General features: G+C 43.1%; 3 protein-coding genes and 1 non-coding gene across 11 annotated transcripts; 1 reads left to right on the top strand and 3 right to left on the bottom strand.

The window, feature by feature from the left end:
• Positions 1-12448: 12448 nt before the first annotated feature.
• On the bottom strand, positions 12449-37810 carry LOC139576925 (cytospin-A-like). Of its 5 annotated transcripts, none has more exons than XM_071403530.1 (16): positions 37446-37810; positions 31612-31777; positions 31086-31224; positions 29330-30969; positions 26843-27050; positions 25820-25893; positions 25400-25575; positions 25008-25192; positions 24733-24854; positions 23664-23754; positions 23024-23119; positions 22637-22787; positions 22195-22297; positions 18633-18749; positions 17694-17753; positions 12449-17192 (listed from the first exon to the last, which is right to left on the bottom strand). In XM_071403530.1, the coding sequence occupies exons 2-16, from the start codon at positions 31759-31761 to the stop codon at positions 17103-17105; spliced, it is 3402 nt and encodes a 1133-aa protein (XP_071259631.1). In that variant the 5' UTR covers positions 31762-31777; positions 37446-37810; the 3' UTR covers positions 12449-17102. The 5 variants fall into 5 exon arrangements, with proteins under 5 accessions (XP_071259631.1, XP_071259632.1, XP_071259633.1 ...); XM_071403531.1 differs by having other exon boundaries at positions 23024-23116; positions 37530-37810; XM_071403532.1 differs by having other exon boundaries at positions 25026-25192; positions 37530-37810.
• On the bottom strand, positions 34597-34782 carry LOC139577406 (U2 spliceosomal RNA). The gene has a single exon (XR_011675296.1). It is a non-coding gene; the product is annotated as a U2 spliceosomal RNA (small nuclear RNA).
• Positions 37811-40009: 2199 nt separating the features above from the next.
• On the bottom strand, positions 40010-81022 carry LOC139576923 (breakpoint cluster region protein-like). 3 transcript variants are annotated; one of them, XM_071403526.1, is made up of 24 exons: positions 80752-81016; positions 78921-80565; positions 62533-62711; positions 61593-61697; positions 61121-61306; positions 60207-60314; positions 59960-60017; positions 59657-59709; positions 58088-58228; positions 51433-51554; positions 51142-51307; positions 50838-50957; positions 50552-50627; positions 50349-50453; positions 50126-50200; positions 49484-49581; positions 49260-49391; positions 46970-47029; positions 46528-46637; positions 44387-44526; positions 43862-43996; positions 43606-43711; positions 43298-43460; positions 40010-41972 (listed from the first exon to the last, which is right to left on the bottom strand). In XM_071403526.1, the coding sequence occupies exons 2-24, from the start codon at positions 80275-80277 to the stop codon at positions 41883-41885; spliced, it is 3885 nt and encodes a 1294-aa protein (XP_071259627.1). In that variant the 5' UTR covers positions 80278-80565; positions 80752-81016; the 3' UTR covers positions 40010-41882. The 3 variants fall into 3 exon arrangements, with proteins under 3 accessions (XP_071259627.1, XP_071259629.1, XP_071259628.1); XM_071403527.1 differs by lacking the exons at positions 40010-41972; positions 43298-43460; positions 43606-43711 and adding an exon at positions 44093-44164 and having other exon boundaries at positions 43873-43996; positions 80752-81022; XM_071403528.1 differs by lacking the exons at positions 49260-49391; positions 49484-49581; positions 50126-50200; ... (12 more) ...; positions 78921-80565; positions 80752-81016 and adding an exon at positions 47927-49186.
• A 289-nt stretch (positions 81023-81311) lies between these two features.
• ift81 (intraflagellar transport 81 homolog) lies at positions 81312-105597 on the top strand. Of its 2 annotated transcripts, XM_071403594.1 has the most exons (18): positions 81349-81911; positions 82135-82238; positions 83344-83524; positions 84169-84258; positions 84391-84456; positions 84778-84888; positions 85167-85251; positions 87868-88031; positions 88191-88286; positions 92978-93124; positions 96317-96466; positions 98214-98342; positions 100081-100170; positions 101809-101895; positions 102115-102186; positions 102287-102372; positions 102768-102813; positions 103803-105597. In XM_071403594.1, exons 1-18 carry the CDS (start codon positions 81768-81770, stop codon positions 103983-103985), a joined length of 2031 nt encoding a protein of 676 aa, XP_071259695.1. In that variant the 5' UTR covers positions 81349-81767; the 3' UTR covers positions 103986-105597. The 2 variants fall into 2 exon arrangements, with proteins under 2 accessions (XP_071259696.1, XP_071259695.1); XM_071403595.1 differs by lacking the exons at positions 100081-100170; positions 101809-101895; positions 102115-102186; ... (1 more) ...; positions 102768-102813; positions 103803-105597 and adding an exon at positions 99450-100068 and having other exon boundaries at positions 81312-81911.
• The last annotated feature ends 3436 nt before the right edge of the window (positions 105598-109033 follow it).

Raw genomic sequence — 109033 nt, 5'->3', positions numbered from 1 at the left:
GGTTATTGTCCTGCTGAAAGGTGAATTTGTCTCCTAGTGTCTGTTGGAAAGCAGACTGAACCAGGCATACCCATAACATGATGCAGCCACCACCATTCTTGAAAATATGAAGAGTGGTACTCAGTGATGTATTGTGTTGGATTTGTCCTAAACATAACGGTTCATTTTCAAACCATTAAGTTAATTTCTTTGCCACATATTTAGCAGGCTTACTTTAGTGCCATATTGCAAACAGGATGCACGTTTTGGAATATTTTTATTCTGTACAGTCTTCCTTCTTTTCACTCTGCCATTTCAGTTAGTATTGGGGAGTAAATCTGTGTTTGAAATTCACTGCTCGCCTGAGGGACCTTACAGAGAATTGTATGTTTGGGGTACAGCAATTAGGTAGTCATTCAAAAATCATGTTAAAACACTATTATTGCACACAGAGTGAATCCATGCAACTTATTATGTGACTTGTTAAGCAAATCTTTACTCCTGAATTTATTTAGGCTTGCCATAATAAAGGGGTTGAATACTTAATGACTCAAGACATTTCAGCTTATCATTTTTAATTAATTTGTAAAAAAGTCAAATAACATAATTCCGTTTTGACATTATGAGATATTGTGTGAAGGCCAGTTACACATAATGTCAATTTAATCAATTTAAAATTCAGGCTGTAACATCAAAATGTGGAAGAAATCAACGGGTGTGAATACTTTCTGAAGGCACTGTAAGCCTTGCATAGGCTGTCCCGTGTCTGTATACCTGGCAGAAAATCATTTTGATTGCACCAGCACTAACTGTTGTATAAACTTGCATGGTTAACAAAATGTTTAATTAGGCTATTCATTAAATAGTTAAAATACTCTAAATGCAAACCCCTTGACTGCTATCCAATTCTATGTTCAATAAAAAAACGTACCTTTTTAAATGTATGCCTCGTCGTATTCAAAATGAATTACAATCTTTTTAGAAATGAGTTTGCACCATATTTATAATCATCGCTTAATAAAATAACAAATAGTTCCTCGAAAACCCATTGTGAAGAATAAGATATGGGAAACTCAATTTGTTAGGCTACTTGTGCGCTCCGCTCCCACTGTTTTCACTACCGATTCTGGTTCAATACCTCAGGCTGACCAGATTTACACCACGTGATCCCATGGTCCGTGTTCGTGCGGATAATTACTTTTCTACACTAAACCGAGCAACACGGAATGTGAAAATGGACGGTTGTTTTGTTTTTAGATACACATTTTATAACTGATTTCTTATTTTTTAAATCTAATTGTTGCTTAAAAACCCAAACACAATTTGATATTTTGATTTTCACATGTGGGTTAAATGTGTAATGCCTGTCATTGACTGGGCGTTCCCAGACCTCAAACATCGCTTAACCACAGCTCTTATCTTGGTTCATCCTCACCCTTCCCGTCAGTTTGTGGTGGAGGCCAATGCTACTTATGTCGGAGTGGGGGCGGTCCTATCCCAGTGTTCTGCCCTGGACCTCAAGCTACATCCCTGCACCTTCTCCCATCGCCTCAACTCGGAAAAGAACTACGATGTGGGGAATCGTGAGCTTCTTGCGGTGACGATGGCATAGAAGGAATGGAGGCACTGGTTGGAGGAGGCGGAACCCCCATTCATCGTGTGGACCAACCACAAGAACCTGGAGTATCTCCGCACCACCAAGCGCCTCAACTCCAGGCAAGCCAGATGGGCCCTGCTGTTCACACGGTTCAACCGTACCGGCTGGGATCCAAGAATGTCAAGCCGGTAATCGGATGTTGGAGTCTAACGCTGTCCGCGCTGTGGTCCTGGAGTGGGCCCATTCCTCCTGGCTTGCCTGCCACCTGGGCTCCCGTCAGAACCTGGCCTTCGTGCATCAACGCTTTTGGTGGCCTACGATGGTTCCGGATGTCGCCGCATTTGCCTCCGCCTGCACGATCTGTGCTCAGAATAAGACTCCTCGGAAAGCTTCGGCTGGTCTTCTGCAACCACTGCCTGTCCCTCACCGCCCCTAGTCCCACATATAACCTGGATTTTGTCACGTGTCTCTCCCAGTCTGACGGCAACACTGCCATCCTGACTGTGGTCGACCGGTTTTCCAAGGCCGCTCACTTCATTCCTCTCCCCCAACTACCCTCGGCCAAGGAGATGGCCCAGCTCATGGTGTAGCACGTCTTCCGGATCCATGGACTGCCCGTGGACATGGTTTCCGACTGGGGGCCTCAGGTCTCGTTCTGGAAGACGTTCTGCGCCCTCATTGGGTCGTCTGCGAGCTTGTCTTCTGGGTTCCACCCCCAGTCCAATGGCCAGTCGTAGCAAGCCAACCAGGATCTTGAGACCACTCTGTGCTGCCTGGTCTCCGCTAATCTTACCTCCTGGAGCCAGCAGCTGGTTTGGGTCAAGTACGCCCGCAACACCCTTCCCTGCTCTGCCACGGGCCTATCTCCGTTTGAGTGTTCCCTGGGGTATCAGACCCCGCTCTTCCCCGAGGAAGAGGTCGGCGTACCTTCTGCCCAGATGTTTGTCCGCTGCTGTCATCATACCTGCAAGAGAGCCTGGTCGGCCCTCCTCAAGACCACCTCCAGGTATCGATGACAAGAGGATCGCCATCGGACCCCGGCTCCCCAGTATTGTCTCGGGCAGAAGGTATGGCTATCCCCCCAGGATTTTGTTGTTTGTTTGTCTTCTGTTGCCCCGTACCCTTCGTATACATCCCACCTTTCATGTGTCCAGAGTCAAACCTATGTCTCACAGCCCTTTGTCTTCTGTTTCTATAACGGGGGGGGAGGTCGCGCATTATCCCCTGTGTATTTATACCTGTGTTCTCTGTATGTCCATTGCCAGTTAGTCTTGTTTGACAAGTCAACCAGCATTTTTGTACTCAGCTCCTGCTTTTTCCAGTCTCTCTTTTTCTCACCCTACTGCTTGACCCTGAGCCTGCCTGCCATCCGGTACAGTTGCCCCACCTCTGGTTTACTGACCCCTGCCTGCCTTGACCTGTCTATTGCCTGCCCCTGTTGGAATATTAAACCATTGTCAATTTGACGTGTCTGCATCTGGGTCTTACCTTGAGTCCTAATAGCTAACCATTTACAATAACAGCAGTTCTAACTGATATATCCTAGCTAGTCACCTCCAAAATGATTGGCAAAAAATACTTTATAAATACAAATACTGAGCTATATTGTAGGCCTATGCAAAAAAAAAGTATATTTTATACAATTGCTCAAATATGTTTAAGTAATTTAAAAAAAGGTGTCAATTATTGCCACCCGTTTTCAATACTTTGTGTACCCTACCCTTGTGAGGATAACAGCATTTAGCCTTTTTCTAGAACTCAGACCATTCCTCCATACAGAATCTTTCCAGAGCCTTGATATCCTTCGGTCTGCACTTATGGACTGCCCTCTTCAATTCAAACCACAGGTTCTCAATAGGGTTCAAGTCCAGAGACAGAGATGGTCATAACAAAATGTAGATTTTGTGGTAAATTAACAATTTCTTTATGGATTTTAATGTGTGGGTCATTGTCTAGCTTGACGATCCACTTGTTTCAGCCTCATGGCTTAGGCAACCAGGTTTTTGGCTAAAATGTCCTGGTACTTGGTAGAGTTCTTGATGCGGTTGACCCTAACAAGAGCCCCAGGACTAGTGGAAGCAAAACATCCCTATAAAATCAAAGATCCACCACCATATTTTACAGTAGGTATGAGGTTATTTTCTGCCTATGCATTCCTCTTTCAAAGCCAAAACCACCACTGGTGTGTGTAGACAAAGAGCTTTATTTTCATCTTATCTGACCATAGCACCCAGTTCCAATCTAAGTGCCAACGCCGTTTAGCAAACTCCAGGCGTTTACATTTGTTGTTAGCTCTGAATAAAGTTTTTATTTATTGCAACTCTTCCAAATAGCCTACAAATCAAATGTTACTGGTCACATACACATATTTAGCAGATGTTATTGCGGGTGTAGCGAAATGCTTGTGTTCCTAGATCCAACAGTGCAGCAATATCTAAAAACGATTCACAAGAATACACATCTAAAAGTAAAAGAATGGAATGAAGAAATATATAAATATTAGAGCTATGTCGTATTGGCATTAATTAAATTACAGTAGAATAGAATACAGTATATCCACATGAGATCAGTAAAGCAGTTCGTAAAGATTAAAGTGGCCAGTGATTCCAAGTCTGTCTATAGGGCAGCAGCCTCTAAGGTGCAGGGTTGCGTAACCAGGTGGAAGCAGGCTAGTGATTGCTATTTAAAGAGTCTGATGGCCTTGAGATGAAAAACAGCTTGTCTCTCGGTCCCAGCTTTGATGCACCTGTACGGACCTCTCCTTCTGGATGATAGCGGGGTGAACAGGCCGTGGCTCAGGTGGTTGATGTTTTTGATGATCTTTCTGGCCTTCCTGTGACGTCGGGTAATCATTAGAATAAGACGCCTCAATATTTGTAGCCGTAGGGGGTAATATCTCTCTAGGAGCTTATCCGTCATCAGTATTGTGAGATACTGAAAGATTTGAATGGAAAAAGCTGATTCAAGAGCAGCACTCCTTTTCTTTTGATCAGTATCGACATATGCTCCAACGACGCACTTAACGACAGTTTTAGCTGAGTGGCGTTTTGGGAAATGCAAGTTACATCTTCAGCCGTTGTAGGAAAGATGCATCATGAAATCAATCATAAACCTCAACAGTTCCATCGCTATCAGGAAACCGGGCCCAAGTCAAAACATTGTGTTGCAGTGTGTTAAAGCACTGCGGAGAAAACAATGACCGGGGTTGTAATCAATTAACGTCACGAAATTTGGTTAGTTTGTAGACTGTGTTATTTATTTTTATTCAAATAAAATAGTCTGCGAAAATGTATAGGCCTAGCCTACGTTTCACATGAAATGTGGGCTACTAGCGGTGTTTGCATAAGACGCAAACGGCGTCGATTTCAGCACCAGGGAACTGGACAGCTCCCCCAACTGGATCATGTAAAATAAAAAAATAAAAAATAAACATGCCCCCAACGATGCTCTTAGCTGTGGGTCAGCATATGTGGGAACTCCTTCCAGATTGTTGAAAAAGCATTCCAGGTGAAGCTGGTTGAGAGAATGTCAAGAGTATGCAAAACTGTCATTAAGGCAAAGGGTGGCTGGTTTGAAAAATCTCAAATATATTTGGATTTGTTTAACACTGTGTTATTTTTCCATGTGTTATTTCATAGTTTTGATGTCTATTATTCTACAATGTAGAAAATAGTAAAAATAAAAATGCTGGAATGAGTAGATGTGTCCAAACTTTTGACTCGTACTGTAGGTATGTATATATAAATAATTACCAGAACAAGGCTGCTGGCTGTATTCCAAATCCCACTGGCTAGCTGACTGAATTAAAACACTATTTCATCAACAATTAACTTCCCAATCTAATTTGATATAATCCCATGATCTAAAACACACAAGTAGTTTAATATACCCTCTTACAGAGAATCAGAGAGAGTATTACTGTTTCATAAGAGAGGATTCGAGGAATTACATTTTGTTTATCAGTGCATTCATTAAAAACTTCAGACTAGTAATCTGATTATAATACATATAGTGCTACAGTTAAATCATAGCCTTTTACTCTATAAAGGAGATATGACTGAATTAACAATTGTTTGTCTTCACAAAACACATACCTGTTGCAGTGATCCTTTAATATTACTTTCTGCAAAATAAAATACATATATAAAACCTTAAATCAACCATTTATAAAAAAGGAAAAAAAGATCATCATAATACATGAGCATTTGGTTTACTTCCCTACACAACACCATACTCTTTCTACTATCAGTATCAAATCAACAGGACACGTTTTTCTTTCAAGATACTCCTGTGGCAATTAAGTGGCAATCATGACTTCTTAAAAACAGGATAAGACGACATGGATCTCTTGGTCTCCTTATTACCAAGTAAAACTCTGGCAAGAATGACATTCATTTGAATGCAAAAAGCACCATGAATAAGAAAGAAAAGAAAGGCTTAGAAACATTTAAAACCTTTCAAGTAAACAAAATTAACTTATAACATATAGACCCGTAAAACAAAATAAAACATGCTTTAAGTTATTTTCACATTTGTTGTGATGTAGTGAAGAAATAAGCAGAATAACATGCTGAGCAAAATACTAAAGTCTAAAGAAGCCATGGAAAATGTGCAACTTATTGAATGAACTCAAGCACTAGCTACAGTTGAAGTTGGAAGTTTACATACACCTTAGCCAAATACATTTAAACTCAGTTTTTCACAATTCCTGACGTTTAATCCTAGTAAAAATTCCCTGTTTTAGGTCAGTTAGGACCACCACTTTATTTTAAGAATGTGAAATGTCAGAATAATAGTAGAGAATTATTTATTTCAACTTTTATTTCTTTCATCACATTCCCAGTGGGTCAGAAGTTTACATACACTCAATTAATATTTGGTAGCATTGCTTTTAAATTGTTTAACTTGGGTCAAACACTTTTCTGCTCTTTTGCACACAAGTATTTCTACTTGCACATTATCTTCTGCACATCTATCACTCCAGTGTTAATTTGCTAAATTGTAATTACTTCGCTACTATGGCCTATTTATTGCCTTACCTCACGCCATTTGCACACACTGTATATAGACTCTTTTTTTCTATTGTGTTATTGACTGTACGCTTGTTTATTCCATGTGTAACTCGTGTTGTTTGTGTTGCACTGCGTTGCTTTATCTTGGCCAGGTCGCAGTTGTAAATGAGAACTTGTTCTCAACTAGCCTACCTGGTTAAATAAAAAGGTTAAATAAAAAAAATGTATAACAAACTGAGTCAGGTTTGTAGGCCTCCTTACTCGCACGCGCGTTTTCAGTTCTGCCCACAAATTTTCTATAGGATTGAGGTCAGTTCTTTGTGATGGCCACACCAATACCTTGACTTCGTTGTCCTTAAGCCATTTTGCCACAGCTTTGGAAGTATGCTTGGGGTCAATGTCCATTTGGAAGACCCATTTGCGACCAAGCTTTAACTTCCTGACTGTCTTGAGATGCTGCTTAAATATATCCACATCATTTTCCTTCCTCATGAAGCCATCTACTTTGTGAAGTGCACCAGTCCCTCCTGCAGCAAAGCACCCCCACAACATGATGCTGCCACCCCCGTTCTTCACGGTTGGGATGGTGTTCTTCGGCTTGCAAGCCTCCCCCTTTTTCCTCCAAACATAACGATGGTCATTATGGCCAAACAGTTCTATTTTTGTTTCATCAGACCAGAGGACATTTCTCCAAAAAGTACAATCTTTGTCCCCATGTGCAGTTGCAAACCGTAGTCTGGCTTTTTATGGCGGATTTGGAGCAGTGGCTTCTTCCTTGCTGAGCGGCCTTTCAGGTTATGTCGATATAGGACTCGTTTTACTGTGGATATAGATACTTTTGTAGCCGTTTCTTCCAGCATCTTCACAAGGTCCTTTGCTGTTGTTCTGGGATTGATTTGCACTTTTCACACCAAAGTACGTTAATCTCTAGGAGATAGAACGTGTCTCCTTCCTGAGCGGTATGACGCCTGCGTGGTCCCATGGTGTTTATACTTGCGTACCATTGTTTGTACAGATGAGCGTGGTACCTTCAGGCATTTGGAAATTGCTCCCAAGGATGAACCAGACTTGTGGAGGTCTACAATTTTCTTTTCTGAGGTCTTGGCTGATTTTCCCATGATGTCAAGCAAACAGGCACTGAGTTTGAAGGTAGGCCTTGAAATACATCCACAGGTACACCTCCAATTGCCTCAAATTATGTAAATTAGCATATCAGAAGCTTCTAAAGCCATGACATCATTTTCTGGAATTTTCAAAGCTGTTTAAAAGGTACAGTCAACTTAGTGTATGTAAACTTCTGACCCACTGGAATTGTGATACAGTGAATTGTAAGTGAAATAATCTGTCTGTAAACAATTGTTGGAAAAATGACTTATGTCATGCACAAAGTAGATATCCTAACCAACTTGCCAAAACTATAGTTTAACAAGAAATTTGTGGAGTGGTTGAAAAACGAGTTTTAATGACTCCAACCTAAGTGTATGTAAACTTCCGACTTGAACTGTACGTTCTTCAGTGGTGATATGTCAAGATGATAGTCTGATATTTTGACATTGTATGATCTACTATACCACCTCCATTCTGTCCACACAGTACAGTATAATGTTAGGGAAAGGTTTCAGTCCTCATAAATTACAACATATACAGTGGCTTCAGAAAGTATTCACACCCCTTGACTTTCTCCACATTGCTGTTATAGCCTGCATTTAAAATGGATTAAATTGAGATGTGTGTCACTGGCCTACCCACAACACCATAATGTCAAAGTGGAATCATGCATTTAGATTTTTTTACAAAATAATTAAAAATGAAAAGCTAAAACAGAGGCAATAAGTATTTTTATTTTATTTTTATTTAACCTTTATTTAACCAGGTAGGCAAATTGAGAACACGTTCTCATTTACAATTGCGACCTGGCCAAGATAAAGCAAAGCAGTTCGACACATACAACAACACATAGTTACACATGGAGTAAGACAAACATATAGTCAATAATACAGTGAAAAAATAAGTCTATATACAATGAGAGCAAGTGAGGTGAGATAAGGGAGGTGAAGGCAAACAAATATATGTATAAATAAATAAAAATATAAAAAGGCCATGGAGGCGAAGTGAATACAACACAGCAAGTAAAATAAAAACTAAAAAACACTGGAATGTTTGGTTTGCAGTGGAAGAAAGTGCAAAGTAGAGACAGAGATGATGGGGTGCAAAGGAGCAAAATAAATTAATAAATAAATACAGTAGGTAAAGAGGTAGTTGTTTGGGCTAAATTGTAGATGGGTTATGTACAGGTGCAGTAATCTATGAGCTGCTCTGACAGCTGGTGCTTAAAGCTAGTGAGGGAGATAAGTGTTTCCAGTTTCAGAGATTTTTGTAGTTCGTTCCAGTCATTGGCAGCAGAGAACTGGAAGGAGAGGCGTCCAAAGGAAGAATTGGTTTTGGGGGTGACTAGAGAGATATACCTGCTGGAGCGCGTGCTACAGGTAGGTGCTGCTATGGTGACCAGCGAGCTGAGATAAGGGGGGACTTTACCTAGCAGGGTCTTGTAGATGACCTGGAACCAGTGGGTTTGGCGACGAGTATGAAGCGAGGGCCAGCCAACGAGAGTGTACAGGTCGCAGTGGTGGGTAGTATATGGGGCTTTGGTGACAAAACGGATGGCACTGTGATAGACTGCATCCAATTTATTGAGTAGGGTTTTGGAGGCTATTTTGTAAATGACATCACCGAAGTCGAGGATTGGTAGGATGGTCAGTTTTACAAGGGTATGTTTGGCAGCATGAGTAAAGGATGCTTTGTTGCGGAATAGGAAGCCAATTCTAGATTTGACTTTGGATTGGAGATGTTTGATGTGAGTCTGGAAGGAGAGTTTACAGTCTAACCAGACACCTAGGTATTTGTAGTTGTCCACATATTCTAAGTCAGAGCCGTCCAAAGTAGTGATGTTGGACAGGCGGGCAGGAGCAGGCAGCGATCGGTTGAAGAGCATGCATTTAGTTTTACTTGTATTTAAGAGCAGTTGGAGGCCACGGAAGGAGAGTTGTATGGCATTGAAGCTCGCCTGGAGGGTTGTTAACACAGTGTCAAAAGAAGGGCCAGAAGTATACAGAATAGTGTCGTCTGCGTAGAGGTGGATCAGAGAATCACCAGCAGCAAGAGCGACATCATTGATGTATACAGAGAAGAGAGTCGGTCCAAGAATTGAACCCTGTGGCACCCCCATAGAGACTGCCAGAGGCCCGGACAACAGACCCTCCGATTTGACACACTGAACTCGATCAGAGAAGTAGTTGGTGAACCAGGCGAGGCAATCATTAGAGAAACCAAGGCTGTCGAGTCTGCCGATGAGGATGTGGTGATTGACAGAGTCAAAAGCCTTGGCCAGGTCAATGAATACGGCTGCACAGTATTGTTTCCTATCGATGGCGGTTACGATATCGTTTATGACCTTGAGCGTGGCTGAGGTGCACCCATGACCAGCTCTGAAACCAGATTGCATAGCGGAGAAGGTGTGGTGGGATTCGAAATGGTCGGTAATCTGTTTGTTGACTTGGCTTTCGAAGACCTTAGAAAGGCAGGGTAGGATAGATATAGGTCTGTAGCAGTTAGGGTCAAGAGTGTCCCCCCCTTTGAAGAGGGGGATAACCGCAGCTGCTTTCCAATCTTTGGGGATCTCAGACGACACGAAAGAGAGGTTGAAGAGGCTAGTAATAGGGGTGGCAACAATTTCAGCAGATAGTTTTAGAAAGAAAGGGTCCAGATTATCTAGCCCGGCTGATTTGTAAGGGTCCAGATTTTGCAGCTCATTTAGAACATCAGCTGACTGTATTTGGGAGAAAGAGAAATGGGGAAGGCTTGGGCGAGTAGCAGAGGGGAGGGCAGTGCTGTTGTCCGGGGTAGGGGTAGCCAGGTGGAAAGCATGGCCAGCCGTAGAAAAATGCTTATTGAAATTCTCAATTATAGTGGATTTGTCGGTGGTGACAGTGTTTCCTATCTTCAGAGCGGTTGGAAGCTGGGAGGAGGTGTTCTTATTCTCCATGGACTTTACGGTGTCCCAGAACTTTTTTGAATTTGTGTTGCAGGAAGCAAATTTCTGCTTGAAAAAGCTAGCCTTGGCTGTTCTAACTGCCTGTGTATAATGGTTTCTGGCTTCCCTGAAAAGTTGCATATCACGGGGGCTGTTCGATGCTAATGCAGAACGCCATAGGATGTTTTTCTGTTGGTTAAGGGCAGTCAGGTCAGGAGAGAACCAAGGGCTATATCTGTTCCTGGTTCTAAATTTCTTGAATGGGGCATGCTTATTCAAGATGGTGAGGAAGGCATTTTTAAAAAATGACCAGGCATCCTCTACTGACGGGATGAGATCAATATCCTTCCAGGATACCCCGGCCAGGTCGATTAGAAAGGCCTGCTCGCTGAAGTGTTTCAGGGAGCGTTTGACAGTGATGAGTGGAGGTCGTTTGACCGCTGACCCATTACGGATGCAGGCAATGAGGCAGTGATCGCTGAGATCTTGGTTGAAAACAGCAGAGGTGTATTTGGAGGGCAAGTTTGTTAGGATGATATCTATGAGGGTACCCGTGTTTACGGAATTGGGGTGGTACCTGGTAGGTTCATTGATAATTTGTGTGAGATTGAGGGCATCAAGCTTAGATTGTAGGGTGGCTGGGGTGTTGAGCATGTTCAAATTTAGGTCGCCTAGCAGCACGAGCTCTGAAGATAGATGGGGGGCAATCAGTTCACATATAGTGTCCAGAGCACAGCTGGGGGCAGAGGGTGGTCTATAGCAGGCGGCAACGGTGAGAGACTTGTTTTTAGAGAGGTGGATTTTTAAAAGTAGAAGTTCAAATTGTTTGGGAACAGACCTGGATAGTAAAACAGAACTCTGCAGGCAGTCTTTGCAGTAGATTGCAACACCGCCCCCTTTGGCCGTTCTATCTTGTCTGAAAATCTTGTAATTGGGGATGAAAATGTCTGAATTTTTGGTGGTCTTTCTAAGCCAGGATTCAGACACGGCTAAAACATCCGGGTTGGCAGTGTGCTAAAGCAGTGAACAAAACAAACTTAGGGAGGAGGCTTCTAATGTTAACATGCATGAAGCCAAGGCTATTACGGTTACAGAAGTCATCAAAAGAGAGCGCCTGGGGAATAGGAGTGGAGCTAGGTACTGCAGGGCCTGGATTCACCTCTACATCACCAGAGGAACAGAGGAGGAGTAGGATAAGGGTACGGCTAAAAGCTATGAGAATTGGTCGCCTAGAGCTACTAGAGCAGAGAGTAAAAGGAAGTTTCTGGGGGCGATAAAATAGTTTAAAGGAATAATGTACAGACAAAGGTATGGTAGGATGTGAATACAGTGGAGGTAAACCTAGGTATTGAGTGATGATGAGAGAGATATTGTCTCTAGAAACATCATTGAAACCAGGTGATGTCATCGCATATGTGGGTGGTGGAACTGAGAGGTTGGATATGGTATAGTGAGCAGGGCTAGAATCTCTACAGTGAAATAAGCCAATAAACACTAACCAGAACAGCAATGGACAGGGCATATTTACATTAAGGAGAGGCATGCTTAATCGAGTGATCAATAAGGGTCCAGTGAGTAGAGGTTGGTTGGGGTCGTGGCGATCCAGACAGCTGGCCGGGTATATGGCTATCGGTAGCAGCATAGGATGGAGGTCTGTTTGTAGATACCTCGTGCGTTTCCGTCGGTAGGTTAGTGGGGTTCCGTGTGGTAGAGGGGATCAATCCAAATTGGCAAAATAGATATAGTGACCCAAGGAAAAAAAGGAAAAAAAAAAGGAAAAAATTTCAACCCTTTTGTTATGGCAAGCCTAAATAAATTCAGGAGTAAACATGTGCTTAACAACTCACATAATAAGTTGCATCGAGTTTATTGGCTGTAATAAGAGAAAACTGAGATTGTTTCAACATTGTAGTTACAACAAAATACTAACCTAATTGACAGAGTGAAAAGGAAGCCTGTACAGAATACAACATTCAAAAACATGCATCCTGTTTGCAACAAGGCACTAAAGTAATATTGCAAAAAAAATTACTTTTTTCCCCTGAAGAAAGTGTTACATTTGGGGTAAATCGAATACAACAAATTACCGAGTACCGCTTCATATTTTCAAGCATAGTAGTTGCTGCAACATGTTATGGGTATGCTTGTAATCGTTAGGGACTGGGGAGTTTTTCAGGGTAACAAAGAAACAGAATTGAGCTAAGCACAGGAAAAATCCTAGAGGAAAAAGTGATTTCCACCAGACACTGAGATTAATTCACCTTTCAGCAGGACAATAACCTAAAACAAGGCCAAATATACACTGGAGTTGCTTACCAAGAAGACAGTGAATGTTCCTGAGTGGCTGAGTTAATTGACTTAAATCTACAGCAATACCTGAAAAGGGTTCCCTAGCAATGATCAACAACCAATTTGACAGAGCTTGAAGAATTTAGAAAATAATAAAATGGGCAAATGTTGCACAATCCAGGTGTGGAAAGCTATTAGAGACTTACCCAGAAAGACGCACAGCTGTAATCGCTAACAAAGGTGTTTCTACAAAGTAATGACTCAGGGGTGTGAATACTTATGTTAGATATTTCAGTATTTAATTTAATAAATTTGCAAAAATCTCTAAAAACATGCATTCACGTTGTCATTATGGGATATTGTGTGTAGTAGATGTGATCAAAAAAAATGTAGTTAATCTATTTGGAATTCATGGCTGAACCAACAAAAAGTGGTATAAGTCAAGGGGTATGAATACTTTGATGGCACTGTACCACTTATCAATATACATTGGAACATGATCAAGAGACATTCCGAGGGTGTCTTAGGGATATGCAAAAAACATTTCAAATTCACATGCGTATAATACACACGTGTACATGTGTGAAATAGGACAAATGTAAGCACATCCACCCAATTATTATTACATTGTGTACTTGGCAAGAAGTAGCAGAGGAGCTTCACATAATAGAATCATAGCAAACCAACTACTGTTTGGATCCAATGCAAATCAGATTTTAGCCACAGGTTTGCAGTATGGCAATGGGAAATATAAATACATGACATTTAGGAGGTAACATACTATGCAATGTTCAACAGTAAATACTGTACATATCAAATCACAGCTCATGCTCTCACAAATTAGTGTTCATCCATACAATCCCTCCCTACAACTTATAACCACACAGTCTTACTCCAACCACACTGATCGACAAAAATAAAAAAACTACCACTCATGCTTCTAGTTGTGCTTGGTCAGTGAGTGCCTCAATCACCATGCAGTGCCTGGCAAGCAGACAGGAGTCAATGTGCTTTCAAATATATAAAATAATATATATAGTCCCTCAAGTTTCATCGCCACATGCAAGTGTGTTAGATCGTAGATGTATGGGGGCCTAAACTAAGGTGGTACGGCAACGAGGGAGTATCCACAGCTTCCTGTACCATTCTGAAATTATACAGTAGTGTGGTTGGAAACAAACGAAAAGGCAACAAGCCAGCTTATGTTATGAGCTTATGAGAGATATCAGTGCAGCAGTGTGATGAAGTCATAGACTTGTCACATACACTACATAACCAAAAAGTATGTGGACACCTGCTCGTCGAACATCTCATTACAAAATCATGGACAATAATATGGAGTTGGTCCCCCTTTGCTGCTATAACAGCCTCCACTCTTCCGGGAAGGCTTTCCACTAGATGTTGGAACATTGCTGCAGGAACTTGCTTCCATTCAGCCACAAAAGCATTAGTGAGGTTGGGCACTGATGTTGGGCGATTGGGTCTGGCTCGCAGTCGGCATTCCAATTCATCCCAAAGGTGTTTAATGAAGTTGAGGTCAGGGCTCTGTGCAAACCATTTCTATATGGACCTCGCTTTGTGCACGGGGGCATCATCATGCCGAAACAGGCAACGGCCTTCCCCAAACTTTTGCCACAAAGTTGGAAGCACAGAATTGTCTAAAATGTCAGTATGCTGTAGTGTTAAGATTTCCCTTCACTGGAAGTAGCCTGAACCATGAAAAACAGACCCAGATCTTTATTCCTCCTCCACCAAATTTACAGTTGGCACTATGCATTCGGGCAGGTAGCGTTATCCTGGCAGCCGCCAAACCCACATTCGTCTGTCGCACTGCCAGATGGGGAAGCGTGATTCATCACTCCAGAGAACGCGTTTCCACTGCTCCAGAGTCTAATGGCGACAAGCTTTACACCACTCCAGCCAACGCTTGACATTGCGCATGGTGATCTTAGGCTTGTGTGTGGCTGCTCGGCTTTGGAAATCCATTTCATGAAGCTCCCGATGAACAGTTCTTGTGCTGATGTTGCTTCCAGATGCAGTTTGGAAGTCGGTAGTGAGTGTTGCAACCGAGGACAGACGATTGTTACGTGATACGAAGCTTCAGCACTTGGCGGTCCCGTTCTGTGAGCATGTGTGGCCTACCACTTTGCAGCTGAAATGTTGTTGCTCATAGACATTTCCACTTCACAATAACAAAATTTAAAGTTGACCGGTACAGTTATAGCAGGGCAGAAATTTGACAAACTGACTTGTTGGAAAGGTGGCATCCTATGACGGTGCCAGGTTGAAAGTCACTGAGCTCTTTAGCAAGGCCATTCTCCTGCCAATGTTTGTCTATGGAGATTGCATGGCTGTGTGCTCGATTCTACACACCTGCCAGCAACGGGTGTGGCCGAAATAGCCGAATCCACTCATTTGAAGGGGTATCCACATACTTTTGTATATCTATAGTATACTTTAACATTTATAATACTTGCCTCGCTATACTGGATGGTGGATTAAACCACACTAATAAACCCACAGAAACTGTAATAAGTAGAGGCACAATAACATGAGTCATTCTTCATTCCAATATCTTTCTTGCCGACTATGTAAACTACATACAATTGAGTTCCACATTAATGTCAGTGTTAGTAAGGCTTTATATCAATGAAGTAAATTGGGTGAAGATAGCTCAGATATATAATTTACATAGGTGTTACTTAAGCATTTCTTGTAGTTATAATTTTCTGTGCAAATTTCTTTGTAGGCTAGGTAAATGTTACTGGCAAGATGGAATATATCAACTTACAAAAAGTTTGTTTACACACACACACAAGATCAGTTAAAGCCTTTGTGAGTTGAGCTCAGAGTATCTAATAACACATCAATCGTATAGGTCAAGAGCACTGGACTGTGAACAATCCTGGGAGTTCAATGTATGGAATGCAAATCAGTCTGCCGTTGGTGGAAGTAATGTGTCAACACTAACAATATGTTAATACAGTTGGTTGCAGCAGCAAAACCGATGCATTTTGCAGTTGAAAAATGTTCCCAATCTTGATTGATGACCACAACAAAAGTGACTATGAAGAATGTTCAACCTTGAGACTCAACATCCTGGCCAAACAGTCCAATCAAATCACCAAGAAGCAGGGCTTTTGGCAAGTCTAGCCCTGGACTTCACACAGAGAAAAAACACATTCCTTTTTTGGTTCAGGATTAAGACAGTTCTATGTGAGAAAGCTGTCACGGAGAGGCATTGTGTTGGTCCCGTATAGTTCATTGGTCTCTGTTACCAATACAAAATGCTACTGTAGCAATGTTCACGCTCCTAAAAACAGACCAAAAGCACATCAACATTGTAGCTTGAATCTAACAGGTGATCGTGAGAGCACCTGACAGCTTTATCCCTTATGATGTAGCTAGTGTTTTTCATATAACTGCTGAATAACTAGTGTTTCTAAAAAGCTTCACTTCAATTTCTCCAAAGATGCTTTGAAAGCATGGAGCATTGAAACAGTTTCATTGAGACATTTTTGCTACAACCTTCTCTCTTAGGAAGTCAGTGATGTGATTTAAACAGGCACTTAATCCATGATAAAAGATGAACCTGCGCCTGACAAAGTGTTCCATTTGTCTCTCTTATTTCCATAGAAAATAAGTGCCATGAACATACTACACACAATGGGTATGGTTTGGCTAAAACATTTTGGATAACCCCTTGGTTAGAAGAGTAAAGGCTGGGTGCAAGGCACAAAGGCTGGGATAGTCTGTAGCCTGTTCTCCAACTGGTTTAACCAGATCATTTGGATTAAGGGTCATCTCAACCGGGTTATGCAGTAATGGATCAGAGTAAAAATAGAATCCCCAACAGAGCAGGCCCTGAATAGGTGCTTGAAGTGCCCTTAAGCTGTGTGTCCATCACACTTAAGGTGTCAGTGAAAAGGGCAAGACTGTTCACAATAGCAATATTATGAATAGCTTGCAGTGAGCTTATTTGTATGTTTCTTATAGCGATTCAAAACTAGCAGGCCTCTAGACCAGAGACAGAGTGGCCGGCATGTGCCACGGCTGGGATGAAGGGTGGTTCAGTGAAGTGAGCTATAACACCGGAGTTGAATGTCGAGTTGAAGTGTTGGAGGTGCAGTGAGGTCAGAGGAGCTTTCGAGCAGGGCTGCAGGTTGTGCTTGCAGTGTTGGGTGGTGAGATCACATCAGGTCTCAAAGTACTTGTAGATGGCCGTGACGTAGGTCATCACACTCTGCCAGTCTGGTCTCTCAGTACTGGCCATCTCATTGAGGTCCTGCAGCACAGAAAATAAGACCACGGGGGTGACAGAAGCTTTGTCGTTAAGACACATAATGCCTTGGAAAAAGTCCTTGCCATTTGTTCATCTTTGTATTATTTATATATATATGTTTGAAGAAAAAAAAAACTTGAAATAACATGCTGTTGTTGTCTAGGTCAGAGTTCCACAATCTGACAAGAAATAACTGTGGAGGTCAGAAATGTGCTTTTGTGGCATAAATTCTGAAAAAAATATTCTCTCTACAGGAGTCTGCCTATAAGAGCCAGTGAGTACAGTCCACAATCTCAACGCCTCACAGAAAACATACCATCCTCAACATGCAATAGAATAGCAGGCCACAATTCATAACTGTGCCAGTGACATTGTGGTGATTTTAAAGGTGAAATGAGCCTGAAAGATTCTCTTTTCAAAAATAGGATTTTTTAAAAAGCATGTCAGATATAGTTTTGAATATAATCCTGTGAATATATTCAGTTCAATTAATCTTTCACTTACCAGAGTGGACTTGATCCCCACACTCTCTGCAGCCTGGAAGGCTAGTGTGAAATTTCGCCTCTAAAGATAGGGAGACAAAAACGCACTATAATGATCCCTGATGACAGATTAATGAGACAACTGTAAACAATAGCTAGGTTTTCATCCAATTGGTGACAGATTTATGTAAATATTCAAAAATCTACATAAAAACAATATGCACATTTTCCCACCAGAGTTTCCATCAAACTGACTTGTTGCAGATAAAAAAGTATATGCGTGCTGACGTAGTGGTTATGTTCCCATGTACCGAATAAAAAAACAAAGTTAAATGGGCTTCCATCGCAACTTCAACTCTAATGATGATCTTGTCAAAAATTGTTGCGATAAATAGCAAACTTCCACAAGCTGGTTTTAGCACACGCTCTCTAGACTTGGCTGAAAGTGGACAGGGGGTTATATGATTTGAAAAGAGCAATAATTTTATTTAATAATTGGCAGCCAAGCACCGATCATCATGTCATCAGCATTCACATAATAGCCTACCTTTGATATTTAGCATATTGTAAATTCGCATGATTACCGTACACTCAACCACAAATAAACTTTTGATGCTTTTCCGAGTCGTGGTGGTAGGCCCATATTATCTTGTGACTCAGAGTTTACTTCGATATGATGGTTATTATAATCAATATTTGCACATAAAGGCATTTCCACTGCATTTCTTGAATAATTCATTTTAGTCACAAAAAGATCCCACCAGGTCGAACGAAACAAATTGTCTGTCGACATTTATGAATTTGAACCAACATTTCCTGTTTCCATAAGCCCTGTTGTGACATATTTTAGTCAGGTAATTCTTCCACATGTAATGGTTGGATGGAAATCTGGATATAGTTCTGACACATTGTTACTCATCATCATCATCATCATCACCACCATAGTAGGAGGTAGGCTTGCCTTGTCCTGGCTCGTGAGCTCCTGGTAGGGGATGTGAGCAGGCAGGTAGGTGTGGAGCATAGCACAGAACGCAAGGCCGTCGTTCCAGCTGCTGCTGAAGTTTGTTATGTCGATGTTCTGCCAGAAAGAGGGGCAAAGGGTTAATTTCATTGTAGTGCAAATGTACAGTGTAAAGACATGTGGGATGCAGGAGGAGTTTGGTATTGATAATACAATATATAACTGGGTCAGGTCCCAGACATTGGTCCTAAAAGCACCATGTGGTTTCATCCTACTAGTAGCTATAATGTCTAAAATAAACAGGCTTGTGTTCCCCATGAACAAGATGTTTTATGAGAATGACCTTGTTTCTCTGAAGGATAAGGTCATATACACTGAGTGTACAAAATATTAGAACAGTCTCAATACATCAGGTCATGCACTCTACAAGGTGTCGAAAGCGTTCCACAGGGATGCTGGCCCATGTTGACTCCAATGCTTCCCACAGTTGTGTCAAGTTGGCTGGTGGACCATTCTTGATACACAAGGGAAACTTTTGAGTGTGAAAAACCCAGCAGAGTTGCAGTTCTTGACACATCACATTTACATAAGTATTCAGATCCTGTACTCAGAACTTTGTTGAAGCACCTTTGACAGCAATTACAGCCTTGAGTCTTCTTGGGTATGACGTTACAAGCTTGGCACACCGGTATTTGGGGTGTTTCTCCCATTCTTCCCTGCAGATCCTCTCAAGCTCTGTCAGGTTGGATGGTGAGCGTCACTGCACAGCTATTTTCAGGTCCCTGAAGGACATTCAGAGACTTGTCCGGAAGCTACTCCTGCATTGTCATAGCTGTGTGCTTAGGGTCGTTGTCCTGTTGGAAGGTGAACCTTCGCCCCAGTCGGAGGTCCTGAGCGCTCTGGAACAGGTTTTCATCAAGGATCTCTGTACTTTGCTTCGTTCATCTTTCCCTCGATCCTGACTAGTCTCCCAGTCCCTGCAGCTGAAAAACATCCCCACAGCATGATGCTGCAACCTCCTTGCTTCACGGTAGTGGTGCCAGGTTTCCTCCAGACGTGATGCTTGGCATTCAGGCCAAAGAGTTCAGTCTTGGTTTCATCAGACCAGAGAATCGTGTTTCTCATGGTCAGTTTCCTTTAGGCAAACTCCAAGCGGGCTGTCATGAGGCTTTTACTGAGGACTGGTTTCTGTCTGGTGGAGTGCTACAGAGATGGTTGTCCTTCTGGAAGGTTCTCCCAACTCCACAGAGGAACTCTGGAGCTCTGTCAGAGTGACCATCAGGTTCTTGGTCACCTCCCTGACCAAGGCCCTTCTCCACCGATTTCTCAGTTTGGCCAGGTGGCCAGCTCTAGGAAGAGTCTTGGTGGCTCCAAACTCTTTCCATTTAAGAATGATGGAGGCCACTGTGTTCTTGGAGACCTTCAATGCTGCAGAAATGTTTTGGTACCCTTCCCCAGATCTGTGCCTTAACACAATCCTGTCTCTGAGCTCTACAGACAATTCCTTTGACCTCATAGCTTGGTTTTTGCTCTGGAAGCGAAATAAACGCACACCTGTTTAGGCGAGGTGCTGGCTAGTGGAGTAGAACACTTGAAAAATAAAAGGAGAGCTGCACACTCTAGGAGCTCAGATGAAATAATTCAATAACCAACATTGACAGACAATCTGTCTTCTTCATTGGTTTTTGCTGACATGCACTGTCAACTGTGGGACCTTATATAGACAGGTGTGTGCCTTTCCAAATCATGTCCAATCAATTTAATTTACCACAGGTGGACTCCAGTCAAGTTGTAGAAACATCACAAGGATGATCAATGGAAACAGGATGCACCTGAGCTCAATTTCAAGTCTCATAGCAAAGGGTCTGAATACTTATGTTAATTAGGTATTTCTGTTTTTGAAATGTTCAAAAATGTCTAAAAACCTGTTTTTGCTTTGTCATTATTGGATATTGTGTGTAGATTTTTTTTTTTAAATCTATCAACTTTAAAATAAGGCTGTAACATAACAAAATGTGGAAAAAGTCAAGGAATGCACTGTAATGCACTGTAAATCCTTTGTCTTGCCCATTCACCTTCTGAATGGCACATACTGTACACAATCCATGTCTCAAGGCTTAAAAGTCCTTCTTTAACCCATCTCCTACCCTTCATACACTGATTGAAGTGGATTTAACAAGTGACATATATAAGGGATCATAGCTTTCACCTGGTCAGTCTATGTCATGAAAGAGCTGGTGTTTTGAAATGTTTTGTATACTTAGTGTATGTTGATTGAGTATGATGTGTATGCTCAAATTAATCTGACCAGATGCAACTATCAATCAAATATATTTTAAAGCCTTTTTACATCAGCAGTTGTCACAAAGTACTTATACAGATTCCCAGCCTAAAAATACAAAGAGCAAGCGATGCAGATGTAGAAGCACAGGGGCTAGGACAAACTCCCTAGAAAGGCAGGAACCTAGAGAGGAACCAGGCTCAGAGGGGTGGCCAGTCCTCTTCTGGCTTTGCCGGCTGGAGATTAAAAGAGTACATGACCATTAAGGCCAGATAGTTCTTCAAGATGTTCAAACGTTCATAGATGACCAGCAGATAAAAATGACTAGCAGTGTAAAATAATAATCAGTGGTTATAGAGGGTGCAACAGGTCAGCACCTCAGTAGTAAATGTAAGTTGGCTTTTCATAGCCGAGCACTTAGTTGGTCGAGACAGCAAGTGTGGTAGAGAGAAAGAGTGCGATAGAAACTAGATTTCTGTTAGCACATTATAATCCTGACAGGATTGTTTCCTCAGCTACAGCAACAACAAAATAATCCCCCCCAAAAAACAAAGATGGTTATTTTCCATCCCACTAGCGCAATGCATTACATCCCAATGCTCTCCTCCCAGCCAGGCAAACCACAGCTTTTCTGTCAGGCAGTTGAAAGGACGTGTGTAATTTGGCACACTTCCTGAAGAGGACCTCTGTAAAGGGGGAACCATGACGACCATTCACTCTCTGCACCAGAACCAACAAGACCATTGAAAACAAAGCTGTTTCAATATGATAGAGTGAGTCTTAAAAACATGCCCTAGATAGCAAATTCAAGAAATCAATCTAGTTGATTTATAGTAGCTAAATGTTTATTCCCTCTGGATGACGTTTGAAGCCGTGCCCAGGCACTGTTGGTCAAATCCCATGCTTTAGAGTAGGAGAGGAACCATAAGGACAACACAATAAAACTGACACAAGTCCTCATGACATCTAGAATGGTTTAGGACTTGAAAAGGACAGCATAAAGGATGCACTGATATAGGTGTCTGAGAGGGGCTTTTAAAACTCAATCAACTAGACCTCTGGAGGAATAAAGAACATTCTGACAATGCTATTGAATTAGACTGTCATTAATGAACCTCACACCAGATATTTTAACTTCTAAAAAACCATCCATTGGATCAGTCTCACTGTTGAGATATTTAACTAAATAAATTATCATCAACAGGCGAGTCAGTGACATGAGAGGTGAAATGAGATATCATTCTCATCCCAACCCGTCTGTTCTGACTGAACAACATATACCTGGTACCCCTCAGTCTTCTTCTGGCACCACTTGAGCAGTGCGTTCCTCTTGGAACCCCCATACTCCCGGGCCAGCGCTGAGAGTGGGTCCTTCCGCTCCTCTCTGAACACACATCACATAGGAAAGGGCAGAGAATCATTTGAATTAATACACATATCCAGATTCCATGTACCTGGCTAGTCCACACAGTCCATTGAAGCCTAAATGCATTAGTCAAAATCAGCGTTGTAGTACTCTCGACTCGATCTCGAACCCCTCGCCTCCCTCCCGGTCTTGACTTGCTCTCGAACCCCTCCTGGTCTTGGGTTTGACTCGATTGAATCAGTCTTGCTTTAAGTGGTCTCGAAATCAAAACTGGTAAAAATATAATGTTAACCATACAAAGGACTTAGTGGACTCATATGTATCGTATGAAAGGTATGGAGCTGATAAGGCTGTTACCGGAGGCGGCTGCGTGCAGTGGGGGTGACAGAGGCGGTGGGGGAGGAGGAGGACAGGGAGGAAGCAGAGCCCATGGCCATCAGAGAGGACGAGGTGCTACCCTCAGGGGCAGAGATGTCCCTCTTCATCTCCTCACTGCTCCTGCGGGACACTGGCCACCACACAAACAGACAACGATACAGTATGGCTGACACGTCTTCACAGCAAGTGACACCTCAAAAGTCTGATCTGTGCTGTGTGTGCATGGTAGGGGGAAGCATTCCGATAAAATATTTTGTCAAATGTCATTGATTTCTTTCTCAAAATGCACTTAATTTTACTGGCAACCATTTAGAAGAATTGCGGATTTATTTCAAGGTCGATTCCTATTTCCATGACTTGTGATACCTGATATGGCCATGGCCTTAGATGAGTCCATGTTTGAGACCCTCTGGAGAGCAGAGGCAGGGCGGCTGGCAGAGGAGCCCCTAAGATGATGCTCTGCTGTGGAGGGAAGGACAGAGGCAGTATTAACAACCCCACAACCAGTCAAGAAACAAATATGACTTTCAAGCAAGAAGGATGTGTGGTCAAAAGCAACATTCCAGGCCTGGAACTGTCAAGTACCATGGAAGGAAGTTAATTTTCCATGCAAGAAAACAGCCGGGATATTAAACTAAACATTGTAGGCTATGACCACTATAGTACGTTCACATGTATAGGCCTTTGAACATGGAGTTAGCAGGGCTTCATGTTTACCCACCCATGGTGATTTGTTACACCTCCCTCACCAAATGAAAGTCAACATGAAGCTCTGCTGACTGCACGCTCACCTCCTCAGGGGCTAATTACACCAACCCCCCTGCTTGAGGCAAGGCACCACCACAATCGCTGAAATAAAGCCACATAATATGAGGACTCACTGAGGTCTAATGTCCAAGATGAAATTGTATTATTTTCCTGTGACAGATTAAACGCCTCTCTCATTTTGTTCAAGAGAGACCGAATGAGATCCAGACATGGAGCTTTGTTTGTGCTACCGACTCACCTGGCATGCTGATTTCTGTGTAGCTGGGCCTTTTGTCATTCAGAGAGGAGAGGGGTTTGGCTGCTGAGATGGACCCAGTTATGGAGTGTCTCTGAAATAGACCAACAATCATTTGATTAAAACTCACATACAAAATGTCTTCATCCTCCCAACAGAAGTAGCCTACTGTTTGCCATTTCTGGAAAAAGGCCCAGCTCGAGGAGAGGTCATTTTGACAGCAGCACTAGCAATAATCTTGTGACTGCAGAGGAGGAAAAAAAAGAAAAAAAAGATGAAACAAGACTAACTTGTTTCACAGAAAAACCCATCTCCCCCTGAACTCTGATCCTTTTATATGAGAATACCGGATTCTCTACTAGAATAATGCATGTAAAATATCCAAGGCTCAGATTTCCCCCCTCTGTCCACAGTATTACATGGCCTGACTGAATGTGTCCGTCTACTGTATAGCACCGCAAAGTTCATGACAAAGGTGGTAGTCCTTGAGCCATGAAGCTCATTATGTTCTCAAAAATGTGTGAGAGTTTAAAACATGAGAAAAAAAATGGGGCAATTGAATGCATTAAGAAAGAATCTATGGATGATGTGGATGCACTGATAGTAAGTCACTCTGGATAAGAGAATCCACAAAATTACCAAAATGTAAGTGAAAAGAAAGTGAGGTAATGGAATTAGAGCGATGGGACAATACTCTCAATCAAAAACTCAATGTCTGTTCCATCTCACGGTCTGTGTACGAGGCAAGCCCAGTTGTGACAAAGTGCCAGAAGAGGAAATGCCACCTCTAGAGTATTAGAGGTCTATAAACACTGTGAATATAGAACGACTCTTGATCTGGTGGTCAGATTAACTCTAACTACTGCACCGCTCCCCATCCTAAACTGGTCTGGTGGGTTCTAAATACACTCCATTTGATCTAGACCTTGATAAGTAGTTCTGTGTGAATGACTGGTCTAGTGTAAGCCAGGGATTCTGTGTGTGTGTTTGACCAGATGCCTACATTTAGAGCTCGCCATGCAAATAAACACACTGAAATGGGTCAGTGGGGAAAATGTTCCAGGTGATATACCTGTATGGGTGTGATGGCGGCTGCAGGAGGGGTCTTCATGGGGCTGGGACTGAGGGGAGTGCGTGGTAATGTGGCAGCAGGTGCTGTGGGAGCAGCAGGGGCAGCGGTCGGGGGGACTAGGCCTGTTGTGAACAGAAGAAGACACAAATCAGTCACATCAGGTAGAAATCCCACAGTAATAGAACTCCACTGTATAAGGAGCAGTGATGCTGGTAGGCTCATTACTAGGAATGTACAGGTCAAATTAGAAGTCAGAAAAGGGGTCCATATCTTACACTCGCAGGTTGGGGTACCTTGTGAGGAGGCATTGTCGAAGCTCTTGATGAGGGTTTTGACGGTGGGAGAGGCCTCTGAGGAGGTAGAGGAGCGACGGCTCAGGCCCATACCCTGCCTCAGTGCAGCCAGATCCCTCTCCACTGCATTCATGTAGTTATACACCCTGCCCCTCTCCTCATCCTGCCTGAGGAGATAAACAAAAACACACACATACCAAGGCACATCAGGTGTCACATCACCCATTTCATGTGAATGAAAATACAGACCAGCACATCCAACTTGATAAACCCAAATCTGCACACATACATCTCCCTTAATGATCACAATACAGCTGGCGCCGGCTGACGAGACACTTGGAATCAAGCACAGCGTGTTCCTCAGTGTCTCTTACTTGCGGTTCTTGACTTCCTCCAGCTCCTTGCCCAGCTTCTCGTTCTTCTCCTGGGCCTCGCGGAGACGGTGACGCATATCCCCAATCTCCTCCTGTGCTTCCGACTTGATGTCATTAGCGATGACCACGGCCGTCTGCAGATCAGCCTGGAACTGACGCCACTCTGCCGACTCTTCCTGCACACACACACACACACAGACACACAGCGAAACAAAACAAACAAGCGCATCATGAGATGCGGCCCTCTGAATGATGAGGCTGTATGATCAATCCCATCTAATAAGATTTTTGTTTGGAACCAAACGTTATTATATTGCTTTCCAGTGAATTCCAGTTGTAATGAACATGGCCCAAACCATAGTGCTGCTGTGCTTGACCGTGTCAGTGAACCCTTGTCCTCAGATGGCCCTGTCCACTCACCCTCAGCCTCCGGTGGAGAATCTTAATCTCCCGCTCCATGTCATGCTTCTGGTCCTGTAGTTTTTGCACAGAGTCTGAGGGAGGAAGCAGATACATGGCTGAGTTCATGTGAACAGGCCACAGGATATATTCACACGCAGCACAGGAAGAGAATCTGCTTTTAAAAAATTCAAGAGCCAATAGAGGCCTTAGTAGCACCAACTTATGAAACTGGGAGTTAGGGTTAATTATTGTGTAATTCAGTCTATGAAGTAAACTGAACCCCATTGATGGCAATAGCAATATAGCTACACATCAAGGAGTCTCAAAGGCAAAACATTATTGACTTGTTAAGTAACAACAGTTCATACGTGTGCCTTTTGTTAGTCTGAGTGACTTATAACCACACAAATAAACAAAGGTGTGAGTACAGAAATCTCTTATTCTAACAGAGGACCATTCACACTTTCCTCAGGCTGCAAGAAGCCTGACACAGCCACCATGTGGCCAAAAGTGGAAAATGCATTGTGGGGCTCCAGTGTTATGTGATATGATGACGAGGGTTCTATGATGCTGTGCCATGTTTCCCCCCCTGGCCCTAGCCCACTCACTCTCCAGGTCTGTGATGATGAGGGTTCTATGATGCTGTGCCATGTTTCCCCCCCTGGCCCTAGCCCACTCACTCTCCAGGTCTGTGATGACGAGGGTTCTATGATGCTGTGCCATGTTTCCCCCCCTGGCCCTAGCCCACTCACTCTCCAGGTCTGTGATGATGAGGGTTCTATGATGCTGTGCCATGTTTCCCCCCCTGGCCCTAGCCCACTCACTCTCCAGGTCTGTGATGACGAGGGTTCTATGATGCTGTGCCATGTTTCCCCCCCTGGCCCTAGCCCACTCACTCTCCAGGTCTGTGATGACGAGGGTTCTATGATGCTGTGCCATGTTTCCCCCCCTGGCCCTAGCCCACTCACTCTCCAGGTCTGTGATGATGAGGGTTCTATGATGCTGTGCCATGTTTCCCCCCCATGGCCCTAGCCCACTCACTCTCCAGGTCTGTGATGATGAGGTTGTCGTGGAGTTTGACGGCTCGGTGCTGCTCCACCTCATCCTCCAGCTCAAATATGGTCTCCTTCATGTCCCCGATCTCAGTCTCCTTCTCCAGCAGCTCACTGCGCTGTTTCTCCAGCCCACGCTTCTGCTCAGCCATCTGCTTCTGCACCTGCTCCTGGAAGTCCTGGTACTCCCCATCCAGCTGCACACACCACCCAGGACAGAAGAAATCAATCCTCTCATTCATTAACTAATGGCCCAAATGAATACTCATTCTTTTTTCCCCCAGTGGTGAGGGAATGCAGTGGTTCGTCCTTTAAAAGTTGAAGCGTATTGCAGCACAGCTTGTATGGTGCCACAGAATTCTATGGCGCGTTATTTAAGTGTGAACCACTGGTACCATTAATGCTTGTTAGTGCTAGGTTGACCACCAGAGGGCATCTTTGAGAAGCATTTGATAGCCTTCTATAGTGGCTGTAATAGAAAATTGAAACCCTTTTTTTGTAAGAACATAGTATATGGGACTGATTAAGAAATTTTGCTTAATTCATTTAATAAAAATTGTGTTTCTATTCCAAGAAAAACCCTCTGAATTTCCATTAGGATGGAACGGGAAAAAATGGTGCTGTACAACGTGACGGTCGGAAGTAGGCTACAGTACTGGGCTATTTAGCTAAAGAATCCCTGTGTCATGCGGCCACGTGGGAGACCGGGGTTCAATTCCCCGACGGGGAGGAAGGAGTAGGCTGCCCTTGTAAATAAGAATTTGTTCTCAACTGACTTGCCTAATTAAATAAAGGTTACACTAAGAGCATAACATTTCTATACCCTAATTGAATAATTGTAGTCTAACCAATACCCAAATGGAAATTCAGTCAAAATAAAAATCTCATTGATTTATCAAGACCAGTCCCCCATGCTTGTGTCAGAGCAGCGCGAAACAGTGATAAAATAGTTGTAGGCTATTGCTTCTAACTTCAATATGCTCTTTAAATAAATAAGACATACACCACTTAACAGCATATTACTTAACACTAGTGAGACTCATGTTGCCTACGGTATATCGAAAAATATGAAGTGACTCTCCGCCAATAATTACATACAGAGGATATTTCTGTAATTCACTGATATATATTCCCATAGTAATTCATTATGGATCCATAACTAAATAAACATCGGCATTTTGAAAGAGTATTTTTATCATTATTTTATTAACGAAAGCATAAAGATGCCATTATTAGTTACATTGTTTTAGTTTGAACGTGCAGACTGGCACTAAGAACAGCGGGAATGTTTCTCTAGTCGGCGCGGGGTGGTGGTCCACCCCCCCCCTCCCCATGGGCTAGGTCGGTCTTCTGTGCGTGGCTCTGCGGCCCATCCCGTGCCCCCTGCCTTGAACCATGCCCACTTTCAGTGGATACAGCTGGAGAGCTGCAAGGCAATCCCATTGTGCACCACTCAGGAGCCATGACCAATATATATTGTCCTGCTAATCACAGGGTTAATAATATATGTGCGAATATCCAAGGGGCTTTTATATAATTCTAAATGAATAATAAATCACTTTGTTTATTAAAACAATAACAATATTTTGGAGATGATTTCGTTTTCAAATAACGTAAAATGAGCGAGAAAAAGGCCATTCTTGAACATGGGGTGATTTACTAATTTGTTATTTAGAATGATTTATTTCTGTTGAGTCATGCTGATGGCAGAGTCAGGATTTGGCAATAATAGCATGAATCCAAAGACCCATCCTGCCTGGTGTCAATGGTATAGGCTGGTGGCGGTGGTCTACCGCCATCTGATCTGCAGCAACTATGTGATGCCATCACATCAGCATAGACCAACATTCCTGTGGATCGTTTCCGAATTGTAGAAACCACGCCACGAATAATTCAGGATGTTCTGGATGAAAAGGTGGGTCTGTCCCGTTACTAGATGGGTGTACCTAATAAACTGACCAGTGAGTGCATAAAGCAAACAGATGCATTTCTATGAAAGCTTTAAAGTAACTGTCCAGTGAAAATCTCACTTTTAAAAGTTCATATTCTGTTAACTCATACCCAAATAATGTTGTTGACTCGTCCTATAAGCATAAATTAAAGAAAAAAACCACTTAAACCCCACCTAAAAAATGCTTTCTATTTCCTCATTAATGTAATGTCACGTTGGCTCATTTGCTGAGCTGGCCAATCAGCTGTTTACTTGTCATGAATATTCTTAATGACCGGTATACGGCCACACCATTCAAACACAGAAAAGCTGCTTTATAACATACTTAATAAAAAGAATTGGAAGGAAAACGATTTCACTCATAATTAATTAAAAACACTGGACAGTTACTTTAAGATGGTATAGAGGAAAGTGGACTTTTATGAACTTTTCAAAAGTTGGATACAGGAGACAGAAGCAACCATCAAAAGGGTGGAATGAAGGAAAGTGTACTACCTCTGTAGGATAGTGTGTGCGTGGACTCACCTTATTGAGGGTGTCCTGCAGCCTGGTGACATCACTGCAGGCGTGGCCCAGATCCTCCTGCAGTTTGGCAGCCCTGCCCTCTGCCTCCTCCTTGTCCAGCCGAACACCCTCCAGCAGCTGGCAGATGTCACTCTTGTCTCCAGAGTTGTGGATGGAGTAGAGCTCAGCCACCTTCTGCCTCTCCTGGTCCAGCTGGGCCCTGCAGCGGCTCAGCTCTACCTGGTCACTGCTCACCGCTGCCTTGTACTCCTCCAGCGCTGCCACCATGGCCCCCCGGTCCTGCCTCTCTGACTCCATGATGCGCTCCATGTGGTGGTTTCTCTCCTTCAGAGTGCCAATCACCTCCTGGGCCTCGGCGTTGTCCTGCTCAGCCATCTTCAGTGTGTTGCTGAGGTGCTGCTGCACCCCCAGTAGCTGCTCCCTCTCGAAGCGGGCGTTGTCAGCCAGGTCGACGTAGCGCTGCTCCAGCTCCATGTAGCGGCCGCTCTTGATGTCCTCCTCCAGGACGTAGGACACGTGGTGATCGTCCAGCAGAGAGTGGAAGTACTCAATCTGCCGGCCGTAGTGCTCCAGCTTGTCGCTCTGCTGACACAGAGAGTCCATGAGGATTACCTTCTCCTCCCCTAGCCTCTCGTTCTCTCCATTCAGCTCCTGGGTGATCTGCTGCAGGTCAGCCAGCTCCTGTAGTGTGGCCTGCAGCTCCTCGGCCGTGCTGTGCTGGTTCTCCTCCATTTGGTGTATTCGCTCTGTCAGGCAGGCCACAGACACCTCGCTGGCGTTGCCGCTGCTGCCCCGGCGCGATCGCTCTCGGCTGGGCAGGCTCTCAGACTCGGAGGAGGAGGAGGCTCCGGAGGGGGCGTCCAGGGCATCGTCGCTGGATGTGACACCCTGGTAGACCTCGCTGGACTCACTGTCCAAATTGTCCAATGAACCACCGTGCTGTTGGGCCGTCAGCAGGTCCTCCAGGGAGCCCGGGGCAGAGCCCTCCACAGAGGAAGTGAGGGTACCAGTGCACCTGCCATCGCTGTGTCCGCTGCTGGCTGCCAGGTCTGGGCTCAGGGAGTAGTTAAAGAGCTTGTCAGAGCCATCCAGCCTCTGCTCCAGGGAGAAGCCAAGCGCATTGAGTCGGTCCTTCAGCATGCGGTTCTCACTCTTCAACAGGTTCAGTTCCTCACGGATGGCATGGTTCTGCTCCTGCAGGAGGAGCAGCGTGGACTCCACGTCTGCTGCTGTGATGGCCGACACCTCCCTCTCTAGGGGCTTCTCCTCCCCCCTTCCGCCTTCTCCCTCCTCTGGGGGCACCTCTTCCCGTCCCAGGCCCAGCTGAGCCCTCATGTCTCTCAGCTCGCTGCGCAGGTGCAGGATCTCCACGTCTTTGCTCTTGGCCAAACCCAGCAGGTCCTCCACCTTGGCCTCCAGGGCCACCTTGTCACTGATCTGGCTGTCTGATTTAGACTTGTTCATGCGGCCCTCTGACTCTGCTAGCTGCTGGCTGCGAGAGCGCTTTCCCTGGGCCACATCTCCCTGCCCTGCCCCTGATGACTGCTTCTTACTAGGCGATGTTCTGGATGTCCGCAGACGATCCCTTGATGAGTTGGGCTCCTTGGAGGTCGAGGACGTCACACGTTTGGCTGAGGAACCTTGTAAAGAGAGAGAACAGAGCAAGCATGAAATGCAGAGTAATAATAAATATGATGAAAATATACAAGGTCATTAGAGGTTAGTCAGCTAATATAAAGATATAAACAGATAATACCTGTGCTAGTCTTTGGTTTACTGTCTGGGTTACCATTGCTGGTCCCCGTGGAGGCAGTCCTCTTATTCTTGGTCACAGTGCGGTTCGTTGCTGGAGTGCCCCCTGCCATTGCTGCTAGCAGATCATCATTGCTTTTAACCTGGAGAACAATCACATGAGAAAGATCACTTTAATACCACTCCCACTGATCCAGCCAGCCACCAGAAGAATAACTTAGCAATGTTCGGTACCATGGTAAACATGTACAAATGGGTGTTGGCAAAGTAGGCCATTGTATTTTTAAGCAATAAGGCATGAGGGGGTATGGTATATGGCCAAAAAAACACGGCTAAGGGCTGTTCTTATGCACGACGCAACGTAATTAGAGCAGTAACAAGACATTTATTGTCATACCCATGCTATACGGTCTGATATACCACGGCTAAATCAGGATTCAGAGCTCGAACCACCTAGTTTCTAATACATAATATGGTAGAAGTGTACCTGGCTTAGTTACAAAAAGTGTAGTGGGATAATAGAAGTGTACCTTTGACAGTGGTGCTGTCGTGGTGGTCTTGGCTGCAGCCTTGCCGGTGGTTCCTGTAGCAGTGCCTTCAGTCTTCCCCCTCTCTCCACTCTGAGCCTTAGTCCCCACCGGCCTGCCTGTCTTCTTCATACTGGGCTCTCTGATGCCCATACATTTACACCTCAGTCTGGACACACAGAAAGGGTTAAGGATAACACATCAGTGGAAAGATTACAATCAACTACATTTCATTGAAACAATTTCCATAAAAAGGAAAACACCTTATCTCCACAAGTCTGGAAAACAAGGCATTCTCCTTTGGAATTCATCTTGCTCAGTCTCAGATTTCCTGACTGTCAACTCCACTAGATGGCAGTCACTGGCTGGTTTGGGTCTAACTGGGGTTGTTCTGCAGTCAGAAGTTCTTACTGTCACAGATGAAGATTTAATACACAATCCATGTGTATTAGCTCACATCTCACCCAGGTGCATGGACAACTGGCCTTGCTGTTATGATGACCAAGGTAGGGAAAGTATTTGGGGCTTTATCTATGACAGCAGAGCTTATGAAACAGTGTTAAAGGGCAAATGAGGCAGTCTTTTTCATCCTGGGGAAAATAAATAAATAAATCACACCAAGAAGTAAAAAAAAATAGGCTAGGTAATGCGCACAAGAACATTTTACTTTTTGTCTTCAAGGAATGGTTGTGTAACATTGCAAGAGGCCCTGAGAATAGCCTAAAAATAAACGAAATCTTCTAAATGGGTGAACCAATTAGCAGAGTAATGGCTTTCCAAAGGGCTCGGCAAGGCAATACAGGTCTTAGAGATATGGACATAGTTTAAATTATACTGCCGGAGACGGTGGATCTCAGTAATAACCTTTCTTCTGTATGCTCTCCCCTAAGATTCCTACGATTGAACCCAACCTGCTGCTTCTGGCTATACCTCACTGCATAGCCTATGTGACCATTAAACCAAAACAGGCTTTCTGGGTGTCTTTGTGCCTGCTCTCAAGATGGGTGCAGATGGAAGTACCAACTCCCTGCCTGGAAAGTCTCTCATTGTTTAATCAATTAAGAAGACAAAAAGGTAGAGTAAATATTATACTTGCTTAATTTTAAAATATAAATTATATAGGGAGCATTTCTGGTAAAAGACAATTATCTGTGCCTGTAACAAAGTGAACTTTTCCTAAACTCTTTTCTTTGGCGTATTAAGAAATTCCAACTTTAAGCCAAAACTCTTTCAATTCTCTTTCTTCTTTAGACTAACTGACATAATCCATCAAAAAGAGTTGCAAATAAAGGGAACACGCCGTCTGGTCCTTGTGCTGGAGTTATGAGATCTTTCCAGAGCTTTTCTAACAGCTCCCCGTTGTCCTTCCTCACCTCGTTTATGGCAGAGCAGCAGAGGGCTTGTGCTCATGAAGAGTGGGCCTAAACTCTGCCTAATGTCTCTCAGCTGTGCGCAAGTGTGTGTGTGTGTTGCAACCCTGTGGTGGTGAGGTGCTTGTTTATTCAGACCCCCCATTGAAATATATCTAGTGTACACATTCCTGAACAGCCAGAGGGCAAGAGACAGGCCAGACCGTGAATGTTGAAATAACTAAAGGGAAATACAATACAGTAACATAGTACATACACCCTTATTGGCAGTGGAATATTAATGTAAAAATTTGTATTGGAATATTCCTTTACAGTTGCCCCTATAATGCAAAACAAAAACACAGAAATAGGGACATCTTGCAACAATGAGTGTTCTACTGAAGCCTATGTATTCCAGTCAGGTGTGCGTATGCCTGTCCTCACCCCCATCTGACCTCTGTTTGGATTGTGCAATGCGTGTTGCCAGCTGCTGACATGGGCTCTCAACACACATACTGGGTAGGCTACAGTTGTCTGTAGCTCAGATGTGGGTCACACCAGATCACCCAAACTGGACCTAGAGGGCTGCTCTTTTCTGTAGCTATGAATGAATGGGACTGGGTGACAGAGGCTGGGGAATAAACTGACCTTCAGTCTACGCTCACCCTTCATAGAGTAACATGATGGTATGTCTTCTGTAGACCATCAGGTGTGAATTAATACTTCAATGCCTTTCTTATAGTCAACATACACTGAGTATACCAAACATTAGAAACACCTTCCTAATATTGCAACCCCCCCAGCACTGGTCCTGATGAATAGCTAGTGATGCTATTTGACTACAACAATGTCAGACTAATGAATGCATGGGACCCTTGGATTCAATCCAAGGCTGACCAGAAGGACAACTGTGCATAGTCAGTGTTCCCTATTGCTTATTTAACAATACCATTAAAAGTGTGTGGGGGGGGGGGGAAGTGAGCAACAGTCCATAAATAAATTGACATACTCCTAACTGCCCCCTCCCTCTTCCTTATTCAGCATGCTTTGACTGTGGGAGTCACTTCCCCTTTCCGTAACATCAGCTTCCTGTGGTGTCATCTCCTTTGAGTAAATCCTACAAGGATGAATGTGTGTGCGAGGACAAGTAGGCATCAGTGTGTTTGAGACAGAGCAGACAGTGTAACCTACTAACCTCTGATCTCACAGTCTAAAACATCTTTCGAAGCTGAAGAGCCAGTCCTAACAGATCCAACCAAGACATTTTTCCTTTTAAGATTAAGATCACAAGGTCCAATCGAATTGTGACTCCAACTTTATCTCAACCCCTCCAAAAGACACACATACCTATACAGGATAGGAGAGGTTGGAGGAGGGGGCTGCCACACTGGGCACCTGTGGAGCTGTTGTTTTGGGGGGGTTAAGTGCCTTTCTCAAGGGCACAACAGCTGGCAATGGGATTTAGGATTTGATACCGGCAGCAACCCTTCGGTTGCCAGCTCACTTCAGACCAGAGATTTGAACTGGCAACCCTCTGGTGGCCCCCCGAAAAGTGGTGCACCGTTCCCGGGGGTACTCCAATACCGGGAAGATGCTGAACAAGGCAGTTAACCGACTGTTCCTAGGCCGTAAATGTAAATAAGAATTTGTTCTTAACTGACTTGCCCAGTTAAATAAAGGTTAAATAAATAAATGCGTGGAGCAACTCCCATTTCCCACTCCCTATTTGAAAAATCTATTTAATAATTAATCCCCCGATGGGGGATGTATTAGATAATAAACTGATATGAACAGATACTACACTTGATTAGGGTTGCAAAATTCTGGCAACGTTCAATAAATTTGATAAACACTTGATCTTAGCCAAGTTAAGTTAACCCTATCATGTACCTATTATGCTGGATTGGGAAACACTGTGCTATGCAGTGCATACAACAGAAAACATGGCTTGGACAGTCTGTATCGGAGTTTAGGGGATTTTGGTGAACAACTCACAAAAGGACGAACCCACTCACAAAGGAGGATACAATCACACATGCACAAACATATTCTGTTTAAAGGGGGAATTGGCTCTGGAAGCCAAAACTCCATCTAAATCGATTCTCAATTATGGTCCAGTTCTAGAAACATATATCACTCTATTTTCATATCACATCAAAATAATTTCACAAATCCAAAATACACCTCAACTGTAGACTGTTTTAACCCGCTTTAACACATTTGCAGCCGGCAGTATTTTTCAGTGACAACTTTGTGGCATCCTTCTTCCGTTTACAGGTGTTCGGAGACACAGATAGCTAATTAGCACAGATGGTCCACTCCGTCTTCCATCTGTTTTCCGTAAACAAGCGCTGTAACATGGAAATATGACCATGTGGGAACACTAACCCTATAAAAGGCGTGTATCAATGAAACGTATTTATTATTACTCGCCGATATGAAAGATAAGGTTCCAAAACCGTACCGCGAGCGATGGTGTGTATGTTCAGACCGAGCATTGCGGCTCTTAACAAAACTTACCCTACAGAAGCCTTCGTCCAATGACTAATGTGTAATATAATGGAACTGAGAGTCATGACCAAGGGCTAGTGCTTAGGTAACCTCCAGCTTTAGGAATGTGCTTTGTTTGGCAGGGGTTTCCTTTCAAACTGCAAGAGGAACATTTCCAAGAACTGAAGATTTTTCACTTTGGGACATTTTTCCAAAAGGCAGGCTGCAGAGACAAGGAGGAGTAGGCTAGGCCTAATTCCTATTGCATAAGTCACATTCCTTGGACAGGACATTGATGAGCAGACCATAAAAATATAGCTTAATGATGCACTATGCAGAAATTTACCCACCATTTCCTGGTTGGTGTGGCCTAAAATTCTAATAGTTCACTTAATTTCAGTTTGTGACAAAACAAGCTAGTGTAGAGAATCATTGTACCATCTAAACCGCTGTGAAATATATTTTCCATAAACAAAAATTTTCAGCTGGTGTACAAAACCAAAACCATACTGAACAAAAATATAAAATGCAACATGTAAAGTGCTGGTCCCATGCTTCATGAGCTGAAATAAAAGATCCCAGATATTTTCCATACGCACAAAAAGCTTATTTCTCTCAAATGTTGTGCACAAATTTGTTTCCATCGCTATTAGTGTGCATTTCTCTTTTGTCAAGATAATCCATCCACCTGACAGGTGTGGAATATCAAGAAGCTGATTAAACAGCATGATCATTACACAGGTGCACCTTGTGCTGGGGACAATGAAAGGCCACTCTAAAATGAGCAGTTTTGTCACACAACACAATGCCACAAATGTCTCAAGTTGAGCGAGCGTGCAATTGGCATGCTGACTGCAGGAATGTCCACCAGAGCTGTTGGCAGAGAATTTAATGTTAATTTCTCTATCATAAGAAAAAGGTTGTTTTAGAGACTTTGGCAGTACGCCCGACCATCCTCACATCCGCAGACCACGTGTAACCACGGCAGCCCAGGACTTCCACATCCGGCTTCTTCAACTGCGGGATCGTCTGAGACCAGCCACCCGGACAGCTGATGAAACTAAGTATTTCTGTCTGTAATAAAGCCCTTTTGTGGGGAGAAACTCTTTCAGATTGGTTGGACCTGGCTCCCAGATTGGCCTATGCCCTCCCAGGCCCACCCATGGCTACGCCCCTGCCCTCCCAGACCCACCCATTGCCACGCCCCTGCCCAGTCATGTGAAATCCATAGATTAGGGCCTAATTAAATGTATTTCAATTGACTGATTTCCTTATATAAACTGTAACTCAGTAAAATCGTTGCGTTTATATTTTTGTTCAGTATAAAATATGCAAAAACGAAACTTTAACAGCTTTTTAGACTTACTTTCAATGAGAATAACAGATTTATAACATTGATATGCGAGTTTGGTCGGGTTGCCCAAAAAGTATTATTCCATAAAGTCAAATAAAGATGTCAGTTAAAAGATAGACTCACAATTATTCTACTGTATATGAGAACAGTGTGCGTTTTAACAAAAATAAGTATGGCCTTTAAAGAAATCTCTAAATTACATGCGGTAATGAGTGACATGCTTCAAGTTCAAGGAATCAAACATTTAATTACATGACAATTGGTTACTAATGTAATGATGACATTTGAAATAGAGCAGTTGACAGAATGTCACCCAACGTGCCTTGCTTGTCAGCTATCAATCTAATAGCTTGCTGCCAACATTTTGTTACCTAGCCAAATGCTTGTTTTCCCAGTACTTGTATATGACTAACTAGCAGACATTGTTATCATTATAGGACAAGGAATACATTACTTTTAGTTCTATTTTCTAATCACGTTAGCTAGCCATCGTTTTAGCAAGCAAATCAATCAATACAGTCACTCATGAGTTGTCTGCTAACGTAGCTACCTACCGTCGCTAACCATTTAAGTTAGCTAACGTTAGCTGTGTCAAACTATTCAGCTATACTACCAAATAATTAGCTAGACAAAAATACACCCACCTAGCTAGTTGAATGTTCCAGGAGACGTGAACGCTGCAAGGATTTCATTAGCTTATAAGCTATCTAGCTGGCTAAAAGTCATACCTTGTCCTTGGCTTTTTCCATTTGATCCTTGAAGATTAAAGATGACTTCCGGGGTGCGAGTACATCTGAAGACAGCTTTGTAGCCGAGACAGATAGCTACTGGAGATTATCCCAATATTTCCATTGCAGCTGCATTGGTCCATTTGACACGATGCTTTTCAGTTGTCAATGCAGCAGCTAACAGCAGCCTGACTCTTGCTTGGTCAGTGCAATCCGGGATCCTTGGGACGTCCCTACCCATACATTAAAACCCCTTCCCAGAGCCTTGCCCTGGTCTGGAGAGCATCGTTCATAGATGCGCATTCTAGCTCTTCTATCTCCATCTTCTTCTTCTGTGGATTTTATATGGCTGTTGGCAACCAAACTATCTCCATCTAGAGCCCAACTCTAGTTGAGGGCAGGTTATACAGTATATATGAATGAGATTTATTTATTTATTTTATTTAACCTTTATTTAACCAGGTAGGCTAGTTGAGAACACGTTCTCATTTGCAACTGCGACCTGGCCAAGATAAAGCAAAGCAGTTCAACACATTCAAAAACACAGAGTTACACATGGAATAAACAAACATACAATCAATAATACAGTAGGAAAATCTATATACAGCATGTGCAAATGAGGTAGGATAAGAAAGGTAAGGCAATAAATAGGCCATGGTGGCAAAGTAATTACAATATAGCAATTAAACACTGGAATGGTAGGATGTGCAGAGGATGAATGTGCAAGTTGAGATACTGGGGTGCAAAGGAGCAAGATAAATAAATAAATACAGTATGGGGATGAGGTAGATTGAATGGGCTATTTACAGATGAGCTATGTACAGGTGCAGTGATCTGTGAGCTGCTCTGACAGCTGGTGTTTCAAGCTAGTGAGGGAGGTAAGAGTCTCCAGCTTCAGAGATTTTTGCAGTTTGTTCCAGTCATTGGCAGCAGAGAACTGGAAGGAGAGGCGGCCAAAGGAAGAATTGGCTTTGGGGGTGACCAGTGAGATATACCTGCTGGAGCGCGTGCTGCTATGGTGAGCAGTGAGCTGAGATAAGACGGGGCTTTACCTAGCAGAGACTTGTAGATGACCTGGAGCCAGTGGGTTTGGCGACGAGTATGAAGCGAGGGCCAGCCAATGACAAAACGGATGGCACTGTGATAGACTGCATCCAATTTGTTGAGTGGAGTGTTGGAGGCTATTTTGTAAATGACATCGCCGAAGTCGAGGATCGGTAGGATGGTCAGTTTTACGAGGGTATGTTTGGCAGCATGAGTGAAGGAGGCTTTGTTGCGAAATAGGAAGCCGATTCTAGATTTAATTTTGTTTTGGAGATGTTTAATGTGAGTCTGGAAGGAGAGTTTACAGTCTAGCCAGACACCTAGGTATTTGTAGTTGTCCACGTATTCTAAGTCAGAACCGTCCAGAGTAGTGATGCTGGACGGGCGGGCAGGTGCGGGCAGCGATCGGTTGAAGAGCATGCATTTAGTTTTACTTGCATTTAAGAGCAGTTGGAGGCCACAAAAGGAGAGTTGTATGGCATTGAAGCTCATCTGGAGGTTAGTTAACACAGTGTCCAACGAAGGGCCAGAGGTATACAGAATGGTGTCGTCTGCGTAGAGGTGGATCAAAGAATCACCAGCAGCGAGAGCGACATCATTGATGTATACAGAGAAGAGAGTCGGCCCGAGAATTGAACCCTGTGGCACCTCCATAGAGACTGCCAGAGGTCCGGACAACAGGCCCTCCGATTTGACATACTGAACTCTATCGGAGAAGTAGTTCGTGAATCAAGCGAGGCAATCATTTGAGATACCAAGGCTGTTGAGTCTGCCATTAAGAATGTTGTGATTGACAGAGTCGAAAGCCTTAGCCAGGTCAATGAATACGGCTGCACAGTAGTCTCTTATCGATGGCGGTTATATCGTTTAGGACCTTGAGCATCGCTGAGGTGCACCCATGACCAGCTCTGAAGCCAGATTGCATAGTGGAGAAGGTACGGTGAGATTCGAAATGGTCGGTAATCTGTTTGTTAACTTGGCTTTCAAAGACCTCAGAAAGGCAGGGTAGAATAGATTTAGGTCTGTAGCAGTTTGGGTCTAGAGTGTCTCCCCCTTTGAAGAGGGGGATGACCGCAGCAGCTTTCCAATCTATGGGAATCTCAGACGATACGAAAGAGAGGTTGAACAGGCTAGTAATAGGGGCTGCAACAATTTCGGCAGATCATTTTAGAAAGAGAGGGTCCAGATTGCCTAGCCCGACTGATTTGTAGGGGTCCAGCTTTTGCAGCTCTTCCAGAACAGATTGCCGAAGAACATGTATTTATTCTCTGTAGCTCATGCAGCTGTTTTGAAGAATATTTGTAGCCAATACATTGTGAGGAAAAGAGAACAAACATCAACATACGGTGTAGTAGGCCTACATACAACACGTGAACAAAAAAATGTAGTTCAATTGTGTTCTCAGACGACAGAAAATCAAGAAAAAAAATACAAAGCACATGGAAATCAACTCTTTATTGTACATGTACATAAATTATTGGGATAATGACTACAACAGTGTCTGGAAGGAAAAATATGTCAATTAAGTGATTGCTGATAGGCTAAATGACTGTTTGTATGTAGCCTAACAGTTTCATATGTGCTATAATGGCATCTTAACTTGCGTAACATCTCAATTCAGATATCTGTAAACATTTGGAATGATTTTCACTTTGCCAGCACAGATACATTTTCCAAGATCTTTCGAAGTTACAGCTCACCAGGCAGAGAACAGTAAACCCCTTTATACATTTTACTAGAAACAAAATAACACAACAGAAGACAATGGTGCCCTTCACAATGCCCATATTTGTTTTCATACCCAGGAGATTTGGATATTAGTGGATCAATACCAGGGTAGGCTACCACTAAAATGTAATAGAGAGACAAAGCTTAGCTCAGTGCTATTTCTGTCTCAGTTCCATGTGACAACACTGAACAGTCTGTGGTTTTAACCCTTCTGAAATAAAAACTAAATTCCTCCTGTGAAGGGATGGCGTTTTCAGATTAATGATCTCTAATTGAATCTCAGATCAAAATATAAATTATCCTAAAGAGGAAATGCTTAAGGCCAATGTAGGACCTTTATAAGATAACAAAACTCTGATAAACGGTTGTGGTCCACTTTTATAACCTGCCAGAAATCTCTTAACCAAAACTATCACATAGACAGCAGTTGAAGAGAAAAATATTTAAAACATATTTAAGTCAACATGCCTGCATGTTAAATATACCTACTTAAGTGTGATCAATCTCACATTCCTTACAAAATAAAGACAGCATTTGCATAAACATCTGGTGAATACATTTTTCCTACAATGTGATTCAACAGGGGGGGGAAATGGCACATGATTCCACAATGAAACAGGCCTAACGAATTAACGAAGGATTTTAACTACTGTATCTTTCGGTTTTGAGAATTGTGCTCATTAGTGGATAACCAGTACCTCTAAAATGACTTGATTGTCAGATATAAGTAACATAAATACATTTTGACACACTATCTGTAAGTGCTCAGCACACCTAATATGTGGTAATGACAATGAAAGTATAAATATCTAAATTAATCAGAATATCAGTGTGCAATATACTGTAGTAGAGAATGTTTTTCTCTTTTGCAACAGCTGCATCATGGAGTTGACAATTTGCCTCACTTCCATCATCTGGTTAAACTATTATTACCTTTTAAAATCAAATAAAGGAATGGCCTGTGCTTTGATCTGACCACATTCAATGGATTTCTTTGTGTTTGATGTATGACAATTATGATGTCAACAACAAGATAAGGATGACATTAGGATCATTGATCATATTGGAATGGCTTTGGTCACGGTAATGAAGTATTTGTTCTAGTTTGGAATGTATTGTTGACTCCATCTAGTGGCCATATAAAGGAGCTGCGCTGTAATCCAGCCATTGCTGCTCAGCACACCGTAAAAACAATTTTTTGGATTCAACTAATTATTACTAAGTAACTGGTTCCAGAGCCTTTTTTAGTTTAGTCAACTTTTCAATCAGTGTTACCTGAACTTAACATTTTTAGTTGGCCCAAAATAATTATTTAGTTAGCCCAAAATAATTACTTCTACTTGAATAAACATGAGACAAGTTAAGCAAAAACATAATTTTAAATTGACTGAATTTATGCCTAAGCTTTCTCAAGTTGGAGCTAAGTTTGGACCAACTAAAAATGTTACGTTCAGGTAACACTTTGATCAGAAAGTTGATAATTAGCTCCTGCCGCAGCCATTCTTGGTCACAGCCAACAATTTACCATGGAAGGCTAAATTTTGTCAAATTCTTCCTCAGATGGAAATGTCCATGCTCCCGCTATACTTCAGTGGAGAAGAGGATGCTTTGACGTTTGCTGTCCGGTGTTGGGATGCTCTCAAGCTGAAGGAAATACAGTAGGACCTGTACCTACAGAAGGGGAAAAGGGACAGAGCAGAGGAAATGGATAATTAGAATCATAGCACAGATTTATGGGCTCTACAAATACACCACATGACCAGAAGTATGTGAACACCTGCTCGTCGAACATCTCATTACAAAATCATGGCCATTAATATGGAGTTGGTCCCCCTTTGCTGCTATAACAGCCTCCACTCTTCTGGGAAGGCTTTCCACTAGAAGTTGGAACACTGCTGCTGGGACTTGCTTCCATTCAGCCACAAGAGCATTAGTGAGGTAAGGCACTGATGTTGGGCGATTAGGCCTGACTCGCAGTAGGCGTTCCAATTCATCCCAAAGGTGTTTGATGAGGTTGAGGTCAGGGCTCTGTGCAGGCCAGTCAAGTTCTTCCACACCGATCTCGACAAACCATTTCTGTATGGACCTTGCTTTGTGCACGGGGACATTATCATACTAAAACAAAAGTTGGAAGCGCAGAATTATCTATAACGTCATTGTATGCTGTAGCATTAAGATTTCCCTTCACTAGAACTAAGGGGCCTAGCCTGAACCATGAAAAACAGCCCCAGACCTTTATTCCTCCTCCACCAAACTTTACAGTTGGCACTATACATTCGGGCAGGTAGCGTTCTCCTGGCATCCGCCAAACCCACATTCGTCCGTCGGACTGCCAGATAGTGAAGCGTGATTCATCACTACAGAAAACGCGTTTCCACTGCTCCAGAGTCCAATGGCGACGAGCTTTACATTGCGCTTTGGCATTGCACATGGTGATCTTAGGCTTGTGTCCGGCTGCTAGGCCATGGAAACCCATTTCATGAAGCTCCCGACGAACAGTTCTTGTGCAGACATTGCTTCGAGAGGCAGTTTGGAACTCAGTAGTGAGTGTTGCAACCGAGGACAGACGATTTCTACACGCTTCAGCACTTGGCGGTCCCGTTCTGTGAGCTTGTGCGGCCTACCACTTCATGGCTGAACCGTTGTTGGTCCTAGACGTTTCCACTTCAAAATAACAGCACTTACAGTTAACCTGGACAGCTCTAGCAGGGTAGAAATTTTACGAACTGACTTGATGGAAAGGTGGCATCCTATGACGGTGCCAAGTTGAAAGTCACTGTGCTCTTCGGTAAGGCCATTCTACTGCCAATGTTTGTCTGTGGAGATTGCATGGCTGTGTGCCCGACTTTATACACCTGTCAGCAACGGGTGTGGCTGAAATAGCAGAACCTACTAATTTGAAGGGGTGTCCACATGTTTTTGAATATGTGGTGTATCAATCTACCTCAGCAACAAAAATCAACATCGAAGCTTACTTTCAATATAAACTATAGTACCTGTGACATAACCTCCAGTGACCAGCTGTCATTCATAGTGATGGGCTGTGTGGCATTGCTTGGGATCTTGCTGTCTTTCTCAGAGGGGCGGAGCAGGGTGGGGCCAAAGACCGTGGCCAGGTTGTGGAAAGACATCTTGTTAACGCTCTCATTATCAGTAATCCTGTAAGAACACAGATGATATGAAGTCTCAGCTTGTGGGATGCAGAGAAAAAGGAAGGAGAGATTAACAAGAGGATTTGAATGACAGCTATCTGACTGTATTCATGTGACAGAATAGAACATGATGCCACTTTGGGGGACTATACCTCTTCAGGTGGTCCAGCAGGAAGAGGAAGGTGACCAGGTTGGGTTCTGGGAGTGATAGCAGCAGGTTCAGCATACAGCTCTCCTTAGCCACACTGTCTGACAGGGCTGAAAGAGGATACTATTAGTTCGCTTTTTTATGGTAACTGTACTACCTGATCTATGTTTAATGGTTTGTTAAATTTCACGCTTATGCTGTATTCACTATGACAATATGAAAAGCAATGGTAGGCTTTGAGGTTACAAGGAGAGACTGACCGATGCCTCCAGCGAAGTTGGGGTACAGGTCATCTGTGAAAAGAGGTTCCGGCAGCTCACGGAAATACAGCTTCAGCGTACCAGCAATTGCATTCACATCCATCTCACTCATCATCACCGACACATCCTTATTGTCTGTCAATCACAGGAAGGAAATTAATGATAATCATGGGGGAACAGTAAGCTGCAGGACGGTATAAATAATAGTAATCCATTAATGACATTGTATACCTCCTGCTGTATTATTTGCAGGTTAGCGTTGTTCGTCACGTAATGGAGGCAGCTCTGCAGAGTGCTCACTAGCTGTCACAGCCAAAAAGTCATACAATCTGATTAAAGTTATGTTGAGGACAAAAACCAAATGTTTATTGTCATGAATTTTTACAATATAGCTAATATATGATTTTGCAGTTGGCCTATCTAAGGAAAAATCGCTCAGTTCTGCCTCCAGTACAAGACTCATGACAATAAACGTCAACCTGCGTATTATTTGCTATGGAGGAGATCCAAGGTCTGTGTACTCACTGGCATCAAATGCACCCTTCAGGGCCTGGATGTCTGTAGCCACCCCTGAGACCCGGTAGATTCCCACCTCCTCCATGCCCCGGCGCTCTATCTCCTCTACACACTGCTTCACGATAAGGGGCACCTTGGACCGCTCCCGTCTGTCAAGGACACACACACACACACACACACACCAGGATTAAAACAGGATCAATGCAGGAAACGAGAAGTCCAGTGCTTTACACTACTGTTACCTGTGACTGCATAACTGGGTGTCTACACAGCTGGTGTTTATGTATTGTGGTAGTGCATAAACAATTTTGAGATTATTTTTCTGTTTTAATATGTAAAACCGGTTCCCCAGTATGTAATACCGGTTCCCCAGTATGTAAAACAGGTTCCCCAGTATGTAATACCGGTTCCCCAGTGTGTAAAACAGGTTCCCCAGTATGTAATACCGGTTCCCCAGTATGTAATACCGGTTCCCCAGTATGTAAAACCGGTTCCCCAGTATGTAAAACCGGTTCCCCAGTATGTAAAACCGGTTCCCCAGTATGTAAAACCGGTTCCCCAGTATGTAAAACCTGTTCCCCAGTATGTAAAACCTGTTCCCCAGTATGTAAAACCTGTTCCCAGTATGTAAAACCTGTTCCCAGTATGTAATACCGGTTCCCCAGTATGTAAAACCTGTTCCCAGTATGTAAAACCTGTATGTAAAACCTGTTCCCCAGTATGTAAAACCTGTTCCCAGTATGTAATACCGGTTCCCCAGTATGTAATACCGGTTCCCCAGTATGTAATACCGGTTCCCCAGTATGTAATACCGGTTCCCCAGTATGTAATACCGGTTCCCCAGTATGTAAAACCTGTTCCCAGTATGTAAAACCTGTTCCCAGTATGTAAAACCTGTATGTAAAACCTGTTCCCCCATATGTAAAACCTGTTCCCAGTATGTAAAACCTGTTCCCAGTATGTAAAACCTGTTCCCAGTATGTAAAACCTGTATGTAAAACCTGTTCCCCAGTATGTAAAACCTGTTCCCCAGTATGTAAAACCTGTTCCCAGTATGTAATACCGGTTCCCCAGTATGTAATACCGGTTCCCCAGTATGTAAAACCTGTTCCCAGTATGTAAAACCTGTTCCCAGTATGTAAAACCTGTTCCCAGTATGTAAAACCTGTATGTAAAACCTGTTCCCCAGTATGTAAAACCTGTTCCCCAGTATGTAAAACCTGTTCCCAGTATGTAAAACCTGTTCCCAGTATGTAAAACCTGTTCCCAGTATGTAAAACCTGTTCCCAGTATGTAAAACCTGTTCCCAGTATGTAAAACCTGTTCCCAGTATGTAAAACCTGTATGTAAAACCTGTTCCCCAGTATGTAAAACCTGTTCCCAGTATGTAAAACCTGTTCCCAGTATGTAAAACCTGTTCCCAGTATGTAAAACCTGTTCCCAGTATGTAAAACCTGTTCCCAGTATGTAAAACCTGTTCCCAGTATGTAAAACCTGTTCCCCAGTATGTAAAACCTGTTCCCCAGTATGTAAAACCTGTTCCCCAGTATGTAAAACCTGTTCCCAGTATGTAAAACCTGTTCCCAGTATGTAAAACCTGTTCCCAGTATGTAAAACCTGTTCCCAGTATGTAAAACCTGTTCCCAGTATGTAAAACTTGTTCCCCAGTATGTAAAACCTGTTCCCCAGTATGTAAAACCTGTTCCCAGTATGTAAAACCTGTTCTCAGTATGGAGAAATGGCAGCTGCCTTCTTTCTACTAGTAAAGTAAAGCGAACACTGAAAAAGACGTCCACCCTGCAGTATTGAATCTTCAGCACTATAAAATTGTTTTCTCAAATAAAACCTGCCTATAAGGGGCTGGAGTTTAGAGTTACTTTACACATTATCATGAGAGCCTTGGGCTCCCTATGAAAATAGAAAAACCCAAACAAGGCATGTCTTTGAGAGTTATTCCTGGCCTTACATTGAAAATGAAGGATGTTGGAGGAGGTATCCCATTCATTTGGCAATATTAGGTCTGATCTGTGTTGGTCACAGAAATGTGGTATGCATTTCACTGAGGCTCTCATGACAGGCTTAACATGAGCTGATTTGGTTCTGGGTGCTGAGATTATACAGAGGCTAACAAAGACACATTATTCACTCACTTGGTTACAACACTGATTTTCACCCCAAACACGCCTGACTGTTTCCGTGAGGGCATTCTCTTCAGACTGAACTCTCTGCTGGTGAACTTCATTGACAGCTTCACCTCAATCTGTACCAAGAGAAGTTAAGAATTAGCCAGCAGTCAGAGAAATGAAGACTATTGCATGTAACATCATCAACACAGTAAATGTAAATACAGGGGGCACACTTAATATTGAAAAGTCTTTATACCACAGTAATCATCATTGGAAAAACCATTGTAATTACCATGTTATACAGGCCTAGATAACTTATTCAACAATGGTTACACTGGCCACTGGAGTATAAAGTGGTGCCAAAAACGGTCCCTTTGCAAAACAAAAAAAAGTAAGATGGTGTGGTTTCGGAAATATTTGTGAAAAACAGTGAAGATTTAACATTTTCTATGCTGGTAATACATACTCCGTTCATGGTGATGACTGTTCTTTGCCAGTCTTTGCTTTGTAGGGTCTGGGGATCCAGCTAGAAAATATGGAGATATCTGTCAGTCAGAGCAATCATCTGACCCAGTAAAGACAAACTGTTCAGACAGACGCTGTATGGACACCATGATGGTGTGGGATTGATGCAGTCTTTATCTCAGTACAGAGATGTTATAGTACTGTATTAATGACATCCATTTTATTATTAAGAACCAATGAGATATTTAAACCACTCAAAATCCTGCTTTGTAAGAATGTTTCGCACAGTTAGCCTCTTGATCCTTTCCAATTTATCAGAGACTAAAACAGAATATAAAAAATAAAACAACTTTTAATGAAACTGTCCATATTAGAAGGAAATTATAATTTCACAGAAGAACAGCTAAAACTGGACAAAAAGATTGATTCAATGATGAAGATGGTTATTTTGTATTTCTTTCCAATCAGTAAGCCTGGGTCTTACATATCAGTTACCCATCACTTTCCCTCATCCTTACATAAACTCCATATGGTTGAGTACTGTCAACTCAAGTTACTGTGCTATTTTAATCATCTGACTAATACCAAGCTGCCAACAGTTATTTCTAGTGGTCAGGCACAAGTGTTGCGATAACATCTCATGGTATTCAGATGACCTACCATGACAGATGTCCTCTCAGCCAAGGAACCAACAGATACTCAATATAACTCCGATAATCTTAATCTTTTTGTTCTGTGGACATCTCTCTTACATAAGGCAGTGGACTTATCAAAAGAGAATAGAGTATTAAGTATGAGAATATAACACATTCAAGGATACTTAAAAGATGTACCAACTAAGGATGTATGTACATATTAAAATATCAACCCTACCCTCTATTAATGTTCCTAATCAAATACCATCCATAACAACAATAAAGAAAGACCATTCTCTCTCTTATGTGTGACATGTCTTTACCTTCTGTCTGAGCAGAGTGCTGCGGACCTTGCCCCACAGCCGTGCCCCTGTGCCTGGGGGCTTCCTGGGACCTGTGTCCCCCTCATCCTCCAGAGAACAGCTGCTAGTGAACTGACTGCTGGTCTGATCCAGAATCAGCTCTTCAGTACAGGTCTCACCCATTCTTTTAGTTGAGACTCAGTCGCTCACTCTCTACTGTCACCACTAATGTACTGTACCAAACAATGGGACAAACAAAACAAGACAGCAGTCCAGAAAATAATCTTCCAAATCAGCCACTCTCTCCTAAACAATCCCCAACAAACAGCATGGATCCCTCTGATCTGATATGGTTATTGTATTGTCTCAAAGAATCCTGAGGCCCGCATAGTCTTTTAGTGGTCCAGTAGAGTCCCCCACAAGTGTGTGTGTCCTGTCAACTTCTTAACCCTGTCATGCTATCAATCCTTCCACACCAGATAAAAAATAAGTTGAACAAAGGCAGCCTCTTGACCACGCCGCCTCCCTGTTGTTCCAGTTCCCAGATGGATCTGTGGATTAACTCCTGAGAATCCCCTCCTCCTGTGATTATGGACACACGCTGGCGGCTGCTCAGAGGTTGTTATGAGCACTACAACCCCAAGCCTCCTACAGGATCCTCATCAGTCACCAGTTGGTAGATATTTTTTGGGTCTACTGGCTCCTCCTAACTGAGCGCCTTTGTCTGACCCTTTCTCCTTTCAACCAAACCCTCCCACATCTGATATGTCTCTTTTTAATCTCCAAACATTTGGGCACACATGCACACACAATGTTCAGACTGCCTCTCCAATCAGCACTTACCTCCACAAACAGATCAGACCCAGGCCAGAGGGTCACACACACAATTGAATTGAAGTGTGGGACCACATTGGCTGTGGATTGTCCAAAAAGACAATAGAAACAGCACATTGTCTATTCCAACGACAAACATACAATGTTCTCTATTGGATGTTTTCAGGGTTCTTCTGAGAGAGGTCCCGCTCTGTCTCACTTCCACTGGATGGATATGTGCCAGGGGCAACATTTGGTCAGCCTGTTTCCCTTCCCAACTGTAATTCCCCCTCTGTCACAACACCCCATCACCAGTCAGGCTGAGGTGACCCAGGAGCATCCCCCACAGCCCTTTTCCTTACCACACCACAGAACCACACATGGTGGGATTATCCACAGACAGGGCAGCTATTGGGGCTGGCATACTAGATAAGTCATTTTCACCACTGTGGCCTATTAGTTCATTCAGCTATGTCACTGTTAACACTGTAGACCAGCGTGACAGGCAACATAAAATGTGCTTCATACTCTCACTCCGTACCTGTATCTGTCCTTTGGCCATGATCCTGTCTGTGTTCTCTCCATCCTCCTTGTTTTGCTTGGCTTTGTTGTAGCACTTCTCATAACACAGCAACCTCAGAGTCTGAGAGCCTTCCAGCTCAATCTCAAACTCCTGCAGGGAAACAGCAAAAAAACACACATAAGGATCAATCCAGCAGATAAGGCTGAATAGACAGGACACTAACTGACACGTGGCATCCTCACCTCGTTCCACTTGGGTTGTGTGGAGTCTCTGTACACTCGTGTCTTGGCTTTATTCACAAAGTAGCCAAAGGAGTCCACCTCCAGAGTGCAGTAGAGATCTGTGTGGAAGAAGAAACAGTTAATGGGAGATAGCGTGGTTAATAGGGATACACACTGAGTCACAGTAAGACCTGGATGGAGGACTATACATGAACTTTGCCCTACACTATTAAACCATACTTTATGACAATCCTCACAATACAACTTGCCATGCCATCTGAATCTGATAAGTATTGAGGAAAATATTTCCTGTCCAGAGCATGTTTACATCTGGATTAACAGGTCAGATTTGTTATAAAATAAGAGACACTGTATGCATGTGAGCTGTACGCGTGACTGTATTTGGGACAAAGAGTGAGACGACAGGAGTTTTCCATCCAGACCAGCTGTGGCCGGACCACAGTGTTCCTTGTTAATCCTCAGAGTTCTGACTGTTCCCCAGCAGCTGGGAATGGGACATGGGAATGTCTGCTGACTGCCAGGTGACAGCCGGACTGGAGGAGACTGACAGCGGAAGGGAAGGACAGCCTTGGCTATACTCCATTCAAGGTGATCAGGGTAGGACACCAAAAATATGGAGAAATACACAACTGAGCCACTTACTCAAGCTCTGTTGGAGGCCTGTGGCAGAGTGAACAATGACATTCAGAAAACCGTAGAATCCAGACGATTCATCTTCTAAAGAGAGGAGAGGGAAAAGTCATGAGAGTTGTTCAATCAAAAACAATACTAATAAACATCTCCCTCTCTTATTATTAATAAGTGTGACATTACTAACCAGCCTTCCAACCTTACCAATACTGTATCAGTTGTGTCTATGGCCTACCTTCTTTATTCATGGACATTGGTATAGTATGGACCGTCTGAAGCTTCACACATGAGTTGGTGAGCATCTGCAGCTCCAGAGAGGTCAGAGAGAAGCTTTTGAAACCTGCAGGAGGGAATGGAGTTCAGAGAGAGACTGACAGCCACCATCAGCTCAATTATGGGATTGTCACAAGCATAGCTTATGTTGCAGAGAACACTCACACTTCTTCTGTTGCTCGCGGATGATGTCCTTCCACTCTGCACGTTCATAATCTGACGAGATGAGGAATGTGAAGCCCTGAAACACACAAAGGAACATGTAGCCCTCTGCTGTACAATACAACAGACATCTTAGCAATGCTGTACCACATTTCTACACCTGTAGGGGGCAGCAGACCCTGGACCAAAATATTTCAAAGTACAAACAATGAGCTGTGTAGTTGTTAGATATGACCTTGCAGGACCATAGGTGCAGAGAGAGAGAGGAATCAGTCAGTGGCTGGCTCACCTTGCCGTTCCTGTTGGCCACTCTGAAGGCCATGCTGGGGGACATGAGCAGCAGCAGAGACTCCTGCTCCGACAGCTTCTTCCTCAAACGCTCTATCGCCTTCCCTCCTTTAGTGGTTCTCTGCACAGACGCATATAGAAGAAGAGCACTCAGACAGCTGCTGCCGTCTCAATGTATAGCACTGTCTCAGTCATTAATGGCTCTTATGAAGCCATGATCTGGTCAAGTGTTTCAACATTATTATAATAAAGTGATCCGTTATAACACTATAGGGATTTCCCCTCTTTCTGACGTCTGTTGTCACCTTCTCTCTCTGGAGCTCATTCTTGATCTGTGAGATTCTGATCTTCATGGTGTCAATCTCCTCGTCCTGGACCTGGGGTATGGGTGTGGCCTCCGAGTCCTCAATGGTCTGGAAGGTGAGGTCTGACAGTGGGATGTACCACTTACAGTCATACTGCTGGCCTTTCCTGGAGAGAGACAAACACACACACACAGGAACCATCAAACAACACACACACACACACACATGTAAGGAACACCACAGCCAGGATATTAAACCAAACATCTGGTCCATCAGTAAATCTACACTCACCCTGCAGTCTGTTTCTTCAACTTGGCACAGAGAAGTAAGTCTGTGAAGAGGAAGACATGGCGAAGCTTTCTGGATCCCTCCACCAGCTCCACCATGAAGCAGTCCCTCAACAGCTGACGGTTCTACAGGGGCAAAACAGGGAATCACACTTTCATTGGATATTTTATCTATTCATATTTGCTTGAATTTGCTTCCATACCGAAACGTTTTCCAGTAATTTCCATGTCAAGTTGCTTTCTGACCCCATCACATTCAGCTAATGAGAGCTGTACCTCAGGCAGCTGACCCTCAACCCCCTCATTCAATCAATTCACAGTTGACATAACACAGATTATACCCAGAACACAGAATCAGTAGTTGTCGAGTGGGTTTCATAAACAATAAATGTACTTTGATGACTAGGGTTGCAAAATTCCGGTACTTCGGGAAAACCAGGGAATTTATTGAAAGTTGCTGGAATTCTGTATCCCTACAATTTTTTTTTAACCTTTATTTAACTAGGCAAGTCAGTTAAGAACAAATTCTTATTTACAATGACGGCCTGCCCCTGTTCAGGGGCAGAACGACAGATCTGTACCTTGTCAGCTCGGGGATTTGAACTTGCAACCTTTCGGTTACTAGTCCAACTCTCTAACCACTAGGCTACCCTGCCGACCCTATGACACATGGTCAGATGACACATGGTCAGAACATGTTATTATGGCCCTCAAGTGGAAGAAGTATCTGATGTATGTGGCCTGACTGGTTCTAGACAGGAGGAGCATCTCCAAAAGGAATACTTGCACTGAATAGCAGAGGTGAGGACTCGAGTCACATGACATTTGATGACTTGACACTCAACAAAAAATAAAATAACTTTACTTGGACTTGGAGCCTCAAGACTCAACTTTGACTTGAAATTATCTGGCCAGGTTTTGTAACGTTTTGTCACTCATTTTGTGGCACAGAGTCTCTAATGTCCAAGCAGCCAGAGACAGCTGCATGCCAGCATCACACTTGCAAAAAAAACAAAATAACAGATTGGCTAGTTAAAACGCACACTTGGCCGTCTGATTGGACCAGCAAACTTTCAATCAACAGGTCGAGTGAGCTAGCACAGTGAGTTTTTTTTTGCATCAAGCAACAATTTCTAGCATAGAAATTGGTCTGATAATTGATAATTTACTTGCATTTGGAATTTGTTGTTAAAATCAATTACATAATCAAAAAATAATGAAAAAAGCCCTCTGGTAGTCTCAATAAATAGACACAGATTTGTATTTCAGCAAGTCATTGCACGTATAGATCTTTTATTTCTTGACTTGAAAAAAACTTGTGACTCGACTTGCTCTTAGAATTCACGACTTGGACTTGACTCGAAAATCAACCTGTTCTACTTTGGACTCGACTTGAGACTTGTGACTTGCTTGTCACTCGAATAATAATGAAATAGGTCTCACCTCTGCTGAATAGTAACAATATTTTAACTAACTTCTAGAAGCTGCTGGGATAAAGATAGTCTCTTCTCATAAACAAACTTCTGTCCTCAAACAGATTTGAGACCTGGTTGTAAAAAGTGTAAATGAAAGACATCAAGTTAAATCAGTGTCTTGTTATCAAAGAAAATCAAATCAAACTTTTTGTCACATGTGCCAAATACAACCTTACCGTGAAATGCTTACTTACAAGCCCTTAACCAACAGTGCAGTTCAAATAGTCTGGGTGGGCATTTGATTCATTGTTCAGCAGTCTTATGGCTACCCTCTTTAGCGCCTTACGGTCAGATGCCGAGCAGTTGTCATACCAGGCGGTGATTCAACCGGTCAAGATGCTCTCGATGGTGCAGCTGTAGAACTTAACTTCAGGATCTGGGGACCCATGCCAAATGCCAAATCTTTTCAGTCTCCTGAGGGGGGAAAAGGTGTTGTTGTGCCCTCTTCACAACTGTCTTGGTGTGTTTGGACCATGATAGTTCGTTGGTGATGTGGACACCAAGGAACTTGAAACTCTCGACCCGCTCCACTACAGCCCCGTCGATGTTAATGGGGGCCTGTTCAGCCCGCCTTTTCCTGTAGTCCATGATCAGCTCCTTTGTCTAGCTCACATTGAGTGAGAGGTTGTTGTCCTAGCACCAGACTGCCAGGTCTTTGACCTCCTCCCTATAGGCTGTCTCATCGTTGTCAGTGATCAGGCCTACCACTCGTGTTGTCAGCAAACTTAATGATGGTGTTGGAGTCATGTTTGGCCACACAGTTGTGGATGGACAGGGAGTACAGGAGGGGACTAAGCACACAGCCCTGAGGGGCCCCAGTGTTGAGGATCGGCGTGGCAGACGTGTTGTTGCCTACCCTTACCAGCTGAGCTGTAGTCAATGAATATCATTCTCACATCAGTGTTCCTTTTGTTCAGGTGGGAAAGGGCAGTGTGGAGTGCAATGGAGATTGCGTCATCTGTGGATCTGTTGGGGCGGATTGGAGTGAGTCTAGCTTATCTGCGATGATGCTGTTGATGTGAGCCATGACCAGCCTTTCAAAGCACTTCATGGCTACCGACGTGAGTGCTACGGGGCAGTAATAATTTTAGGCAGGTTACCTTCGCTTCCTTGGGCACAGGGACTATGGTGGTCTGCTTGAAACATGTAGGTATTACAGACTCGGTCAGGGAGAGGTTGAAAATGTCAGTGAAGACACTTGCCAGTTGGTCCGCACACGTCGTCGATCCACTTATTGATGAAGCTGATGACTGAGGTGGTACACTCAACGCCATTGTATGAATCGCGGAGCATATTCCAGTCTGTGCTAGCAAAACAGTCCTGTAGCGTAGCATCCGCGTCATCTTACCACTTCCGTATTGAGCGAGTCACTGGTACTTCCTGCTTTAGTTTTTGCTTGTAAGCAGGAATCAGGAGGATAGAATTAGGGTCGGATTTGCCAAATGGAGGGCGAGGGAGAGCTTTGTATGCATCTGTGTGTGGAGTAAATGTGGTCTAGGGTTTTTTCCCCTCTGGTTGCACATGCTGTTAGAAAATAGGTAAAACGGATTTATGTTTGCCTGCATTAAAGTCCACAGCTACTAGGAGCGCCGCTTCTGGATGAGCATTTTCTTGTTTGCTTATGGCCTTATACAGCTGGTTGAGTGAGGTCTTAGTGCCAGCATTGGTTTGTGGTGGTAAATAGACGGCTACGAATAATATAGATGAGAACTCTCTTGGTAGATAGTGTGGTCTACAGTTTATCATAAGGTACTCTACCTCAGGCGCAGGTGAGCAATACCTCGAGACTTCTTTAATATTAGACATCGAGCATCAGCTGTTATTGACCAATAGACACACACCCCGTTGGCCAATAGAATAGATGGCAGCGAGGGTTTAATCACTTGCCTACGAATTCTCAGAAGGCAGCCCAACCTCCGCCGCCTTTTTCTCCGTCTTTTTTCCATGCAAATGACGGGGATTTGGGCAGTTCCCGAGAAAGCAGTATATCCTTCGCGTCGGACTCGTTAAAGAAAAGAGCCAGTGTTTACAGGAATAGATCCTAATAATCCTGCCTGCCCGGCCAGTCCAGTGGGCGGTTGGTAACTGATGCAGTGACATCTGCTCTTCCTGTGGCCAGAGCGGGGCTGTGAATGCTTGGACTGTTAATACTGACCTTTGACCCTACGAGCTGAAAGCTGCTTATACATTTAAAAAAATAGCACCCATGTGGGACTCTACCAAGCCATCCTAACCACATTTATGCAAAAACAAGGAAAACTCCACCAGGGAGATGCCCTCATGGATTTATGGTCACTGTATTGACCTGGTCATCAGTTACTTTGACATATCTCAAAATGGAGGATGACTATCTGATGACAAAATTGGTAAGATGGGCCCAACTAGGAGGTGGAAACTTTCCCTGGGAATATATGGGAATTAATGGAAATATATGCAAATGAATATGAATACCATTTAAATGTAGATGTTTTTTTGCATTGGAAATATTTACCATATAGAGACAGAAACATAAACCTTTTACCTTATCATAAGTAGACATCATTTCAAATGATTAAATCCATCCAATAGAAATGTTATTATGAATTGAGCATTAATTAAATGGGTTGACTCTTCACATTGGATGTTTTCACTGAACAACAAAAGGGAATATTGAATGATCCCCAATGATCCATCGCATCTCCCAAAAATGTTTTCAACGTACATCTGTAAAATGATTCTGATTCCAGGAGGACCATGAGCTGTTGCTATCGATAAGGTGTCCGATTCATCATTTTCACCTCGAATAGAAGTAGACTGACTTTTGTCAGAGGTTGCTTGTTGTGAGCGCTGAGGGAACTTTATGCACTTGGCCAGATGATTCTGCATCTTTGTTTCATTCTTCACATATGATTTGGCACAGTATTTGCAAATGTACCCAGCTTTTCCTTCTACATCAGCTGCAGTGAAATGTCTCCACACATCAGATAGTGCCTGTGGCATTTCCTGTAAAGATTAGAAAAAGAAAAATATATACTATTCCATGTACAGATAAATAGTTAAGCAGTTAGATTAAACAACTCCTTTGTAAGATATTTTTTACTTTATTTAACATGTATGGATTAACATTCCTTAGTTAGCAGGCTCAAGCAAGCTAAAACCCACACAGTAGCAACTAACTAGCAGAAATTGGTAACAAGTTAGAAATAATTTAAACACTTTGCTGTAGACTATTTACTAGTTACATGATTTTTTATTATGTCATAAAATATATTCACCCCACCCAGTATTGTAATCAAAACTTACCAGAAAGCATGTAGTCCTTGGCTCAGACAGTGTAGTTGTGTGGGCTCAATAGCATCTCACTAGTGTGCAAGATCTTGAGAATCAGCTGGACATGTGATGGAAGAGTGCACTGTGCATGCAGAGTTGCAATTTCATTTAATTGGAGATAGTTTAACCAAAATATGCCACAAGACCTAGAATTGCCTTATGTGTATCCCACAAAAAAAAGGTTCATTGTTATAAGCTAACTTATTTGATGAATTTAAGCAAAATTCCCCAAATTCTTAACTTCCCAAGGAAAATTTAGGAAATTTACCGGAAAGTATCCGACCCTTTGCAACCCTAGGCCAAACTAAATCGAACCCTGGATTTCAATCACCACAGTAAGTTTATCCAGTTAGCTACCAAACTCCAGTCACTTACAAGTACTACATTTATTTTGCCTTTAGCAAATAGAGGCCTATGAATTGTGGATTACTACAATAGAGCCAACCCATACAGAAATGTAATTTGTCTGAGTTCCATTCTCACGTTTACTTATTGTAAAAAGTCTGATGGACATACTTGGACAGGTTTCCAGTAATAATAGATGAAATTCAGCAGGGGTGAGAGAGTGAGGGTAAGTAACTAGTACGTGCCACCACGGGAAAGGGTGGACAGATACTTGATAAGACGTGCTACAGGTCATTTCTGGGAAGCAGACTTCAGAGTGGGACAGGAGGATGGGAGTGGGGGAGCCAGGACAAGGATGTAGGCAGTGTGATGGGATTTCCTGGTCAGAACCATATTAATTTGTCATGAGCTTCCTCTAGGCTCCACTTCCTCCACTAATAAACCAGACAGGCAGAGATGACTCAGCAGGAATCTGACTCACAACGCAGGTTTATTGAAGTTTACAGACACACCATTTCCCTGGCTTTTACAGGAACTGAGAAGCACTGATTAGCTAATTTACAGTAACCCTCAGATTCCTAATGTATAGCTCTGAACCTGTGTTGCTTGGGGGAATCTATCTTATTAAGCAATCTACCCAACTAACGACTGTAACTGTCTGAATGGACAAGAGACTGGTGATTTCTCATTTTGACACAGGCTGTGTAATCTGACACTATTTTGCTAATGGAATGGTGCAGTGTGACATCAAAGTGTCTGAAAAGAAGACAAGTATGAAAGCATTATAAGGGAGGTCCAGATAGCCACATGGCCAGGTTGGGGTGTCTGTGTGCCTCTAAAGCCGTGTTCACATTGGCAGTTTTAAGTGACTAAAATCCTATACATTTGCATATCCGATTCGAATCTGATATTTTTCTGCAAAAAAGCACACGGAATCTGATATTTCAAGCCACATGTCAATTACAAATCTGATTCCTGGCCATGTGACTTGTGTCTGAACGGGAAAATCAGATTTATTTGCCCTCAAGTGGTTTTTAGACTTTTATTCAGCATATATTGTTTCTTGCTAGCTACTCTGCTGACAGTTTGACAAGAACATGTGGTAGCTAACTAGCTTGTTATTTGGTTACAAATAAATTAGTGAATGTGCTAGCTAGCTAGTTGACTGCTATGGCTAGCCAAAAAGGTATCGTTTGAAAGTTGGATCATCTTATCCTTTGAGACTTTAATTTTAAAAGTGTTCTTACCCTATGATTTTGAACATTCAAAGCAAACATCCATGGCAGGCATTGTTGTCACCTTAGCTTGCTACATAACTTCTGAGTGACAGGAAGCACAAGCACCAGCACCAATCAGCCTACCCCACTGCACACACACACCCGTCGTTACTGTGACAACTAGTGGAGCCTTGTCAGCAAATGACTGCTGTCTGAACATACACAAATTCGATTTGGTCACTTTAAACTTTCTGTTTGGACAGTCAGTTGTCCAAAATGCATGCCACCTCATGTCAAAGCCTGCCACACTGACCTCTCCCTTCTTCACTGTCATAGACTGCCTGCGCGGGGTGATCTCCTCGTTGATGCTGGACAGGAAGTTCTGGGAGATTCTCAGGGCATCCTGCAGCAGTGGATAGTCTGGGTGGCTGGAGGGGGTGTGTTTCAACAGGTCCTGAGAGAGAAAGAGAAAAAAAGATAGAAAGAGGGTGAAAGAAAGAGCGGGTGAAAGAAAGAAAGAAAAAGAGGGGGAAAGGTGAAAGAAAAAGAAAGGAGAGGAGAGAGAGAGAGAGAGGGTAAAAGAAAGTAAGAGAGAGATAGAAAGAGTGAAAGTGTAAGAAAAAAAGGAGAGAAAGATGGAAAGAAAGAGAGAAAGAGCAGAGAGAAAGAAATAAAAAATAAATAAAAAGAAAGGAGAGAAAGAGGGTGAAATAAAGAAAGAGAGAAAGAAAGAGGAGAGTGAAAGAAAGAGAGAAGAGAGTGAAAGAAAGAGAGAAAGAAAGAAAGAGAAAGGAGACAGAGAGCGAAAGAAAAATGTAAGAAAGGAGAGAAAGTAAGAAAGGAAAAGAAAAAAGAAAGGAGAGGGTGAAAGAAAGAAAGAAACGAGAGAAACACAGAATGAGAGAGAGAAAGAGTAAGAGAGCGAGAGAAACAAAGAATGAGAGAGAAAGAGAGAGAGAAAGAAAGAAAGAAAGAAAGAAAGAAAGAAAGAAAGAAAGGAGAGGGTGAAAGAAAGAGAAATAGAGACAAGGAAAGAAAGAGGTGAGCGAGAGAGTGAGAGGGTGAAAAGAAAGAAAGAGGAGAGAAAGAAAGAAACAGGATGAAAGAAAGAGAAAGAACAAAGAAAAAGAAAGGAGAGAGAGAGAGAGAAAGAGTAAGGAGAGAAAGAATGATGGAAAGAAAGAGCGAGAGAAAGAAATAGAAGAAAGAGAAAAAAGGGAAAGCGTAAGAAAGGAGAGAAATAATAAGAAAGGAAAAGAAAGAAAGAAAAGATGAGAGAGACGGTGAAGGAAAGAAAGAAAGGAGAGAGGGTGAAAGAGAAAGAAAAAGAGAAAGAGGAGAGAAAGAAAGAAAGAGAAAAAGGAGGGTGAACGAGTAAGAGAGAAATAAAAAGGAGAGAGTGTGAAAGAAAGAAAGAGTAAGAAAGAATAGAAACAAAGAATGAGAGAAAGAGAAAGAGAGAAAGAAAGGAGAGAAATAGTAAGAAAGGAAGAGAAAGAGAGGAGAGAGAGAGTGAAAGAAAGGAAGACAGAAAGAAAGAAAGAAAGAAAGAAAGAAAGAAAGAAAGAAAGAAAGAAAGAAAGAAAGAAAGAAAGAAAGAAAGAAAGAAAGAAAGAAAGAGAGAAAGAAAGGGAGACAGAAAGAAATAAATAATTTAAAAATTAAGAAAGGAGAGCGAGCGAAAGAGAAAGAAAGGAGAGAGCAAAAGAGAAAGATAGAGGTAGAAAGAGGAGAAAGAGAAAGTGTGAAAGAGAGAAAGAAAAAAGATAAATTAATTTAAGATAAATTATGATAACTTCTTCTAAGATATGTGAAGCATTGTTTTCATAAAAGAAATTTAGGTCTGAAGGGGAAAAATCTTCAGTGTGTTGATTTGACTTACATGCAGAACCAGGGTGCTGCGGGTAACTCTGTCCACGGGTTTATAGAGCAGAGCTGAGGGGGACAGGGTCATAAAGTATATAAAGTCCAAGGCAGGACAAGGCAACGCAGAACTAACAACATAGGACACCTTGAGGTTGAGGGTCATATTCAATATGCTTTAACTAAGCATGTACCACTCTTTCTGAATTCAAATAACTGGAGGGTTGAATTCTTCATTGTCTTGAACTATAGATATTTAAATAAATGTAAGGTTTAGTTAATTTTGACTGTGAATTGTTCAAAATAATGAAATTGCACTTACTTTCCAGTGAATTTTTTGCCTGGTCTTTGCATTCCTTGGTGCTTATGACCTTAAGATTCTGAGGGCACAACAGGAATTGAGAAAGGCATAATGATACGAGTACACCATTTCAACACAGCACAGTATCACAGTAATATTTATTCTTATCTCTGTCCACCCAGCCGGTTCTGGCAATTGAGAAGGGGATGAGGTATTCTAACCGAAACGTTGCCCTTGTAAAAGTAGACATATAAAATACAATACATACCTGACATATTTCAGCAAACTGTATGTTGGCCTGGCAGCACTTGTCTGCCGTCTCCACAGCAACCGTATAGTTATCCACAAAGGCCCTGTACACTCCTAGCTGGCTGGCCTATAATAGAGAGAGACAATAGAGAGTAGATATGATGTAGTTAACCTGCTGTTGGATTCATGTACCCAGTTTTGGCTGCTCTCTACTCCAGTCATACTAGTTGCTTTCCCTTCTAATGGTGCTGGGAATAGCGATCAGACGAGGTATGGCCTTCAACAAAAACAGCATTGAAAACATGCATCCTATCAGTCATAATTTGTCCTTTTTTTTTATGACTGTGCACACACACACACACACACACACACACACACACACACACACACACACACACACACACACACACACACACACACACACGGCAGCCGTCATAAAAAAGCGGCACACAGTCATGAAAATAAGGACAAATTATGTGATTTTGTTTCAGGCATCTTCCTTTCCTCCACTGTCATACTGAGGCAGCTCTTTGCAGTCAGGAGCCTCTTAGTGGTGTTTTGTCCTCCTTTACTGCCTGTTATGTGCTATAGCCAGGCTTTTATCTGTGTGGGAGATGTCTCCAGGCAGTCTGCTCACATGTGGGGTCCAGCATCCACCACACATTATAGCCAGTCTAACTCCCTCTTTCTACTCTTTAAATCTCTCTTCAGTATTATTAATGATCAAAGGAAGTCTACTAATATTGTCTTTAAAAGTGACTGACTTATTGGATAAATATCTGCTTACTCACAGAAGAATGCAGTTTGTGGCTGGGGGAGTCTATTTCACGTTTTTGTACTTATGAACAAAGGAACAAATGCATCTGGAAGAACTAACACAAAAGAACCATAACAGCATTTCCTAGGTCTTTACACAACAATAATAATGCTCACCAGTTTCTGGAAGAGATCGCCCACACACTGGTTGTGGCACCACTCCTGAACTCTGGGTAGCAGGGCATCGTAGAAGTCCTTGTGGATCTCATGGAGCTCCGTCACCTTGAAGAAGATGGTCTCTATCTGCTGGATGGTCAGCATCGGCTGGGAGGTAGTAGCTGCTGCCCTCAGAGGCTTCATGGGCTGGGACAATCAATGCAAGACAAGCATTACTCTCTGTGTGTCTGTGTGTCTGTGTGTCTGTGTGTCTGTGTGTGTGTGTGTGTGTGTGTGTGTGTGTGTGTGTGTGTGTGTGTGTGTGTGTGTGTGTGTGTGTGTGTGTGTGTGTGTGTGTGTGTGTGCATACATCCATCCGTCTGTCCATCCAACATTTTACTGTCCCAACGCTCTGAAATCACTGTTCATCACAGTGAGGTGTGGCATATTCAATTAGTGTCATATTCAATTAGCTCAAAGTCCTGTCTCTTACCAGTAAGATAGCCCCCAGGTGGCTGAGATATGTCTCCTCACTGGCCAGTATCCCTGACAAAACCCACTTCCGCATCTCCAACTCTTTCTCCTGATCCAGCTCTGTCTGTGTGTGAGAATGAGACTAACAGTGAATGGCAGAGAGAGAGAGAAAGAGAGAGACAGAGAGACAGTGAGAGCGACAGACCGGGTATTCACTTCTACCATGCTTATTTGGTGATTCTAATTGTAACCAGAGCAGATCTTCCCTAATCCCCCTGGATGTTGAATGAGACCTCTAAACAGCTACGAGTAAAGACTGTCGTCTCAAGGGAACCCAATACATTTGATTAAATCCTGTTGGAGATGTAGAGGGCAGAGGCCAGGGTCAAAGATCCATTGTATTGTGGAGGGAAGCAATTGTTTTCCTAGCCTAGGATGGGACCTGTAGTTACTGATGGGTCAAAGGCATCAGTAGTTAGGTTTCTGACAGTCTGTCGCTCACGATTCCATTTATTCCGTTCCAGCCATTACTATGAGCCCATACTCCCCCATTAAGGTGCCACCAGCCGCCTGTGTTCGGTCGATATGGAGCTCATGCACAGAGCAGAAATGAATAGCTCTGACATTCCACAGCCTGAATACTAAGGGGGCACAAGAGGAGGCCTCCCCCTGGATTTAACCTTTGAAGATCAGAGAGCTGAGCACATCAGAGGAGGACCTAGGGGACACCGGAGATTGGCTAGGTACAGCACAATAGAGGTGGATGAGATTTATAGGGTGAGTGAAAGTGTGGTTGGAACGAGCAGAGCATCTCTATTAAATACACTCAGAGAGCCCAAGGCAGACTTATAGAGGATGGGGGCATTAACAGACAGCTGCACTGGGTGGAAAAATCAGACACATGGGCTTTAAGAGTAGAAGATGGAGGTATATGATAGTAGGACTGGCATTAACCTTACCGACAGGGTGGACTCCAGGGAGCCAGAGGAGTGTGTGTGCTGGCTGCTGCAGCTCTTGGAGCGGAGGCGAGGTGAGGAGGAGAGCGAGGTGCTGAAAGGCAGGAGGTCATGGTGCTGCTGGTGCTCCGCCGCCTGCTCCAGGTCATAGCCATAGGAAGGAGGGGTCACACTGTAGGGGACTTTTGGGATAATTACAGACAGATGGAGGGGATTAGGTGTGGTAGTGTAAAGTAGGTTCCAAGACAGTGGCACTGTGTGAATCTCTCTCTCTCTCTCTGACACTTCACACCCTTCACATGCAAGACATTCTCTCTTCTCCTCTAAGAACACCATTAAAGCCACTGAACAGGCAGTGAAAGAAGATAGAAATGTGTGATCAATTGTCATGACCAGTTTGACTGGAAACATTACCTCCCTCAAAAAAACAAATCTGTATTCATATTTGTCTATATTCATCTGCTCTTTGAAATTGAATTTTTTTTAAAAGTTAAAAACAATAATCCTTTGAGACAAGAATATGGTGCAGACTCAATAAGAACCAAAATAGGTCTTACATCAAACACAAGGGCTTAAAAAAATGACTGAAATAAAATAAAGTTATTCATATCTATATATCAATGGTATTATATAAAAGCTACTGTACATTCAAAATAACTAGACTGACCTGATGAAAACAGCTCTGTCATTCAAACTCTAATGTGCTCTATTCCATTACATTCTGTGTCTCTGTGCTTCAAATCCCCTCTGATCTTCAGAGACTGTGCCAGACACACAGGGACCATCCTACAGCAGAGGATAAGCCAGGAGAATCGCAGCGAAAACTCTGATTCACTTGTGTGGTGAGGAGAAGCATTAGTCAGTCCCTCTACTCTCTGTACATAACATACTTTAACTGTACAGATGCAGCAGCAGTTCAAGGCAGCTATACTGGAAAGGAGCTTAACCATAGTAATGCTTTATTTACATATCAACTCAATGATGACAAAAAAAAACTCTACGGAGGGCACAGAGTATGAGAGCAATCAAAGAGGAATTCCTTCTTAATAATCACTCAGTAGCCACAGGTGAACCAGTAACCTGAGGGACAGATATTTGGGTCAATGGGATTTCCACCACTCGTTATCATATCTTCTCCTCGCTTTCCTTCTCAACCATGTCTGATTGTGGCTGTGTGGTTTTCAAGTTCATTCTTGGTGAATAAATCCAAGGTGTAGGGAAGTGGCCAAGGCTACATTAGACCTCCCCGTTACAGAGAGAGAGGACTAACCGCAGCTCTTCCTGCTCCTATATTCTCTCTGGTTTGTACTGTAGGTGTTAGACACAGACCAGAAAACACCACCTTTAATTCACAATCACAGCAAAGCAGACATTCTGGGTGGAAGTGTTTACAGACACAATGCAACACAGGGGTCTATCTTGATGTGTTAGCTGCTGTTGTGTAGACTAGTTGTTTCCGCTATTATTCATCTATATAGTTTTGCATCAAGAACAGTTCAATCCCTTTTATTGTCACTTTGACTCACCAACAATGTCTACCATTATTGTCAGTATCTGTGTGGGAGAAGCACAAGCACCACCAGTGTAATGATACAAGCTGTGGTGTTTGTTTGTCTGTGAGGCCTCAGTGTTAAAATAGCTGTATGTAGCTGAAATACTGTACGTTTAGAAGTGGACACAGAGATAACTATACTGAACCAAAATATAAACGCAACATGTAAAGTATTGGTCCCTTCATGAGCTGAAATAAAAGATCCGCAAAATGTCCATACGCACAAAAAGCTTATTTCTCTCAAATTCTGTGCACATATTTTTTTACATCCCTGTTAGTGAGCATTTCTCCTTTGCCAAGATAATCCATCCACCTGACAGGTGTGGCATATCAAGAAGCTGATTAAACAGCATGATCAATACATACTGCAGGTGCATCTTGTGCTGGGGCCAATAAAAGGGCACTCTAAAATGTGCAGTTTTGTCACAGAACACAATAAGACAGATGTCTCAATTTGAGGGAGCGTGCAATTGGCATGCTGACTGAAGGAACGCCCACCAGAGCTGCTGCCAGATAATTGAATGTTCATTTCTCTCCCATAAGCCCCATCCAATGGCGTTTTAGAGATTTTGGCAGTGCGTCTACCGGCCTCACAACCGCAGACCACGTGTAACCACGCAAACCCAGGTCCTCCACATCCGGCTTCTTCACCTGCGGGATCATCTGAGAGCAGCCATCTGGACAGCTGATAAAACTGGGGGTTTGCACAACCAAAGAACTTCTGCACAAACTTTCTCAGGGAAGCTCATCTGCATGCTCGTCGTCTTCACCAGGGTCTTGACCTGACTGTAGTTCAGCGTTGTAGCCAACTTCAGTGGGCAAATGCTCACCTTCAATGGTCACTGGCATGCTGGAGATGTGTGCTCTTCACGGATGAATCCCGGCATCAACTGTACTGGGCAGATGACAGACAGCGATGGCATCGTGTGGGCGAGCGTTTTGTTGATGTTAACGTTGTGAACAGAGTGCCCCATGGTGGAGGTGGGGTTATGGTATGGGTAGGCATAAGCTACGGACAACGAAGACAACTGCATTTTGTCATTGGCAATTTAAATGCACACAGAGATACTGTAACAAGATCCTGAGGCCCAGTGTCGTGCCATTCATCCAGCCATCACATTTCAGCATGATAATGCACGGCCCCATATCGCAAGGTTCTGTACACAATTCCTGGAAGTTGAAAATGTCCCAGTTCTTCCATGGCCTGCATACTCCCATTAAACCTGTTTGGGATGCTATGGATCGACGTGTACAACAGCGTGTCCAAGTTCCCGCCAATATCCAGCAACTTCACACAGCCATTGAAGAGGAGTGCAACAACATTCCACAGGCCACAATCAACAGCCTGATCAACTCTATGTGAAGAAAATGTGTCGTGCTGCATGAGGCAAATGGTGGTCACACCAGGTACTGTATCTGTGATCAAGAGATACACATCTGTATTCCCAGTCATGTGAAATCCATAGATTAGGGCCTAATGTATTTATTTCTGATTTCCTTACTTTAACTGTAACTCAGTAAAATCTTTGAAATTGTTGCGTTTATATTTTTGCTCAGTGTAGTTCACCTCTGCTAGAAAACAGGAAAGAGAGGATTCCGGAAGCAAGGAAGGCAGATGGAACCCAGCCATGTGGAGTGGCCGGGGGCTGGTTGAGTCAGGCTGACAGTGGGACACCCCCAGAAACCATGACAAAGAACCTGAACAAACACACTGGGCAGTGCAGAGAGAAACCACTGTGTTTACTCTGGAGGAGCAGGCAAGGGGAATACAGGGGAAGTCAATGTGAAAGGCCACACTGAATGTCTGTCAGATTATACAACAGCAGTGACACTAGGTGAATAACCTCTCACACAGCCACAGAGGCCTGGAAATCACAGTCAATGGACACACACTGACCAATCATACAGACACAAATATATTTCAGTAAAATAGACATAAACTATAAAACATGTCTTAAAATATGATTTCTTACATATGAATTGATATGAACTAAAATAATGTTCACAGAGACAGTTATTTACATGGCTCTGGGATAACCATGCTTTTTAAATGCAGAATAGTTATCCATGGTAGCATGAAAAAGCAGGCAAGCTTCCCAACATTGAGTGAAGAGGATTTCACAATAGACTAGTTCCTCAGTACAGCTTAGTTCTCAGACTGCAAGGCCTGTTGCTAAGGAATTGTCCAGGCAGGTCTGTCCAGAACATTCAGCAAATTCATCAACTTCAGAGCAGGAAACAGACATTCTGCACAAGGTCACCTTTTCACACAAACATCCCCCTCCTCCCACACGCCCACATTTAGATTCATATTAAATAACATATATCAACTCTAGGATTGCTGTCCTTGAACCAACCCTGTGAGTTGTCTAATGCATTGACTTTTTCCTAAGTTAAATCATGGTAAAACATTTAACAAAGAAGTTCAGCTACAGCTCTGTGGGATTACCAAAGAGCTAATGCAGTTTCCCCTGTGCAGTATTAGTATGGAAAGCCGTTTAAATATAGTCAGTGGCCAGTTCACAAAAATGGTTCGCTCCTACAGACAGTGAGTCACAAGGCCATGGCTTGCTATATAAAGCAGGCAGACAGGCATTCAGTTACTTTTCTATTGAATGTTAGAATGGGCCAAACTAGTGACCTAAGTGACTTTCAGAGTAGTATGATCATTGTTGCCAGGGGCGCGGGTTTGAGTATCTCAGAAACATCCGGCCTCCTGGGCTTTTCACGCACGACAGTGTCTAGGGTTGACCAAGAACGGTGCGACAATCAAAAAAACATCCAGTCAGCGGCAGTCCTGTGGGCGAAAAACAACTTGTTGATGAGAGAGTTCAAAGGAGAATGGCAAGGATCATGCAAGCAAACAGGCAGGCCACAAACAGACAAATAATAGCTCAGTAATACAGTGGTGTGCAGAACGACATCTCGGAACACTCAACTCGTCGGTCCTTGTCACGGATGGGCTATTGCAGCAGAAGACCACACGTTCCACTCCTATCAACTAAAAACAAGAAGAAGCGGCTCCAGTCGGCACGCGATCACCTACACTGGACAATTGAGGAGTGGAAAAACATTGCCTGGCCCGACAAATCCTGGTTCCTGTTTGGTCATGCTGATGGCAGAGTCAGGATTTAGCATAAGCAGCATGAGTCCAAGGCCCCATCCTGCCTGGCGACAACAGTAAAGGCTGGTGGCGGTGGTGTAATGGTGTGGGGAATGTTTTTCTGGCACACGTTAGGTCCCTTGATACCAATGTCCATTCCCCGAAGAATTCAAGCTGTTCTGAAGGAAACGGGGGGTTTGAACCGGTACTAGATGGGTGTACCTAATAAACTGTGTATATTTATCACATTTTTTATATTAATAATGGAATTTTCTATATCAATAATTTATTGATTTAAAATTCATAAGGAATATTAAATATTTTTTATTTTACTTTGAAAATGTCGAGTAGGTTGTGTACATCAGTACGAAAAATATAAAATGTAATCCTTAGATAGATAGATAAACTTTTAAGGCAGCAAAATGTGAAAACTGTGCAAGGGGTGTGTAGACTTTCACTAGCACTGTAAGTAGGAGCATGCAAATGTAATCCCGGCCCCATGAAGTTCATTATAATAAATAACAAAATATAAAAATGCTATTGTCGCTATCAAAAATTTGAATTATTGCTATCAATAATTACATTTTTGATATCCAATATTGTCACTTATATTGATGAATCATATAAATAAATACAAATATATGTCTTAATTAAATTTTTACAACAATAACTATGTTAAAACAGCTTTCCCTAGTGAAAGTCAAAGCAGATGGGTTTACTCGTAAACACTATGTGGTTGAATAGTGGTAGAGTGTATCTGACAGTCTCCCCTCAATTAACCTCAAAATGGTTACTAATGTGCAATAGAGCTGTAACAAATATATTCTAATAACATTGCATAACAGTGCTCAAACCAACAGCTGGGGCTGAGAGTGTTTTAGATGTAGCAAGCAAAGGACAACGTTTCTCTGGACTTTTAGTAGAGAATCCTGCAGAATTTAGAGGTTCTTTCAGCATTATTAAATTTGCCTGTGTTCTGATCTTTGGGTTTAGGAAGCCAAAGTTCATCAGGCTCAGAAAAGCTTTGGCTGGATCTGGAAGTTGTGTTTGTTTAGTGTACAAGTTAGTAGTTCCCGAGGGAGCCATTTTGCCACACTACTACAAATCCGCTTCTCTTTTATCTTTTACAATGAGACAGGGCTGACCTCGAAATAGCTGTCTGCTAGGATTCCAAACATAACAGGTTAACATGCTCTTAAATCCTAGTCCAGAGAATAACCTGTGCACTGTCAACATGCACTCTGTCCCTGTGGATGCAACAATTGTGGAGAGTGATGAGAGGTTTGACGCAACACACACAACAAAAGCATCAAGGACATATTCACAGACCTGTAATCCTAATCCACATGTATAGATAGATGAACCGACTATGATCCAGAGAGAAGTGGATTGACAGATGTGTTAGCAGGACAAATCCACAGAATCATAAACACAGAAATTCAACATCACAACTGTGATGTACCCTGCGCTCTAAGCAAGGTCACACACAGTTTTGGTGGGATACAGGATATCCATATGAATGCTAAAAAATAAATGTAAAAAAAGACTTGTCTTGAAGATATAGTTCCCTTTTCTTTCTCCCTTGGATTAAGACCGAGAGCTTGATTGTGTTTCTGCTGAATGTTGCTGCTATTAGAATCTCCATGTAATGCATGCATCAAAGCAGTCACACTTCACTGCATTGGCTAAAGGACACTTTAAATATTTCTTTGGAGAGAAGGATGAACTCTGCATTTGTTCTGGAAATAACTAAAAGGAGGAAATGGTCCAGACAGTGATCAGAGTGACAGCCTGTAGAGATCCTGACAGTCGCTTCTGGACACGCATTAGGTGGGATGGGATGGAATGAACAAAACAGAGTACACCAATTCCTCTCAATTGACAACCAGAATTGAGATAAAAAATCTGTTAAAATGAGACACAAATGTTAAAGGATTCTCCAAAGAAGGGGCTAATATTCCTTTTAAGACTGATTATTTGGGACATTATGGTCCAGGAATAAAAACTTTAGTATTGAGTGTAGAGGTCGACCGATTAATCGGAATGGACGATTAATTAGGGCCGATTTCAAGTTTTCATAACAATCGGAAATCGGTAAGTTTGGACGCGGATTTTGCCGAATTTAAAAAATATATATACGTATATTTTTTACACCTTTATTTGACTAGGCAAGTCAGTTATGAACACATTCTTATTTTCAATGACGGCCTAGGAAAGGTGGGTTAACTGCCTTGTACACGGGCAGAATGACAGATTTTACCTTGTCAGCTCAGCGATTCAATCTTGCAACCTTACAGTTAACTAGTCCAACGCTCTAACCACCTGCCTTACGAGGAGCCCAACTGTTACGCGAATGCAGTAAGAAGCCACGGTAAGTTGCTAGCTAGCATTAAACTTATCTTATAAAAAGAAAATCAATCAATCAATCATAATCACTAGTTATAACTACACATGGTTGATGATATTACTAGTTTATCTAGCGTGTCCTGCGTTGCTTATAATCGATGCAGTGCACATTCGCGAAAAAGGACTGACGTTGCTCCAACGTGTACCTAACCATAAACATCAATGCATTTCTTAAAATCACTACACAGAAGTATATCTTTTTAAACCTGCATATTTAGCTAAAAGAAATCCAGGTTAGCAGGCAATATTAACCATGTGAAATTGTGTCACTTCTCTTGCGTTCATTGCACGCAGAGTCAGTGTATATGCAACAGTTTGGGCCGCCTGGCTCATTGTGAACTAATTTGCCAGAATTTTACGTAATTATGACATAACATTGAAGGTTGTGCAATGTAACAGGAATATTTAGACTTATGGATGCCACCAGTTAGATAAAATACGGAACGGTTCCGTATTTCACTGAAATAATAAACGTTTTGTTTTTGAGATGATAGTTTCCGGATTCGACCATATTAATGACCTAAGGCTCGTATTTCTGTGTGTTATTATGTTATAACTAAGTTTTTGACTAACTATTTGATAGAGCAGTCAGGGCTGCAGAACAGGGCTCCGGGCAGCCGAGCGGAAATGGAGGAAAACTCGCCTCCCTGCGGACCTGGCATCCTTTCACTCCCTCCTCTCTACATTCTCCTCTTCTGTCTCTGCTGCTAAAGCCACTTTCTACCACTCTAAATTCCAAGCATCTGCCTCTAACCCTAGGAAGCTCTTTGCCACCTTCTCCTCCCTCCTGAATCCTCCTCCCCCTCCCCCCCCCCCTCCCTCTCTGCGGATGACTTCGTCAACCATTTTGAAAAGAAGGTCGACGACATCCGATCCTCGTTTGCTAAGTCAAACGACACCGCTGGTTCTGCTCACACTGTCCTACCCTGTGCTTTGACCTCTTTCTCCCCTCTCTCTCCAGATGAAATCTTGCGTCTTGTGACGGCCGGCCGCCCAACAACCTGCCCGCTTGACCCTATCCCCTCCTCTCTACTCCAGACCATTTCCGGAGACCTTCTCCCTTACCTCACCTCGCTCATCAACTCATCCTTGACCGCTGGCTACGTCCCTTCCGCCTTCAAGAGAGCGAGAGTTGCACCCCTTCTGAAAAAACCTACACTCGATCCCTCTGATGTCAACAACTACAGACCAGTATCCCTTCTTTCTTTTCTCTCCAAAACTCTTGAACGTGCCGTCCTTGGCCAGCTCTCCTGCTATCTCTCTCAGAATGACCTTCTTGATCCAAATCAGTCAGGTTTCAAGACTAGTCATTCAACTGAGACTGCTCTTCTCTGTGTCACGGAGGCGCTCCGCACTGCTAAAGCTAACTCTCTCTCCTCTGCTCTCATCCTTCTAGACCTATCGGCTGCCTTTGATACTGTGAACCATCAGATCCTCCTCTCCACCCTCTCCGAGTTGGGCATCTCCGGCGCGGCCCACGCTTGGATTGCGTCCTACCTGACAGGTCGCTCCTACCAGGTGGCGTGGCGAGAATCTGTCTCCGCACCACGTGCTCTCACCACTGGTGTCCCCCAGGGCTCTGTTCTAGGCCCTCTCCTATTCTCGCTATACACCAAGTCACTTGGCTCTGTCATATCCTCACATGGTCTCTCCTATCATTGCTATGCAGACGACACACAATTAATCTTCTCCTTTCCCCCTTCTGATAACCAGGTGGCGAATCGCATCTCTGCATGTCTGGCAGACATATCAGTGTGGATGACGGATCACCACCTCAAGCTGAACCTCGGCAAGACGGAGCTGCTCTTCCTCCCGGGGAAGGACTGCCCGTTCCATGATCTTGCCATCACGGTTGACAACTCCATTGTGTCCTCCTCCCAGAGCGCTAAGAACCTTGGCGTGATCCTGGACAACACCCTGTCGTTCTCAACCAACATCAAGGCGGTGACCCGTTCCTGTAGGTTCATGCTCTACAACATTCACAGAGTACGACCCTGCCTCACACAGGAAGCGGCGCAGGTCCTAATCCAGGCACTTGTCATCTCCCGTCTGGATTACTGCAACTCGCTGTTGGCTGGGCTCCCTGCCTGTGCCATTAAACCCCTACAACTCATCCAGAACGCCGCAGCCCGTCTGGTGTTCAACCTTCCCAAGTTCTCTCACGTCACCCCGCTCCTCCGCTCTCTCCACTGGCTTCCAGTTGAAGCTCGCATCCGCTACAAGACCATGGTGCTTGCCTACGGAGCTGTGAGGGGAACGGCACCTCCGTACCTTCAGGCTCTGATCAGGCCCTACACCCAAACAAGGGCACTGCGTTCATCCACCTCTGGCCTGCTCGCCTCCCTACCTCTGAGGAAGTACAGCTCCCGCTCAGCCCAGTCAAAACTGTTCGCTGCTCTGGCACCCCAATGGTGGAACAAACTCCCCCACGACGCCAGGTCAGCGGAGTCAATCACCACCTTCCGGAGACACCTGAAACCCCACCTCTTTAAGGAATACCTAGGATAGGATAAAGTAATCCTTCTAACCCCCCCCCCCCCCCCCCCCTTAGAGTTAGATGCACTATTGTAAAGTGGTTGTTCCACTGGACATCATAAGGTGAATGCACCAACTTGTAAGTCGCTCTGGATAAGAGCGTCTGCTAAATGACTTAAATGTAAAAATGTAAGCAGTCTGACTGAGCGATGGTAGGCACCAGCAGGCTCGTAAGCATTTATTCAAACAGCACTTTCGTGCGTTTTGCCAGCAACAATGCTTCAAGCATTGCGCTGTTTATGACTTCAAGCCTATCAACTCCCGAGATTAGGCTGGTGTAACAGACGTGAAATGGCTAGCTAGTTAGCGAGGTGCGCGCTAATAGCGTTTCAAACGTCACTCGCTCTAAGACTTGGAGTAGTTGTTCCCCTTGCTCTGCATGGGTAACGCTGCTTCGAGTGTGGCTGTTGTCGATGTGTTCCTGGTTTGAGTCCAGGTAGCGGCGAGGAGAGGGACGGAAGCTATACTGTTACACTGGCAGTACTAAAGTGCCTATAAGAACATCCAATAGTCAAAGGTATATGAAATACAAACGGTATGGAGAGAAATAGTCCTATAATTCCTATAATAACTACAACCTAAAACTTCTTACCTGGGAATATTGAAGACTCATGTTAAAAGGAACCACCAGCTTTCATATGTTCTCATGTTCTGAGCAAGGAACTTAAACGTTAGCTTTCTTACATGGCACATATTGCACCTTTACTTTCTTCTCCAACACTTTGTTTTTGCATTATTTAAACCAAATTGAACATGTTTCATTATTTATTTGAGGCTAAATTGATTTATGTATTATATTAAGTTAAAATAAGTGTTCATTCAGTATTGTTGTAATTGTCATTATTACAAAAAGAAAAAATAATAATAATCCGCCGATTAATCGGTATCGGCTTTTTTTTGGTCCTCCAATAATTGGTATCGGTATCGGCGTTGAAAAATCATAATCGGTCGACCTCTAATTGAGTGTAGCACAATGACAGTCTCTGTCACCTCTGACAGCATGTTTATAGATTAGAAAAGATATGGCACCTTCTAAAAAAAAAATATTATGCTGTTAAGAGGTTTGGACACGTTCTGCCTCCACTAAATGGATTCTCATCCTGATCGTGTGATCACTGGAGAGACAGCTGTCAGCTAACCGAGAGGAAACAAGTGTTACAATGGCTTTTACCATCCAGCATGTATGGAATGTACAAATAGAAAGTTATACAGGTTTATCAATAGAAATCTGCTTTACTAATCCTCAGCCTACAAAGAGTTGCACTTCAATCCCACTACTACGAAGGGGTGTTTTCATCCCTCACAGCTAACACAGGAAGGGATGGGTTGGGTGGAGTGGATCTTTCAGTACTGCATAGACTTCATTTCAGCACATCTGGTTTCTCTCTGATTGAGCTTCACCCATCAGGTTGAAAAGAAACAGGTCTGAAAACGTGGCACCTGCAACGGGGCGGTGGCACTGCAGCCCTGAAAGAAGCTGACTGGGTGTTTTGGCAGATCAGCAGAGTGCGAGCCAACCAACCATCAGCACATTCTGGCACATCTGAAGTGCCCTGTTGAAGTGGGAGGGAGCCCGACCACAGGCCCAGTAGGAGTAGTGAGGCCCACCAGCTCTGCTCAGATCGGTTATGGGACAGCCTAAAATTAGCACCAGCCATTGAGCAGTGTAGGTCAGAACTCAGTTGCCCAGCCCACCACACTTACTAATCAGCGTGTTGAAATAGCTCAGGGTGGTCACAGTAATGCTCTGTATAACAGAATATCAAGGTTCAATAATTGCTCCAGTCTGTGACCTACAGCATAAACAGTACCAGTCAAAAGTTTGGACAAACCTACGCATTAAAGGGTTTTTCTTTATTTTTACATTGTAGAATAATAGTGAAGACATCAAAACTATTAAATAACACATATGGAATCATATAGTAACCAAAAAAAGTGTTAAACAAATCAAAATATATTTTAGATTTTAGATTCTTTAAAGTAGCCATCCTTTGCCTTGATGACAGCTTTGCACACTCTTGGCATTCTCTCAACCAACTTCATAAGGTAGTCACGTGGAATGCTTATCCAACAGTCTTGAAGGAGTTCCCACATATGCTGAGCACTTGTTGGCTGCTTTTCTTTCACTCTGCAGTCCAAATCATCCAAAACACAACTGATTGGCTCAAAAGCATTAAGGAAAGAAATTCCACAAATATACTTTTAACAAGGCACACCTGTTAATTGAAATGCATTCCAGGTGACTACCTCATGAAGCTGGTTGAGAGAATGCCAAGAGTGTGCAAAGCTGTCAAGGCAAAAAGGGTTGCTACTTTGAAGAATATATTTTGATTTGTTTAACACTTTTTTGGTTACTACATGATTCCATATGTGTTATTTCATAGTTTTGATGTCTTCACTATTATTCTACAATGTAGAAAATAGTCAAAATAAAGAAAAACCCTTGAATGAGTAGGGTTGTCCAAACTTTTGACTGGTGCGTACACAAACTTGACTGATACAGTGAGGGTGTGATACTAGCAGAAAAAGAGGGAGAGAAAAGAGGCAACCAACACAAAATGTGTTTTCCCCTCATATCATAAATTATTCAGATCTCACACACCGTGTCTCTTATCTTCTTTTTTCCAATAAACCACAAGAAACAGATTGCAGACACACACACACACAATTCAACCCAAACAGATGCACTCACATGAGACAGTCTAAGAGTTGGACACACAGAAGGCCAGGTTTAGAGGCTTTTCCTCTCAGCACTGTGGACAACCAGGAAATGGAAGCAAAGACCAGGAACTAAACATGATTATTCCCTATAATTGTGCTTTCAGAGCAATTTCAAGAAAAGCTGTTTAGCTTCCAGGAGGAATCTTCTTAAGGACTCATGCTTGTGGATATGCATATTTGTTCTACAGTACATCTTGTTGAAGTTAATACATGAAATAGTACTGTCTGCCAGAAGCAACATCCACAAACTAATTATTGTCTAACATGGCCCAGGCTGTTTGTGCAGAGGTGAGCTCATCTCATATAGCACATTACCATCGCTGTGTTCCCCCACACCCCACAAGCAGCTGAAACATTCCATAAACACGTGGCTTGCCAGCCAGCAGCACAGAGGGCCCTTTGAATAGGACCTGTAAAGGGAGCTAAGACCAGGGAACCAGGAGACAGAGCACGAGGGAGGATTAGAGAGAAGAAGGAGGCCTGGAGGGAGGGCCAAAAGATCAAACATTTCTCATGCATTTTTACCATTATCTGTAAGAAAATATATGGATATGGAAAACAGCCTGGGGTAGACACAAATACTTTCAGATGTTCTATTCAATCTGACAGTATTTCTCATGTTTCAGAGTTAAGGGTTGAAATAGCGCCAAGTAGGCTACTGCCCAACCGTTAACTCCTATGCTGGTGTAACTTGAACTGGATAGGGCCTGCTTTTTGAGAGATATTAATGGTGTGTTTGTCCCTTCGCTCCATCTGACTGCAGTTGGCAGGTCCCTGGCCTGCTGCTATGATCCCCTGCCAGCTCTCCAGGCACACTCCATTCTGTACCATTTTACCAAGTCACCCACCCGAGAGGACAGGTGACACTAAACACAGAGCTCACTCAGGGTGCACAAGAGCTCTTTCCCTTTTCTGTGCTGGCCCCACTTCATCTAAATTGTTGGACACGTATCTTGTATGTAAACTCAATGGGAGGGAGAGGTTAAATAATTGTTGCTTCCTTAACCACTAAAAGCTCAGAATGTTGACATTCAGGTACAAAAAAGAAACCGTGTGAGCTTCATCAGGAGCTCTGAAATATTCATGATTGGATCGTAAACCTGGAGGGTGGGCCACCACCGCCTCTGTCATTTCTCCTGTGGTTGCAAATACAGCCCTGGACTGAGGCCAGACACGCAGACAGATAGGACCACTATCAGACCGCCTGAGTGACAGTTTTTCATTAGTGTCAAATGAGACATACAGACCTGTCTAATTGATATTAAGTGGAAGCTGCTCTTGGCCTGGCACAGGTTCACTCAAAGTGCAGACATTCTAACAACACAATCCCCAGTAGACCTTCTTATAACATACTCATGATTAGCCATGAGTCAAAGTCCTGGCAACTGGCATATGCCTGTTATAGTGATAATTAACTATAGCAAAGCAGACAAACCATAGAAGTGGCTTCCATTAAGCCACACAGCTAATCAGCAGCTCTATTCACAGCTAATCAGCAGCTCTATTCACAGCCAGGAGTGACAATTGGTCTAGATCTCCACATATGAGGAGACTGGTGCTCATTCTCTAATTCCTAGGCTATTCTAGGAAAAAGAGACCTTAGAGATTTGTACATTTTAGACTGGCTGTTTTCCGAAGATTACAAGCGGGAGGTGTAGCAGGGTTTGTAGAGTCAGTGTGGCAAGGACAGAGGCCCATTTATGCCATTCAGTACTGTACCCAATACTAGCGCTGTCCCTCCTCCTCAGGCAGACCCAAAGTATGCCACAATGCCAGACAGTAAAACACTAGAGGTCTGCCGGGTAGTCAATGCCACCCCATGTTTGACTGGCTGTTTGCTCATGCAGTCACAGAAAAAAAACACATTGCTGAGTTGTTTTCTTTCTTAAAATGTAGCAATGACATATTGCAACTTTAACTAATTAAAATGAAGGCAGTGCCATCTGAAAGGAACATATGAACCCTCCTAAAGCTACAGTAAATATTCACCAGAACGCTTACGTAACTAGAGCACAGTGGCCCTTTATAACATTGTCATTATAAAATCGCTTTCGCAGATTACATGGAATTTATTGAATGCTGCAAGGAGTTTTATGATAAATCAAAAAATGACATTTCCCACACTCTCTAAAAGTCAGTGCCCACAACAGAGGACAGCAGTTTGTCATGCTCGCCTCAAAACTACTGCTTATCACAGCACTGATCCAGCAATGTATGCAATAATGTTCCTACGACATCAGAAAATAAATCCAGATCTCTGTTAATCCACAAAGCACGGTTTGCATGAAGTGATCCTGCAGCAGGACCGTTACCTCAGCAGCATTGCCTTTAACTAAGACAACCACTCCAGGGACAGGCTCAGCAATGTTTTTGCTGGACATTTAATCAGAAAGCTGCGGCAATCGCAACTTTCTCTGTATCTGACAGCCGCTTTCCCTATTTTCTACAGCTCAAGCTGCATTGGTAAATAGGTGTTATTGTGAAGAAACAATCAAATGTAAGACAATGTGGAAAACCACACATTACAGTGTTATTGCACTGTCATAAAGCTAAATATTTGACCACAAGTCTCATGAACTTGTGGACTTTGTCAGAAGAGCCACACACTGGCTTACCGTTCTCATGCTGATTATTTCCCAGACTATTTGCTTGTTCATTGCACGTTTGGTTTACAATCCTATGCTTTCCAGCCGATCACCTTTCATAACAGCCTATTCTCAACAATTGCTACCAAAAAAAAGTTTTCTGCTCTTCTCATATGAATTATCATAGCTTTTATTAGTTAAGCCTAGCATGTCGGAAATGGAAGACAATGAATGACCCTGACTGATTTACTACAACCGACAGTCTGCTTTTATGACTTCAGTGAAATCATGTGATATTAGGAAATATGTGGCATTGAGTCAGCCATTCACTTAGACATGTCTATACCTATTTGAGTCATCATAGACCTGAGCAACCAAAAATATCTCAATGACTGTTCGTTTAGAGACTAAGAACAACACAGGGAAGAAGACAGCACATCAAATCGTGACCTTTCCCTGGCAGTCTGTGGCTAAGGAAATCAGTTCTAAAGACTAACGAAGAGGAAATCATCATTTGGCTTTTTTCATCTCCACCAAAATAATATTTTCAAGACCAGATCAAAGCAGTTAAGCATAGGCTTAAGAGAGGGAGGGAGAACATATTTTTGTTTGTTTTTCCTCAGCTGTCTGGAACAAAGTGTTTTATAAAACATACACCCTGTCATGTATTGATGCTTTAATAAATATTTTGCATTGAACTCACTCTCTTCTCTCTGTCCTTGCAGTACCTAGTACCACCCTATCCCACTTAAACATTGTTGCAGTGTCAATACGCTCTACATGAGTGACCCTCCTATTGTGTTCACACATCACAACAGGAAACACTGAGGACTGAAATGTTGATGGGAAGCCATGTGACGATGAGCCCTCCATCCTCTTTTTAGTGAGAGTTATCAGCCCTTTCCCTCCCCACCCCCAACAAAGAGCCTCCCTAAACGTATCACGCTACACAAACCCTTTTAAGTGAATTACTCCTAGACAAGGACAACAATGTTGATGTGTGCTGACACAAAAACACTCTGGGTGGACAGGGCCGAGCGACTGGGGAGCTTGAGGGCAAGCACTGTCTCAATCAGGGCATCTCTAGAAGAGACACCACTCAATGGTAGAGAACAGAAGGGGGAAAGGGGGCAGGCATGCTTACAAAGTGAAAAGAAAACAGTCGTACAATCCACAAAGAATCACACAAGCACTAGGGTGCTTTGCAATGGTGGGCTGTGCTAATGGTTTCATATAATCATTGTAAACAAATTAGGCAGAGCTATAGTACACTATAGCATCATGTTGCAGGTGCACATATAAGCACATCGCTGCCTGAGGAGAGATCAAGGTTAGGGCAAGTACAGGCATCTCTAATAAACACATGAAATGGCAGTGGCTATTGAGCACTAAGGATGCATTAACAGTTCTTGTGCTTTTTTACATAAAATATAAATAAAAGACTTGAGTACAAACGGACAGTATAAGGACTATGACCTTGTAGACCTACCCAGATCTCCATGGAGACTGTTGTCATGCGAGGTCCTACTGGACGTAGTGGAGTTCCCATCTCCGGGCCAGATCTGGCCTATTTTACGGACACCCACAATGGATGCCTCAGACACCAACACTTCCTGCTTCAGATGTTTCTGAGACAGTAGGGAGGGCAGGCTGCTGCTGTCAAAGGACTGATGGGAAATCTGGGAAGGCGAATGACTTTTCTGCCTGTACATGTGATTGGTGGTAGGACTTGGGGACACGTGACTTGACTGGCCAGAGGAGAAGTCTTCCTCACTGGACGTTAGGTTCTCATTGGAGCTGCAGTCTGGGGTGTAGCCACCCCCAACATCGTAAAAACTGCCAGGTGAGTAGGAGCGCCTTGGCCAGTTTTGGTGTGAGTCCTCCTCCACACTGTGGTCCCTGATGTGAATGACCCTCCCCTCCCCCTCTGCCATCACCCCCCCGACATACACACTGGTGTAGGGTTGACAGTTTGCCGGCTGTCTCCCCCCATTGGAACGGATCACACTGTCCTTGAGGAAATGTGGGTTCACCTCTGTATCATCATACAGCCCATTGTAGCCACAGCCGCCCTCTGTGGACCTGCATCTGAGCACAGATTTGCGGATCTCCCCCATAGCAATGGACAGGTTCCCGGGCAGGGAGTGCATGGACCTGTTGCGCTCCATTTGCATGGCCTGACAGCCCAGGCTGCTGATCTTATCTGAGACCTCCCTATCATTGACCTTCACGAGGCCTCTCTCGTGGTGGTACTCCATGTTCACGTAGAAGGGTCTCTCTGTCCCTTCAACCCCCTTCCCGTCTCCAGCTGTGTGAGAGTTGGCTATCTTGATGCGCTCAAAGGTGGACCTCAGTGCTGCTACTGAGCTCATGCCCACCCTGTCCCTGTCCAGATCGGTGTCTGGGGGACCCACAGTAGGCATATGGGGGGACAACTCACCCCTCTGTTCGGAGGGAGTCACCCCATCTACCTCTCCCTCTGGATACTGTTTATAGTTCCCTGTGTCTACTGCCTCTCTTGGCTGCTCCTCCACTGTAGGCTCCTCATCTATGTGGGATGTCTGGGTGTCTGAAACACTGGATTGGTCTCCAATATTCATTAGGGACATCCTCTTGATGCCCCATCTCTGCCCATCATAAGCCTTCCTCTCCTTGGCCAGTAACGTCTGCAGGTAGATCATCTGAAAGCGCTCTTTGTTTTCCTCTAACTCCAGCTGCCTGATAGATGACTTGCATTTCTCCAGCTCCTGCTCAATATCACCCAATGATTTCAGCTCCATGCTTGGGGCGTCTGACTCAGGGAACTGGGCTTTCCAAGCCTCCACAAAACCTACTGGTTCAACCATAGTTTTTTTTGTTTTACCTAGTCCACTGAGAATAGAGTAATAGAGTAGAAACTAAGTTTCTACTAAACTATATGATACGTTTCCAATCAAAATAATTTCTAAAGCATGACTTATAATGGCCATTAAAAGCTATTTCCACACTCCACTGACTGAATACATTTTTCATAAGACTCATGCAAAAAAAATGTCTACTTAACATGCAACATTATATTATAGTCAGATCGAGTGTTTACGGGCACCAGTGAGAATGACATGAGGCCTGTTGTCAAAACGAGCCAGTTCAGATACCTGCAACAAAAGAATAACAAAGAATAAGCATCCTTCCATATCTTCTGTAATGTCGGTCACAAACAATTATTCTTCATTCATCGTAAAAGCAGAAGCACTGTCCTATCCAGAAGTTCCATTCAATGATTTAGTGAAAGTCCAAGAACAATTAAACATTTCCAGTGTAAAAGCTGTTTTTAATGTTACCGGTAATTCGTTATCCTGCACCCGATTGAAAGTTAGTTTGAATGTTCTCTCGTTAACCTTACACCCACTAGACATTAGATACACTTCGTCGGATCGCACACTAGCTACGGAAGAACAATTAAACATTTCCAGTGTAAAAGCTGTTTTTAATGTTACCGGTAATTCGTTATCCTGCACCCGATTGAAAGTTAGTTTGAATGTTCTCTCGTTAACCTTACACCCACTAGACATTAGATACACTTCGTCGGATCGCACACTAGCTACGGTTACTGTGTTTTGGTCATTTTCTTTATTGAGTTGGTGCTGAAAAGAGAGGGAGGGACTTTGATGTGTCCATTTTTAAAGACGCAGGCACGTCGAGAGCACAAAAGATAATGCCAAGCTGCAAAACAACTCTGGAAAATATGATTATATGGTCTATCTATATTATGTACGTAATAATGTAGACTAATCTTTTGCTATTTTGAAAGATTAAAAACAGAAATGTTGTATTACGGTAAGTAGGCTACAAACCGCCTGAAATAATGATATTTGTCTCCATCTACTGGTACAAAAGACAAATCCAGACGGACAAGAACCCGCATGCAACTCTGCGTGTGCACTTGGCAGAATCTTGCGCAGCATGTTCCACAGGCTGAACCCACTGCAGGCTGACCCTCTTGAACAAGCCGAAATACTTCCTGTTAGCAACCAGCTTGAGGACGCTTGTGTCTGGTTTCCAAGACGGATTGCCGTGTGACTGTACACGTTGTCTTAGCGGTTTAAAACGAGTTTTTCTCAAAAGAAACAAGGGGACAAGCCAGCTGGCCACTTTGTGCATACGAACGGGCTTGTCAGCTTGTAGCTAGCTATGCTTCAAGCTATCCACCTCGGAAAGTAACGGTAGCTAGGCTAGTAAATAGCTAGCAAGCTAATGCTAAGGTTGATTCTGACTTTTTGCTAGCTAATCGTCTTCACTAGCTTGCAGCTAAAGTTCTTTACCTCGCAATAACATTAGCTGACCAGTTGATTTCAAGATGAGCGAGCAACTTAAATCTATTGTTGAGCATCTGAATAAAGACCCCTTCAAGAAAAACTTTAACCTGATCACCTTTGACTCACTGGAGCCAATGCAACTTCTGCAAATTCTCAACGATGTTCTGGCCGAAATAGACCCTAAGGTGAGACAAATGATGTTTTGCAATGTACACAACAACCCCATACTTGATCACGAGTTGTCCAGTGGTGTATATAGTTGTCCCAGTTGATAATACCATTTTAGGCATAATATCTTGATGATGACACCTGCCCCATTTGGAGCCCCACTACTATTGTGTTTACCAGTCACACAAAGTGTGTGTAAAATGTGTGAATTACTTGTAAATCATATTTTATTTATTTCAGCAAACTATTGATATCCGTGAAGAAATGCCTGACCAGACAGCAAAGAGAATGTTCACTCTGCTGGGGATGTTGAAATACAAACCACCTGGGAATACGTCTGAGCCGTAAGTATTCTTCTGATCAAATCAAATCAAACTTTATTTGTCTACAACAAGTGTAGACTTTACCGTGAAATGCTTACTTACAAGCCCTTAACCAACAGTGCAGTTCAAGAAGAAGAAAATATTTACCAAGTAGGCTAAAATAAAAAGTAACACAATAACAATAACGAGGCTATGTACAGGGGGCACCAGTACCGAGTCAGTGTGCAGGGGTACAGGCTAGTTGAGGTAATCTGTACATGTAGGTGGGGGTGGAGGGACTATGCATAGGTAACAAACAAACAGCAAGTAGCAGCAGTGTACAAGGGGGGGGGGTTTATGAATTGTTCAGCAGTCTAATGGATTGGGGGTAGAAGCTGTTGAGGAGCCTTTTGGTCCTAGACTTGGCACTCCGGTACCGCTTGCTGTGTGGTAGCAGAGAAGTCTATAACTTGGGTGACTGGAGTCTGACAATTTTATGGGCTTTCCTCTGACACCGCCTATTATATAGGTCCTGGATGGCAAGAAGCTTGGCACCAGTGATGTACTGGGCCGTTCGCACTACCCTCTGTCGCACCTTACGGTCAGATGCAGAGCAGTTGCCATACCAGGAGGTGATGCAACCGGTCAGGATGCTCTCGATGGTGCAGCTGTAGAACCTTTTGAGGATCTGGGGACCCATGCCAAATCTTGAAACTTGAAACTCTCGACCCGCTCCACTACAGCCCCGTCGATGTTATTGGGGGCCTGTTCGGCCCGCCTTGTCCTGTAGTGCACGATCAGCCCCTTTGCCTTGCTCGTATTGAGGGAGAGGTTGTTGTCCTTGCATCACACTGCCAGTTCTCTAACCTCCTCCCTATAGGCCGTCTCATTGTTGTCGGTGATCAGGCCTACCACTATTGTGTTGTCAGCAAACTTAATGATAGTGTTGAAGTCGCGTTTGGCCACGCAATCATGGGTGAACAGGGAATACAGGAGGGGACTAAGCACACACCCCTGAGGGGCCCCAGTGTTAAGGATCAGCGTGGCAGATGTGTTGTTGCCTACTCTTACCACCTGGGGTCGGCCACTCAGGCAGATTTCAGCATTAGAACACAGAGTGTTTACTGTCCTATCTTTTTTAATACAGGAGCAGTTTCAGACAGGGCCTGGTGACTGGCAGTAAGCCTGTGATACACCCTATCCTTCACTGGCTGCTGCAGAGGATCACAGAGCTGAAGAAGAGAGCTTACTTGGCTCGCTTCCTGGTTAAGCTGGAGGTGCCTGCTGAGTTCCTGCAGGATGATGTCATCACTGACACCTATCACCAGGTTTGTTTAACATTGGGCAAATTCGTTGGCCCGCCATGCAAAACAATTTGCCCACTGACTTCAAGGTGCAAGCATAATGCTGCATTCATAACCAAGTGGGAAGGTGATGCATTCACGTGTTTTGAACTCATTCAGAAACACGTATTGGCTCATGGCCAACAAGCTGCATCAACCATAAACTAAAAGTACTGCTATAATGCTTGCAAACAAATTATGGTGTTTAAAAAAAACATATGAATTAATTGCTTTTTATAAATAATGTTTTGCCGTTTCATTTAACTGTCGAAAATGCTGTTCTACCTTAGTAGGTGATGTCAGAGGTCAGCATGTGTGAGAAGTCAGAGCTCAGGGGTGATAGATGAGTTTCCCACTAGTAATTATCAGTTGGAGGGATGTTCAAGTAGATTTTTCCTAGTCATACGTGGTAAATGCCACCTTCCCACTAGATTATTAATGCAGCATAACATTTAACATGGGATCATGGCTCCTCTTCTTGCTAGACTAAAGAGATCACACAATGATGCCATGATTAAAACCATTATTTTCTTATTTAAAGGTCACTGTGGTTCTGACAGATGCTATGTGATGCATAACTGAGAAATATGATTCATAGTTTCATAGTGTTTGATCTGTTGTTTTTGTAGTATGAAGAATTAGTGGAAGGATTCAAGACCTACCACAAGGAGTGTGAGCAACTGAAAAGCTCTGGCTTTTCCACTGCAGAGATCAGAAAGGTAAAAACGGGAACAACATTTTATGTTTTCCACTCATCACTTAGTATCATATGGAATTCTCTTAAGTTAAGCCACAGATGGGGATATGTGCACAGACACAGTGCTAAAACACAATATTTTCCCTAACCTCAGGACATTGGTGCTATGGAGGAGGAGAAGGACCAGCTGATCAAGCGAGTGGAGAGGCTGAAGAAGAGGGTAAGGCAGGCAGGCATTCTGTTTGAGGAAGCCCACCCTGTCATAATGCCTGGAACTCACAGGGATTCACAGAGTAATGAAAACATGACCTCTCATACACGCCAAGAGATTCCTCGTGGTAATGAGACTAGACAGGCATCTGACAGGCTCAATGCTTCACCCTTTTACAGGGCAGATGAGTAATGGAGCGATCATTTAGTGGGTCATACTTTTAAGCCATGCCAGAAGGGGGAACTGAGTCAGTTGCAGTGGCTCCTGGCAGTCGTGTGAGGTGAAACTCAGATGCCGGCACGCTATCACAGTTTATTATGTGTCCAACAGGTGGAGTCAGTTTCCAACCACCAGCGGATGCTGGAACTGGCCAGACAACTACGGGTGGAAAAGGAGAGAGAAGAGTCTCTGGCTCAGCAGAAGCAAGAGCAGAAGAACCAAGTAATGAATTGACTTTTCTTAGTCTAGTTTACATCCTGTTTTGTCTACCTTTCCAATTTACAGGCTTTGTTATCCATATGATCAACTTTACTGCATACAGAGTACAAATAAGTGATACAGACTTTAGGGGAAAGGTCTACATGTTATGACAGATTGTTGTCAATTAGATATTCCAAATTCACCTACAAGTAGATTTATAAGCATGATGTTGGTTAAAACTTGATGTTTTTTTTTTTATAGATGCTGATAAGTATGTGTTGTCATTCGGATATGTTCAGCTTTTTCAGGCAGAACAGAGACTGCAGAGATCTCAGCAGCAGCTGAAGGACCTGCGACAGGCAGCAGCAGATGCCAAGCCAGAGAGTGAGTAGGCATGTTCTGCATCACCCTCAACGCCACAGCTGGTTGAAAGGTCAGGGACACATCAGGTCAGGCTGAATCTCTGTTAATTGATTCACATGTAATAAGGCCCTGTAATCATGCTGATCTTTGATGTGCTCCATTAGAGCTCACCATATGTGGACTTGCCTCTTTTTTGTTGTTGTTGTCCTGATCTACTAGTAGCCTTTTTACAATCACACAGGAGATTTACACATTTACAGTTTAAAAAATGACGAAAGCAAAGAAAGACAGACATGAGACCTTGGTGTGTGGCACACCAACAAAGAATTTGACAATCCAATGACTCAAAATTTCACATATCAAAACATTTCTTAATGTGACTATTTTGTAATGGTTTTCGGTTTCATATAGGCCTACTGTGCATCAGAGCTCAACAGCAGCATTTAAGAGCACAGTCTATGTTGAGGTTACATGCCCTTGAGATTAGAGGTCGACCGATTATGATTTTTCAATACCAATACCGATTATTGGAGGACCAAAAAAAAGCCGATACCGATTAATCGGCGGATTAAAAAAAATATATGTATTTGTAATAATGACAATTACAACAATACTGAATGAACACTTATTTTAACTTAATATAATACATCAATAAAATCAATTTAGCCTCAAATAAATAATGAAACATGTTCAATTTGGTTTAAATAATGTAAAAACAAAGTGTTGGAAAAGAAAGTAAAGGTGCAATATGTGCCATGTAAGAAAGCTAACGTTTAAGTTCCTTGCTCAGAACATGAGAACATATGAAAGCTGGTGGTTCCTTTTAACATGAGTCTTCAATATTCCCAGGTAAGAAGTTTTAGGTTGTAGTTGTTATAAGAATTATAGGACTATTTCTCTCTATACGATTTGTATTTCATATACCTTTGACTATTGGATGTTCTTATAGGCACTTTAGTATTGCCAGTGTAACAGTGTAGCCCTACCTGGGCACAAACCAGGAACACATCGACAACAGCCACCCTCGAAGCAGCGTTACCCATGCAGAGCAAGGGGAACAACCACTCCAAGTCTCAGAGCGAGTGACGTTTGAAACGCTATTAGCGCGCACCCCGTTAACTAGCTAGCCATTTCACATCGGTTACACCAGCCTAATCTCGGGAGTTGATAGGCTTGAAGTCATAAACAGCTCAATGCTTGAAGCACAGCGAAAAGCTGCTGGCAAAACGCACGAAGGTGCTGTTTGAATGAATGCTTACGAGCCTGCTGGTGCCTACCACCGCTCAGTCAGATTGCTCTATCAAATCATAGACTTAATTATAACATTATAACACACAGAAATACGAGCCTTAGGTCATTAATATGGTCGAATCCGGAAACTATCATCTCGAAAACAAGACGTTTATTCTTTCAGTGAAATACGGAACCGTTCCGTATTTTATCTAACGGGTGGCATCCCTAAGTCTAAATATTCCTGTTACATTGCACAACCTTCAATGTTATGTCATAATTACGTAAAATTCAGGCAAATTAGGTGGCCCAAACTGTTGCATATACACTGACTCTGCGTGCAATGAACGCAGGAGAAGTGACACAATTTCACCTGGTTAATATTGCCTGTTAAACTGGATTTCTTTTAGCTAAATATGCAGGTTTAAAAAATATATACTTTTGTGTATTGATTTTAAGAAATGCATTGATGTTTATGGTTAGGTACAGTCGTGCAATGATTGTGCTTTTTTCGCAAATGCGCTTTTGTTAAATCATCCCCCATTTGGCGAAGTTCGCTGTCTTTGTTAGGAAGAAATAGTTTTCACAGTTCGCAACGAGTCATGTTAGCAGGCAATAATAACTAAATATGCAGGTTTAAAAATATATACTTGTGTATTGATTTTAAGAAAGGCATTGATGTTTATGGTTAGGTACACATTGGAGCAACGACAGTCCTTTTTCGCGAATACGCACCGCATCGATTATATGCAACGCAGGACACGCTAGATAAACTAGTAATATCATCAACCATGTGTAGTTAACTAGTGATTATGATTGATTGATTGTTTTTTATAAGATAAGTTTAATGCTAGCAACTTACCTTCTTACTGCATTCGCAGTAACAGGCAGTCTCCTCGTGGAGTGCAATGTAATCAGGTGGTTAGAGCGTTGGACTAGTTAACTGTAAGGTTGCAAGATTGAATCCCCGAGCTGACAAGGTAAAAATGTGTCATTCTGCCACTGAACAAGGCAGTTAACCAACCTTTCCTAGGCCGTCATTGAAAATAAGAATGTGTTCTTAACTTACTTGCCTAGTTAAATAAAGGATAAATAAAGGTGTTAAAAAAAACGGTGTCCAAAAATACCGATTTCCGATTGTTATGAAAACTTGAAATCGGCCCTAATTAATCGGCCATTCCGATTAATCGGTCGACCTCTACTTGAGATAGTTAATTTAGACAGTGTTATGCATACACTCTTGATCTTGTCTAATTTAAATGGTTATGATGAACGGGTGTCTCAAGTTTAAGATGTGCATATCACCCTCCTTTACTTCAATGAGCAGGTGTGCCTCATTGTGTTTCAAAGAATGAGGTATCCTGATCAAAGGTGTAAGAACGAGCTTTGTCTTTGTCACTATCTCAGGCTTAATGAAGAGGCTTGAAGAGGAGATCAAGTTCAACTCCTACATGGTGTCTGACAAACTGCCCAAGGAGCTGGAGAGTAAGAGACGGATGGTGCAGTACCTGCAGAAGGTGGTGTCTGAGCCAGCCATGGGCCAAGCTGAGCTTGGGGAACTAGAGGACAAGGTGAGATATCTCTACCTATCTGGGCAATTAAGCTATAGAGCTTTGCAAGTTTGGTAAATTTGGTTCACACATATTACAACAAGAATGACTGACAATAGCCAAAAAGTTTGTTTCTGACAAATTGAAAGTTTAAGTCTGACTGTTCCCCACTTTGCCCAGATTCGAGAAAACAACATTGAAATAAACTTGCTGATTGAGAAAAGAATGATGCGAAACGACCCCATGGATGATAAACTGTCTCTTTTCAGGCAACAGGTGATTTTTATTTTTTTTATTTTATTCTTATTTTCTATTATCACATTCTTCAGAGATACAGTAGCCTTATTATTATATGACATAACACCAGCAATTACCTAGGATGAATGTTGTGTAAATTTCAGAATGCCATTTTCTGTCATTGATACTAAACTCAGCAAAAAAGAAACGTCCCTTTTTCAGGACCCTGTCTTTCAAAGATAATTCATAAAAATCTAAATAACTTTACAGATCTTCATTGTAAAAGGTTTAAACACCGTCTCCCATGCTTGTTCAATGAACCATAAACAATTAATGAACATGCATGCACCTGTACAACGGTCGTTAAGACACTAACAGCTTACAGACGGTAGGCAATTAAGGTCACAGTTATGAAAACTTAGGACACTAAGAGGCCTTTCTACCGACTCTGAAAAACACCAAAAGAAAGATACCCAGGGTCCCTGCTCATCTGCGTGAACGTGCCTTAGGCATGCTGCAAGGAGGCATGAGGACTGCAGATGTGGCCAGGGCAAAAAATTGCAATGTCCGTACTGTGAGACGTCTAAGACAGCGACAGGGAGACAGGATGGACAGCTGATCGTCCTCGCAGTGGGAGACCACGTGTAACACCTGCACAGGATTGGTACATCCGAACATCACACCTGTGGGACAGGTACAGGATGGCAACAACAACTGCCCAAGTTACACCAGGAATGCACAATCCTTCCATCAGTGCTTAGACTAATAGGCTGAGAGAGGCTGGACTGGGGGCTTGTAGGCCTGTTGTAGGGCAGGTCCTCACCAGACATCACCGGCAACAACGTTGCCTATGGGAACAAACCCACCGTCGCTGGACCAGACAGTACTGGCAAAAAGTGCTCTTCACTGACGAGTCGCGGTTTTGTCTCACCAGAGGTGATGGTCGGATTCGCGTTTATCGTCGAAGGAATGAGTGTTACACCATGGCCTGTACTCTGGAGCGGGATCGATTTGGAGGTGGAGGATCCGTCATGGTCTGGGGCGGTGTGTCACAGCACCATCGTACTGAGCTTGTTGTCATTGCAGGCAATCTCAATGCTGAGCGTTACAGGGAAGACATCCTCCTCCCTCATCCTGAGATGACCCTCCAGCATGACAATGCCACCAGCCATACTGCTCGTTCTGTGCATGATTTCCTGCAAGACAGGAATGTCAGTGTTCTGCCATGGCCAGCGAAGAGCCCAGATCTCAATCCCATTGAGCACGTCTGGGACCTGTTGGATCGGAGGATGAGGGCTAGGGCCATTCCCCCAAAAATGTCCGGGAAGTTGCAGGTGCCTTGGTGGAAGAGTGGGGTAACATCTCACAGCAAGAACTGGCAAATCTGGTGCAGCCCATGAGGAGGAGATGCACTGCAGTACTTAATGCAGCTGGTACTGACTGTTACACCAGTTCCTGACAGTTACTTTTGATTTTGACCTCCCCCTTTGTTCAGGGAAACATTATTCCATTTCTGTTAGTCACATGTCTGTGGAACTTGTTCAGTTTATGTCTCAGTTGTTGAATTTTGTTATGTTCATACAAATATTTACACATGTTAAGTTTGCTGAAAATAAACGCAGTTGACAGTGAGAGGACGTTTCTTTTTCTGCTGAGTTTAAATCAGACATGTCTTTGTCAGCTATATGAATTTGTATGAGCTGGCTGTTTGTGTATGGTTAAGAGTTTGCTGGCTCTTTGAACTTTTGTGGATGATTGATGTTGTCTGATGAAGTGAGGCAACTTTATTAAAATATTTATTCATGTTACCATATTGATATTTTAATACTTTGTTTTGTTGTTGTCTCTTTTGCTATAGTGAGGCAGATCTAGGATGAACTGCTCTGGTTTGGTCACTGTTGTGATAGCCTTATCTCCTAAACTATTCTATACCTGTGAAATGTGTGCAGGTTCTGCTTGGTTATTTTGTGTGAATTAGAATAAATGGATATATATACAGTACCAGTCAAAAGTTTGGACACCTATTCATTCCAGGGTTTTTCTTAATTTTTTACTATTTTCTACATTGTAGAATAATAGTGAAGACATCAAAACTATGAAATAACACATGGAATTCATGTAGTAACCCAAAAATTGTTAAACAAATCAAAATAGATTTGAGATTCTACGAAGTAGGGCCTCCCGAGTGGTGCAGTGGTTTAAGGCACTGCATCGCAGTGCTAGCTGTACCACTAGAGATCCGGGTTTGAGTCCAGGCTCTGTCGCAATTGGCCGCAACCGGGAGACCCATGGGGCGGCGCACAATTGGCCCAGCGTCGTCCGGGTTAGAGGAGGGTTTGGCCGGCAGGGATGTTCTTGTCCCATTGCGCTCTAGCGACTCCTGTGGCGGGCCAGGTGCAATGCACGCTGTTTCCTCCGACACATTGGTGCGGCTGGTTTCCGGGTTATGCGGACATTGTGTCAAGAAGCAGTGCGGCTCGGCAGGGTTGTGTTTCGGAGGACGAACGGCTCTCGACCTTCGACTCTCCCGAGTCCGTACAGGAGTTGCAGCGATGGGACAAGACTGTAACTACCAATTTGATACCACGAAATTGGGGAGAAAAAAGGGGTTAATTCTTTTTTTTATAAGAGATTGCACACTCTTGGCATTCTCTCAACCAGCTTCTTGAGGTAGTCACCTGGAATGCATTTCAATTAACAGGTGTGCCTTGTTAAAAGTTAATTGCATTTGAGCCAATAAGTTGTGTTGTGACAAGGTCGGGGTGGTATACAGAAGTTAGCCCTATTTGGTAAAATACCAAGGCCATATTATGGCAAAAACAGCTCAAATAAGCAAAGAGAAATGACACTTCATCATTACTTTAACACAAGGTCAGTCAATGCGAAACATTTCTAAATGTCATCAAGGTAAAGGGAAGAATCTAAAATATATTATAACACTTTTTTTGGTTACTACATGATTCCATATGTGTTATTTCATAGTTTTGATGTCTTCTATTATTCTACAATGTAGAAAATAGTAAAAATAAAGAAAAACCCATGAATGAATAGGTGTGTCCAAACTTGACATATTCAGAGTATTCAGACCCCATTACTTTTCCCACATTTTGTTACGTTACAGCCTTATTCTAAAATTGATTACATTTATTTTTTTTCTCATCAATCTACACAGATTACCCCATAATGACAAAGCAAAAACAGGTTTAGAAATGTTGGCTAATTTATAAAAATAAAAAAACTGAAATGTTACATTTACATAAGAATTCAGACCCTTTACTCAGTACTTTGTTGAAGCACCTTTGGCAGCGATTACTGTACAGCATCGAGTCTTCTTGGGTATGACGCTACAAGCTTGGCGCTGTATTTGGGGAGTTTCTCTCATTTCTCTGCAGATCCTCTCAAACTCTGTCAGGTTAGATGGGGAGTGTTGCTGCACAGCTATTTTCAGGTCTTTCCAGAGATGTTAGATTGGGTTCAATTCCGGGCTCTGGCTGCACCACTCAAGGACATTGAGACTTGTCCTGAAGCCACTCCTGCGTTGTCTTGGCTGTGTGCTTAGAGTCATTGTCCTGTTGGAAGGTGAACCTTTGCCCCAGTCTTAGGACCTGAGCACTCTGGAGCAGGTTTTCATCAAGGATCTCTCTGTACATTGTTCTGTTCATCTTTGCCTCGATCCTGACTAGTCTCCCTGCCACTGAAAAACATCCCCACTGCATGATGCTGCCACCAACATGCTTCACCGTAGGGATGGAGCCAGGTTTCCTCCAGAGGTGACACTTGGTATTCAGGCCAAAGAGTTCAATCTTGGTTTCATCAGACCAGAGAATCTTGTTTCTCATGGTCTGATAGTCTTTAGGTGCCTTGTGGCAAACTCCAAGCAGGCTGTCATGTGCCTTTTACTGACGAGTGGCTTTCGTCTGGCCACTCTACCATAAAGGCCTGATTGGTGGAGTCTTGCAGAGATGGTTGTCCTTCTTGAAGGTCCTCCCATCTCCACAGAGGAACTCCGGAGCTCTGTCAGAGTGACCATCGGGTTCTTGGTCACCTCCCTGACCAAGGCCTTTCTCCACCGTTTACTCAGTTTAGCCAGGCGGCCATCTCTAGGAAGAGTCTTGGTGGTTCCAAACTTCTTCCATTTAAGAAATATGGAGGCCACTGTGTTCTTGGGGACCTTCAATGCTGCAGAAATGTTTTGGTACCCTTTTCCAGATCTGTGCCTCGACACAATCCTGTCTCGGAGCTCTACGGACAATTCCTCATGGCTTGGTTTTTGCTCTGGCATGTACTGTCAACTGTGGGACCTTATATAGACAGGTGTGTGCCTTTCCAAATCATGTCCAATCAATTGAATTTACCACAGGTGGACTCCAATCAAGTTGTAGAAGCATCTCAAAGATGATCAATGGAAACAGGGTGGACCTGAGCTCAATTTCGAAACTCATAGCAAAGGGTCTGAATACTAATGTAAATAAGGTATTTCTGTTGTTTACTTTACTTTACTTTACTTTGCGAAAATGTCTAAAACCCTGTTTTCGCCTTGTCATTTTGGGGTATTGTGTGTAGATTGCAGAGTTAAACATTTTTTTAAATCCATTTTAGAATAAGGCTGTAACGTAAACAAAATGTTGAAAAAGTCAAGGGTTCTGAATACTTTCCGAAGGCACCGTATATATGCTGGCTGTATCTGTATGGACTGTATCTGTAATAATATGACTGGTGTGGCTCTTCAGGCATCGATTATAATTCGTAAGAAGGAGGCGAAGGCGGAGGAGCTGCAGGAGGCCCGGGAGGAGCTAGCTGCACTAGACAGAGAGCTGAACCAGAAGAACAGCCAGGCACGAGACCAGGACGGAGACGAGGTCATCCGGGGAGATGAGGTAACATTACAGTAACTAACCGCCTCTCACAGCTCAATACTCTTGTCTGAACATCATCATCCACACCAATAGTAATCACCTTCCTCACCAGTCAATATCTAGGGTCAGATACTTTTTTGAGGTGATTGAAATATTGTCATTTTGCAGCAAAAAAACTGCTACCATTATATACAATCTGCTCAGTATTCACTTGCAACGTTGTACAGTTGTACCGTTGTACAAACTTTCTCAGAAGATAGTAAAATGCATCAGAGATCATATATTTTCCATCTTTAGGGGTAGATTGATTAAACATTCTACTGTTTGCTTACATCTACTACGATACATAAACTTTGTTGATAAGGGTGACGTGCGGTAGTTGTGGATCCCAGTGAACATGAGACCCTATTTCTGCTCTTATGTAAACATAGTGGAGCTCACAGGCTAATGCTACTTATCCCTGTTCCCCTCACTCTCCCACTTTCCCATGCAAGGTTAAAAATAGACCACAACAGGGACTACCCGGAACAAGGACAGTATTTAACAAACTGTCTGAAATGTATTTTATTTTTACATCTCTATTGTGTAAATATTCTTAATTAATTCAGCAAAACAAACTATTTCAGTGTAAATCCTTCAACTAACTTTGACATCTATGGAGGATATTTTACCGCAAAGAAAACAAACTGACATGAGGTTTTGTTTATATTTTTTACTTTTATCGCTTTTTCGTGATATCCAATTGGTAGTTAGTCTTGTCCCATCGCTCCAACTCCCCTACGGACTCAGGAGAGGCAAAGGTTGAGAGCCATGCGTGCTTTGACGCCATGTTTGGTTAGATCACTTAGTATTAACCATTGGCAGAGAAAGGTCTCTCAAATTTGAGTGCCTTTTTGCTTCTGCAACATAGTGCCAGGAGCCATCACTCCTGTGTGTCAACACACCCTGTGCCTGGCTCTGTAAGATCAAGGTTAAAAAGAACGACCACTCTTCACATCTCAGACTAAGCCTGTTCCTGTTTGCAGCGCGACCTTCGGCCATTAACAGGTCTATATAGTTGGTGGTAGCTGATGCATAGGGCATGTGCTGTACCCATATGTTGTCTGAGTGGTTTATGGGCAGGTGTTCCACACTCAGTGAAAACATTGCGCTGACAGCTGGACAGGCTGGCGAAGCACAGGAGCTGCATGTCTGAAATAGCATCCACTTTCTCCCTGCTCTCCTCCGTGCCCTGTTCAAAGTGTGTGGTTTCATCTGCTCCTCTGGATAATGAGTGAGTGTGTTTGATGTGAAAGGAAACTCTAAACCTGACTTTTTCTCAGTATGGTAACAGTAGGTGAGAACAGAAGGGAGGGGGAGTCAGGGGATTTATGGTAAATGGAAAGGGTCTAGTCACACTGGGCTTATCAGTCTCTCCTGGGGTCCATGGGTCATGGTGGAAATGAGCACCTTATCAGAGGTATTTTCCATTATGCTGCTAACATGTCATCACATGTCACCCAGCAACTGCTCATCCTCAGTTAGCTTGCTTTTACACCCACTACAAACTAGTCCACCATGTTGCTAGTGTTCCATCATTACATACACTGAGTGTACAAAACATTAAGAACACCTTCCTAATATTGAGTTTTTGGTCTCAGAACAGCCTCAATTCGTCAGGGAATGTACTCTACAAGGTGTCAAAGCGTTCCATAGGGATGCTGGCCCATGTTGACTCCAGTGCTTCCCACAGTTGTGTCAAGTTGGCTGGATATCCTTTGAGTGGTGGACCATCCTTGATATACAAAGGAAACTGTTGAGCATGAAAAACCCTGCAGCATTGCAGTTCTTGACACAGACCTACTACCATACCCCATTCAAAGGCACGTAAACCCTTTGTCTTTCCCATTTACCCTTTGAATGGCACACATACACAAACCATATCGCAAGGCTTAAAAATCCTTCTTTAACCTGTCTCCTCCCCTTCATCGACAATGATTTGAAGTGGATTTAACAAGTGACATCAATAGGGGATCATAGCTTCCACCTGGATTCACTAGGTCAGTCTGTCATGGAAATAATCATGCTTTCTGTTCACTTACACCCCAAATTCCCCCAACGTAAATAACAGATGTTTTTGCTCAGTCTGGAAAAGCTATTCACCTTGCAAAAATGGATTTCACATATAGTAGGTTACTGCTATTTATAAATATGCTCAGTGCATATACTGTATGGGCACAATGTTTCATTATCTATTATAAACTGGGTGGTTCGAACACTGAATGCTGATTTTGGCTGAAAGCCGTGTTATATCTGACCGTATACCATGGGTATGGCAAAAAATATATATATTTACTGTTCTAATTACGTGGGTAACTAGTTTATAATAACAATAAGGCACCTCTGGGGTTTGTGGAATATGGCCAATATACCACGGCTAAAGGCTGTATCCAGGCACTCTGCGTTGCTTAGTGCGTAAGAACAACCCTTAGCCGTGGTATATTGGCCATATACCACACCCCCTTGGGCCTTACTGCTTAACTATCCCAATGTGCTGCATTTTCCAGAACTATCCTCCTGTCCTGAGTATGTGTGTGTCTGACACAGGGTCATGATAAATAGTTCAAACCCTTCAAAGTTGTGTTGGATAATTTAGCAGCTGTTTCGGGGACATATTGGATGTGACGAGGGAATGCTACGCAGCCTTATTCTGGCTGCTAATTCCCTCTCAACCTTGTCTGCCCTTGATGTCCCAAAATAAAACAAACCATACATTCTTGCGCACAAGACATGCATGCCCCAAGTGACTTACAGGACATTTTCTGGGATTCTCCAGAAGGAATACATTTTGACATGCACAGGAGTCTGAGGCACCTCGACCCCCCAGTACTGCCTCACCCTCAGCATTTGTCTTCTCCAAGAACAGTTTACATTGTTCCATCACTGCTGGATACTAAGCCACATTACAGTAACTCTCTCTTTTTCACACTCCCCAACTCACTCTCTCAGACATGGGTCATGTCTGTCTCAGTAGAAACTGAAGGGGATGACCTTGCTTCAAGATGTGGTTTCCCTTGTGTATTTACTTTTTCTTCACTGACGTTTGATCTGTGTGGGAAGAAAGTAAAAAAAAAAAAATTAAAAAAAAAAAAAGTTTTTATGTTGTCATTTCTGTCTCGTTCCATTTCTCTTAGCATATCTTTCATGACAATAGTCTCTCTCGATTCTTCTCAGTTTAAACGTTTTGTCGGGAAACTGCGCAGCAAGGGGACGGTGTTCAAGAAGAAGCGGCAGGAGATTACCGAGCTGAGAGCTGAGTATGGGGTCTTGCAGCGGACAGAGGAAATTCTAAAACAGAGGCACGAGGTCGGCCAACAGCAACTGGTAACTATGCACCACAGCAATCCCCTTCGCAGCAATCCACCCTACCACCCTACCTGCTCCCCTCCATACCTCATAGAAGCCCCTGTATGTGTATAGTGGGACACTTACCTTTCCATCCTGCCCTTGTTCATGCAATGTACATTAACAGTAAAGTGACATACCTTCCTGGAAATGACTTGACACCTCCGTTCCCTCCCAGCTCCTGACTTGCTGATAGCCTGGCTGACACAGTAAGGGCTGGGCTGCTGCTATTTGCGATGGCTGAATCTGCTCTTGTCTCTGTCTGACGCTGGTATTTTTTTTAAATCAGTGGATGTTAGTGTCTGAGCCCTCTCCTCTCACCACCTGCATTCCTGTTCCCATCACTCACCCACCTAGTCACCCCAGTCCAGTCCCCAGTCCAGTCCCCAGTCCAACCCCTTCAACCTACAACTATGAACCATTTGCTGCAACAATGTTGGTTATAGCCTACTGTATAACCCAAAACTTACTAGAAGCCCAGCTTGCAACTGTGAACTATTCATATCAGAACCAAATATTATAATGTCATTTAATGAGGTCATTTACATTCAGTCTTTATCTGTGAACAGATCTGCAGGAGGGATGGGTGCTACATGGGAAGGAAATTGTGTTTATTTTCATAGATCACAGATTTCTCACTCATATAATAGACCACACACACGTCCTGCTATCTCAACCGCATGTAATCTTCTCTTCTTGGAGAACAAAGTGGCCTCTACTCCCAGGTGTTGAGCTGACCCCTGCCTGTTTGTATGGACACAACCCTTCACAGTGCTTCGAGCACAGGCGCCAGGGGTCATTTCAGGACTAAGCTCCATGCTGCTATATATCCTCCCAGAAAGAGAGGGAGTAACTCAGTCACTGTTTCAAGTTTCAAGTTTTATTAGTCTTATGTACAGGATGTACATGGTAAACACCGTCCAACGAAATACTTACTTGCAGGTTCCTTCTCGACAATACAACAACAATAAGAAATAATAAAAGATACGAGTACAAACATAAAGTAAATGGCAGTAGAATAGAATAGTACATTTTAGCGTAAGCATAATATAGGAAGGCACAATTTATAGTCCAATATTTACACATGTATCAGGGAAGGGGGGATTGGGGCCAAGTGTTTAAATTGTGCAGTTGTGATGTGTGTGTAGCATGAATATATGTCTGGGTGTGGAAAGTCAGTGCAGGTGGTCAGTCTAGTTCAAGTGTTCAGCAGTCTGATGGCTTGTAGATAAAGTGTCTCTGAGCCTGTTGGTATCAGACCTCATGTTCCGACACCGTCTGCCCGACGGTAAGGGAGAGAACAGCCCGTGGCGGGGGTGGGGGGTCCTTGATAATGCTGCGGAACTTCCTCAACCACCGTTTCTGAGTCATAGCTATAGGCTTACATTTGTTGACATGGTGCAAACGAATCATTAACAATTAAGTCAGGTGAGCCACTGTATACATTACATGGAGGTTTACTCATTGCAAACTATTAACTTGAATTCACTGATTTCATCTTACTGCCTTGCAGCTCATGTGGGTGTAGACTACATTGCTCAAGTGCCAGGTGTTTCTAGTGAACTCTTGCCTGCTCCAGTCCCTAAACTGACATTTGCCTCAGGATTCTAACACTGGACACAATCGCATCATTTTATGCTGCTGCATTACAAGGCTGTCATATTTTGTGTAGTTACTGATGTATCACCCCATATGCCCTCTCATGCTCTTATTGTGGTCCATTTAGCAATCCATGGAGGCACAGAAGGGGATCTCTGGGTACAGTGACACTCAGGAGGAACTGGAGAGAGTGTCAGCCATCAAGAGTGAACTGGACGAGATGAAGGGGCGCTCGCTGGACGACATGTCAGAAATGGTGACTATATCAGGGGATCGGAGCCACTGTCTGAGTAGCATGTCACTTTACCACAGTGATAGATCTTTCCCCACTCCAGACCACCCATACTCAGTCACAGGATCATGCTGATTGCGTTCAGACGCCCCTTCTAATGGGCTACACAAACACAGCACAATTTGTTTTACCAGAAGTGGTCTAGTCCTGTTTTGTTTGTGTCATTGATTTATTTGCATTGATTTAGTGACTTGATACGTTTTGAAATACCACTTGTGCGTAATTAATCTGTCTTTTTGTGGGGAAAGGAAGAGTAATTGCTGAGTTTTAAGCCAAGTTGGATCACCAAATCACTCTGTTTTATCAATCTGTCATCCCATTGCATTGAAGTCCAAATAGAACCAGTTGCAGCCGTTTAGGCCCCAGTCCAAGATGTTTTTGAAATTATTTAAAGGGTAGTCAGGGCTTGTGGTTAAAGCTGGCAGCTTACACACTTGTGCTGCTGCCAATGATTCAAACATTCCTGGCTGTAGTCACAAAGTTGACTTTCACTCACTTCACAATCTCCTGTTTGGCCTTAGATAGGTTTGCCTCTGAATGCACACCCTGTAAGGCCCCTGCTTGTGTACAACACAGGTGACATAAACTCAGCAAAAAAAAAGAAACGTCCTCTCACTGTCAACTGCGTTTTATTTTCAGCAACTTAACATGTGTAAATATTTGTATGAACATAACAAGATTCAACAACTGGGACACAAACTGAACAAGTTCCACAGACATGTGACTAACAGAAATTTAATAATGTGTCCCTGAACAAAATCAAAAGTAACAGTCAAAATCAAAACAAAACCTGAACAAAATCAAAAGTAACAGTCAGTATCTGGTGTGGCCACCAGCTGCATGAAGTACTGCATTGCATCTCCTCCTCATGGACTGCACCATATTTGCAAGTTCTTGCTGTGAGATGTTACACCCACTATTCCACCAAGGCACCTGCAAGTTCCCGGACATTTCTGGGGGGAATGGCCCTGCCCTCACCCTCTGATCCAACAGGTTCCAGATGTGCTCAATGGGATTGAGATCTGGGCTCTTTGCTGGCCATGGCAGAACACTGACATTCCTGTCTTGCAGGAAATCACGCACAGAGCGAGCAGTATGGCTGGTGGCATTGTCATGCTGGAGGGTCATGTCAGGATGAGCCTACAGGAAGGGTACCACATGAGGGAGGAGGATGTCTTCCCTGTAACGCACAGCTTTGAGATTGCCTGCAATGACAACAAGCTCAGCGCGATGATGCTGTGACACACCGACCCAGACCATGACGGACCCTCCACCTCCAAATCGATCCCGCTCCAGAGTACAGGCCTCAGTGTAATGCTCATTCCTTCAACGATAAACGCATATCCAACCATCACCCCTGGTGAGACAAAACCGCAACTAGTCAGTGAACAGCACTTTTTGCCAGTCCTGTCTGGTCCAGCGACGGTGGGTTTGTGCCCATAGGCGATGTTGTTGCCGGTGATGTCTGGTGAGGACCTGCCTTACAACAAGCCCTCAGTCCAGCCTCTCTCAGCCTATTGCGGACAGTCTGAGCACTGATGGTTCAAGACAGGGTCCTGAAAAAGGGGTGTTTCTTTTTTTATAATGATTTATAATGATTATTATGGTCATAGTCATCTTTAACTGACATTTCTGTGGATTACTTTTCCCACCAAATCAGGATGTTGGCAGATGGGTTGAAATATGTGATGATTTTTTTCAGGTGAAGAAACTGAACTCAACAATAGTGGAGAAAAAGTCTGCCCTTGCTCCGATCATAAAGGAACTGAGGCCTTTGAGACAGCAGTGTCAGGTGAACGTCACATGCTATAAAACGTTGTCTGCAGTTTCATCTTCAAATTGTGTCATTACACAGATCTGTGTCTATAGAATAAGCTAAATGTACAGTACCAGTCAAAAGTTTGGACACACCTACTCATTCATGGGCTTTTCTTTATTTTTACTATTTTCTACATTGTAGAATAATAGTGAAGACATCAAAACTATAAAATAGCACATATGGAATCATATAGTAACCAAAAAAGTGTTAAACAAATCAAAATAGATTTTAAATTCTTCAAAGTAGCCACCCTTTGCCTTGATGACAGCTTTGCACACTCTTGGCATACTCTCAACCAGTTTCACCTGGAATGCTTTTTCAAGAGTCTTGAAGAAGTTCCCACATATGCTGAGCACAAATAAATGCTTCAGAGTTCAAGTAACAAACACATCTCAACATCAACTGTTCAGAGGAGACTGCGTGAATCAAGCCTTCATGGTTGAATTGCTGCAAAGAAACCACTACTAAAGAACACCAATAAGAAGAAGAGACTTTCTTGGGCCAAGAAACACGAGCAATGGAAAGCATTCCAGGTGAAGCTGGTTGAGAGAATGCCAAGAGTGTTTTTCCGCATTGACTGACATTCATGTGTTAAAGTAATGATGGACTGTCGTTTCTCTTTGCTTATTGAGCTGTTCTTGCCATAATATGGACTTGGTCTTTTACCAAATAGGGCTATCTTCTGTATACCACCCCTACCTTGTCACAACACAACTGATTGGCTCAAACGCATTAAGAAGGAAAGAAATTCCACAAATGTACTTTTCACATGGCATACCTATTAATTGAAATGCATTCCACTACCTCATGAAGCTGGTTGAGAGAATGCCAAGAGTGTGCAAAGCTGTCATCAAGGCAAAGGGTGGCTACTTTCAAGAATCTCAAATATAAAATATATTTTGATTTGTTAACACTTTTGGTTACTACATGATTCCATATGTGTTATTTCATAGTTTTGATGTCTTCACTATTATTCTACAGTGTAGAAAATAGTCAAAATATAGAAAAACCCTTGAATTAGTAGGTGTGTCAATTTTTGACTGGTACTGTACAACCACAGATTAAAAAGCATTACAAATCATGACATAAGGCCAAGAGATTTGACAAAAGAAGGGGGGAAAACCCTGAGGCATCAGCCAGCTGCTGTTGACTTCATGCAGGATTTTTGTGGAGTCCATTAACGATAATTGAAACATAGTCTATGTGTATAGTGTACGACAGGGAAAGCACCTCACATCTCTCAGCTAAAGCTGGGGATCATATTTTCCAGATTGTGTTCCCTGAGTTGGTTGACCATCATACTGGCTAACATTTACTAATGATGAAAAGTTACGTCAGAAATGTATGAATATACTCAGCTAGAGCTTATGCTTAAGTAAAACGGTGCAAATACATGTGCTTTGATCTGATAATGATATGAAAGGGTTTGGGGAAACTAGAACTTTTGCATACATAACATACTATAATGGTGAAAAGTGTTGTCATTGTACTCTGTCTTTTTAAATACTATAGAATATGTCCATGTATGTGTATCTCTTTGTGTTTATATATTTGTGAATGGGTATTCCTTTGGGTTCATGTATCTGTGAATGGGTATTTCTTTCATGACAGGAGCTAACTCAAGAGTATGAGGAAAAGAAGGCCCAGTATGACAGCTGTGCTGCAGGTCTGGAGAGTAACCGATCCAAACTGGAGCAGGTATAATATGAATGCTATGTGTAGACCCCTGGCCTATCTACTAACATACCCAACAGATCACCATATCACCACATATCAAATCTTCTCTATTTACATCATTGGAATGTGCTCTGCGTGAGGACCAGTTCAGTACTGCCATAGCAACAAGCATCTGATGCTTCAGGCCTGATGCTTCCGTTTCCTATTGCCACATGTTTTCATTCACCACCTCCATTGCAGGAGGTGAGAGCTCTGAGGGAGGAGATGGCTCAGGAGGAAAACCGATACCACTATATCAACTGCATGAAAGAGGTAAGTGGTTCAGATAGGAAACAATCCCCTCCCCCAACACCTGTTCTGTGACCGTCAACCAGAGCTCTCTCTCTCTGCCCATCTCTCTCTCTCTTCACAGATCATTGAGATGCAAATGCAGCGAGCAGCAGAGGAGATGAAGGCTTACGTGTCTCCTGATCCGCAAGAGAGGAGGAAGACCATCAGGTGAGTCTGCCAGCTGCTTAGGACTTCTATTACCGCAGTCACCTCCATATGCTACGATAACAACACAATGGGTGAATACTGTATGCTACTGTTGCCACCCACCTCCGCCTATACCTCCCTCAAAGGACACACTCACACAGTCTGTTAGTAGATTCACACTAATAGGTCACCCTCATTTCCAAGTGTGTCCAGAAGTATTGCTTTGCTATAGAAAAATATGTAAATCTATATATATTACTGGTTTAATAAAATATGTTATGGATGTTTGCTATGTTGTTATTCAACTACCAGGTAGTATTTTCCTTGTAAAACTCACAGTAATGTCATAATAGCAGCATTGAGCGTGCGAAAGTGAAAAAGCTCACATGAACTCTGACCCCCTGGCTGTTTCACAGGGAGCAGTACATGAAGAACATTGCAGAGCAGGAGTCCCTGGGCAAGGTGAGCAGAGAGGTGCTGTTTGTGCTTTGTCAGGGTGCAGGCACGGTGCCAATCCTGTGCTGCACTGGCATCTGAAATGGATCCCCTGCAAACACAGGCACCATACTTTGGGTTCCTTCCTTTTTCACCCTGATAAGAGGGATGCCAGAGAGGAGGAAGGGTATGGCAGAGGGGGCTCAGCTGCATTCCTGCTAAACCATTTGGCCCAGTAGACAAGCTGTAATGTAGACGTGCTGCTGCAGTAGACCAGCAGTGTAGGCTCCTCAGAGGAGGAAGGGGAGGACCAATCTCCTCAGTGAATTTCATAAAAATAGTGAAACATTAAAAGAGTAATCCTTTTTAAATAAAACTATACTAAATATATTCACATCAAAAATAATTGATTAAAACACACTGTTATTTATGAAGATCTACAGTAGCTTCAACAGCACTCTCTAGGGTAGCACCATGGTGTAGCTGAGAGGACAGCTAGCTTCCATCCTCCTCTCGGTACATTAACTTCACTACAAAACCTAGGAGGCTCATGGTTCTCACCTCCTTCTATAGACTTACACAATATGCTGTAATAAAAATAAGTCCATGCTCATACAAACATTTTTACGGCACCGACCACCACTGCACACCAGTATAGGTGCAGCTTGTATAACACAATGTCCATCCTCATCACTGGAGCAGCTGGAGGGATGCATGCGGATTTCTCTCTACCCTAGCTCTGTCCTAGTCCTCATCTACACTCATCTACATTTCCCCACCCCTGTCACATTCGTGACAAGCTACTTCTTTTTTAGGGTTATGAATAGGCTATATGCTAATTCCTAGTAAGAATTTGGTTGGTCAAGCTTCCCGTTCATTTATAAAAGGATGCCTTGCCTTGCAACTTATAATGAAAAGGTATTCAACTGAAAAAGGCCATTTAACAATGCTGATCATACACTGTATGCATGTTGGGCTGACATTAATTCTTAGTCTTTCCCTTTGGACAACAACAGAAGTTGCGTGAGCAGCAGAAGACTGTGAGGGAGAGCCATGGGCCGAACATGAAGCAGGTGAAGATGTGGCGCGACCTGGAACAGCTGATGGAGTGCAAGCGCCAGTGCTTCCTGAGGGCCCAGAGCCAAGCCTCCATTGGCCAGGTCATCCAGGAGGGCGGTGAGGATAGGCTGGTGCTGTGAGGACGAGGAGAATATTAAAGCAGGGCCAACTCTGGTACACTAAGCTCTACCACAATGACCAGGACTTCTCACTCATCTAACTACTGTACTTAGTTAGCCAGTTATAGTTAATTAATCTGTTCTGTTTGTCTTGCATTATATCTATTTTTAGGTGAGATAATTACTCTTCATGTATCAAAACTACTCTGCTTTCATCGCCTACAGTTAAAAGGATTCCATTCATCCAATCTGTGTTAATCCTGGTTTAGTTAGCGATTTGTGTTTTTTGTAAATAATCCCAAAGTAGGATTTAGTTTAACTGATTTATCTCCTGTGAGGAACACCTTTCTGGTGATGATATTGTGAGAGTTGCCTGATGAATCCAGAACCAAAGGGACACATGTACCAGGAGGTTTCAGCCAGATAAGATGTTTAACTCTCTCTGGCCCTCTGACTTTAAACAAATCCACAGCCTCCATTTTAAGAATACAGCTTAAATCTATGTGTCTAAAGATAACAGCGTACAATGTGTTGCACTTGGGACGCAGCTGCACTCAGTTATTTTGGGAAACAACAGCCACGACCTTGGGTAAAGGAGCTTGCCAGTTTTGGAATTCAACTGGGCCTCTGGTTCAGACGGGACAGTGCAGAGTGAACTAATCAAGCATAATTTTCTTGCATCTTGTACTTTGGTGAAGTCTATTTCTTTGTAACACCTCTATGTAACACCTTTATTTGTTACATAAATTATACTGAACAAAAATATACATGCAACAATTTCAAAGATTTTACTGAGTTACAATTCATATAAGGAAATCAGTCAATTTAAATAAATTCATTAGGCCCTAATCTATGGATTTCACATGACTGGGCAGGGGTACAGCCATGGGTGGGCCTTAGAGTGCATAGGCCCACCCACTTGGCAGCCAGTCCCACCCACTGGGGAGCCAGGCGCAGCCAATTAGAATTAGTTTTTCTCCACAAAAGGGCTTTATTACAGACAGAAATACTCCTCAGCACCACCACCCCCCACTCAGACAATCCCGCAGGTGAAGAAGCCGGATGTGGAGGTCCTGGGCAGGCGTGGTCACACGTGGTCTGCGGTTGTGAGGCCAGTTGGACATACTGCCAAATTCTCTGTTTTTTTTGGAGGGATCTTATGGTAGAGAAATGAACATTCAATTCTCTGGCAACAGCTCTGGTGGACATTCCTGCAGTCAGCATGCCAATTGCATGCTCCCTCAAAACTTGAGACATTTGTGGCATTGTGTTGGGTGACAAAACTGCACATTTCAGAGTGGCCTTGTATTGTCCCCAGCACAAGGTGCACCTGTGTAATGATCATGCTGTTTAATCAGCTCCTTGATATGCCACACCTGACAGGTGGATGGATTATATTGGCAAAGGAGAAATGCTCACTAATAGGGGTGCAAACAAATTTGTGCACTAAATTGAGAGAAATACACTTTTTGTGCGTATGAAAAAAATTGTGGTTTTTTTTCAGTTCATGAAACATGGGACCAACACTTTACATGTTGAGTTTATATTTGTGTTCAGTGTATATATTATATGAGTTACATAATATCCTGTTGTACTTCTCATTTAACTTTGTTCATAAAAATATATTCTTATAGAGATTCTCTGGAACTTTTGTATACTTATTAGCGAGTAGTTCTGAAAGTAGGCCACATGAGCCAAAAGTGGTTCATTAAAATTGCATACCACGTCACATATGTGCAGATATGTACACCACATTGCTCTCCCTCTCGCTCTGCTGTGCGTGCATCTTGCTAGCTGTCACTCAATTCGTGAGGAGCTAAAGCTCGTTGGCTACAACTCGAATTGCTAGGGTGTTGGACCATGTGGTGGAAAATGTAGAGAAAATGTCACATATTTCAGAAAAACAGTCACTTTCAAACTAGGGATTTCGTGGCTAATTGAGGTAAGATCGTAATTCTGCTCATAGAATATGCATTTATGAACTACACATTGACACATCCAGTCCAAAGCGGGAGGTTTAAAAAAGACTTAGTAGTCACCAAAGTTCCGGAGCATGTATTTAATACGATATTTGAAGTTTATTGATATTTGGTTGTATTTCTGTCTGACTAGTCACAGCCTTCTAAAGGGGATGGATAACAATCAATGATACATCAAACTGACCGGTCATCCTTAGAATAAATCTCCCATTCACAAATCAATCATTCTGAATACCTGTCTATAAATGCTGATGTGAGTAAGGGGACTTGTCACTTGCTGTACCCATGTCTTAGCTTTGACTATAGCGTGGGGACTTGAAGGGGGCATTCACCCATGGTAATTTCAGCCCCCCTCCCCTCTCATTCCTTCCTCTGGGTATAGCATATACAGTGGGGAGAACAAGTATTTGATATACTGCCGATTTTGCATGTTTTCCTACTTACAAAGCATGTAGAGGTCTGTAATTTTTATCATAGGTACACTTCAACTGTGAGAGACGGAATCTAAAACAAAAATCCAGAAAATCACATTGTATGATTTTTAAGTAATTAATTTGCATTTTATTGCATGACATAAGTATTTGATCACCTACCAACGAGTAAGAATTCCGGCTCTCACAGACCTGTTAGTTTTTCTTTAAGAAGCCCTCCTGTTCTCCACTCATTACCTGTTAACTGCACCTGTTTGAACTCGTTACCTGTATAAAAGACACCTGTCCACACAATCAAACAGACTCCAACCTCTCCACAATGGCCAAGACCAGAGAGCTGTGTAAGGACATCAGGGATAAAATTGTAGACCTGCACAAGGCTGGGATGGGCTACAGGACAATAGGCAAGCAGCTTGGTGAGAAGGCAACAACTGTTGGTGCAATTATTAGAAAATGGAAGAAGTTCAAGATGACGGTCAATCACCCTCGGTTTGGGGCTCCATGCAAGATCTCACCTCGTGGGGCATCAATGATCATGAGGAAGGTGGGGGATCAGCCCAGATCTACACGGCAGGACCTGGTCAATGACCTGAAGAGAGCTGGGACCACAGTCTCAAAGAAAACGATTAGTAACACACTACGCCGTCATGGATTAAAATCCTGCAGCGCACGCAAGGTCCCCCTGCTCAAGCCAGCGCATGTCCAGGCCCCTCTGAAGTTTGCCAATGACCATCTGGATGATCCAGAGGAGGAATGGGAGAAGGTCATGTGGTCTGATGAGACAAAAATAGAGCTTTTTGGTCTAAACTCCACTCGCCGTGTTTGGAGGAAGAAGAAGGATGAGTACAACCCCAAGAACACCATCCCAACCGTGAAGCATGGAGGTGGAAACATCATTCTTTGGTGATGCTTTTCTGCAAAGGGGACAGGACGACTGCACCGTATTGAGGGGAGGATGGATGGGGCCATGTATCGCGAGATCTTGGCCAACAAACTCCTTCCCTCAGTAAGAGCATTGAAGATGGGTCGTGGCTGGGTCTTCCAGCATGACAACGACCCAAAACACACAGCCAGGGCAACTAAGGAGTGGCTCCGTAAGAAGAATCTCAAGGTCCTGGAGTGGCCTAGCCAGTCTCCAGACCTGAACCCAATAGACAATCTTTGGAGGGAGCTGAAAGTCCGTATTGCCCAGCGATAGCCCCCAAACCTGAAGGATCTGGAGAAGGTCTGTATGGAGGAGTGGGCCAAAATCCCTGCTGCAGTGTGTGCAAACCTGGTCAAGAACTACAAGAAACGTATGATCTCTGTAATTGCAAACAAAGGTTTCTGTACCAAATATTAAGTTCTGCTTTTCTGATGTATCAAATACTTATGTCATGCAATAAAATGCAAATTAATTACTTAAAAATCATAATGTGATTTTCTGGATTTTTGTTTTAGATTCCATCTCTCACAGTTGAAGTGTACCTATGATAAACATTACAGACCTCTACATGCTTTGTAAGTAGGAAAACCTGCAAAATCGGCAGTGTATCAAATACTTGTTCTCCCCACTGTACACTATATATAGAAAAGTATGTGGACGCCCCTTCAAATTAGTGGATTCTGATATTTCAGTCACACCTGTTGCTGACCGGTGTATAAAATTGAGCACACAGCCATGCAATCTCCATAGAAAAATTGCCCGTAGAATGGCCTTTCTGAAGAGCTCAGTGACTTTCACCGCTGTTATTGTGAAGGACAACAACGTCTCAGCCACGAATTGGTAGGCCACACAAGCTCACAGAACGGGAACGCTGAAGCACGTAGCGTACACTCACTACCGAGTTCCAAACTGCCTCTGGAAACAACGTCAGCACAAGAACTGTTCGTCCTGAGCTTTATGAAATGGGTTTCCATGGCCGAGCAGCCACACACAAGCCTAACATCACCATGTGCAATGCCAAGCGTCGGCTGGAGTGGTGTAAAGCTCGTCGCCATTGGACTCTGGAGCAGTGGAATAGAGTTCTCTGGAGTGATGAATCACGCTTCACCATCTGGCAGTCCGACGGACGAATCTGGGTTTGGCTACCCGCCCCAATGAATAGTGATAACTGCAAAGTTAAGTGGAGTAATAATGGTCTGGAGCTGTTTTTCATGGTTCGGGTTAGGCCCCTTTGTTCCAGTGAAGGGAAATATTAATGCTACAGCATACAATGACATTCTAGACGACTTTGTGCTTCCAACTTTGTGGCAACAGTTTGGGGAAGGCCGTTTCCTGTTTCAGCATAACAATAACCCCATGCACAAAGCGAGGTCCATACAGAAATGGTTTGTCGAGATCGGTGTGGAAGGCGACAGGTAGCCTAGTGGTTAGAGCGTTGGGCCAGTAACCGAAAGGTTGCTAGATCGAATCCCTGAGCTGACAAGGTAAAAATCTGTCATTCTGCTCCTGAACAAGGCAGTTAACCCACTATTCCTAGGCCGTCATTGTAAATAAGAATTGGTTCTTAACTGACTTGACTAGATAAATAAATAAAAACCTTGACTAGCCTGCACAGACCTCTGACCTCAACTCCTTCAAACACCTTTGGGATGAATTGGAAGGTTGACTGCGAGCCAGACCCAATTGCCCGACCTCACTAATGCTCTTATGGCTTAATGGAAGAAAGTTTTCAAC

Source organism: Salvelinus alpinus, chromosome 5, assembly GCF_045679555.1.
Source record: "Salvelinus alpinus chromosome 5, SLU_Salpinus.1, whole genome shotgun sequence".
Classification (NCBI taxonomy): Eukaryota; Metazoa; Chordata; class Actinopteri; order Salmoniformes; family Salmonidae; genus Salvelinus; species Salvelinus alpinus.
The sequence above is the reverse complement of the archived record's forward strand: the minus strand, read 5'-3'. Positions and strand labels throughout refer to the sequence as shown.

Coding starts and splice junctions, on each gene's coding strand:
- ift81 (XM_071403594.1), top strand. CDS start 81,768: ATGAGCGAGCAACTTAAATCTATTGTTGAGCATCTGAATAAAGACCCC. Junction 96,467..98,213: donor AGGTCGGCCAACAGCAACTG/GTAACTATGCAC, acceptor TGGTCCATTTAG/CAATCCATGGAGGCACAGAA. Junction 102,814..103,802: donor AGCAGGAGTCCCTGGGCAAG/GTGAGCAGAGAG, acceptor GGACAACAACAG/AAGTTGCGTGAGCAGCAGAA.
- LOC139576925 (XM_071403530.1), bottom strand. CDS start 31,761: ATGGGCATCAGAGAGCCCAGTATGAAGAAGACAGGCAGGCCGGTGGGG. Junction 25,576..25,819: donor TTCTCCACCGGAGGCTGAGG/GTGAGTGGACAG, acceptor GTGTGTGTGCAG/GAAGAGTCGGCAGAGTGGCG. Junction 25,193..25,399: donor GAGGAAGTCAAGAACCGCAA/GTAAGAGACACT, acceptor TTATCTCCTCAG/GCAGGATGAGGAGAGGGGCA.
- LOC139576923 (XM_071403526.1), bottom strand. CDS start 80,277: ATGGTTGAACCAGTAGGTTTTGTGGAGGCTTGGAAAGCCCAGTTCCCT. Junction 50,628..50,837: donor TGGCCAACAGGAACGGCAAG/GTGAGCCAGCCA, acceptor TGTGTGTTTCAG/GGCTTCACATTCCTCATCTC. Junction 43,997..44,386: donor GAAGGGTGCATTTGATGCCA/GTGAGTACACAG, acceptor TGTGATTGACAG/ACAATAAGGATGTGTCGGTG.